This window comes from Chenopodium quinoa, unplaced genomic scaffold (assembly GCF_001683475.1).
Source record: "Chenopodium quinoa cultivar QQ74 unplaced genomic scaffold, ASM168347v1, whole genome shotgun sequence".
NCBI classification, from domain to species: Eukaryota; Viridiplantae; Streptophyta; class Magnoliopsida; order Caryophyllales; family Amaranthaceae; genus Chenopodium; species Chenopodium quinoa.
Window position 1 is genome coordinate 1,050,002 of NW_018744878.1, and position 138,951 is coordinate 1,188,952.

A 138,951-nucleotide genomic window follows, 5' to 3' on the forward strand; every position below is an offset into this window, starting at 1 on the left:
AATAAGGCATTGAACTGTTTGTTTCAACTTATTTTGTGAACTTATATTAACTGAACTTAAATAAAATTAATTTTACAACAACGTATACATTTTATATGTAGTGAATGAGTCCGACCCTATTTTGTTTGAAATTATTTGTATAAACTTAATTATACCTAAATTATTTTGTCTGAATTTATCCTCTTATAGGCTTATAAGCACAAGAATTTTCCAATCGTTGCTTGTTTAGTTAAATTAATTAGTGAATCATATCAATGGTCTATTTTGATTCTTTCTTGCTTCTATATGTTTTCCCTTTCTCTATAGATTCCTTGCAAGAAATTAAAGTTGTCATATTCTCTAAGACCACTAACTCACTAAGCTTCCATTATCTTGCATGAAATTCATTCTTTTAGTTGAATATGGAACATTACATCCTGCTTATTTATACAATCTTATGTCATTATTGTATAGATCAATCATATAGGTATTAATAACTATGTAAAGCCTTTATGTCTTTTTTGGTCGGATTACTATAGGTCAAATGTTCATTTGGACAGAATAAATGGATAAATAACTTATATATATAACCCAAGTGCCCAACCATTCTTAGTTGGATGAATAATGAACGATCAATTATATAGAAATTTGAACCTCTTTTTTTTTTTTTTTTTTTTTGAGAGAGATAATTAGTATATAGTCTACAAGATCTTTTAAGGTTGTGTAAAAAAAAAAAAATCTTTAAGGTAATTTATCGGTAATATAATCAAACAATTTAACCCCCCCCCCTTTTTAAAGAAATCATCATTCTAAGGCCTCGTTCACTTCACCTTATTTTTGCTGAACTGAATTATTTTTACTAAACTAAAATTATTTTTGCTGAACTTATATTGAAATGAAATTAGTTTTACTGAACAGAAATTATTTTTTTACTGATTCCACATTATATTTCTTCTTTGAAATTGCTGATTTTTACTGAAATTATATTATTTTTACTAAACTGAACTCATTTTTACTAAACTGAACTTATTTTTACTTAACTGAAATTATTTTTACTTAATATTATTTTTTAAGGTGAAGTGAACAGGGCCTTGGGCCCCATTCACTTCACCTTATTTTTTGCTGAACTGAAATTATATTTACTGAACTAAAACTATTTTTGCTAAACTAAAATTATTTTTACTGAACTGAAATTATTTTTACTGATTTTCTACTATTATATTTCTTCTTTAAAGTTACTAAATTTTACTTAACTAAACTTATTCTTACTGAACTCAAATTATTTTATTAAGATGAACTTATTTTTACTAAACTGAACTTATTTTTATTGAAATGAAATTAATTTTACTTATTATTAATTTTTTAAGGTGAATTGAACAGGCCTTGGTATCTTATCTTAACCTATTACTCCATATTTAATTTGAAAAACTTATTTTATTTCCTTTTTTGTTAAAGAAAATTCTTATTCCTTAATTTGTTTTATTTGAATGAGAAATTGATTGAATTTTTCTATTTTATAACCACTTAAAATAAATTTATTTTGTTTGGAATTTATTAATTTTAAAAAACTTGTTTTGACTAAACTTATTTTTGCTACTCGTTTGATCTTGTTTTGATATAAATTAAATTAAATTAAATTGGGGCTTAAGTGTATTACACGAGTTTGAAAACAATTTCATACGGAGTGATGATATCTAATATATAATTTAAGAGTCATTTTCACAACTTCTCACCACATCACTCCAAAACCCAATCCCTCAATTCTCATTCAATCCCTTTTTTTTCTTTTTTTTTTTTTGGCCCTACAAATAACTTCCACCTGTCATTTTTTAAAAAATAAATAAAAATACCCTCCTAAAAAAACTTCCACTGTTATTTTTCCTAATAACACACACTACCCCAAAACGTAGTATTTTATTATATTACCCAATTTCTTTTTAAAAACACCAATATTACAATAATTGCACATGTTTTTCCAAAATTATGTGTACTCTTTTTTTTTTTGTAATATCGCTACTATAAGTTCCACTATTTACCTCTTTAGAAATTCTTCCAATTGTTTATTTATATTTTAAAAAATCAGTTAACTACCTTATTATTAATTCAATAATCATCGAAACCAGGGGCGGATCTATTAAGGTGCACAGTGAGTCATGTGACTCACCAGCACAAAAAAAAATATAAAAAAATAAAATAAAATAAAATCCTAAGAGACCGCCTATTACAGTTAGGTGGTCTCTTTGTTGCTTCTATTTGAGATGACCACTGTCATATTTTTTAAACTAGAGTGTACCCGTGCAAAATGCACAGGATATATAAGAAAAAATATATCTAAAATGTGGAAAGTTGATTATGATGTTGTAATTTAAACTTGATCTGTAATGGTCGGTTTTATTGAACCCTAATTAGCTCTGTTGTACTGAGTATTAATAATAATCGTATTAATAATGTGTTGACGCCTGTTGTGCTATGCTGAAATATGATACTCTATGCTTTGCTTAGAAGCTCAAAAAACAGGGTCTTACTCGGTGGCCACGTAATGCTATTATGGGGTTTACTTTTTCAAAGTTATAGAGGTTGTTACCCGTTCAGTGTTATAGGGATTACTCGTGTTACTCAGTTAGTGTCATATGGGTTAGTGTCTTGCTCTAGGAGTTACATAATTTGTTCTGTTGTAAGTAGTTATTCGCTGAGGCCAGTTGCACAAAATCGTGTTGTACATTTTTTTTTGTTTTTGATGATTAAAGAAGTGGAAAATGTTTGGAGATTAGTCCCTAAAAAAATGCATATAATTGAAGGGTTGGGGATTTAGAGTACTATGGTGAAATGTTGATAAAGGAACTGTATACTCGTGCTAATGCATGACCAGCTGCCTAGCAGCTTGATCGATCAGTGCGGAACAACGGGGCAATGCATGACATATATTATATTATGTACCCAAAAAAAATACTCGTAAAACAAAGTGAAATGTTAATTAGTACGTAGTGTTTAAAAAAAAAGTGAAATGTTGGGGATTTTGAGTGATATAGTGAATTGTTGATAAAGGAACTGTATACTCGTGCTAATGCATGTCATATGTTATACTACGTACCAAAAAAAACATACACACAAACAAAGTGAAATGTTAGTAGTATTCCCATTAAAAAAAACAAAAACAAAAAAAAAAAAAAAAAAAAATAGTGAATGGGTAGTTATTGATTTTTTTTTTTTAAATGATATTATGATAAAAATAGAGTAGTGAAATGGTAGTTATTTTTTCCTTAAAAAAAAAATCAAATGCATGAGAGTTAAGCATTGGGGTTTTGGAGGGCTCTTGTTAAAATGACTCTACAATTATATTATAGGTGTCAAAGAGACCGCCTATTAAAATATCAGATAAGTGGTCTCTTTGTTGCTGCTTTTGCCACCACGTCATTAGAGACCTCTTTTCTAGATAACAGGTCTCTTTTTGTCAGCCAGAATATTTTTTTGCGCTGCTTTCATATTTCATTAAAGAGACCTGTTATATTTAATAACTGGTCTCTTAAGTAATCTCACTTTTTTTTAATTAATTCTTGTTTCTAAGTAAAAAAAATCATAAAGTTAGTTTAATGTAATAGTTTTATAGTATGTATTTTTATGTCCTATTTTTGGATTGAAATCATTTTGGTTAAATATAAATTTGTTTATATAATTTTTAGATTGAAATAAGTGATCAATTATTAATGGTGTCTCATAAGTTCGAAAATCCTAGATCCGCCACTGATCAAAACAAAAGATACATACATAATGATTTTTATGTGACAACATGGTTTTTTTTTTTTTTTTTTTTTTTTTTTTTTTTTTTTGTGCGACAAACAGACTGGAGTAACCCCTATAATATTGACGGAGTAACCCTCTTTAACACAAAACACATAACACATAACCCTTATAACATTGGCGGGATAACAACAATAACTAAACGGGTAACCCCTATAACATTGACAGAGTAACCCCTATAACACTGATAAAGTAACTTCTATAATATCTAGCTACACGGAGTATCCAGACACATAAAAGAGTCAGTTGCTATAGCACAAACAACTTCACGTATTTAAAATATATTTTTGTTATTGGATTTTTGTAATGTCTTTTTATAAAATATATATCCCGTGCATTTTGCACGGGTACACTCTAGTCTAATATATAATTGTAGAGTTAATTTTGGAACACTTCACCACAATCCTTCAAAATCCCAACTCTTAAATCTCATTAACTCTCCTTTTTTTTATTTTATTTGGCATCCAAACAACTTCTACTTCTCTAAAAAAAAAATTTCCAAATAACTTCCACTATTATTTTTCCTAATAATACACAACTACCCAAAAAACTACCAATTTTATTATATACTATATAAAAATCAACTTCACGTTTTTGAAATATAATTTTGTTATTAGATTTTTTATATATATCCCGTGCATTTTGCACGGGTACACTCTAGTTAAAACAATTATCAAGTAGAGAATAAACATTATCATATTAAACACCATATTTCTTCAAAAAAATTAGATTTTTATGGTATGATTTAAAGTACTTAGTAATAATTACAGTATATTATGTGTAATAAACTAATTGATATTTTCTTGTCAAAAAAAAAAAAAGACTTATTGATACTGTTAGAAGCGTGATACCTAATTAAAAACCTTTTAAGAGGAAAAAGGTACTTTAGATTCAATAAACAAATTTTCAACTAATTTTGATATTGTCTTGTCAAAAAAAAAAAAAAGAAAGAAAAAAAGACTTATTGATATTGTTAGAAGCGTGATACCTAATTAAAATCCTTTTAAGAGGAAGAAGGTACTTTAGATTCAATAAACAAATTTTCTTTAATTAGCAATTAGATAAAGAGCAAATCTGAAATCGACAACCAAGGTTACAGAATCCTAAGAAGGTACATAGAACAATCCCAAAATATTGAAAACAAAACATTGTTACGATACCCACTTCTTACCATTTTGCTTAATTAATCATCGGAGAATAAGTTAATGCAAGTTGACATGCAATATACTCTTACTTAATTAACCCATTTTTGGACCACCTATTATGTATGTCCTACTTATAAATTTAGTAAGAACAACGTTATTAGTTCACCAAGTACAACTAATAATTTGAAAATTATATACATTTTATTTATAATAATTAATATGAAATTATTATCAGATAATAATATGTGTTGATAATTATATTTATTTGAGTTTTGAAAAAAAAATAGTAAATAAAATATTGTTTTGTGAATCAATATTTGATGCACTTGAGTCTTAAGAACATCATTTCATTGTAAAATGATACAAAGAATACCTTCCATCTTTAAAAATAAATCATACTTCAATTGGAAAAACTTTTAGACACCGAGAGGGAGTAATATTTAGTAAAAAAAAAAATAATAAAATAAAATTCTAATGTCCATGTTGTTCCTCTATTTATGCTAGCTAGAAAGTTTATTTATAGTGAAGTAAATAATTATAGGGTACGATTATGGCTTTTTAGATTTTCAAGTAAAAATAAGTAAATCACTTTCCACTAGGTATGAGCATAAGGTGCATGCCCTAACTAACGGTATGTAAAGCAAATTTCATACCGGTATAATTGATACAATTTTAGCAATTATTACTAAGGGGTAAGGACAGCTTGAATCAATTCAGTTCAGCTCATTTCAATTCAGCTCCTAATTTTCTTCTCTCATAAAAATTCATTTCAACTCACTTCAATTCAGTTCAGTAGAGAACTAATAAATCGACATTAATTAAAGAAAATATACTCCGTAATATTTAATGAGATACACGAAATAAAAGTTAGATAGTTAGATGATATGCACATACATACGTTACCATAGTTGATTATCCATCGATCCATGGTGCTTTTGCTTTAGTAATCTATAGGGAAACTATCTAGCCTGCTGTCCCCTGTTCTTAAGTTTAATTAAACAGTAACAAGCAACACCACAATAAGGAATCAACTTGCATGGCCAAGACACTTTAAAGCTTGCGTACTTTATTATCATGAACAACTTTCACACAAGTTAACAAAAAGATTCACATGATTTAATTAATTAACATTATAATTCATCATTTGTACATCTTTAACAAACTCTACTAGCTTGATTGATGTATACTTCAATTATAGGGACAAGCACATTGATTAATAATTTAATCTTCTCTCTCTTTTTTTTTCATATATTTTCACATTACATTATTTTCAACTTCAATTTCTTTAGTATACTATATATATACTTTGTACTCCGTACCTCATATCATGAGTCATATTTGTTTTGTTGACACCGGTTAATAATTAAATCTCATTCTCAATTTCTCGTACCACTAGGGAGAGAATAATTTTGTTTCGATAGTGCAATGGAAGTAAAAAGGCATAAAGGTAAAAAATAAAGATCAATAATGCAAACAAAGATCATTGTCCTCCACTCCATCTCCTTTCTCATTGGTGAGAAAGACGAATCGCGATTAAAGTTTTTGTAAATCATCATAACTCCTTGAGTTGTAAGATAATAACATAAATTAACATTTTGAATTTCATCAATCTAGTGAGTATTGAAGCCCTATGAAAGACCTCAATCTATATTTAAAAAGAAAGTTCTTCTTCATCTACTTAATTATTAATTAAAAACTTATTAATGAACTTCAACTTGTTTTGAAATTTCTAACAAGATCTTCAATAAACAATTAGGTATTCATCACTACTACACCCTATCTAAACATCATTTCTCAAGAAAAAATAATCTTATCATAAAATTAAAGTAGCAATATAAACATCTAGATTTGATGAATACTACTTTAGTGCTTTGAAAGAATTTGGTCCCTACCATTCACTGCTTCTTAATTGCTGCTTCACTACTTTGAAAATTGGTCACTACATTGTTTTTCACTACATTTACTTATGAGCTTGTTCCTAACCTTAGCATGCATCCACTTTATGTATTCAAATGGAGCTAATTAATTTTACTAGCTTTTACTTGCTACCTGTTTTTTTAAAAAAAAAACAAAAAAAATATGTTTTCTAGCTAATTATTGTAGATTTGTTGTATGACTATTTTTTAATGATATTATTACTTCCCGTTAAAAAAAAAACAAAAAAAATTAATAAAATACGTAGTAGAATTATTCCCTCCATATGCAAGTAAATAATATGCCATATTTGATTATTTTGTGTAATTGTTACATAATTAATTAGCTTAGTACGAAAAAATTCTTATTTGCGTAAAAGTTTTTGTTTGAACAATGATTGTCTTTAAAAAAAAAAATTTCAAAAACTTAGATACGAGGAAAGTAGTTTAAAATATCTTTCTATTTAGTTTTACAATTTCATTATGTCACTAGGTAGTCCTCGTTGAAATTATCATTAAGCTTATTATGGACAAGTTGCAAGTTTATTTTTTTTTTTTTTTTTTTTTTTGGTTAAAGGTTTAATAGCCTACTTCAGGAAATCAAAACCAAAACTAAAACACCAAAAAAAATACTCCGTAAACAATATGGAGTAATAGGGCATTATATAATGAGAACCATTTTTATGTGAGAATTAACATTTGCAATTTACAATCACCTTTTTACCTTCTCTCTTACCGATTTTGAAATTAAAAATAAATAAATTCTTGTTGATGTGTCAAATATTGAAAAATAAAGGTAAAATAAAAGAAATCTATATAGGATTATAGGAACAGGCTATACTTAGCTTTCCCTTTATAATTTAAGGTAATGGAAGTTGGAAGTTTGATACACACCTTTTTAATTAATTATAATGTAACCTAATATATGTTAAAGCATCTCTTATACACACCCTAAATCATCACTTAATGAAAGAGGAGTGAAATAGCTCCTGGACCACTTTAACTTTCTTCTTAAACCAGGGAGTTAATTATGGGTGATCATAATAGAAAATTTTAAGTTAGGACATGCATACATACTTTACATACTCATTTAGGTTCCATATGATATATAATTAATTTTAAGTGGGAAGTTTATATGTCTGCAATCAGTCTATATAATCTTTACATACATACATTAAAGATTAAAGGATGCAACAAATGGCAATGATCCTAGTATTAAACAGAATTTAATCTCACGTCTCATATTCAATATCCTAGATTTCTAGACTTTAAGAATGTGTTCGTTCTATATATTCACCTGATTTTCACTTATTTGAATTTATCTTAATTATCTTATAAAAACTTATCTGAACTTACCTGAACATATTTGAACTTATTTGACCTTATGAAAACTTATTTTAGTTGTAATTTGTACTTGAGTAACCCTTATATTAGAACTAATTTTTCTAGAATTGAACTTATTATATTATACCTGAAATAAGGAGAACAAAACATGTAAGTCATCTAGCTATTCACATCCACATAATACCTTTTTTTTTATTAAAAAAAAAAAAAAAAAAAAAAAAAAACTCTTTACAATTTTACAAATAAGTGAAAATAAAGTGAACGTGACATGTAAATTATCTAGCTATTCACATTTAACTAATTTTTCTAGAATTGAACTTATTATATTATACCTGAAATAAGGAGAACAAAACATGTAAGTCATCTAGCTATTCACATCCACATAATACCTTTTTTTTATTAAAAAAAAAAAAAAAACTCTTTACAATTTTACAAATAAGTGAAAATAAAGTGAACGTGACATGTAAATTATCTAGCTATTCACATCCACATACTACCTTTGTTTCTTTAAACTCTTTAATATACAATTTTACTTTTGTCCGTGCTTACAAACTATCTTCGATCATATTTGTAATTTACATACAAAGAAAAAAAAAATCGGGTAGTAGGTTCTAGGCAATTAGATTCATTTCAATATGTATTTTCACAAAATCAACTTTTCTTAATATATTAAGGAAAATATAGAGATATTAATGGTACAAGAAACTTCTACAAGACAAATGTGAAAAGTTAAAGTGTAAAGAATTTACAGAAACTAAAACGAAAGGTAAATCACAATATAGAACAATTGAGTACATGTAGTACAAACTATTGCAATGGAGTAATTGTTTTGATGATTATAATTAAACTAACTGTTTAGAGAACAAATTCGATCTGCACTGTCTGTTATAGTATCTAGATGAGTACAATTAACTTAAGCTTACATCTCTTCTTTCTTTGACCGAATCATTCATACCTAATCAGCTTTTTATCAGTCAACTACATCTAGGGTTTTGAACTTCCCTAAAACAACCAACATTTTAATTTCTTCCGTATTTATTAGGGTTTTTTTTTAATATATTTATACTTCTTTTGGGTAAATGAGAGAGTAGGTTATTCTTAATATCTTATATTATCTTTCTTTTAATTTTAATTTTATTTTATAATTTTGTAGATGAGGAGAATACATGTATTTTCCTAAAGATAAAGGTAAAGTTTGACCATCCAAAAAAAAAAAGTAGACATTTAACAGGAACAAAAAGTCCCATCAAAAAAAGGAAAGTAAAATTTAGAAGAAAGATTAACTAACTAATTACATAAATATTAAAAATTAAATCTGAAATCATGAACATATCTTACACAGAAAATCTCAATCAACCCAAACAATAAGAATTATAAAAATAATTCGTGAATTTTGAATTTCTAATTTGGTCACATTTAGTAGCTCTTTATGCCCCTAAAAATAATTAAAATCCTTAATTTGGTCATAATAACATTAATTAGAAGCTAAAGCATGCTCCTAGTCCAACTTAAAAGACTACACACTTTCTGGGAAACAAAACCTCACGGCATACAAGTTGTTGCTAATGGTCCATGTTCTTGAGTCCATTGCAAACCCTTGACTAGCTATAACATCGCAATCGTTAATTTGCTGCTCGATTTGCTTCCCTATTTTCACGCTTGATTAATTATCACTTGATCCATCTCCATTTGCTCTTTAATCATTAGATCAAGCACAATCATATGAAATTAATTGCAATATTATGCTGAAAATACAATAACTTTTAGTAGCTAACACCAATAATTAATTTCCAAAATATAATAATTAATAGTACAACCTTAACCAATCAAAATTAAAATTAAATATTACCTGGATTGCAGCCAACTGATCAGCCTTCTCTACAGTAAAATTATTAAAAAATATTTTGTAAATTAAACTAAAAAAAAACCCTAAAATTTTATTCAATATCATGGTAATAAAACCACAAATATTTTTCATTTACAGAGCAAAAACAGGTAAAGACGAGAAAAAGGAAGATAGAAAAACGAGTAGGCGGGCGGGGGAGACAGACAGAGAGTAAGCACGCATAGCTTCAAGCATAAGAAAAGATGCAAGAAAAGAACCATGTGTGCTCACTCTCTTCTGTCACCTCCCTCTTACCATTCATTTGTTTGGTTATTTACGCCGAAAGGATGCCCTAATTAGGTAATTAGGGCATTTAATAGAAGAAAGATTGCCCTAATTTAGTGTTGAGTAGATTGGAAACAGTGAAATGGATTGTTGTGGTGAAGAGAAGGCATGCTGGTTGATGTGTTTATATAGAGGGAGTTGGAAGGAGGGGTGTTGATAGTGAGTAGTGGGTAGCATGACATTTCGAATAAATGTGCATTCTCTCTCCTTTTAGTTTTTTATTTGCTTATATTAAATCTTTCTACAAGTGGTAGTGGGAGGATAACTCATATAATTATCAATGGACAATTTTTATTACTTCATTTAACTAACCTTAGCTAGCTTTCAATACTTGAATACTTTGACTATTATGATGAGTATGTTGTTTGTCGTTTTTAAATAATTGACCGTGTGAGCTGAATGATTTGAAACATGATTTTTGATGAAATTAATCGGAAATTTTGATTAATTTTGACAATTGGTCATCCTTTTAGAATTTATTGGGCCAATTGGCATACAAGGGATCTTATCAGTGTGAAACACAATCTATGTCTATGTCGAGATTTAGGAGGGAGGCACGAAGAGTCTTCCATGAGTTTAGTCCATTGGAACATGATCCCAAGCTTACAAGATTCACCAATATAGGGTCACAAAGTTAGTTTTAGTCAAGGATGAGTTCGGAAAAACAATTTGAATTGTCGTCTAGGGCATGGTTTGTGCTTACTCCTAGCTACAAGGTGGAACAAAGGTTGTAGTGATGGACTATGCATGTTTTACTTCATTCAAGGTTTCTTTTGTGACTTCCAATCTACCATAGGGCAAGCCAATTGTCTTAAGTTGCCTAGTTTAATGTGTATTTTATAAGTATCAGGTTGTTGGTATCTTTTGTAGCATAGCCAAAGTTTGTGTCATTTAAGATATATTCTTTTTAGCTTAAATTATTTCATTGTCTTTAAATCAAGATAAGCTCAATCAGTAACTCATAAACCCACATTAATGCTTAATCCCTCTCTAGCTCTATGATAATTTATAATTAATTCATTAAAATCAAGATTGGTGCCAATTAATATAAATTCATGAAATGTGGTGGACAATAATGAAAACACAAACATAAGTTTATTTCTCAAGAAAGATTCCCTGATATAATTAAGTTGTCACGTCTTAGGGCCTGTTCACATTTACTAAACTGAGATGATCTGAACTGAATTGAAAGGAACTGATTGGAGCTGAATTGAACTGAACTGAAGTGATTAGAGCTGAACTGAACTGAGCAGAGCTGAGCTGAAATGAATATTTTATAAGAGAGGAAAATTAAGAGATGAAATGAACTGAACTAATTGGAGCTGAACTAAACTGAACTGAAATTAAGTAAAGGTGAACATGCCCTTAGATTCAAATTAATCTGAAATGGTTAGTAAATTTACTTAACCGGTGAATACAAGCTAGTAAAACTACAATAAAATTATAACAATTGTTTTTAAGTGAAAAAAAAACAATTAAAACATAGATCAAAACTTCAATTATCTTTTTAACAATATCCTTGTGAGAAATCAACTAGAATAAACAATGTAATATAAAATGATTAAGCAGAGAATAACATGTAAATCCACATCCAATGTCCAATAGCTAATAACCATACATTTTATTATAAATTAACTTCCAAGAAATTTTGAAATGGAGTTAAGTAAATTATATTATCCCTAATGTTTATTACAAAATACAAATATATAAAAATATAGAAATAGAAAGATAGCTAGTGAAAAGTGTAAGCAAAGGGTGTGTGGTGTGATCTATTTCCTGACATTTTTTATGTATCATTTATAATTTAGTTATTATTATTACAATTATTAAATAATTTAAAAAACCAATGCAATGCATCTTGTGCTTCCAAAAATTGTCAAAGCTCGAATCCCTTATCAATTGCAGGCCATGCATATCTAACGGAATCCTCTGATTCTTGCTTTTATCCTTTCCCTTGTTTTTTTCATCGATATCTCTTTTTTCCTCTTTTCTTTTTCTTTTTGACGATTTAATAATGTCTAGGAGACTCGAGAGACAATAAGGAGACATGGAATTTTTTAGGGTAACAAGTCATCAATCAGGTTATGGTTTTTTGGTTGTTACATTCTTGACACATAATACTCGAGTCATGCTCGGATTTTTAATTTGACGTCGATTATAGCCGTATTAATTTGTATAATTAGGGAGTATAAAAATTTTCTAAATGCAAACTATCTAGATATTATAGCTTTAATTACGTTTTTCATTTATTGTAATCATATAATTGCATTCGAAAATGATCATGCTTTAGTTTAGGAGAGATCTTTAACTATAAGAAAAAAAATCTACTTTGATTTTATGTATTTCTCTTGATTAATGTATTATAGACTATAGAGCTAGTATATAGAGAAGAGACATGTATACCCATTATGTTTTTTTAGAGTAGCCTTAAGAATATGTATGGAAATTTTCCTAAATACAAAATACAAATGTAAGTATACTACTATTAGTTTTGTTTTGCAAATATACATTTTTTTTAAGGTAAGAAGAAGAACTCTACCGAACCGGTACCTCTCACAAGTTTAGCCAATCCAGCTTTGCATGTTATCGCTTGAGAGTAGAGGGGGGAGGTAAGGAAACCCCCCTTACTCTCCATTATTTTATAGTTGGTGGGGCTCGAACTCGTGACCTCAAAGTCACAAGGTGAGTTCCCGACCAACTCCACCAAACTTTGTTGGGTTACTGCTATACATGCATACGAGTACTCTATATTACAAATACTTATACTAAGCTAAGGGATCATTCTCTTTATCATCTAATTTTCACTTTTCTGAACTAGTGTGATCCTCTATTTAGAGATGGATACGACTTAGGGTCTGTTCACATTTACTAAACTGAGCTGAACTAAACTGATTGGAGCTAAATTGAATTGAACTGAACTGGGCTGAAATGAATATTATATGAGAGAAGGAAATTAGGAGCTGAACTGAACTTATTGGAGCTGAACTGAACTGAATTGACTGAAATTAAATAAATGTGAACAGGCCCTTAACATGTTAATTAATCTTCCTCAAACTAATTAAAAAAAAATGCTAAAGTTTTCCAAAATGGTGACATTCAAACATCCCCTGGTGTTTTTCTTTTTAGTCTTATTTTTATTTAATTTTTTTCCTTAAAAATGCTCTAATGCTCCACAAATGTTATGTTAGTAATATAAGGTACAAATTCAAACACGTTAAGTGACCTTCGCCCTTTGAAGAAAGTGGGGGATGATAAAAGATAAAGATGGTCCAAAAAAATTTATAAATTGATTTTATGATTTAAATTGATGAATTAACACACACTTTTTTTTAATTTACAGGTCTCTCATAAACCTGCCCAGTTGCCCACTCGAAGATCTAATGCGGCGCAAAAGCAGTATAAAGTATATATGCTTTTATATTAATTATTATGAGTATTATACTAATCAAAGACACTAATTACTGTAATCAGTGATACAATGAAGTAGAATCACTGACAATTTTCTTGTTAATTGCCAATACATTCACTGGATTAACGTGGTTAGCGGCCGTAATTGTCCTTCTTTCACTCTTTTATCCAAATCACATTCAAGGGAATAAATATAGGACGTCAACTAATTTAATTAGAAAAGCATATTGCCATATTGGAAATAACGAAAGGTACTCAATACCTAAAATCAAATCTTATCTACTTTATTATTGTCTGATTACTCTCGTATATTTATGCCAAATAACAAATGTAACAAATAGGAATAGATATTTATGCTTTTACATATGCTTGGGAATAGATATTCTCTTATATCCTCTAATCCCCCCTCCCCCACTAAAGTGTTAGGCCCTGTTCTTTTGAGTTGTTGTGATCTGCTCTGCTGAGCCCTGGTCTGCTGAGTATTAATAATCTGCTCCGCTCTATTGACACTTGCTTTACTGACATTTGCTCTAATCTGCGGAAATCTGCTTTGCTCTGCTCAAAAGAACATGACATTACTTGAGTAGCTAGCCTAGCAGAACTATAAGACATAACGATTCACTAAGATCCTTAGCTTTCCCTTAAAAATAAATAAAAATTAGACTATATCGAGCCTACAGTCTAATTAACCACATAGATACATAAAATGCATGTGAATGGATCTCACATTTTCACATAATATGGGCATATAATTATTAATATGAAACCAAACAATTGAACTGTAATAATGATCAGAGAAATTAGGACATTGGTAATTAAAAGAAGTATATATGCAATAGCCATTAATTAAAGGAAAAGAAAGGCATGCCAGAATCCAAGAGATTAATTAAGTTGCTAATCTTCCATGATACAAGGCTTTACCCTAATGATGACAATTGGTGGGCTAAATGAAAGACACGTAAGCAACCTTCCTTTTCTGGAAGGATATTATTTTAAGATTAATAAACTTTCCCCTTCCAGAAGGAGCATATATACACCTATAATCTTGTTTAGTGATTCCCAACACCTTTGTCTTCACCACTAAATGGAGTACGTTTCGAGCTGTAAGAGGCTATATATTATCGAATATAACACATTCCTTTCTTTTCTTATTGGTGTTAATCGGGTGTAATTTTATATCACGCTGTTTTCCTATAATCCTATGTGTTATGTATGTATGTATCAATGTATATATGTATATAACGAGCATGGTTGAGAGAGTAAGAAAATTAATTACGACATTACCTATTACGAAGTACAAAATTTTATTAAATTCTTTTGTCTAGCTAAAATGTAAAGGTATTTGTATTGAATTGAAAGATTATTGGCATTTTTTGATGAGAGGGAATTCAAACACGTCATCAATGTACATAATAGGGCTTCACTGATAAATTTTGAGATGAAAAGGAAATATAAAGCAAAATAAAAACTTTGATAATATTTTACACATGGTATAAAAACCAATAGTACAATTGGAACCAATAATCTTCATTAGGGTTTGAGTAGGGTATGCGTGCCCTCCTTGAAGGCTCATCTAAGCCCTAAAAATAGGCAAATTGTGTGAAGTAAAAAGCTTTATATTGCTTCGTATTATTGTATCCCGTCACAATCAAGCTTAGCTTCGCCTCTAAATAAAATAAAATTTGACACCGGCCAATAAAGGACCACCACATGTACCTTCCTAAATTATGTAGTCGATATATTACTCCAAAAGGAGGTAAAAGGGTTATGGGATTGATCTGGCAAATGGTGATCCAATCTTTTCCACTTTCGGCAAACAAAATGGGCATCATATGTGTAGGCAGGGTGGATCACCACGTGGCAGGCTAGGGTTGGTCTACTTTAAAGGCTGACAACCAACCATATATGAGAGATATGTTTGCTTTATGGAGGTTTTGATTAGGTTAGAGATATGTAGATCGATGTAGCCTTACTTTGGTCTAACTACTTTGGCATTTAGTAAGGTCAATTTCTCATGCTATCTATTATTGTTACCCCACGATCGACATCTCCATCAACAAGATAGGGCATTTAGGGTGTAGGGATGGGAATGAGACCACGAGTTGTCGCCATATGAATTACATACTTTCTCCGTTACCCTAATATTGTAAATATTGAGGATTACACGTCTATATTTGTGAGTAGGGAATATCCTGACTAAACAATATCAATCCTTCCGATTTTATTCCACGATTTGTGGACCAAACACTTAGTAGTAAATGGGAGAGTAGTAAGAGAATTCTCGCCCTGGCCCCAAGCACCTTACTTGATAGGATTCAAATCTCAAATTTCTAAATTTTTGAGGTAAAAAAGAAACTTATAAAATGAGTTATGAGCCAACACTTTATTGATCAATATGAATCGCGAATAAGGGCTTGTTCACATTTACTGAAGTGAATTGAATTGAACAGAATATTTTATAAGAGAAGGAAATTGAGAGCTGAACTGAACTGAGCTGATTGGAGCTGAACTGAACTGAACTGAAATTCAGCTGATGTGAACAGGCCTTAATTCGTTCTGTAATACAGAAGAAGGTGCAAAGAAGGGGTGTAAAAAGGAGGAATGATTAGGGTAAATTGGAGGCATGTGCCATAATCACATGCCTTATAAACGTTGGGAACATGCAATGCAGCAACACAACAGTATATTGAATAAGCCTGCATTATTTGCATAATGTTGTTAATATTGCTCGGAGATCTGCATGTACACTACTGTTACGGCCACATTCCACCGCCCTCTCTTTCTGCATATTGTTGTTGGTCAACTTTAGTATTTACTTCGATCTTCCCTGTCAATTTTCATGCATAAATCTGCATTTTCTTAAAGTTTGTCACATGATGATGATGCATATAACTTCTTTATTTCAATAATAATTTAAAGAAATGTCGTTTAGCCATTAAACTATTACAAAAACATATACTTGTATATGTTACACAGTCTTACTATCATACACTTGCGCATAATGTCATACACTTCGTATATCAATTATGGTATGAATTTCACCATACATATTATACCGTATTTTGGTTTTAAAAAAAAATTGCTATATTTAAAAAAAATAATTAAAAATAAATAATAAAAATAAATAATAAAAACTAATGATACCCTAACTTTGGACATTCTTTTTTAAAAAGTTTCAACTATTGGTTAACTCATGATGGTCCCAACTTTATGGGGGCGGGGTACTTCCTAAAACAGTCCTTAGCTTAAGCTTATTACGACTAGGTAAATCAATTAAAATTGTCACATATTGAATACTAATCCATTTTACTGAATAGTATTGTATTGTTTTATGAGGGAGAAAATAAACAAGGCATGAACGAAGGGGTGGGTGTTAGAGTGGTGGATGATTTTTTTTTTTTTTTTTTTTAACTATGCTTGTCCTAAGGGCTTGTTCTGTTCAGCTTAATTTTAGTTCAGTTCAGTTCAGTTCCTAATTTCCTTCTCGCATAAACAATTCATTTCAACTCTATTCATTTCATTTCAGTTCAGTTCAATTCAACCCCCAATCAGTTCAGTTCAGTTGTATTCTATAAATTAAATATGAACAGGCCCTAAGTTAATTGATAATTACGAGTAGAATCTTGTAAAGAACACTTGCCATATTTAGGACTACTAGTGTCAGTAATAAGCCCTAATTGTTGATTTAATTTCAATGTATGTGCAAGACACCAAAAAATTAGTAAATGATAGTACCATTAGATCTCTTTTTATCTAGCCTATGAAGACACATTAGGAAGGACAACTTATTATTTGATTATTTTAATATTTTTCATGTTAAAAAGGTATACCTTGGCCTTATTTGGCAATTGGCTGCTGGCTGTCGGCTGGTTTTGTATTGGCTTTTTTGTTGGTTGTTTGACTTTTTATTAGTCTAAAAACATTTTTAGTAAAATTGGTTGTTGGATGTTATTAGTAACTTAGGTAGACAAAAGTTACTCCAAGTAGCTTTTTCATTTTGGCTAAAAAGCCAGCTTTTTAGCTGGCTGAAAAAGCCATTTACCAAATACAAATTTTGGATGTTTGATCAAATGAAAAAGCCAAAATCCAATCAAAAAGCCAATGAAAAGTCATTTACCAAACAAGCCCCTTATAATAAGATGAGATAAAATAAGATACTTGTGGCAATACAGATCGAGTTTATTTGTATTGGTTTTTTTTCCCCAAAAAGTCTCTATTTTGGCGTGATTGGATTTGATTTAGTAAATTGTCCAATATCTTCTCCTTAAAAAATAAAAATAAAGTTGAGAAGAAGAATGTCAATTAATCCCCCCTCTTTCCTACGAAAAAAAAAAGTAAATAAATAAATAAAATCCCCTACTCTTTTTTGTTTATTTTTACCCCAAACCCTCTCCCAACGTGGACTGCTTGGAAGTGAGAATTATCTTGCTCCGATCCCCCCCTCTTTTTAGGGATAATCTTGCTCGTTAACCTAAATTATATTTATTTAACTATGCGAGAGTACTCTAATTTAATATGGATAACTCCAAAATTAGTGAGTCATGTGTGCTGCCACATTTGTTTATAAGAGTTCCCTTTATTATTTGATATGAGTAGCCTCAATTATAGATAAGGATAACATTATCTCTTTGTCTATAAGGAATTTTAAGCATAACCCTAGATTATTGTACATTAAAAAAAAATTACAAAAATTAAAAAAAAAAAAAAAAAAAAAAAAAAAAAAAAAAAAAAAAAAACTTCATTTGTTCCTTCGATTAACCTTTCAATTTTGTTTTTACGGCCTATTAAAATAATAACCCCACTTTTTTTTATATAAAAGGTTACTCTGTTTCTTATTACGGCAACCCTCATTTGTCAAATAAACCCCAATTGATCATCATCGTGCCCCTCATAACTCAGTTAATTGCTTATATGTGAAGCAGTCTCACCATCAACTAGTGGCATTACTAGTCATAAACTTCCTTTTTTCTTTTTTACTTGAGCTTCTTCTTTTATTATGATAGCCATGTAAAACTTTAATGATCAATAAGACAATAACTTTAATTCTCCGTAAGTACAAATTATAAAAGTTATACGGAATATATATTATATTGATAGTACTTATTAAGACAAATTAAAAAATATCTCACATGAATATGTTTTTCCTTACATACTATTCATAAAAGACAATTAAAGGAGAGATGGTGAGTAGTATAAAAGTCAAAGCGGGTCAAGTAAAAAAAAAGGAAGAAGTATAAAAATTTGTGCTCTAATTGGTTAAAAAATATTTTAGCTTGCTAGTATAACCCTTCCCTGCCTCTTTTCCAGCAAATGAGGTTAATAACTTATACACTTAATACCAATAAAGAGCAAGTGGCCCAATGAATAGCCATTTTGTGAATAAGCAAGGCCCAAGAAAAGATAGTTGGACCTAACAATGTAATAATAATCAAAGCTAGTTCTAACAAAGTCAACCTGGGATAGTGGAATACCAAGCAACTAGGAACATCATAAAATTACTTTATCTTTCTCCATATAACTTCTTAATTACGAAGTATGTTTCATTCTTGTCCAAATGCATTAGGAACTTTGCTCGTGATTTAAATTATCTAATGTTTATTTACAGTACATTCAATTTTAAAGTTGATCGTAAAATTATTTCCTCTTTTAAAATTTATGGTCGCATATAATTAAATAATTCCGAAAGAATTTTCACTTTTTCGATATTAGGCCTTACAACCCCTATTATATTAAATTTGACATTTTGACTTATTTTAGAGTGATGATTTCAAATACTAAATCCTCCCTTCGTTCTTAAAAATTCTTTGCATTTTAGGCTATGTATTCCCTTGATCGTAATTTTCTTTAGTTAAAAACATAAATGTAAAAATTGAATATAAAAATTAACTCTTTTTTTTTTTTTTTTTTTTTTTTGCTTAACCAACTACAGTACAAAACGTCACAAAAATAAAAGGGGTGCATGTACTCCGGTACTTTATTCTAACTCTTACCTCTCGTTGGCATTTGTAATTAAAATATACAAAAACTAGAAATTAGTAAAAAAAAATAAAACTCTAAATTTTGAATCAAGTAATACTTTTAATCTCAATACAAATAGATTTGCTACCATTATTACAGTCCAAGGTAAGGGAATTTTCACAAGACTTCACACCGGTATTATCCCACTTGCAGTAAGTATGATCGCATGAGTATGACTTTGTTGGATAATAAAGCAGAAAGCTAGTAAGCATGTACAATCAGAAAAAGCCAAACTCAAGGACAACGACCGGGCCTAAAAACTATTTTGAATGATTTAAGGCGAAATTATACTTTTTGATGCACCTAGACTACACGTACATGAGTGAACAAACGATAAGAGGTTGTAAAGGGGGGAAAATGGAAAAGAAAAGAGTTGGTCAAACTAGAGTTTAAGCACATGTTCTCAATAAAAAAAGATGGGATACGAATCTCGACCAAAATTTATTCACACAACTATCATCCAATCATAAAAGCAAAAACCCAAGAATATTCTACAATTATAAATGGTTTATTCGATCAAAGAAAAACATGCCTAAAGTAAAAGAACACCAAAGTTTACACATTTTATTGAAGCCTAGCTTTAAGTCTTTAACCCCATCCATACAAATTCACCGGATTTAACGCTTGCGTCATAGAATCATCAAAAGAATAAGATCCAATTCACCACAAAACATTGCCAATGAGAATTCAATTCTTGCATTGATGTTCTTTGAGAGTTAAGACCACCCTTTACTAATGCGGAAAGGGTGCTTGGAGATGTAATCGAATATTATAGTTAAGAATCTCAAGATCATATTCCCTGTGGAGGTTTGGGAGCACTACCAAATCTATAACTGTGATATATTTATCGTAGCAAAGAGTTTTCAGTGCGGCATGCCACATGGTGCGGTAGGGGTTACTGGTAAGTTGTTATTGATTTTGTCAGGGGTTACTTGTATTTTGAGTAAGTGTTATTTGTATTCTTGGATTACTTGTACCCAAACCAAACCCCCATACCAAATCAGTAACACCCTACAAGTAACCCCTGACTAAAACCAGTGTCACCTTACAAGTAAGCCCTGACTAAACCAGCAACACCCTACAAGTAACCCCTGCCGCATACAAAAATTTGTATTATCGTAGAGGTATTTCGAGTATACTGAGAGCATTGGAAGTTTTTGTTGATCAAGGGTTAGTTACAAGGTACTTAATGAACATGTAGGTAAATTACCAAATTACTACTTCCTCTATTTTTTAGTAAGTGCAATATTTGAAATTTTACTTTTGTCTATGCAGATCTTTGCCCATTATTAATGTATCTAATTAGCGTTTAATACGAAGTATCAATTATAAAACTTTGGTATTCTCACTTTAAGAAATATTTTAAATGCTCATCTAACACTCTCAACAATTTCAGTTCAGTTCAGCTCCAATCAGTTCATAATTTCCTTTTCTCATAGAATATTCAGTTCAGTTCAGCTCCAATCAATTCAGTTCAGCTTAATAAATCAGAATAGGCCCTAATTTCAAATTGGAAGGAATGTTGTATGCCAAAGAATGATTTGAGTTGTTTTTATGCCACATCTAGATATTAGAGCGGTGCACAGGCTGAGATCCCCAGCTGATTGCTGATACTGATGGACATTAAATTGGGATTATCTGCTCCACTTTCCTTTTGTGGCCGTTTTTAAATCCTTGTTTCATTTCCTTATTTGGAAAGTTTTTATAATATTTAATTCATTTTTCTCAACTAGTGGACCCAATTTTATTACTTTTAGATTCTCTCTTCTTCAATTTACCTTCCACCAACCCCACTATCTCCATATTTTAATACTTTCTCCAATTTCTCCTTAAACTCCGCGCATGGAGAAATTGAGCAAGTATTCAAAAACGGAGGGAGTAATTATTTACAGTATTTGATCTATAAACGTAGTATAAAATTATTGGAAAAATTGATGGGAATAATCCCACCTTTGGAGCGTTGGAGATTAATAATCCCACCTTTGGGATTCTTTTTAATAATCCCACCTTTATACCCAATTTGCTAAAAATAGTCCCAACCGGTCATGTAACCTGTTATAACAAGTTACATGACACGTGGCAGCCTGTGTTTGGTAAAAAAAAATTAATTAAATTTTTTTAAAAAAATTAATTAAATTTTTTTAAAAAAATTAGATTTTTGTAAAATAATAATAATAATAATAATAATAATAATAATAATAATAATAACCAAACTCACCAATTTCAGGCTTTAGCCACCATCCCCGCCCCTGCCCTTAGTCTCCGACCACCCATCCCTCAGACACGACGACGGCGACAGCGCTGGTGACAGCGCCAGACCCTCCCCCTCCCCTGAACCACATGAATCACCAACGTAACCCCCTCGTTCACCCACGATTCCACGAAACCCAGGCTCATTTAAACCCCCCCCCCCCCCACCCTCACCGTCGCGATTTCGGCCGCCAAACCACCACCACGCCTCCCTTCTCTTCACTTCGCCCCTTCCCCCACCCTGATTCCGACCTTCTTCTTCTGGGTCTGGTTTGGTGGGTTTCAATTTTTCGAAATCCCACCAGCGCGGTGGTTTCTTGGTGACGGTGGTTTCGGGGCTAAATTGGGTGGTGGTTCCGGTCCGTTTGGGTGGTCTCCCCTTCCTCCGTCTCGATCTCGGCCTCCCTCCCTTTTCCCCGGCTTTGATTCAGTCCGATTGGTGGGTTTTCGATTATTGAAGGTGGTTTGGGTTTGGTGGGTTTTTGATTTTTTGAAGGTGGTATTGGGGTGGGGTTGGCTGGGGTAGATTGATGGACGGTGGTTTCGGGTGCGGCTAATGGTGGCGGTGGTTTTGGGTCTGGGTGGTGGGGTGGTGGTTCTGATGTCTGGGTTTGGTTAGTGGTGGGGATGGTGGTGGCTGTGGTGTAGCTTAGGTGGTGGTGTTTTTTTTTTTTAGTTTCTAGTTTTTACTTTTTTTTATTATTATTTTTTTTATTTTGGGCAAATCAAATTGTGACACGTGTAAAAAAATTAATTAAAAAAATTACCTCTTCAATCGGTTACTGGTCACACGTGATCATTTTGAGCGGATTGATATCAAAGGTGGGATTATTAAAAAGAATCTCAAAGGTGGGATTATTAATCTCCGACGCTCAAAAGGTGGGATTATTCCCATCAATTTTTCCAAAATTATTTGGAGTTCCAAGTTATTCATTTAAGTATCGAACCTATTATTTGTTCGAACTATCTAGTAATTTTTGGCTATTTAGAAGTAGTATTTTTTTTTTTCTGAACAGGTTTGAACAACCTTAGATAATGCTATGGCAACTTTCAACCTGGAGATATACAGAGTGCATGTTCAGATTTGGCTAGGCCGATTCCTTTTCTTTACAAGAAACACTGCTTCAATTTTTATTAATCTCACAAGCACAAGTACAAACATACTCTCAAATTAACATTGATGAATGCATGGATCTACCAATTACACAAAAAAATACAACAATCAATGTAAGTAATAGCTAGTTCCGTGAATCTCCTAACACTAATCCGTCGATTAGACTCTCTAACTAAACCAAGTTTATTATGTATAAGCCATTCAGAAAACTTCTGATGGGAAAGGAAAGAGAGGGATAGCCCTAGAGGATGGGGTGGGGAACAATTGCCCTCACTTGAAGGGTTTACCCCCCCCCCCCAACACAACACTCTTCCTCGTCAATAAGGAGGCAATCATGTCTAAAACAAGAAGTGGTTGATGAAACGATGTGGTGATAGTTGACAGAAAGGATAATTACCCTCATTGTGGAGGTTATCGCCCTAAGGGGTGGGTGACGGAGCTATTACCTCCATTAAAAGGGTAAAAATCACCTCACACCCCTTCCCTCGTCACTATAACACCACATCCTCTCAGCAGGCCATCTTCCTCTTTGCCTTCAATCCAAGAATGCACTGTAATGATGATGAAATGACATGAAGACAATAAATCAGGGTTAAAGGAAGCAGCAAAATAAACAAATGGTACAAGGAAAGGAGGTTAAATTGGAAGCAAATGGTTAGATTTAGCTGAATGTGAAAAAAAATGGAAGTAAATGGCGTAATAAAGGCAAATGGTACGTCAAGGTACCGTTATTGTGTTGTCAAAGAATAGATTGTCTTCCAAATACAAATAACTAAAACCATTTCAGGCTCGTAGAAAAGGTTTCAGGTTTCTTAATTTTAGCCAAAGAATATGCCTAACCAATCCATCTGCCAATAGTTTGGCTCACGGGCATGCAGAAATGCAGAATTACAAGCAAAACCAAAATCATGCCAAAACGAACAGCATATATGCCAACAGGGCAACAGAGGACACGATCCTTGAGCCAAATAGGATAAAGAGTATAATTTAAACTTGTCTCTAAGCTCCTACAAAATTTTAACCCGGGGCATCCACAACACAATTTAGTGATGTTCCCATAATAGAGAAAAAAAGGAAAAGACAACACGCAGTAATTTGCCCAAATCTTTAGTAAGCTGGACAGACAAAACATCTTACCTCAAAACACAAACAAAGTGACAACTTGTACTTATCATATAAGATCCGCAACATTGGCAGGGAGCTCCTCAATCACCACACTGTAGAATTTCTGGATATCAAAGAGCATTCTATCATCAGCACTGGTCACAAAATTGATGGCAACACCCTTTCTTCCAAAACGTCCACTTCGTCCAATCCTGTGAAGATAGTTCTCTGGTTGAGTCGGCAAATCATAATTGATCACCAAAGAGACTTGCTGCACATCAATACCACGAGCAAGAAGATCAGTGGTAATGAGGACACGGGATGACCCAGAGCGAAATTCACGCATAATGATATCCCTAGTATTCTGGTCCATGTCTCCGTGTGTGGCAGACACGGTGTGATCACGAGCTCTCATTTGGTCGGTCAACCAGTCAACCTTCCTCCTGGTGTTCACAAATATGACACTTTGGGTGATTGCCAAGGTTTCATACAAATCACAAAGAGTGTCAAGTTTCCATTCTTCTTTGTCAACATTCACATAAAACTGCTTGATACCCTCAAGGGTGAGCTCATCTCGTTTCACAAGAATCCTCACAGGCTTGTTCATGAACTTTCTGGTGATCTCAAGGGCCTCAGGAGGCATAGTAGCAGAGAAAACTCCCACCTGGATCTTAGGGGGTAATTGCTGGAAAATGTCATAGATCTGTGAAGGAAAAACGAAAAAATAAGTACCAATAGTACACATATTTAACCCACAGCAATTTAGAAAAATAAGTGTATGGCATTAACCAAGTCCCAAATACTGCATAGTCAAATTTACGAGTAACCCTACTCCCACAGACCCACATGTAGCATGCCCACGTAGAAAACTCCTCATTAACTATTCCCCCAATATTCCATATTACTCTCTCCATCCCAGGACTTTATTTCAGTTTCATATATTAACTTTGCCCATAGTTTTTTAGTGACATTAAAAATACATTTTATCATTAAATATGTTGTTAAATAGGTTTTAATAATAAGTTTCATATAATCAATTTTATCTTTTTTACTAATATTTAACTATATATCTAAAGTCAGAGTACTACATTAGCAGTGGATCATTATTTGAATTATAACTATCTAAACTAATATAGAGTAACTACTACAGCTGAATGCCTCCAAACCCCATTGATTCTTTTGTGCATTCGCACAACAAAATCATATAAACATGACTGTAGTAGAAACACCAAGCTTTTTAAACAAGAAAGATTAACCACACAAATAAATTCTACCAATCATTCTAACTTGGTTAGTAATAGGACAATAATAGACTCAACAGAACACTATCAAGGTTTGCCTCTAATGCAAAATGGCACCAATAAACAAGGCAACATACTGAAAACAACATAGCACACAACAAGAACATATATAGCAGTGCTGTAAACATGACACCAAATTTCTATGCCATCCCATATAACCAGCCAGAATTTGTTAAGCATATCCACAAAGATCCCACAGAGAAACAACTTATAAAAGGCCACATAAATTAAAAAATTTAAAATTTAAAATTTAAAAAAAAATCAAAAAAGTGCATAAAAACACCACCATGCAAACATTATAATAAAAAAACCAGTAATTAAACACTCCAACCACTTCCCCTGAATCCCTCACAGCCTCATCCTTATAGTCATCCATTTCTGATTGCCACTTATGGTAAAAAAGATACAGCGTAGATCATATAGTTAAAACATAAGACTGCATCCAAAGAGAAGAATGATATAAGCCTTCCCACCGATTTTCACAACCCCCACTCCAACCCCACAATAGGAAGCAACACCTAAAAATTAATATACAACTAAAGTAGAGAACAAACCACATCATATCCAAAAGGCCAACCCAAAAATTAAAAAATAAAATAAATACGGAAGTAGAGCCAGCTTTTAAACACACACCACCCAACAAGTAAGACTAGGAAAAGGGCACTAGGCTCTATAATTCTTAGAGACAAGGTACTTGCAATAAACAAAGGTAAGTGTCCAAGTGTTAGACTTAAGTGTTTCATGAAACTAACATCATAATTTAGCCTACAAAGAAGTGACAAGTGTCTGTACCCATGGCAGATAGGCAAGGATCTATAATGGTTGATTGAGAAGGAAAGAAGAATAGGAGTTATTAGCAAATCCACAAAGTGCTTTATGAAATAATTAAGCAGTGTAATTTGTAAATAGAAAAAACTGCAGAATAGTAACCTATATAGTTATTCAACCATTACAAGAAACATTCATATAAGTACAGATTTCCAATGATCATAATACATAGAAATAGGCAGGACAAAACATAAACAGTCTCATTAAATATTGCAATGCAGAAAACCTAATTGCAAATGAATATACAAATAAAATGTGCAGCGTACCTGGTCTTTGAAACCTCGAGAAAGCATTTCATCAGCCTCATCAAGAACAAACATCTTGATGCTATTTGCACGAAGGGACTGTCTACGCAACATGTCAAAGACACGACCAGGGGTACCAACAACCACATGTACTCCATCATTAAGGATTCTTTGATCCTCACGAACACTTGTTCCACCAACACAAGCATGTACCTTAACACCCAAATAGTCACCAAGAGCCCTCATAACCTTCTCAATTTGCTGAGCAAGCTCCCTAGTAGGAGCAAGAACAAGAGCTTGACATTCCAGTAATTCATAATCCAGTTGCTCCAAGATCCCAGAGCAGAAAGTGGCAGTCTTTCCAGTACCAGATTGGGCTTGCTGAATCACATCAAGACCCTTACAGAAGGGGACAATTCCCCTTTGTTGAATTGCTGAAGGTTTCTCAAAACCTGGCAGCAGACATCAATACAAATTAACCAAGGGACAGAGTAAGCACATAATTTTAATTTAAAGTAATTGCATCTTTAAATTACCATAAGCATAGATTCCTCTGAGAAGGTTCTCTTTCAAACCCATCTTATCAAAGCTATCATGAACCTCGTCATATGAAGTGAAGAAATCGTTTCCTTCCTCAGAAAGCCTTCATCATAGGATTAAAGGAAGTCAGAAAAAGAAAAGAGCAAAAAGTTCTTCCCACATACAAATATAGATTTAAAAGCACGGGTCCTTATTTACTAAATGCTCAAGAGCAAATGAATTGGGTGTATGACTTCAGAAAGGAAGGAGGTGGACAAACTTACATTTCAGTCATTTTGGTGTCATACTGGCGAGGATCAAACTGAGAACCTTCAGGAGCAGCTCCAGCCATGACTGCATAATGTACAACCAAAGCCCATTAACACATTGAAAAAAGCAAACTGATTACAAAACTTAAAAAAGAATAAACACAAAAAGATTTCTAACATTATCAAAGCTCATTTACATGAACTCCTATTTACCGTTTAAGTAGCTGGGAGCCTGGGATAGATACAAAATACTAGCCTCTTGATATTAATATCAAAGCCATGTGCTTTATTCTTGATTCATTAAAGAATAAATGTAGCCTCCCTTTCAAAAATAAATATCATACAAAAAAGAACGTACTAATTTGAGATGTCTCGAATAAGTTATCATCTTTAAAATAAAAATTAATTATGATTGGATTTCTCAGGATGTTCAACTTAAAAGGGATTATTACAGAGGGTTTCTCAATGAAATCACTCGAAAATTATCATAAGGCTTGACACAACCATTAACATTTATTTCCAAAGATCTAAGATATCATCCTGTCAGACTGTCCAATACAGAATAGATTAAAGAAAGAATCATACTTTAGACCAAAAAACGCCTCGGCCCTAAGTCTGATTCACTACACAGCGACGCATCATCATCAATACTAATTCCGTATCACTACGCAACGATGCAGAACAGGAGATATAAATCGATGCATAATCAAGCTAAGCTAAGCTGTGCAGGTAAGAAAATTTGAACTCCACAACACAGCAATCAACAAAATTCCATGTTATCAGCACAAAATGAATACAATTACCAACAATTCCGACATTCAATAGATATCAGAAAAATCAATCAACAAAAATAATTAGCAAATCGATCACAATTCAACTTTAATTCCTCCCTAAAAGATCGTCAATTTCATCAAGCAACAGCATTAATTCACAAAATTCATCTATAATTCAGCTAATTTATACGATACAAAACGCATCAAACATCAAATCAACAAAAAGATTAAAACATCAACAGATCTCAAACCACAGATCTCACACAATCGCCAAAAATACAGCTAAACCAACAACATCAAAATTGAAGAAAAAGAGGTGAAAATCCAACAAATTAGCGTAAAATTAAGAATCAGATGAAGAAGCATACTTGAAATTAATGATGATTGAAATTGAAACGAATCGAAAAATCGAGAGTGGTGATTGAAGTTAGGGTTAGAGCCGTGGAGGAACTCTAACCGGATCTGAGGAGGAGAGAGAAAGGGAAAGCTGAAGCTTTTTTTTACGAAAAATCGAGGACAATTGTTTACCAATGAAAGGGTACCTAAGGGTAATATCTCCCACTTATTTATATTATTATTAGTTTATTATTATTTGATTTATATTAGAACTATAAGTAATTATTTATGGAAAGATAAAAAAAAAATAGTTAATTTCATAGGCAATGATTTTAAGTTTTTTTCCAATTAGTTTGTATTCAAGTCGTTTTAGCATATATAAAAGATAAAAATAGAAATTACTACGTATAATTTAGGTTGTATATATGGAAGGAAAAAGAAAATTAAAAAAATAAATTGTTTTCTTAATATGTAGGCAATGATTTTTAGTTTCTTTTAACTAGTTTGTATTCAAGTCGTTTTATGATTCTATTCGAAAGTAAAAAAACAAGTAGTTTCTTCTTTAATTAATTTCACCTTGACGTCTAATATGTCTACAAATTATTTTTAATTATTAACTTTTATTTTTTATAAATATATATCATCAATCAATAACATAATACTAAAGGCGATTCTAATATGACATTTGTCATGTTTTGATTAAAAAAATTCCCGACACTTTTACTTTCCTTTTTTTAACAATATTTATGAACATTATTTTATAATATCATATAATATTTAACATTCAATTTGACAACTACATATAAAGTATATGCATTTAATCAATGAAAATATTTTGACATACAATATTTTATAATAGGTATTTTTCTATATCAAACAAACATATACTACATATAAGGTAATATAAGGAATATTGGAATAATGTAAAACTCCAGTTTTCCATAGTTCATATCATTCTACATCATATATTTTTTTCCTTTGAAAGATTTTTTGCTCCAACCGGGATTGTTACATTTCCTTTTATTTATTATTTATATATATTTTTAGAATTGTTGATTTATTTATAAAAATAACACTACAATTCGATAACTATAAAATAAAAATTAAAAAACCTTGATTATTAATTGTCACAAAAAAAAATATTCAATTAAATTTGTATAAAACATTATACCGTCAAAGCATTCTATAAAACATTGTGCCATTCAAAACATGCCAACAAAATAGGGATATATGGGGTACATAAGTACATTTCACGGGTTATAATTAACATAACATTTTAATCTTATATAAAACCCTATAATCATTAAATATTGCTTCTTTTTTTTAAAATAACTTTTGATATCAATATAATATAAAATTCACTGGAAAAGAAAATCAAGTATTGTTTCAATTAAAAATATTGATTTTTATTTTTAATTATTGTTAAATTAACATTATAATTTATAAATATGCTAAGTAAAAACCGTGCATTGCACGGGACTTAAACTAATTTAATACTAAAAGATATTAATTGTATGATTATACATAAGTGTAAAAGTCCAAACATGTCAATTCAAAAATAATAATAATAATAATAATAATAATAATAATAATAATAAGTGTAAAAGTAGTTTCTTCGGCATGCTGGCATTGTTGGTCTTGGACGAGCCTTTGAGGATGCGTTGAGTCTGTTTAATGGAACAGGGGAGTCTGACATTTTGAGTAATCCTAGTGAGGTCGCTGTCCCTAAACTCATGAAGAAATAGACATATATATATTTCACAAAGGTTATCGCTTCTGCAGAATCTGCTTATTCTTTAACTCCTCGACAATCAGCATTATGGAAATCACAGCAGGGTGATCACACCTCTGCTTGGCTTCGGGCGGTTCCTATTTCAAGGTTGGGTCAGACGATGAATGCCAAGACTTATCGCTGTGTGTTGTCCTATCGGTTGGGTGTTCCATTGTTCTCTATCTCGACGTTGTGCTCTGCTTGTTCGAGGGTTTTTGCTGGAGATATTTTCGGTGATCACGCGGTGTCTTGTGTTGGTATTGTGGGTATTAAACATCGGCATAATGTTGTTCGGGATACCCTTGTTGATGTTTCCTATCGTTCTGGGATTTCAGCGAGAAAAGAGGTTGACATTGGGTTGGCTGGAGGGGCCCTCAGACCCGCGGATGTGTTACTTTATTCATGGGATCGTGGTCGCGATGTCTGTGTTGATTTGACAGGTTATTCTCCTTTGACACAGTCAGGGCTATCTGACTTCATTCTTGGGCGGGTTGTGGCTGATGCTGCTCATCGGAAGCGGGTTAAGTATGAAGCTCGATGTCAGGCGATTGGATATGGTTTCATTCCCTTCTCCTTTTCTTCGCTTGGGGAATTAGAGAAAGAGGTTGTTGCGTTACTGAAGCGGATTCAGAGGTTCTCGACGACGCAAGACATTGGAGCTCGTGCTGCAGCTCATATCTTCACTAGGGTAGGATTTGCAATAGCTAGAGGAGTGGGGGCCCAGATTGTATCTCGGCTTCCCACTAATTTATTGTAGGTTGTATGACTTTTGTTTTTGAGATATAATAATAATAATAATAATAATAATAATAATAATAATAATAATAACTGTAAATTGATTGACTTTGTAGGTTTTTTGTTATATTAATAATAATAATGACATATTTGTAACACAAAAAAAAAAAAAAAAAAAAAAAAAAAACCCTAGTACATATACTAAAACTTTAATCATTTTTCAAAAGAAGTATAAAGATGCAACATTTAAGGACTACTTTCCCATCTAAAATAGGTGGTTAGCCTTAATAAAGTGTTCTTCATCTAAATTATGCACTTAGGTCCGTTCTTTTTGAATTGTTCAGCTCTGCTATGCTGAAATATGTTCTCTCTGCAGTGTTTAAGCTCTGCTGTGCATTGTCCAGAAGCTCAGAAAAACAGGGCTTTAAAGTTTCAATTGGCTATGTATTTAATACTCCGTATTTCCCTTTTGTTCAATCACTTTCATCTTTCGTCAAAAAAATTACTTCCATAAAAAAAAAAAAAAAACAAAAAAAGTAAGAAGTGGGGTTTGAATGAGGTGGTTAACAGGTTAGTGCTCAAAACCTTACAAAATTGCACCCCATCCTTTGGGGTAGGAATTTGTTATTGATATTTTATACTCCGTAGATAGGAACAGATGACCTTGGCAAAGGGTTCACCGTTTCACAAACCTCCTTTAAAACACAATTATAAGTCGGTTCACAGACCAATCTTTACATCATATAGATCTAGCTAAAGTGGCATCAATATTTTGTCAATTTTTCCTTCTAATTGCAATTACTTATTGATATTTGCTACTTCCTCTGTCTACTTGTTTTAAAACAAATTTTAGCTCTTATAGATCAATGACAATTAATGGTCAAAGTTTTAAAAGTTTGACCCAAATAATAGCAATGAGGCAAAAAATTAGAGACGAGAAAAGTAGTCAACTTTTGAGAGCAATCTACATAGCCCCTAATCATCACTTTGTATGCCAAGTTTCGGACCAACAAGATCAATGACAGGAAAATTAAAACAAACGAAGATAAAGATAAGCAAATGAGCAGAGGTGAAAAAAACTCTTCTTAACCTAAAATACAAAAGTACATTAAACTTTGTCTCCTACAAAAATTTAAGCTGGGACACCCACAGCGTGGTTAGTGATGTTCCCAAATAAAGGAAGAAAAATTGAAACGCATAGTAATAAAAATGATAGCTGTGAACTGTCATCCGATAAATAATTATCATCCAATAAACACCACGTTGTCCAAATGGAATCTTAACTAATTGGACAGACAAAACACCTTCCCTAAAGACACAAACAAAATATCAGCCCTCAGGTCATCAGATAAGATCGGCGACGTTAGCAGGGAGCTCCTCAACTGTGACATTGTAGAATTTCTGGATGTCAAAGAGCATCTTGTCATCGTCACTGGTCACAAAATTGATGGCAACACCCTTCCTTCCAAATCGTCCACTACGTCCTATCCTGTGCAGGTAGTTCTCAGGTTGAGTAGGTAAATCATAATTGATCACAAGGGAGACTTGCTGCACATCAATACCACGAGCAAGAAGATCGGTGGTAATGAGGACACGGGAGGAACCAGAACGGAACTCCCTCATGATGATGTCCCTAGTGTTCTGGTCCATGTCTCCATGAGTGGCTGAAACGGTGTGATCACGGGCTCTCATCTGGTCGGTCAACCAGTCGACCTTCCTCCTGGTGTTTACGAAGATGACACTTTGGGTGATTGCCAAGGTTTCATACAGATCACAAAGAGTATCAAGCTTCCAGTCTTCCTTGTCAACATTCACATAAAACTGCTTGATACCTTCAAGAGTGAGCTCATCACGCTTCACAAGAATCCTCACAGGTTTGTTCATGAACTTCCTGGTGATCTCAAGAGCCTCTGGGGGCATAGTTGCAGAAAATACTCCAACTTGGATCTTGGGTGGTAGTTGCTGGAAGATGTCATAAATCTGTAGCACAACAAGAAATTAGTTCTACTAATCTACAAAAATGGTTACTCGTACAAATTAATCACAGCAGGAAATAAATAGCACAATTAATCATTAAACATCACATAAATCACCAAAGCATTAATAAAAAGACTGACTTAGTCATGAAGATACAAAACAAAGCAGCTACATTCTCTTATGAGATTCCAGTGTATCAACAGAAAAAGTTACAATACCTAGCCTCAACAGATGCCAGACAGATTACTTCTGCCTAAAACTCAAGCCAAGTTATCTCACACACAAAAGCGCAGACCAGTCTAGCAACTATGCCTTAACAGCAATAAGTGGCATAAATCACCTACTACGACATTCGAGTGATACGTCACACAACTAGAATAAAGATAGTATCGTAAACTAGAAACCAAAACACAATATTTACCATAGGTTATCAGACATAGTTTAACCCAACTTGTCAAGCCAAAATGGCTAATTATCAACTAGAATTAATATTGCTACAAAGCACCATCTTTTCTCAACTAGCAATTATAAAAATAAAAAAAAAATAAAAAAATTAAAAAAACACGAAGGCAGGTACATGTAGATTTAATATGAACAGTATGTATACCTGATCCTTGAAACCCCGAGAAAGCATTTCATCAGCTTCATCCAAAACAAACATCTTAATTTGATTGGCACGAAGTGATTGTCTTCGCAACATGTCAAAGACACGACCGGGGGTACCAACAACCACATGTACCCCAGCAGCAAGGATTCTTTGATCCTCACGAACACTGGTTCCTCCAACACAGGCATGCACCTTCACGCCCAAATAGTCACCAAGGGCCCTCATAACCTTCTCAATTTGTTGAGCAAGCTCCCTAGTAGGAGCAAGCACAAGAGCTTGGCATTCCAGTAATTCGTAATCCAGCTGCTCCAGGATTCCAGAGCAGAAAGTGGCGGTCTTTCCAGTACCAGATTGGGCTTGCTGGATCACATCAAGACCCTTACAGAAGGGAACAATTCCCCTTTGTTGAATAGCAGAAGGTTTCTCAAAACCTGACAGAAGACATCAATACAAATTAACCAAAGGACAAAGTAAACACATAATTTTAACTTAAAGTAATCAAGTCCTTAAATTTACCATAAGCATAGATTCCTCTGAGAAGGTTCTCTTTCAAACCCATCTTATCAAAGCTTTCATAAACCTCATCATATGAAGTAAAGAAATCGCTTCCTTCCTCGGAAAGCCTTCATCATCATAGGAAAAGAAAAAAATCAATATAACAAGAAATTCAACAAACTAGTTCAGATTACATATAACAAACAAGCCAAACTTACAATTCACTCATTTTGTTGTCGTACTGACGAGCATCATACTGAGAACCTTCGGGTGCAACTCCTGCCATGACTGCAATAATCATGAACATACGATCAGATTCCCCAAACACAAATTAAACTCGCTCAAAGCACAAACACAGTAGCAACACAATTGAATTATAAAAATCGAATGCGGCAAAGACAAAATCTTTGATAAAAGATTTCCAATAAACAGCCGCAATTTCAAGCATTAATTCACAAAGACTACAAATCATCAATCCCTCACTTTAAATTCTACAGTCATCTTCAATTCAGAAAAATCTTTGCAATTTAACGAAAACAAGTAAATTTGACGAAAAGAGTCGAGCTTTTTAGCCAAAATAACCCTCATTCTCTTAAAAATTATAGATCAAATCCGGGTATATCAATATATCTAGCTTTCTAAGACTAAAATAATGCACCTAACAACATTAACAATCAAAATAGCAAATTACCAACACAAAAACCTAAAATCATAAATAAATCTAAACAAACTACAACAGGGAAGACAAAAACGATAGGTTAACACAATTGCAATACCAAATTAACAATATTATTGATAAATTAAAAATCATTATCACATTAATCACCTCAAAAAACGCAGATTACAGGATAAATCAAGCATTAAAATCAAAAACACATGATACAACACAAAAACCAACTAAATCTATAACAAATTTGAACAAAAAATCGCAAAAAAAATCAGCAACGATAAACAAAAGATTAATACATGAATAAAACGAAAAGGAGATAAGAAACTTACTTGAAAATTGGGGAAAAAAAGAGCGGAAAAGGAGATTGAAAAGCGGAGAAGAGCGAAAGGAAGAACTAGGGTTAGAGCCGTGAAGGAACTCTAACAGGATCTGAAGAGAGTGAAGGAGAGAGAAAAAAGGACGCTTTTATATTTGAAACAAGGAACGACAACCAATTGCCGATGTTCCAATTCTATTTATATTAGGGTTTTGCTATTCTTTCTTTTGCTTTAGATTGTCCCTTTATTGGGGCTTTTACCCGGCCTGCTTTCTTTTTGGGTCGGGTTATGGAATTTGGAAAGTTTGGGCTTCATGCTTCTTGGGTCTTTTATTATCTCTTCATAGGTTGTTTTGGGTTACTTGTGTAGTTTGATGGAGTTGGGCATGGGTTTTGTAACTTTTTGTGATGTACTTGTGTTATCGTGTTGTGTCATACGTGGTATTAAATTGTGTTTAGATGGGTCTTTAATATATAATCTTGAGCCCGGATTTACAAATTAGTGTTGGGCTTGTCAGGTTTAGGCTTTTTGCGATTTTTTGGGTTAGATATGGGTTTTGAACTAAAAAACAAATGTGTTTTAGGGTTACCCAAATATTAACCTTTTTAGGCTGGCTTGGGTCATTATTGATCACCTCTAGGCTCTAGCTTTTTATGCTTATGAAGGTTGTTGGCATGTTAAAGGAATGTGGTGGGTAAATTTTATGTGTATTGTAATGTATTTTTGTATCGAGATGAGCTAACATGGGTAAGAAGAGGCTTGTGAATGATTTTATAAAAAATAAAAAATATAATAAAGAAAAAATTGTTCGATTAAAATAGAAGGGCCAACAAACTTCATTTTCGTAGTGATTAAGTTATTGGTAATTATATCAATTACGTCATATTTGGTTCAAAATATGGTTAAAGGGGGTAGAGTTGTACTGATCTGTAACCAAATGTGGAGTATAATGTAAAGGTGTAACGTAATAATAAAACTAAAAAATGTGCAAAGCATAAAGAGCACCAAGGGACAGAACTAGTGCTTATGAAACTTTATTACTCATATCTCTTATTATGAAATACTCCGTAATTGATATCACACGTATAACGGTATAAGCACATCCTAGATCCCTTATATGATAACTTTATCAATTTTTTTTTTTTGACAGATACTATATCATATCTTCAGTTGATTAAAATGTAGAGATATGCCATGTATTATACGGAGTATGAGTATAATATTATTGTTAGTTAAGTGCAATGGATATCTGCTAAATTTATGAATGCCATTGCTTGATTTCATTAATAACTTTGCCACACATATATAATACAAAGACTAACCCTTTTTTTTTTTTTTTGACAAGAAGAAGAATATTATTATTAATAAACTAGTTAAAGTCCCGTGCAATGCACGGATTTTTAATAACTTATATAGCGAATTACGACATTAATTTAACAATTATATGTTAAAAAAAAAAAGAATTACAGTAAAATATATACATTCAAAAATATTTCGTTTGAGTGCGTATGGCAAAAATATAATCGTTAAACTGGAAAGTAAATATTACTTGTATAGGCTATAAATATTTTTCATAAGGAAAGATAAAGAGTGGAGGGAAAATTTATAACCATTGAATGACATGTGTCATCACTGGTTTCGCTTTTAGTATTAAGTTATTGATTATTGATAGCCATACGACATCTACAACAATAATAAAGATTTGTAACCACAGATCTAGAGAAAATAACATAAGTTTTACAATCAAAATCATAACTAATTTGCATATCGGGCATAACTCACACTCCACCGCTTCAAACTTGAAGCGAGTAGTGATTTTCGATGTCTTTGCATCTTTCCAAGTAGAGACCTTCGCAATCTGTGCTGATGATTTGATTGTAGAGTTCATAACGAACCCTAAACCCATATGAATCCAAATCACCTTCTCAATTATTATTAAAACCCTAAAATTATAATTTTCATCTATAGATGAGAATCAAAATCCCAAAAAAATTGAGAAAAACCCAAAAAAAATTGGGATAGACTCTCACATACGGAGAGAACAAAACAAAGCAAAACAAATCAAATAACAAAAAAGCAAATTAAATTGATAAAAAGTGTCGGAAATAGTCTAAACGGCCAAGGAAATTAAAACCCTAAAGAGAGGAGAGATAAGAGAGAAAAGAGAGAAGAGGGAGGCGGCTTTCAGACTAACCCTTAATTGCCTAGGATTAGGAAACTACCAAAAGATAAAGATATCAAAAGATAGACTAGCTCAAAATATGCAAACCAAAGATATTCTAAGATCTCCTAAATATGTTTTATGGAAAGATTTTATTGGTTTACATAAGATAAATTTAAATTTAGGGTTATAAATATTGATTATATGACATATGAGTGACAAATAAAAATTGAGTTTAAGATGCGTGATTGGGGTAATATAGCGAGTGTGATTGCAGAACATGTGGAAACAGTAGAAGACTTGGAAGCGTTTGGGTTGGTATGTTCAAGTTGGAGAAGAGGGGCGAAAGAATGCAAGTTTGAGTTCGAAGGGAAGCCATGGCTCATGCTGCCTCGGCGCAAAGAAGATGGGCCGAAGCAACGTCAGTTTTACAGCCTCTATAACCGCAAACTGCGCACAGTCAACCTTTCTCTGTGGATCCACGGCATTGACATAAGATTATTATCGTCTCATGGATGGTTACTGGCCAGTGTTACTTACACTGACCAGGAAAATAATGTGTTTATTTTCAACCCCAAGTCAGGTGCCAAAATAAACATTCCTAAGGTTACCTGCTTGATTAGTAATATATTTCAAGAATATTACTATGCCTTTAAAGGCAAGGAAATTCTCAAGTTCATCCTATCAGGGAACCCATCCTCCTCTAGTGATTTCACAATCGCCTTAGTTGCGCCCGATCCCAACTCTTATAGTCATGGGGTCATCTGTTTCTGGAGAGAAGGCTATGAAAGATGGCAGACAGTTTTTACGGACACACGAATTGATGTAACTTTTTATAAGGGTAACTTTTATGGCGTGAGTGATTATGGATATATATGGTGTTATGAGTTTGAGCAATCAACAGGTCGTCCTCACCAGCGGCGTGTTGCTAAACTGGAACCTACCGGCATTTTCTGCAGATACCTTTTCCCTAAAGATTCACGCTACTACTCGACTTGCAGGCTAATAGAATGCTACTTGGTTGAATCAGAGAATCGGTTGTTGCTGGTGATTAGGGTGAGACCAATGAATTATGCGGCCATGAAATCTTCAAAACAAGGTTTTTCAAGGTGTATGAGGTCAATGTTAACAATGGAGAGACGAAACATGTTCTTGATTTGGGTGATATAGCGATATTCGTGGGTTGGAATTCATCCTTTTCTATAAAGGCATCATCTCTTGCTCATGGAATCAAACATAACTCTATCTATTTTAGTGGTGATTATCGGATACCTGGGGATTATGACGCTGGCATCTTCACTTTGGCAGATGAAAATATTCATCGCTTTGATGGCATTATTAAACCAGAATATTGCTATGAACATGTATGTGTGGCTTCAGGATCCAACCTTATGATCTATCTCTTATACCAGCTTTTCTAATTAAGATTCTATCAATAATACAACTTTTCTTATTTTTGTATTTTAATGGTTTGCGTTAGTTTACATTTGAGGCTATCCCCATTAATATCCTACATTAACATTGTTTGTTAATATAGTGGCATTCTACTAGTAAATAACAAATTATGAGAGAGAGAGAGGGGGGGGGGGATTCGCTTCAGAATCTACCAAAAACCCTTGATAGTAACAAATTATGTTGGGTTTTTCTAAGCTATGCCCCTAAACTTCTTCGGTTTCTAAACTGTGCCCACGGTTTTAAAAATGTCTAAGCTATGCCCTCCACTTTACTATTTTTAATTAACAATAACCAATTACGTTTAAACTCCGTTAGTAGTTGTGGAACTGTTCAGTACCTCTGTTTGGAGGGAATATTTGCCGCCATTGTTAGGGTTTTACTTGTATTATAAAAGGGGGCTTGTATAACACAGTTCCCCTGTTTCTTCTTGTCTACAAAAAATTTAGCCCAAAAAATTTAGCTATTACCATGACAAGCTCCCGTTCTTCTCCAGCAATTTCTAGTTGTCAATGGGATTTTGTTAGTCCCAAGTGCAATTGCAAGCCTCCTTTAGATTGCAAGTTACATGTTTCCACTTCAACAAGGAACCCTAGAAAGGCATATTGAAGGTGTGATTTTTGCAGATTTTTCGAATGGGTAGGCCCTCATAACATGTTGTGGAGAGGAGAGTACCAACAAGCGTATTACGATGGTTTTGATGGTGGTGAAAGCGTTGACAATGGTGCGCTGATGGAGGTGAATGAAGCGTGAATTGCCCAGCCACCACGACTCCACCTCGCAACCAAAACGCAAGCACAAAGACGAGTTTCGATCCGCGAAATTCAACAACGAAAGCTGTGTTTATAAATGAAGATCGCTCATCGCATTCTTTGTTTGATTTCAATCGCAAATTCTGGGCACTACTTTTTAAGGGTTTTGATTTTCTTTTGAGTGTTTATGAAACAGAGTAGAAGAGGAGTTTGATCAGTGTGTGTAAGGGAACAGGAAGGATTTTTTTTTTTATTTTAATCATTTTTTTTTAAAGGGAATTCAATCGTTTTTTTTTTCTTTTTGTTTTCTATTTTAACTAGCAACGACAACTAACAGAGCTTAACGTCGGTTAATTACCGTTGATAATATAGGGTATTGTTAATTAAAAATAGTAAGGTGGAGGGCATAGCTTAGACGTTTTAAAAACCGTGGGTACAGCTTAGAAACCGAAGAAGTTTAGGGGCATAGCTTAGAAAAACCCAATTATGTTAATATAGGATATTCACTTGAATTTTCTCTTATTATTCTACAATACGCCAACTTTATGAGAGCTTTGCATTTGAGCAATCGAAAGACATATCATATCTGCAAGTACTCACATAATGAAGTCAGATTATCAGATTTTTTTTTTAAAAAAAAAAAGTTTATGTACGAGTAGTAGAAATCAATCTTCAGCGTCTTAATCAAAAATTTCATGTCTTCAAGTGGCCGTATAAGGTTTTACAAAGTTACAAAAAACTAACTCATTACGCCCCTTCTCTAATCTCTATGGATGCAAATTGCAGACGAGGCACTATCGCAGGTGTCCGCCATAGTAAAGAATATGGTTTACTTCTTAGGTGACATAAAAGCAACCCTAGAGTAGTTGTATAAACCGTATTGACAAATCACTGTACACTATAATATGAACAAAAAGCATATGCAGAAATTAGTACGACTGTACCCTACACTCAATGCAGCAGAAAACCTTGCTGTGACTTAGTGATGACCTTTTCTGAAAGCTTAGAAGACTCAGCCACCACCATGTTTGTCTTTCTGACCTTCAGCACTTGCAAGTAGTCGCAACCTGTTTCAAATAATGAGCAGTCAGAAACACACAGAGAAGAAAGGAAGGAGAGGCCAAAGGTATCAAAATACAAAATGGGGGCAAAAATGTAAATAAACTTTTTCAGGGTTAAAATGGTCAGGGAGAAATGTCATACTAGAACAAGCTAGCCATTTAGCCATCCCATGACTGATAAGATTCACCAACTTCAGCTCAACTCCAAGTTTGTGGCTTTAGACGCATAACCCCACTTAAATTCAATGCAACATCAACAACATAACAGAAATAAAATACTGAAAAGGCCATTACCAGTTTACCCCCCCCCTCCCCCCCAAAATATGAACAAATTAGTATAATTTGAGGGAAAACTAAGGCCCAGCCCAGCCCAGCTCAGTCAATGAGAACAGGCCCTAAAATAATAGACTTTGAGAGTGCCAGAAACAACTTGGAAAAGAGCTGGCAAGCCTGCAATTGGGAGAAAGAGATGAGAAGGATATTTTCCTGAAAATTTTTTATATTTATCTTTTCTCCGAAAACACCCATGAAGGTTAACTAATCTCCGATTTTTTTTTGATATTTGTTAGTAAATCTGCTAAATAGTTTAAGGTAGATCCATCAAGAAGTATTATTTAGAAAGGTAGGTCCCTTAAAGAATATTCCCCAAGCAAACTAAATGCACATAGATTTTTACAGTTGGGAAGGGAAAGATAGAAAGAGAGACATACACAAAAATCATGTCAACTTAGTGCGATGTATCTCATCCACATGTATAAGCCCACCACCATCTGATCCACAACAAACACAACCATCGCCATGCTTCCTAATTTGGGCAGGAAAAAAAAACACAATTGCATGATTAATTTGATTAGGGAATTTCCAAAAGCAGTAACTTTATTATAAATTACCTGTTTTTAATGAGCAGGTTAAGTTTCTCATGAAAAAATCCTAGCTTTCCTTCGTACTCCATAGAATCCACCTGAAATTAATTAGATCATACTATTAACAAGCTGGAGGTTACGGAAATGGGCATGTTAAGACAGATAGCTAGTTTTAAAAAATAAAAAAAATGGCCAGGGAGAGTGGCTGGATAATAATATGGTGGGGGCAAGGGAGGGAGATGCAGGGCAGAACATGGAGTACCGAGCTGGTTAAGAGGGGTGATTGAAGAATACCAGGGGGTTTTTCAATAGCCAGAAGTGTTGCCTCCCATTCGGGGGCATGAACACTCGATACATGGGCATGGTCTTATTTGTGAGATGCTAGTAGTGGAATAATTAAGCCCTCAACTATTCCAGACTGGGAGGCTAGTTAAGGGCTTAATTGTTCCAGAATGTGAGGAATTAAGCCTGCAACTTCAAAATACACTCAAAACCTGGTGCAAGAAATAGGGTGGTAGACGCCTTGTCAAGGAAGGGAGGTGAAGTGGTTCAGTTGGGAGCCTTCATCAATCATCACATTACAGGGGGGATGGATTGGAACGAGTTGAGAAAGGAGGTTCAAAGCGATTCTGAAGTTCTGAACTGGGAAAAATTCAGCAGAATGATGGTAGGCGAGGAAGGAAATCAGGGCTATTCGTGTGAAGGTGGCAGATTAATGTTCTGAGGGAGAGTGGTCATTCCCAGAGAATACCATGACACTCCTGTATCAGGGCACTAGGGAGAAACTAAGACCTATTTAAGAATTGCAGCTGAGCGGTATTGGATGGGTATGAGAAAAGACATTTGGAGCTATGTGAAACAATGCACGGTCTGTCAACGGTGCTAGTATTCACATAGCTGAGTGTGGTTCAGCCTGTCAACGGTCTGTTCAGTCTGTCAACAGTGTAGATAAGAAGAGAAGAGATGAAGGGAGAAGGGGTATACTTCAGATCAACAATCTTAAGAGATGAAGAGATAACTTACATTCTCGAGCATAGAATTATCAGCTGGAATTCCTATTGCACCATCTAACAACAATCTTGATGGAAATTCAGGAAATTTGGGACATGGAATTGTCTCCTCGGCTCCAGCAAGCCTCTGTCAAAACCAAAGTTAGTTAACCGAATAAAAAAAAAAAAAAAAAAATTGAAAAGTTTCAGGATTTCGTCTTACCTTCAGCACCATCCGTCCACCGACACATGGTTCAAGGAGGTAAAAATGAGGCATAGAAAAAAAATTCATAGTATCAAGATTAAATGGACCTCGACATATCAACCCCAGTTGTTTTATTGCAAGTGTGTAGCAAAGTTTTTCGAAAGCTATTACATGCGACGACTCTTCTGGAATGACCCAGTAAGGTCTTCCAATCACCAAACCTATCAAAAAACAAGTAACACAAATAATGAAACGTGTATTCAGTGACATATGTTTAGATCATAAGCAGCTAATTACTTTCTTAATATACACTTGTTTAGGCATGGTCATGCCTTATAGGACATTCTAAAGCAGCACATATTCCTTGCCAACAGATATCTGATGTTGAGCACCCAATTATGATAACTAGTCAACAACAGACAGAAGATACTTCTTACAATGTCATTTCAAGTGAGAAATTATTAAACATCAACATCAAGACCCATAGATAAGGTTACTTCCATACATCAGTAATGTTAGCAAAAATACATGCAACAATCGAAAATCAAAAAACAATAAAGTTTACGATTCATAGTTTATTATTATTTCAATCCTTCTTTTAATCTCTCTTTCCTATTTCAATTCTAGCTCCTAATTTGATTAAAGGTGAAACACAAAGCATTTAAACCAAAAAAAAAATGATTATAGCACTGTATAATCAAGTATATGGAGATAATGCAGCCAATAATGCAAACATGAGAGCACATGTCTCTCAAATACAAATTATAGCACTGTATAATCAAGTATATGGAGATAACACATGTAACATTCCATGACTTAGTGTGTGAGTGGTTGTTTAGAGCAAAATTAAGGCATAAAAAAGAAATCCTTAATATAAAATGAGGTTCTACTTTCACTTGGCATTTATAATTCCTCATTGTGATTGTGCTGGAAGAAAACCAAGATATACTATAAAACTCCATGTTTTTTAACCAAGCATTACAAGGAATTCAACTCGAGTCTGAAATTAATTATAAACTGGAATTTACGATTCCCACTCTCCCATAAAATCAAGGAACATTTGAAGAGCATACTTCTGGTCCTGCCTAGATGCAAAGTACCAGAAAGTGGCAAGCCTAATTAATGCACTGCTATTTAAACTAAAAAAAGAAATAAAAATGAAAAAAGAAATTCAGTACATGGGAATTAAATGGAAAAAAAATTAATATAGCAACTCTTTCAATCCTAAATGATAAACAATTGAAGCCACTAACCTTTATCCAAAGAAGTCAATCCAGTGCTCCCAATTACATCAAATCTAACAGCACCGGGAGCTTCTTTGAGTTTTTCGCAACTCCTAGACTCTTCTTCTAGTAAGGTATCTTCATCAATGGTTGTGGAGTTAAGCATTTGATGATACCCATGTGCCTACATATTGAAATCAAATTTTATTACCATCATCTATAATTTTGGAAAAAAACATATACATGAAGCAAAATAAGAGAAACTACTTCAACAAACTTTAGTACCTGACAAAGGGAGAATTCATTTAGTATCTGATTTGAGGAACTAAACAATCTGCAGTATATTGAACGATTATTGCTCCTTTGAAAGTAAAAAAGAAGCCTCCAATCCTCTATCGTCTTTCAATTCTTCAATCCATTTTTTTGCTTTTTTATTCATTCCCAGTTCATCTGCAGTTTATATCCATTGCTTGGATGCTTTAAATCAGCTCAAAAAATGTATATTGTTGCAACATATGTATTAATACTATTTCTTAGCATTAAGAAAAGAATTGCAGTGTAATGTAACTGTCCATAAGAAAATTTGCCCTCAAATCTCAATTAATGAGTCATTAAATTGGCAATCCTGGTATCATAGTCCAAGGTGGATCCAGCCTAAGACGACTTGCTTTCAATAGTCTACTACAGTACGAAAACAGACTGCCTAAACATCAAGGGCATAAACATGACATGTAGGTGCCATAAAGTACTATATCAGGTGGATAACTTTCCGAAACACTTAAAGATGCTTTGGAAATTAGCTATTTTAAGTAAGACATCTAACAAGAAAAAACATACTTCCCTCAAAAATACTTTACATGGAACGCAAAAAAGCACCTTGAAGAAATGCATCACACAAGTTATTCATATCACAGTTCTTAAGGATCACAGATTCCACATAATTGTCTCTGCCTTCAGCATCCTGTATAGAGCAGACAGCAGTGACTTTGAAATTAAAAGGATCACTATTCTTAAGAGAAGTTTGGAACGCTTTCATAATAAATGTAACAAGCAAATATACCGGTAAAATCACCGTAGAGTCTACTTTGCTCTGTATACATGCACCGATCAAAATTATTTTGCCCTTAGTTTCTTTTCTTCTAGCAGATACTAACATTCGATCATTAAGGATCAATGCAAGGTTCCCATCTGCACAATTTTCCACCACAAAAAAAAATAAAAAATAAAATAATTATTAATGCATGTAATTAGTGCAAATGGAGCACAAAGGGAAATAAAGAGAGACCTTTTGGAAGGGTTGTTCTCTCAAGCAAATGTGGAGCATAACAACAGGACAGCGCGTTGACAGCATCATGCCAATCAAGTAGGTTGAAGCTTTCGGGAGAGTATGCAACCTTAAGCTGTTGATGCAAACACAAATACGTTCAGAACTTAAGCTTCACAGATGAGAAATAGACAGTAGTCTTGTATGAAGAAAGATGTACTTTGTGGGAATATGTCATGGGAATAGAGATTAGAGAGTATGCCAACTGAGAATAAACGCCATACTTAACCTAAGAGATATTATCCTCAAGGACTGAGACCAGTTAATTCTCCAAGAAAATACCACAACCAACACACATAGATACTCAAGAATAAAATCTGCAAATATGAACTGATTTTCCTTGAGTTATCTATCCACACACGATGCGACACTCTCCGACCTCAACCAACACACATAGATACTCTAGAATAAAATCTGCAAATATCATAATCTTGAATTCAATTGAAGAAATAAGCAAAAACCTAACCTCAGATTCGGATTGTAAGTAGCAAAGAGCAATTCGATCGTTGAGAGAAGACAACACAAACAGATTTGCGAATTGAAGTAGGCTATCCTTGATTAACTTCAAGAATTGAGGTGAAAGAGTGCGAAGATCAAGAATGAATGCTAAAAACGCCATGAGATAATTGCTTTGCTTCGATTGAAAAAAATGGAAGAGAAGAAATTGATTTTGAAAGGAAAATGAGGAATGTAATATCTTTCATTTGGATGACTAATATATAAACAAGGGAATTGGGTGGAAAAGAAATAGTGGACATCGATTATGAACAACTTAGAGCCTGCAGGGGGAAACATTGTGAAGGGAGATTTTTTTTTTTTTTTTTTTTTTTTTTTTTTTGATAGAAATGAATATTAGAACTTAGAACAAACAAAATTGCAGTGATGGAGTAAGAGTTCAGCATGGAAGAAGGATGAGTAATAAAAAAAAAAAAAAAAAAAAAGCCACGTAGCCCGGGCCCACACCTCAAAATTGTGTATAAATTTTTAATTCTATTTTTTTTTTTTTTTTTCTTTCAGGAAAGGCAATTAATTACATAAACTGATAAACTCCAAATATGTTCTCTTCAATATATTTTAGATTTTTTGTTCAGATCAGATTAGAACTATTTAGACCAGATCAACCAGGGCACATACTTTATTATTATTTTTTTTTGAAAATATTATTATTATTATTATTATTATTATTAAAGAGTTAGTAATAATTATAATAAAAATTATATAATAGTATAAAATAAAGTTGTTAAACAATGATAATAAAATTCAGATCAAATCAAACATATATAAGTCAAATCAAAAGTATTCAGACCAGATCAGACGAAGAGAACAAGTCAAAAATGTCGTCATTACACATTTACATGTTATAAAATTAACATTTGTACTTTGAAATATTATTTATTTAGTGAACTTATTTATAATCGTAATTATAAAGTATTCAATTTGAATTTTTTAGGTTTTCTCTAAAATAATTATAGTACTCCCTCCGTTTCAAGTTACTCGCAACAAAGGAGGGAGTTGCAGACTCCTAGGCAAAAGATCATAAGCTTGATTATTGAAAAATTAGGGATACACTTAAGTACTAATCCAACCCAAAACCAACACCTAGCACCACCACCACCTACAACTAGCACCACCACCTACAGCTAGCACCACCACCAACACCTACCACCACCAGTCCACCACGAAACCACCACAAAACCACCCACGAATCCACCCCCGATTCCACCACAAAACCACCCACGAATCCACCCACGAAACCACCCCCAAACACACCCACGAATCCACCCCCGAATCCATAACCTAACACCACCCACGCACGAACCCAAATTCCGAACCCAAAAACTCAAGAATTCAAATTTCAAACACCAAAACCCACAACCCACCACCATCCTGCACGTACCCAGATTTCGAACCCAAAACCCACAACCCAGATTTCGAACCCAAACCCACAAGCGAGGGGACGGCCGACAACGTCATGACTTCCGGCGAGGTGTTGTGGTCGAATTGAGGGTAGATCGGTGAAGAAAGAGATAGAAATTCTGGGTATGGTGGTGGTGGTGGTAGTAGTAGTGGTAATGGTGGTGACGGTAGTGGTGGTGGTTGGCAATTTAATTAAATTGGGAGGGGAATGATTTTGGGGAAATTGATTAAGTTAATTAATGTAGAGTTTAAGTTAATGAGATAAAATCAAAAGTTTAATTAAGGTGTTTAAAACCAAAAGTAAGGGCATATTTGTAAAATCACACTAAAAAACTTACTATAAAAGGAAAAAAAAAACTTGTTGCAAGTAATGTGAAACGACCATTTTTGGTAATTATTGCGAGTAACTTGAAACGGAGGGAGTATATCAAAATTTTTGCACTCGATATACTTCCTCCGTTCTTTTATTATTGCACCACTTGACTTTTAAGGAAATTTCACAAATATTGCACCATTTTAATTTAAAGAAACAAAATATGTGTGTTCACATTGTAAATATCCAATATACCCTTACTTTTAACACTTGATTCTTTACTTTATTTTTACATCACATGGCCTTATTTGTACTTTTACCCTTCTCTCTCCACATTTTTCCCACTACCAAAAAATGTGAGCCCAACATGTATGGTGCAATAATTAAAAAACGGAGGAAGTATATATTATTATAGTACACAAACAAACGTAGAAATATTTTCTTTGGAAAGAGGGAGATGAAGCAATCAAATATAATTCACCATTTTTTTATTTTTTTTTTGAAAGAGTATAACTTCACATCACAGAATGAGAATAATGTCAATTTTTTTTCCCTTTTTAAAAACCTAACATACCCGTAAAAAAAAAAAAAAAAAAAAAAAATAAAAGATTTATATGATTATGAACATGTATGTGCTTGATTCAACATATGTTCTTCATTTACACTTGAATCTACACCGCGATTGAGGCTAGTAACGGAACGTTGTTCTAGTATAGAATATTGTTCATCATCATCACCATCATCATCAATTGAAATTACTTCATCATCAACTTCATTAGGAAGCCTACATCTTTCACCAAGTATAATCCTCTTAGTCCATAATGACTCGGAATCATGCTTTGTCTTCATATGACTTAATTCGGATGCCTTGTCCTTAAAATCGGACGCCTTATCCTTAATCTTCATAGACATTCTCATGCTAAGACTTGAGGATAACTTCCTTCTTCTTGATCCTTTTGACATGTAATTTTGTAAAGATGATGGTGACTTATCAATATTGGAGGGTTGATTTGTCTTTTTGTTCCCTATAGTTTCACCAAATTCTAGCTTTGTGGCTGCCGGTGGTGGTGGTAATGGCTTCGATAAACCACCATCATCGTTCGTCGTGGTGGTTGTAGTATGATCAATGTTATTTGTATCTTGTGATTGTGAGGGAGGTGAATCCGTTGATTCTGTTGTCATGGTTGTTGTAATTCGTGCATTCTTTTTCTCTTCTTCGTGTTGAGATTTAAAACTTTTCTTGGAACACATTCCACATAAACTTGATACGGTAGCGATCATAGCTACAACCCACGTAACAAATAATGCTAACGATAATATTGGGTGAATTGATGTTATTACCATGTTTGAAGGAAATTTTCTTCCCATGCTAAATATTTCACCCTTAAAAGGGTGTTTTTCTTCCAAAAATCCCTTTCAATCCCTCCTTTTTGTTCTTTTGCTAGCTTTACAATTAATTTTATTTAATACGATCAATTGACGAAGCCTGAAAAGGTAAAGGGATGGACGTGTTTCTCTTACTCCATAATGTTTCAAATGAAGATGAATACATCAATTTGATAATAGTTATTACAAGGGTGGTTTAGGATTTGAAATTGCGCCCCTTCTCAATTTAAAGGGGCATATGATTAATTGTATGATTTGAAGAAATTTGCTATAATAGTCTTTGCTTTAAGTTTCATCTGTATTTTGGATATGCTTTTCATATTTGTTAGTGTAAGGATTAACATGCTTTTCATATTTGTTAGTGTAAGGATTAACAAAAATGAAAAGAAAAAAAAAAATATTTTTTTTATTTTCTTTCGTAATCTACTTTGTTTCCTTAACATTGCTATAAACATATAGATCCTTCAATATAGGACGGACATGAGGAAAAGGATAATGAGGGAGATCGCATCATTTTGACTTGACATATTTGTATGATACCATAAATAGTAAATTCTATTATGTCAAACCGTTAACACAGGTTATATATATTTGACCAAAGAAAATGTTAAACATATAACTCTTAGTTTGACAGAAAATAAAGATATAGCGTTCTTGTTGTTCCTTGCTTGACAACCAACTTTATAGCAATAAAAAACAAAAATAAAATAAAATAAAAAATGGTATAAAGAAATGTTTGAATCATATAGTAGCCACTTCAAAAAGGTTTATATTAAAATGAAGGCCTTGTATATTTAGGTGTTTGAAATTGAATTTGATTTTGATCGTTTTAAAAACTTTGATTATTATCTTTATCTTGATCGAGTTCGACTCTTTTACCATGTATACGCTCAAAATAAAATAAAATACTCTGTATGTAATTGTATTTTATCCGTAGTTTAAATTAAAGGAAGAAAAATCACAATTAAGACTTTGATATATAAATTTGCCTCAATGTTAATACGGAGTACAAAGTAGTATTGAATGGTCCGATTTCTATTTGTAATTTTCACACACAGACACACATATAAGGATTGTTCTGTTTAGCTTAATTTCAATTCAGTTCAGCTCCAATCAGTTCAGTACAGTTCCAATCAACAATTCATTTCTATTCAGTCAGCCCCAATCAATTCAGTTGAGTTCAGTTAATTTGTTTTCAATAAATCGAAACAGGCCCATAGTTGATGACATTAATGTTCAAAGGTACAAATTGAAAATCGTGTTTGAATTGACTTTACATTGTGATTATTGTTTGTACTCAGTATATCATAATTCATAAACAAGTTTTGTATGATTAGTTGATTACATATTTACATAATTTGGTCTTCAAAAACCACAATATGTCATTAATGTTCTTTCTAATTAAGAAATTAATGAGATGCATTCTTAAGTTTTTTTTTGTTTTTTTTAGATTTTAACACCTGCTAAAAAAACGAAAATGGTTTTTAACACCTCCAAAAAAAAAAAGGGTATTAACACCATACAAATTTCCAAAAAATTGGTATTACCACCACTTAACGGTTTCCGTTAAAAAATTCCGTTAAATGTGGTCCACAGTGACACGTGTTACTATTTTATTTGTTTAAAAAAAATTTAAAAAATTAAAAAAAAAAATTAAAAACCTAAAACTACCCCAGCCACCCCAGCCCCACCCACCGCGCCACCACCGCTGTCCCCAAACCCACCCCCTTCCGGCGTCCCAGAGAATCGCCCGGCGCCGACGACCCCACCTCCACCACCCTTTCCTTCACCTACGTACCCCACCCCTTCCCTTTCCCCATTTTCGTTTCCCGACCCACAACCCCGAAACCACCCTAAACGAGTTTTAGGGTTTCGTTTGGGGTGGTAGGGAATCGATTAAGGGAGGGCGAAAGGAGAGGGAGGGCGTTTCCGAGGGAGGAGGAAGAGGAGGAGGGGCATTTTCCGGGGGAGGGGGCGTTTAGGGTGGTTTCGGGGTGGTGGGTCGGGAAACGAAAATGGGGAGAGGGAAGGGGTGGGGTGCGTAGGTGGAGGAAAGGGTGGTGGGGGTGGGGTCGCCGGCGCCAGGCGATTCTCTGGGACGTCGGACGCCGGCAGGGGGTGGGTTTGGGGACGGCGGTGGGTGGGGCTAGGGTGGTTGGGGTTGTTTTAGGTTTATTTATTTTTTTAAATTTTTTTTTTTAAATTTTTTATTTTTTGTTTTTAAATTTTTTTTTATTTTTTGGCTAATAACAAAGCGACACGTGTCTATATGGCCCTACTTAACGGATTTGTAAACGGAATCAGTTACGTGGTGGTAATACCCAATTTTTTGAAATTTGGGTGGTGTTAAAATCATTTTTTTTTTGAAGTGTTAAAAACCATTTTCGGGTTTTTAGCTGGTGTTAAAATCTAAAATAACCTTTTTTTATTTTTTTTTATTTTTACGGGAAGATGCATTCTTAAGTTGATTACCTATTATCTTTCAAAAAAAAAGTTGATTACCTATTAAAATCTTTTTTACAAAACTAAAATCGGACGCCTTTCCGTCTAAGATAGCAACCCAACTAGGCTGGTATAAACCAAACCAATCATATTATATGTTGATCAATTCCTCTCCATTTTTTTTATTAAACTAAAAACATTTAAAAATGAAAGTACAAACAAAGGCTCTAGCTTAGGTCAAATCCTCGAAGACAATGACACAACTCAATGCATATACGGAGTAATATTTAAACCTAGCTCCAACGTCAACACATCATCTTTCATTATGGCTTATTGGCTTAGTACTAATGATAAAAGTTAATTAGACTTAAAATCCAAATGTGGAAAAGTAATTCTTATTTTACTTTCCAAATCATTGCTCTTATGTCGTCATGCATGAGATGAACATATCAAGTTGGTGTTGGACCTACTAAGGTCTTACCGACAAGGAAAAAGGAAAAGGCTAAAATTTTAAGTTCCATTAATTTATATTTTTATTCGTCTCTAAAAGATTGTCTTATACAAATATTTATCTTTAGTTACTCAGTAGTATCGTTCCCTTAATTATTTTTATTCTATACAATCAATACAACTCATAATAAAATGAATATTAGAGACAAGTCGACAAATTTTATAAATGGGGGAATTTGCTATTTATCATGAATTTTTTTTTAAAAAAAAAATTTACTTTGAAAATCTCTCATTTTTCTAGTGGCATAATTTTCAATGTAGTTCCTCACTTTTTTTTTTCCCATTATCTTCAAAGAAAACATATTTCAAAATTTTAAAAATATTGAAATCATTAGTCTAATAACAAGATTCTACATGACTACATTCTTACGGAATATGGAAATTTTATTTGCAATTAGAATCTTTACTACAGTATGATAAACAAAGATTTGATGCTACAAGCCTTGACTAAATAAACAATAAATGTGGTATTTAATAAATTGACCTCATAAAAAATCGTAGGGCCTTGACCAACACACATTACAAATATTTTGATGATGAAATCAAGTTGATACTTAAAGAATCGAAGGTTGGAATATCAACTATCAACAAACTGTGCACGCATGATATAATTGGGTCAGCAGTTAACCAAGAATTAAAAATGTAGGGTAGAATTAACATTAATGATAAATAGAATAGAGTAGAAATTTATGAAAGAGAAGTGGAACCATCAAATAATGATTAAAACTATAGTGTATGATATTGACCCAATTATCTTACTAGTATTATATTTATAATATGCCCTTTTGCTTCCTCAAAAGCCTACCATTTTAGGTATGAATTTGGTCCTTTATTTGCAGGGTACTCAATATTATTGGTCAGAAATTACCTTCCAACATTTTCTTTTAAGGCTACAAAAGCAAAATGGCATATCATAAGTGCCCTCTTTACTTTTCTTTCATTTTTTTTAATGCATCTTCACCATTAATTGAGTTTGAGACCCACAAGTCCGCAACTAAGTACTTATACTTTGATGTAGGTTTGTGTTTACTTCGTTTGTATTTGTATTTGGTTGCTTAGATGAAATGGATATAAGTTGTTAGATGTTATATATAAGTTTTGAATTTCTCGACTTTTAAAATTTAGATTAGATAATATGTAAGCTTTTGGACATTTAAAATTTTCACCTACTATGTATGAAGTACGAAGTATTAGATTATAATTACACGTAAGTTCGCATCAGTTTAAAATTTAAATAAGTTCATACTATATAAGTTTAGATAGATTCCGCGCAAGCTCTCTTTCCTTTTCATTCATGACAATTAACTATATAATTGCAACTTTAGAATTCCATCTCTAAATTCCACCTTTCCTCTAGTAATGGAAACATAGAGGGCTCACATCCTCACCCCCTAGTTTCCCATCAAATAATTTCAGTCCTACAAAACAAACATGGAATTTGTCATTTTGACACTAAATTTTATCACTATCCCCATATTCCCATCTACTATATGGCCACTTTTAGTCCATAATAATAATTCAAAAGTAAAAGGATAATATCAAAAATAAACTATGACCTAATGTTAGAAATTTGGAAGGACAATAATTATGGCAAAGTCCTAAAAGATACATGATGATACAAGGGAAGACCAAAGTGTGTTGTGGAATGAATGAAAAGATGGAAGATTCTCAATTTCTCACCTAAATTTATAGCATTATTGATCTAGTAATTATAAGCTTCTATTTCACATCAATGAAAAAATATACAAAAAGAAAACTAAGGAGCCATGCAATACATTTACATTAAACTTACCACAAAAAAACCCATATATAACACTCACATTTTTCCAACAGCTTTCAAATCTAACACCAGTAAATTTGTCAAAATCAAATTCATGTAACTTTCAATGTATCAACTCCAATAATAGTTGTGTCATATCTCACGACATTTACACAAGAATATGAGTATGTCGAAGATTTGTCATTCTTTTTATACACGTGGTAGTACAAATCATCTTTTAAGGGTTGTTCAAGTCTTAGGTTATGTTCACTTTAGTTACCAACCAAACATATACAAATCCCACCAAACCAATCCTAATCTTGCATTTGCTTATCACCAACTGAATTTTGGAATTACTACGTATGTATTAGTAAAGCTTATGTAATAAAAATATTTGAAAGATACGGAGCACACATTAAGATGGACCTAACAAAACCCCACGTGATGATGTCATTTTTTTTATACTCGGTATATATTAGCCTACATATACAGTAAAAGTTCAGTGAAACCAAAAAAAAGGATCAGATTTAAAAAAAAAAAAAAAAAAAAAAAAAAAACTGAACCAAATCAAACCTATGGGGTAACAAGTTTCAAATCATCGTTCAATTTAAGATATAGGGAAGGTTTATATATTTATAAACCAGCATCATTTACTACACAAGCTTACATATGCAAAAGGCTTTTTCCTGAATTGAAACTCGTCTTTGAAATATAACAAGATTATTACTGTAGTGGTGTTACAAAAACGATTCAATTAATCGAGCTCGCATTTCAGCTCATAGTCAAATATAACTAGATTATTATTGAGAGTGAAGTTGCTTGCATTAAGATAAGCTCAACCTGTTCACTTATGCAAAATTACAACTGAAAACCTTAGAAACGAATTCTAGCTTAAATTAACATCAAGTGCTATGACTTTCACTACAAAAATAAGTAGTAGATGCTGACATGGTATAAGACTTATAACAAACTGAGCCTATCTGGGACCCAGTAAATCATAATCAACCATATTAGATATATATAAAGATGGTCCATCAAAAAAGAGCTAGGACATGAGGATATTCAACTAATCATGATTATATACCCACAAAGATACTTAATTGCAATTAACATCAGTATGGAACATTAGATAAAATAAGTTATGCATTGACGAACATAATATCGAGGTCCAATGAGTTACAAGCAAGCAGCAAAAAGCATTTCACCAGAATCAGAAAAATCTAATGAGTAGGAAAACCAAACAAGCAAACAGGGCCTTTGTTTGAAGGCACCTTTTTTTCTTTTTCTTTTTTCTCCTAAACAAACTTTAATGATGGTTCCATCTTATCTGAATCAATCTATATATTATGTGTACCTACAATAGTTGGAGAAGAATCACTGAACATTTTGTTGGCTTGGATATTCACCCAATTGCTGCATTTGCCAGCTTTCATGAGGTGCAATATGTTGATGTGACGGAGAGAATTGCTGCAAAATTGATTTAGAAAAAAAGTTAGAACTACTTGCGTTTTCTCCAACTATTAAAATAAGTTACAGGAAAAATTAGATCACGCAATGGCCAATTTATTCAGAAAAGGGAAGATAAGGGCTACCCAAGTTAAAATCAAAACCACTAAAAGTATTAATAAGTTCTAAACTTCTAATAATACCTAAGCTGTGAATTTTGTAAGGTTTGATTTGGCAATAAGCAAACACAAATCAGAAGATTTGGTCTAGTATAATTTGGTTTTATTCTTATAAGTTCCTAAAAAAACGGTGAAGATAAATAGCCTAAGCCTCAATCAACGACTTGATCATATTAAGAACCATTTTTGGCATTTATATTCACGCTCTACAACAGGTTACAACAGGAAATTATTGCAGCCTTCTGCATAAACACATAATCCTCATCTTTGACAAAAGTACATTAAGATGTTCATCATTGAATATAGTGTCTTCTTACAAAGAGCATTAGGATAAAGCATAAAGCCGCTAACACACAGGATAATTAGATCATGTAGCTTTAATTTCTTTAAGTACCATCTGATTCATCTTGTAGAGGTCATTTGACTAATCAACCATGAATGTCCTTTTCCACTGTTTACACAGGAAAAAACATATAAAATCACACACTTTAACTTTGCAAAGCAATCTAACCTTACTAGGGAAAATTTTGAGGGGTAATATAATCTGATTATGCACACACATGCGACTTAATAAAATTCAGACAAGGAATACTGAAAAGAAACCAATCTTTCTGACAAAATTTCTTGATGAGGCAAGAGGTATCAAAAAAGCATGTAAGATACGAAAGCAATAACCTCCATTTTCGTCAAAAGCTCTTCCGCGTTGGGGGCAGATACTACTATATCACGCGCATCTTGTTTGATAAATCCTTCTTTTACACCGTTGTCAAAAAGTTGAAGCAAACAATCATAATAGCCATCGACATTGAGAAGGCCCACCTGAAACACCAGATAACATAACAACAATGACAATATGCACTTTAACTTATCCTTAATTTTTAACAAATTAAACATGAAGTTTACCGGTTTCTTGTGAATTCCGAGCTGAGCCCAGGTTATCATCTCCAACATCTCTTCCATTGTACCATACCCACCTATGAAACGATTGAAACTGTTTACACACATTGAAGTACACACATCTGTGAAGGCTTGGAACTCAAAAAATGCAGTATCCATACCAGGAAGAGCAATAAAAGCTTCAGCCTCTCGAGCCATTTCAGCTTTTCTTTCATGCATGTCTGCAACAATTCTTACTTCTCCAACAGATTCTCCAGATATCTGATCATCTCATTCACATTAAAAGCATAAGAACAAAGAAGCCCAAGTTTTCTTTTGATTTATATTTACCCTTCTAATTCATTTTGACAATCCTTAACTAGTTAAGCATAAATGCATAATAATACTGGAAAAGAATCATAAAATATGTGAGCAATAGAACTATAAGTAGGAGTACCTAACTAACAACATAGTAACAGATATACATGCCTCCAATAGTCCAATCTATCTTCATCCCCAATTATTATAAGGAAAGACAGGGTTGACCTAAAAAACTTCCACACATACTAAACAATTTTCTTTTTTTTTTGGTCAAAACCATGCATCAAACAGGTACTAATGACTAAATGATTACTAAATCAAATTATCAATAAACCACATCAACTATTGCAAGAATTAAAAGCACAAATACCTCAATAGGCATGAGAGCATGAGGTATGACACTGCATTCAAGAGGAAAAAAAATCAAATAAGGTAAAGAACAGAAATTCAACTTCATATTTCATATTAAATTGAAGAAATGTTCATAAAATTACCCCAAAACATGGCAGCCTCCACTAAACACTCTCCTGGAAATTAACCCCATTAATCCAACACTTCCACCACCATAAACCAAATCCATCTTCCTTTTCACCTACAAAACCATATATTATTATGGTAAATATTCAAATTAATTCACAGTGGCATTTTATCAAACACCATATACTCACAGCAAGCAAAAATCATCAAATGGGTCAAAATATATGCATAACAATAAATAATTTACCAAATTAAAAAACCCATTTCTTAAATTTATCAAACCATCAATATACAAAATTCAATCTTCAAATAAGATGAAAACATTCATTAGCCCATCATTCAAAATCCAATTTTGGAACCATTAATGCAGATTATTAATCATTATATTGACTAATATGATTAAACATACATTTAATAAATAATAAAAAAATAAATAAAAATACAGAAAATTGAGGAGAACAAACCAGTTCATTGCCCAAATCAATGGCACCATCACTGAAAACTTGTCTATAACCAGGATTACTCCCACAAAATACACAAACCCGTTTGAATTTACTTCCTGTATTAATATTATTATCTTCCATTTTCAAGGAATAATTGTACAACAAAATAATAATACGAGTAATAATAATACAAATACAATTGATAGAATTTTGCAAAGTTTTCAAAGCATTGAGTGAGAAAGAATTGTAGATAACGCAAGCTTATAAAAAAATTTATCGCAAAAGACAAGTGCTACTTAGATTTCTAGATCAACCAAAAATTAAAAAGTTGGGAAATCCCAGAAAGATAACAAAATAAGAGAGTTTGGGTTGGTCTCCAAATTTTGTGACACAAAGTTAGCTTATTTATTGTAATCAAATACAGAAAAAGTGCTATTCAAAAAATCATAAAAATATAAATTGAGGGGAAAAAAAAAATTAAGGGTGAAAGGAAAAAAAAAATTAATGGTGAAAGGAAAAAAAAAATAATAGGAGTAATAAAAAAAAGTGGGATTTTGAAGTAATGATGAGAAATTGGAAAGTAAAAGCAAAGTTTTTCTTTGCTACCAAAAAAATTTGGAGAAGAAGAAAGTGAGGGGTCCTCTAATACTCAATAGGGGGTTTCACAAATTAACAAATCAAAGGCTTTGGTTTGTTGATTCTAGATTTGTAAAATAGTGGAATTGTACGTTAGCCAATGTCTAGGAACCAATTCTCCAATGAGAATTTTTTATTTTTACAGATATTAGTCTTTATCTAATGCTTTTGGACGTTGTGAAAATGACATGTAGTCAATAATTTAAATTAAAGTATTGGGTAAGTTTGAATAGTACCTAAAAATCTTGGCAAAAAAAAATGTACCTTAAATTATAGGTGATCAAAATTGACCCGTGCTAATTTGACTCTAAATTGAAGCGTAGTTTGTGACCTATGTTGATTATTGGGCCTCAATCATGAATTTACTATTTAGGTTTTATAGTATTTACTATCGAGGGTGCTTGACTATTCCTCACTCAATCCAATTGTATTGATACATGCAAAATATTTTGCTAGGAAAAAAAGTTTTTCTTTACATCTCAACCCATGATCACCTACATGTGGGAAGAAATAGCTTTGCTTTTGCCCATTACTAAAATTGATTGATTTTACATGAAATTTGAATTATCAATAGGCTCAAATTTAATTCTACCCAATTTAAGTATAAATAAATTAAATGGCTTGTCACTCTATAAGTTGACTTATCAAGTATAACAACAATATTCAATTTGACATGACCCTACCAAGCTTAGGCTTGATTAAGTGTTCAAGCCAATCATATTGCAACATGACATAAAAGTAAACTAGGTTTCATATCATTTTAAGAATGTCACTAGGATAAGACTAGGTAAATCTTGTATTCATATCCTTATAGTCATACACTCATACCCATCCCCAACTTCATCTTTTCGTTATCATCCTCATGGTAGGTCTAAAATATATCACCATCTCCTCTCGACTTCCATGGTAGATGCAAATTTGAAAACACACTTGCCCGGTTTCCCCCATCATATCCACAACCTTTCCATACCACTACTCACTAAATTTAGACCTAGTCATACCCCCATTGGGATGGGATGGGACGAATTTCTTATTCAACTCGCTCCACTAACATCCTTTTTGAGAACACTATAAAATACTACGTAATATTAGTATTGTTTAATTTTTAGCTCCTCCTTGTTTGAGATTTTGATACTTGTGTGTGTTGACCTTGTTGCAAAGATGTGCTTTCACAAGGAAGTACAACAAAAGTCAATGTGACATTGTCACAAGACTCAAATAGTATGGAATGTATTATGTAGTTTAACGTAACTAATTGTGGTCCCAAAAACAGGAAACTAGTACAATACTCGACATGTGGAACATTCAATATCAACAGAATCAACTTAGCTTTATAATACAAATTTACAATGAATGTAGCATTTTATCGTTTTACTTTTTAGGGTTGATTTCATTCAACTGTCGGATAAAAAGTGGATTGAGATCAAATAAGGTTTTTAGATGTTGTAAAAATGATAATGACAACTAGTTTTACTTTTAGGCCCATTTGTTAAAGCTTTCTATTTAAGTCAACTGTTGAAATTGGCTTTAGGACTCTCAATTAGGCGGCTCGACATTTCCTCCATGTAATACTTACTAACTTGTCGCGACTAAGTTTAAGGTGAAACCGTCTCACACTACTTAATTTACACCGTAGTTGTCTGAAATCGTCTCACACTAGTTACGCTGTACCCTAGTTGTCAATATCCCAATTTTATGAGTTGAGACAACAAGATGATAATAACATATCCTTGTTTTGAGATGGCAGGAGCAAGTGATTGATGCTGCTAAGATGAATCGTACATATAAAAATTATAACACCCAAAAACGAGAAATCAAACTCCTATGTTTGTTCCATAGGACCATAACTACAGTTGTGCATACGCGGCATATCTAGACCTGAGCTAAAAAATAAAAATAAAAATTTAAAAAGATTATACAGTTTTTCAGCAAAAATGAATACGGAATACATGTTGGGGGCGCATTGTAAAACTGGTCAAGACTAACACTAACATGCTGCAAAAAAAGCCATCAACAGATCAAGAATATACAACAGTTCCTCTGTTATTCATGGCTTCTCCTTTGTTGGGGAAGTTAACAAATGATGCAAAGTGTTTGTATGAATTACAGCACTAGGGTTTGGATCCCTCGTTCGGACTGAATCAGGTTGCTTGACACTAAAGCTCTTGTCCAACCCACGTCGCACAGGACGCTTCCCTGACCATGGAAGGAAACGCACCAACCTTGTTGAACTCACCAGCATAATCACGCCTATAATTATAAGTAACCTGCGGATGGACAAAACAATATTAATGGTCTAGTTTATAGAATTTGAACCAAAGCACCAACAACAAAGACAATAAAATCTTCATAAACAAACTCCCTCAGTTCACAAAAAAGCACTTCATATAATTTTTTCTGTCCGTCCAACTTTCACCAATACATTATGAAAAGTTATAACCAAAAAAAAAAAATCAAAAAAATCATATTGTATCAAAATATAGGTTCCTCGAATCTTCGTGATACTTTTGCTGGAATAAACCAATAGACAAAGTTTGACCTTGAAAAGTGAAAGGGACACTTAATCTCATTAAACAAAATCCACAGATACCAAAAGCAGTAGAAAGATCAGATAAGAGATAAAGTTTTCGTCTTGAAGATCTTTATAGGACCACCAGTAAAGTGATTCTGGATGCTAAATGAATATGCATTCGCTGTTTATCAAGCTAATCTTGAAACCAACAAGGCCAGGAAAGATTAGGTGTTCCTAAACAACGCAATGGACATATTGACTTGAGAAAATACAAAACAAACACAAGCCGCTTGGTAGACGGTCATACAAATGATACAATATGTTAATATTGCAAAAGGAAATCTCATCCATAATCCATGGTAATGGTAATACAATTTCATCTTAATCATACCATATCATGAGACATTGAACGAGACTATTCTTACAAACTTACACAGATCCATCACCAATACTGCTATTTGATAAGCCTTAATAAGAGGTCTGCATACATAATTGTCTTACAACTTAGCTAGTCGATAGCTTCATGCTAAAATACAATCTTGTTTAAACTTTTAATTTTAAAGTGAAGGTGGGCTGTCAAATGCAGCAGAAATTAAAATTCTGGAAGACACTGAAATAGATGGGACAAGGATATACAGCCAGATTTCAGCTTAACTGTTGCAGCAATTGCAAATAATAATTATATGGCTATGGATCAATACTTCGTATAAACACCCAATGACCCAATAAAGCCATACTTGCTACTAACATATTCAAAATACTAATAAATCATCAGAAAGGATAATAGAATTACCATCCAAGCAACAACAAGAGACGGGCTCCTGGAGCAGCAGGCAAGTGCTCACCCAAAGCAAACATGCCAGCAAGTACACCAGTCACAATTGATGCTACAGCAGCACACGTGGAAACAACTATAGCCCTACCATGCTTCAAACCCCTTGTCTGTTCAAAGAAATCAAACAGTGATTTCAGGAAGAAAGCATCAAACAAAAACAACTTAAGGAAGTCTTCCCAAATTCCCCACAAAGAATCCTTAACTTACTAGGGAATTGCGATAGCTATCTCTGATACTACAAATTCAATGTAATTGATTCATGTCAAATCATATGCTATACAAGCACCATGACTACTTATTGAGATTATGAGGGACTACAGAAAACTGAATAAAGCAGGTTCTCAAAAGTTAAAATAAATGTGTTTCAAAAAAAAAAAAAAAAAGTGAAAATAAATGAGAAACGTAATCAGGCATTGATACATAATGGTAATGGCTTTAAATGAATATCAGCAGTAATTATAGCATATAACCAAAAAAAAAAATCTTGTTTAGAAAACTTTGCAGACCAAATCTCAGATGCAACCTTCATTCAGTTTCAAAAAGAACAAGAACATTGACAATCAAAGGGAAACTAGACCGAAAGACACCCAAATAAACATTGACAAGCAATTGCTATTCTTATTGATAGTTCAATTTGAGAAATACCTGGTAAACAAATCCTGTGCCACTGCAGCATACACTTATTGCTATACTAAGTGGAAGAAGCAGCTTGGAAAAACCTTGCTCCAAAAATATAAATCCAAGCTTGGACACAACAGCCGCCGTCCTGCAGTAATCTCAGGATCAGCATTTATTAGGCAACTCTTACACCGAGAAAAGTATGTATAAGCAGATTTTCACTTTTTATTATGATTGAGGCCATAGCAAAATAATACGTTATAGATTTTAAAACCTTAAGGCAAACTAGGTTTAAAACTGAACCATATCAGTGGAAAAAGGTGCAACAGAAAAATCAAGCTCGGAAAACAACTATGAATATCAGAGAGAGATCTTAGGTATACCCAAACAGAATGCCAGACTCCAGACCGTATATTATTTCTTCAACAACTTCAGATTGCATCTACAGAAGAAAGTTGCAGAAATGACAATCAAGAGAAATGCTCCTTTCAACAAAATAAACTCTAAGGTCAAATAGGAGGGCAATGAGATTAAAATAAAGATACCAATTCTTGTTCTCTTCGTTGCCGTCTGTAAATACGAAGCCACCCATTCAGGATTACCTGCAAGCAAAATAGTTTCAACATTTATTGAGAAATTTCACGAACACATACATAAAATGTACATGTATAAATTGACAAATAAATACTTCGCGTATAATTATAGAGAAATCGACAGTAGCTTTGGCCAGTAGCTAAGATATAGAAACATGTATACGTGAGTGGTTTGCGGCCTAAGCTGTGTGAATTTTGGGACTGTGAACGTTGAATACATCTTAAAGCAACTAGTGTCCAAGAAGAGACAAGTGAATCCTCCAGAATGTTTACAACTTTAATCTAATAATATCATCATATTCTGTCAATTATATGGGCAGGCCACAAGTGGAGTTTTGAGGGAGTTTCTTAATACTGTTCATCAACAAACCATTTAGTTATAAAATATATCTAGACAAAACAGAAACACTTTCTGTTTAAAATACAGCCAAGCATTACCATTAAAAGCTGAAAAATACAGCAAATTTTCATCTCAAAAGTATGACATAGTACAGACTAGTTAAAATGTCTCGCAGAACCTTCAGCTAAGATTCCTTATGAAGTTTTAGGCCAGTCAATTAGATTCAAGACCAAGTTCTAACAGAAAAACCTCTCTGCTATCACAGCAGTGACATTGAATAGAAGTGATCACCCAAATCCTGCTTGGACAGGTGCCTCCTTAGAATGATATCAACCAATGATGTAGACAGTAAGGTATGTGTAATATGGTTGAAAGGCTTCATAATGAATCAAATACATATAGACAGACTTGGTTATACTTATACCCTCAACATATTAAGAAAATATAGGTCTTTATGGGGTGCATTTGAACCTTTATAAATTTCATGCACCATAGCATATTTTGAAAGTAGCCACATTAGATCACCTACAAAGTAGACCTGATTATTTATTTCTGTTATAAAGCTGTAAGTATGCCCAGGCAATATATATACATCAATAGGCATGCCAGTCAACACCAGCTAGTGCACAGAGCAAGGTACCTACAAACAAGATCACAACAACAAATGCTAGCCAAGGAAGGTGGAAAATAGAGATAGGAGTAGCCTTCTGCTCCTCACCTCCAGCACCAATTCCTGCAATTGGAAAAAAATATTAATTAGTTTAGACTAGGAAGTTTATGCCAAAAAAATAACTCCATGCACAAACACCAATGATATCATTAAGCACGTACTCACAAGGTTCCAACCGTGGTCTGTGGAATAACAATACGGCATAAGTGCTGTGTATTGAATACTTTGGAACAAACTTACACACAAACTAGATTCATGAAAACGGATGCTAAGCCCATGATATTTATTTCTGTCTTACTCCAACATTGTGAATAATATTCTTGATAATCATATCTTTCTCTCAAATTTTCATCTAGAAAATTGAGCTACATCAATATACTTCCTCCATTTATTATTAATCATTTCACGCTTGCCAATGCATAACTTTGGAGACTCTAATGTCTTCAATTATTTTTTTTAAGTATAAATTTACAAAACTTGACATTTTCAAAGTATGTAACAAGATAAATCTAATTAGATCCCAAATAACATTATATTTCTTTACAGATCACAAAAGAGTGCCAAAGGAGAGTGTGAATAGTGTAAAGATCTGGATAGAATTTTATTTTTTTTTTAAAAGGAAGAATTAACAAGAACTCCTAGGTTCATTTGTCTTGTGAAGGCCTAATATATGGTTAAAGCACAAATTTTCTAGCATATGACCCCAGCATTGTGAATGACATGTTCACCATATAATTCATAGGCACCTGAAAGTTGAAACCTAAATGCATTGTTCCTGAACTAAATCAAAGTATCAAACAAAACAGAAACATGATTTTTTTGCAATGATGGAAACAAGAATGAGACTTATGGCATGAGATGAGTAATATCTTTTCTTTTTTTGTCCCCGAGATTTTAGAATCTTATTGAACAATTACCAATCAATTAAACATGACCGTGTCCTAATAATCATTTTACATATTATAAGGAAATTCAGCTGGCAGCATAAACATTTTAATTAGCATTGACTAACAAAATTTTATAAATCATCACCTAAATTGAACAGCTAAAACAATCAGCTAGAGGAAAGTTAGCTTCCCAATAGGCAACCATCTACAAACAATTTAAATGGTAAGGAAATTCAACAAATTTCATAGTGCAACAACAATATCAATATATTATATTTTTAACCCCAATGATGATCTCTCCTCTGCTCGTTAATCATGATCTCTCCCAACATTCCATTATATTTGCAAACCTAACTCTTCATATCATTCTTAACTCCTCCCATCGAAGTCATCTTTGATCCGCTCCAGGCCTCCAGCTTCCTATGAGATGCCCAAGATCCCAACCCTCTACTTTCCTTGCCAACTTTTCTTACCAGCGCACTCCGGGTCTCACATGCCCAAACTAGCACAACCAGTTCTTCCTTACTTTAAACTCAATATTCACAACTCAAATTTCCTTCCTAATATGTTTCTTTTTTTTCCCTAATGTGCTTTAAGGTGTTCCCACACATTAATTCTGCCACTCCCATCTTCCTTATATGATATTTCCCGAATGCCCATCGGACTTGACTTTGTGGTGACATCTTGGTCAATTTCTCCATTCTTCTACAAACTTGACCATGTGTTCTTAGAATACTCACTCTTTGGCAGCTCCTTACCATCCAATATTACCATTCAACTTTCTCATAATTCTAAAACAACATTCCATGTGCTCTAAGCCCCCAAGATTCTATTGTTGTTTCCATTGCTCCAATTCAGCACTACCTTCAACTTTATACAATATCATCATTTGTAATCTACACAAAGGTGCTAAATCTGAGTCAAGATCAATTAGTAGTAAGCTCAACTTGAGATCAATAAGGTTTTGCTCAAAGCTTGGCTCAATGTTAAGTTGGCTCAACGCTCAGAGGCTCAGAGCTCAAAACTTAGTTTTCAAATTTGAACAAAATTTGGAATCAAACAACTATAAGACCAAAAATATTGCCCAAAAGTAAGCATTAAAATACTACCATTTGGCTTACTAATGTTATAGGCCTTAGGTAAGCTTAAGCAGTATAACTATTTTTGTATGAATGTGATATATTTTGAATACTTACTCTGCTTGGCTTACCCTCTTTCCTAGCACTAAAGGCTTAGTAAAATGTTAAGGTATCATAATTCTTCTGGGAAATCTACTTAATTAGCAATCTAGATATTTGAATTCTTATAATCTTATGTCAACCATTCATTGCAGTCTGCTAGTACAATCTTAGTGGGAAGCTCATAGCAAACTGAAATGTGTAGGGAAAAGGTATATCTCTCCTCCACCCAGCCACACCTTACAACTAAACATAAAGAAAGGTTCTCAATAGTATGTATGCTAAGAGTACAGCAGTATAATAAAGGTCAATATGCATTTCTTACTGCTTTAAACTTTCATATAAGATCACTAATTCTGCTATAGAGACATAGTCCCAAGACTCCAAACAGTCAAACACTACATAACCTGATTGCTAGGTTCCAAATTCCACGTAAAAAAAAATTAAGATTAATCTACTAACAAAAATGTTCAGCAAAGACAACTTCTACAGACTTACATTACCTATTGTGCCAATTCCGGCCAATGCAATTCCCATCCAATCTACAACATTCATTAGTTCCTTCAAATAAAAGTGGGAAAAAATGGAGAGTATAGCAAGCCCACATCCAGACACGGGTTGGATGACTGACACCTGAAATGGTTTAAAGTGATCAGAAAATTACAGACCAAGAAGTTAAAGAGAATAGCTGCTGCAAGCAGTATAGTGCTGCTTGGCCTGCTTCTGCTATAGTATACAATTATAAACTCAGCAAGCAACAATAGATAATAGAAACATGTTACTATTGAAAGATACAGACCCCTGCTTAAAGCAGCTTACAGATAGGTGCTAGATATCAAGGTGACAATCACAATTCATAGAAAGTTGTTTAATATGAAAGACTGAAGAGTAAATCTCAATTATATCATGAATTGTAGCCAACATTTTTCTAATTGCCCTGGACAGTTAGCCCTAGTATTTTCCAACTAAAAGAGCACAGTAGCACACACCAACGGCAGAATAAATATAGAAAATTCTATTTCTTTCACTTAGCATATATGTATATAAAAGCATACTATCTTTAGGCCATAAACAAAAAAAAAATGGAGTATTTTCAAATACATAGCAGCTACTATAGTTGACAACTTACTGGAGCAAGAGATAATGCCCTCAGCATCAAAAGTGCACCACCAATATCCATCAAAAAGCCCGATATCCAAGCTCTATTGAATGCATATGTCCTTATCACCTACAAACATAGATGAGAACAAATTCTTGCTCCATCAGTTAACAATGACTACAAGAACAAATTCTTCAAATCGATCAGCTAACATCAGGCATGGTAAGTTTTACGAGCAACTAAGGGCTTGTTTGGCATCATTTTTGGTTTTTAGTTTCCTGTTTTTTTGAAAACTAAAAACCAAAAACAGGAAACAAGAAAAAGGTGTTTTCACTTTTTTGTTGTCAGTTTTCAAAATTATTATGATTTTAATAAGTTTAAATAATTTTTTATTCATTATGTGACATATATCATATATTTTTATACAACCAAAAACCAAAAAAACAGAAAACCACGGCAATGCCAAACGAACCCTAAGGTGCTGGTTCCAAAAATAAAAGTTTATGTTCTTTGAGGTGCAAATAAGGGGAAAAGGGAGGTTAATTAAAGCCCCTTCCAATATCACAGGAAATAAGGAGAAATTGCAAGCCAAATGAAACAACAATGAATATGTAATTTAAAGACCAGCTACTAAAGTAACTGTATACATCACATTATACATAGGAAAGGAGCTTAGAATAAAAGTAAGGAATTAAGCATAACAGCAGTTAAAACAATAAGAAAAATGCATACAGGTGGTGGTACATGAAAGAGGAGGATAGGGCAGAGGGATTGTCCTTATTCCTTAGTAACAGAATCCTACCAACAGTTCCGCCGTGCCTCCCTTCTCCTTCAACTTCTCCCATATACCATTAATTATTTACCTTCCATTATCCTTTGAACAATTCCCTTCATTCCAAAAGGGATTGTCCTTACTCCTAAGTAACAGAATCTTACCAACATAGCTTACACACAAACATGAGAGCAATAGTTCCGCCATCCCTCCCTTCTCCTTCAATTTCTCCCATATACCATCAATTATTGACCCTCCACTAACCATAGATCGATTCCCTTCATTCTAAGCATGCCCTTAAAAGGATCAGATCAGCAGAGTTACCCAAACTTCAGAAGACCAAATTTTGGATCAAATGTGATCCCTCTCAAGTCCCAACACAAATTAGTTCAATCCTTAATCACTCAAACAATCCCCAGAAACTCTTCATTAATCACAGTTCATAGAGCTATCTAATACAACACACAAACAAAAAAACACCCAATTTTTTTAACAATTAATAAGTTTACAAGCAATTAAATCCTCAACAAAATCCAAAATATCATAATAATACAAGATTCAAAACCCATGAAAACCCCAAATCAATGTGAATCTAGAAGAGCAATAAAACTTAACCCATTACAGCAAAACAATCAATCATCCAAACCCACAACATAATTTCCACAATAACAATCATACAATTGATAATACAATTGAAAATCTAAAAGGGTACTTAGATCATGGTACAAGAAACTAAACAACTTCAACAAGAAATCGAAAAGAGAAGGATTATGAACCTTGAGCTTGAAAGAGAGAGGGGGTAAAATGAGAGTGCCTTTCTTTTGGAGGACTTTGCCGATGTTATTGCCGGCCGTTGCCGCTAACGTAAGAAGCACGGCTTCCCACATCTGATTTTGGAGGGTGTTTTCTCTCTCCTCTGAAGAATGCGAGTGTTGTTATGTATGTCGTGTGAAGCTCGACACTGGTTTGACAATGGACGTGTCTTACAAATTCAATGTCATTTTGTATTTTCTGATTTCAGTGATTTGTGATGTTGTAATGGCGTTTTCTTGTTAATGGTAAGGTACCAACTTCAGCCTTCTTCCTTTTCCTTTTCCTTTACTTTTGGGGTGTTGTTATTTGTCGCTCCCATTTTACCGGGTAACACTCTCTTTTTTTTCTTGAAATTCCAATTTTACCCCTAATATATAAATACGGTTTTTTCCTTCCCGACCAACATTTCTCACTTCTTTACTTCTCTCTCTAACTCTCTTACTCTCAAACTCTCTTACTCTCGAACTCTCTAAAACATTTTTTTTAAAAAAAACAATTCAAAAATTGTTCTTCATTTTTTAAAAAAACAACAATCATCATAAACACAAAAGAAAATGGGTGATTCGAGGCGGATTAGGCTGACATTCGGAGGGAGGACCTTCGGCGGCGCTGGTGGCAGCGGCGGAGGCGGCGGCGGCGATGGTGGAGACGAGGTATTTTTTTTTTTTTAATTTCGGATCCCAGGAACTTCCGCCCAAAATTTCCGGAAGTTCCATGGAGGATCTGCCTGGAATTTCCGGAAATTTTGTGTTTAAGATATGTTATTGTTTGATTTGCAGTGGATGGGTCGGTCCATGGAGACTCACCAAAGAGCACTAGCTGAGTATCCTGAAATGTCGAGTGAGACTCGAACAATGACTGAGCAGCATGTATTTGATTGGAAGTCAAAAATGGGACTTTAGATTATTTTGATTAGATGTTCTGTTAGTGGTTTTACTTATGTTATGAACTTATTTTTAATTTTTATTTTTTAAATGTACTGTATAAACTGGACACTTACAAATGTTCAAAGTTAGTAAATGTACATTACAAACTACCTAACTAATGCATCCCACATGTCCCTTCTCAACTGATATGCTTGATCCCATCCATTGACACTATCCTCGTGGTTTTGCGTCCACCAATCGGCGGTCGGCGGGAGTGGTGAATCAGGTACAAGGTCAAGACGGATAAAATGTGATCCACCAACTGTAGCAATCACAAACTCTCGAGTCGGTGACCGAACCCCGTTGCGTGCCCTAAGCGGTAAGACTGTGATGCATGGGTAGTAGCAAGTTGGTACTAGGCCTACTCCGAGACAAATCACCCTTGCGTTGAACCACGTAGCAATAGGAAATAAATCTTGAATTGTAACCATCCAATGTCGCTCCCCGACAGCCCCACCATCCCATCGAATACGCTCCACGTTCATCCAAAGTCGCCCAAGCCCGTAAATCCGTTCGTACAAATCAGGATGACCAGCGACCTCGTTCGCTATTGTTTCCTGAGCGTCAAACCACTTATTTTGATCGCCAAAGAAGAAGTCGGCGACACAACGAAAGCCACAGTTCCCATCACCAATGACATCCTTCCAAGACGAAATGTACGGCAACATTGGGGCTGGAAGCAAGTTCAAATACCTGCATTGACTAATGTCACTTGGATCTACAACACAAAATTAAAAGATAAATTATTAGTAAAGCTACAAGTATTAAGTTTACATATTTTTATATTAAATATAGAATTTTAGTATTACCTGGTTCTGGGTCACCACCACGTTGAGTGTGTTGACGGTTCACATGCTCGAAATAGCTACGATCACGCCTGGTGTTATTTCTTTTCGGTCGACCACGAGTGTTAAGGTTGATATGTGGTTCTTCAAGGTGTGAATGATCTGGATGTAGCTCCTCTTCAATGATTCGCGTTACATTTCGACGTACGGCCGGGTCACTTTCCATGACTTCGTCGATTAGGGACCGAAAATGTGCAGCCTCCTCGGTCGAATCATTTACCACTTCAGGAATGTTAACACCATCACCAATAACCAGTATCTTCCAGAAAGAATGAATTTGTCTGCTATACAATCCTGTCTGTGCAACTATCGAATCATGTATCTGGCAAGCACATGGAAGACCATGGGTCAGACGCATAGCACATCCACACCGTTCATGGACCTGGTAACTCAAATCCCACATCCTTTTCGTCTTGTTATCCAGAACTTTCAAGTAATGTTGAGACACTTTGCCATTTATACGTGACAGTGGCAACTGTCTGTACATCTGACCAATTTTAGACCTTGATGCCTCCAAGTCATTACGAATTTGTATGATGCGATTACCGATATGACAATGGACTTGGGCCCATACGGTATCCAAAGCACCTGCCAATGATTCTAATTAGTAAATTCAAATACAATTACAATTAATATAATTACAATTACGTAACAACGAGAACAACTAATAAAATAATACAACTAACCTGTGGATGATTCTAACCAAGTTTTCACTGCTGAATGTTGGCTCTCAACTCTACAGTTGGTGGTGTTACCAAAATGAAGAACCTGGTTCGTCCAAAATTTCACAAATTTCTCCTTATGACAAAGCCAAGTTCTCTGAACATACTGAATCACTTCCGCATATTTTCCCCACCTCACTTGCATGGCAGTTAGAGCACGATCATACTCCGCCTGTGTTGTTGCATTCACGATTTTGAACCATCTCCCAGCTCTAAAACTGACACCAACCGTCTTGTTTCCAAACATCTTCGTCACCTTAGCCTCCACATCTCTGTTGATGTGCCATAGACAGAGTAAATGTGACGTCCCTGGAAAGACTTCTCTCAAAGCCGCACATAGCCCAAGATCACGGTCTGAAATAAATACAGATGGCTCTTTATCAAACCCAATCAACTCCCTTAATCTCTGCAACACCCACCGATAGCTAGCCGTGCACTCGTCGCGCATGAAAACATATCCAACTAGAAAATTCTGGTTTGTCGGTGTCACGCCTACTATCTCAAAGAAAGGCATGTTATATCGATTGGTCTTGTAAGTAGAATCCATACCTATGACATGTGGGTATGTGCGGAGTATGTTGACCATGATCGGGTGCACCATAAATGCATGTTGCAAAACGTTGTGATCATCGTTCGTGAACCAGTAAATGTATTTACTCTCTCTCGCCAGATGAAGAAATTGCTGAACAACTCCTCTTCCTTCGGACATCTCCATCCTGAAGTCATTTCGGCAATTGTAAATGTGTCGGATGTTTGGATGATCATCAGGAAATTGCTCGGCAATAGTGGACATGATGTTACGGGGAGCAACCTTGGACTTTGTCATGTCCCGCACAACCTGTTTTGCACCGGGACTCAATCCGCTCACTTTACGGTGACCCTCTGGGTACACAATCATTCGGTGGTTATGTGTCCCGGTGTGATCATTTTTCGCAATGATCTTCCAACTTTCGGTGCTGACATCATAATATATCTTGATGTAGAATGGACAACCATTAGCTTTGGTTTTGGTGTCCTTCCGTATCGCGTTCTCCAAATCTCTCGGCTTGCTCCTTCGTGACCGATCACATCGCAAATACCGATACGGCCGACCATCTCTGGTTTTGTTATAAGACGATTTCACCAATATAAATCCCAATTTTATGGAAACACCATCAGCCCATGTAACAACATCGTCAAATGTAGGAAAAAACGTATCGGTGACAAAACTCCCACTATAATTCACACCGTCACCGCCTTCCTCAGATTCCATATCCTATACAAATTAAACAAAACATGCTTTATGTCAAAATAATAATAATAAAAACAATAATAATAATAATAATTATAATTAAAATAATAAAAATAATAAAAACAATACTAATACTAATAATAATAATAATAATAATAACAACAATACTAATAACAATACTAATAATAATAACTACAAATACAAAACAATAATAATATTAATGATAATAAAAAATTATAACAACAACTACAAAACAATTTATAAGACCATAACATTAATTAATAAATAATAATAATAATAATAATAATAATAATAATAACAATAACAATAATAATAATAATAATAATAATATTAATATTAATATTAAAATTATATTTCTACTAATTAATAATAACAATATCAACAACAACAACAACAATAAAAATAACAACAACAACAACAATAATATCAACATATTACTAATAATAACAATAATAATAATAATATAAATAATAATAATAATAATATAAATAATAATAATAATGAAACAAAAAATAAACATATTACTAATAATCATATTAATACAACAAAATTACATTAATTATCAAATAATAAATCACAACAATAATCACAAGACCACAAAAAAAAAATACATAAAAAAAAAACTTAATAAACATAAAAAAAATTAAATAAACGTACTTAACATTTTTTAAAAAAAAATTAATAGGGAAATCCGCCTAAAATTTCCGGATGTCCCTAGGTACATCCGCCTGAAATTTCCGGATGTACCATGGAACATCCGGATTTTTTAGGCAGATCCCATCTTCCGCTTGAAATTTCCGGATGTTCCATGGTACATCCGGAAATTTTAGGCGGATGTACCTAGGACATCCAGAAATTTTAGGCGGATGTCCTAATTACCGGAAAAAAAAAAACACTTACAGAATGATCCGACGCATTCTCCGGCGTACGTATGTTCCACTCGCCGTCCATGACCCAAGACCCGTCGGAAAATTTAACGATTTTTGAAAATAGAAAATTTAGGTGGTCGTGGGACCGATTTGGTTGCAAGGTCGTGGGGACCGATTTTGGGAAGCTCGGGACAGCAATGTTGTGAAGTGAGGGGACCGTTTCATGTATTGTGTCCAAATGGGGAATAAGGTCCTTTTTATAACCCAAATTGCATAAAGGGCATAGTGGTCCATTCAAGTCAAAAAGGGAGCGTTACCTGGTAATTTGGGAGCGACAAATAGCAGTTGAGTTCTTTTTCTACTCTCAGTCTCTAATAAGGGCTAATCGGATTTCAAACCGGTCTAATTACTCAAGTTGAGCATATTTGCATCCTAGATACGCTCATTTAGGGGGTAAATCGGAGATTTTTAAGTTGGCCGAATAACTTCTTCATCCAATCCAAACTCTCAAGCGAGTCAGTTGCACAGATGCACTCACTTGGGTGGCTAGTTGTACGGGATGATACCGGCACCGATATGGATCAGGTAAATAGGGTCAGGTCTTGACATTTGGGTCACTTCTAATACTAGCACATTACCCATATCGACCTATATCACCAGTCATGTGGAAACATGCTTACAACTATATGGACACTCATCGCCCATTGACAAGTCAACCTCGTGGACTGACATGTGGCACTAGCTTGGGGATTTTTATAAATACTCAAGCATATTTCACTTCTAAGGTACGATTTTCTTAACCTAAACACACTTGAGTCATCCTTTATACTCATATCATTCAACTTGCTAACTAATTAATCCCGAGGTCAACTACTTAATCTGCATTGATCCGTTCAAAAAAAATAAAATCTGGATTGATTGTCCAGTTAGGCGATAAACCATTACCGGCACATATTTAGGTAAACGGAGTAGATCTGAAACATATATCATGTTATACAGTTTTGTTAGTATACAAAGCTACATTTGTAGATCAATCTAATGCTTGCTCATTGCATAGAAGCTAAGCACCGACAACTGATGTAATTAATTAGAGAGTTAGATTTTTGTGGAAAAGGAATCCATAATTTTTTGATACAGAATTGTATTCTCTTATTAAGAAAATTTTGTCATAACTTCAAGGATAGGCAAAATTGTCCAAGCTCAGCTCAATGTAGCTTGCCAATATATAGCTTCATCATGATGAATAAATTATTAGTTACATTACATGTTTGTGATTTTTTTTAAGGAATAATTGGTTAGCTATATCAATATTCAACTAGCCTTCTGTCCCGTGCAATGCACGGTTTGTTTATAAATATACAATATAAATAATTATTTTTTAATATATGTATATTGGAAAATGAATAATTTATAGAGGAGAAGAAAAGATGGAAATTAAATGTAATTATAGAAGAAATTAAATTGGGGGAAAGTGAACAAAACAACATTCATACATGTATTGAATTTATTTTTTATTTTATTATTTTTTATTTTTAATATGAGAAAGGGGATTAAAAAAAAGAAAGATTAAATGAGGACATGTGGCATTGGGAAAAAAAATAAAATTTACATGTGACAATATAGGGATAATGGTTTGTGTTTTTAAATAGTAAGTATAGATATAGATATAGATATAGAAGTATAGATATTCAACAAATATAATGCTAATATTCAAAATCAAGACTTCGTTTCACCAAACTGTAAGATACTTCATATTTTGAGGAATGAAAAGTTTCATACAAAACTACCATAAGCAATATAGCATATTCCTCTTTAAAAAAACACCATAAGCTTAAATATTAATTAAATAAATAAATGAGCTCCTCTATAAGCCAAAATATTCAAACAATTTTGAAAGGAAAACAAATCATCTAAAACTTGGGTATGTATAAACCATGTCGGAGATGTACTCTCGCAAAGAGCATCGTCACCTTTGTAAAAAAATTTAAACCTCAAAGATGTCATATCATACACACAACACACCCAAATCATGTCCACGGAATTTCCCAAAATTCAGTTTCATCATCGGTAAAATACTAAAATAGATAGCATTCCGGTGACAGTTAGCAGGAGCCTTTGATATATTAGCAAACATTGTCGTGTTATTGCCAACAAATAACGAAACAACTCCCAAACCTTTAACTTTCTCTCAACGTTAAGCTTGTGGACTAGAAAACTATAAGTAGAATAGCCTAGGCGATTATCTTCATCATAATTGTCCAGCTACATTCGAGAGACTACATGCAAATGATCATCAAGCACCACCATATACATCTCTCCCATTTCCGCAAGTACATATCTAAAACATCATAATATGGATCATTAAAGAATTCGTCTTTTGGATACCAACTTTTGCAAAGTGTTTTGTCACGTAAGACAAAAGTCATTTAACTAACCATAAACACGCAACATATGTTAGGAAATTAGCCATACAAGTAATTGTAGGTAATCAAAGTAGAGATATACATAAATCTTAAGAAACCTAAATGGAATTATCAAACAACAAGGACTAATTAAAGTGATAATTAAGTCAAAGTTTGAGGCACTAAATTGGAATTACAAAATCACAAGGCCAACAAAATGATTTTTTTTTAAAAAAAAATTAAAAATAAAAACTTTAGGTCACTAAAGTGGAATTATGTAAATAACCAGACATCAAAGAGGAATTATATCAAACATTAAATAGTTTCCATAATTGAATAACAAATCAAACTACTTATTTCATTATCTGTAAGTGTATGATAAAGACAACAAAATCAATTTTTTTTTTCTTTTTTCTTTTTATTTTTTTGAGAAATTTTTACCATCTATCTATCTATTTACGGAGTATAAACCTATACTAAAGGTGAAACCTGGAATGACACTTGTCATTTCCTGTTTAAAAATTTTCCCGCCTTTTTTTCTTTCCTTTTTTTTTTGCGATATTTTAATGACATTCATTTTATAACTTACAATAATAGTTATTTCCATTTTAACAACATATTTAATCTCATTATACTCAATTTTTTGTACATATATTTTATATTCTAGGAAACTTTTACTTACATAAATACTAAGATAGATTAAAAATAAGGTATTATAATATATCATTTTCCAAGATTATTATAATATTATCAATATCAATTTTTTTTCTCAAGCTTTCATCATTTGACAATAAAATTTATTTTAATTAAAAAATATCATGTGATAGCATACTTTATATAAATCTTAAAATTATATAACGTTTATAAGAACAAAATCTATAAACCTATACTAAAGACGAAACCTGGATTGACTCTTGTCATTTCCTGTTTAAAAATTTTTCCGCCTTTTTTTCTTTCCTTTTTTTTTTTTTTTTTTTTGCGATATTTTAATGACATTCATTTTATAACTTACAATAATAGTTATTTCCATTTTAACAACATATTTAATCTCATTATACTCAATTTTTTGTACATATAATTTATATTCTAGGAAACTTTTACTTACATAAATACTAAGATAGATTAAAAATAAGGTATTATGATATATTATTTTCCAAGATGATTATAATATTATCAATATTAATTTTTTTTCTCAAGCTTTCATCATTTGACAATAAAATTTATTTTAATTAAAAAATATCATTTGGTAGCATACTTTATATAAATCTTAAAATTATATAACGTTTATAAGAACAAAATCATTCTATTATAGTATACATAACATATATTGGAAAATTTAATATAATTACTCTAATATTTATATGATTATTAAAAAAAATAAAAACTCCTACTACTCACTAAAAATATATTAAAAAAATTAATTACGAAATATTGATTATTCTAAAGCAAAATGAAATCAAATAAATTTTCATATTTATGTGAAAATGTGTTAATAATTTAAGGATAGATGTATATTAATTCGCAAATGGGTACAAATGTAAGCTAATATTTTAATTTTATTATATAAAACCTTATAGCTTCTAAATTTATATTATTATATTATTTTTTTTCCAATTCAATAACCTTTACATATTTCAGTATTTGGTATTGGTATAAACTAAAATTCAAGTTATTTTGTTGCAAATAATTTTTTTAGATAAATTAATGTTGAATTTACACCATTATTTGTAATTTATTTATTGTAAAATTTAATTATGACCGTGTATGGCACGGGACTTAACCTAGTTTACTTAATATTGCAAGTGATTATATTATGTGTACTTGTGTAGGGAAGAACCTTCAATGTAATCAATTTCTTAGACGTCTAATTGCTTTATTGCATACTAAGTAGTCCGTACGTACATTAAATGACTTGCTCACTTGCTGTGCATACACTTGTACGAGGTAAACTTATACATCCAACTCTCTTCAAGCAAACCATCTTTGTCATTCTAGCTTTATCAAGCCATCGTCGAGTTCTCCACAGTCCGCGTACAAGCACATTTGAACCTAAACAAATAGAGGAACACATGTTTATATATGCTACACACATCATAGTTGAAAGGCCGGGGTGGATCCAAACTAGTCGCGACCAATGATATACGAAGTATATACTTTTTATGTTCTTTTTTACTTGACCTGTTTTTTTTATCGCGCTTGCCAATGCAAAAATTTAACGATCAATAACTTAAATTCTTCGTAAGTAAAAATTATAAAAGTTATATATTATGATAGTACTTATTGAGACGAATCCAAAAAGAACATACATAAATATATTTTTCCTTACATATTATTTACAAAAGATGGTCAAAGGAGGGGTGGTGAATAATGTAAAAGTCAAAGCGGGACAAGTAATAAAAAATGGAGGAAGTACTTAGTACTAACATCACAAGTATCACAGACTTTTACAATAAGCGTACAACTTATTTTTGTTTATGAGCCTACCATGAACACTAAATGAGAAGAAGAATATTATTATGTTGAGACACCAACAACATTCCAAACCCTATTGGACCCGATGTGTCTAATAAATAGGTCAACTCTGTTTAATTGTATAGCATGTTGCCTGTATGTTACATGACAATCAACATAGGCATAATTTTAAGCCGTACCAACTTGTAGGGGTTGCCCGGTTGTGGAGTATAGTCCGCCATCACCTCCAAATTATACATGATGATCCGATCTACTTAACTAGTAAATTATAAGTCAGTTATTGAACAAGTATACTTCATAAATATCTCTAACTTTTAAGGCATGTTTTGGAACGGAAACACTTTAGATCGAGTAGATCCCTCGTCTCTACCACCCCAAGTTTACGTAGTGAGTCACCTGCATTCCGTGCAGATCAACCGATGAGACTTAGAGGCATAGGTTTCTCCCTCACAAATGTAAAATCTTTAATCACTTCTTTGTAATACAAGTTTGTAACACAATCATTATTAGGGCCACATAACATTTGTCTGAAATAAAAGGGCACTACCAAATACCTAAAAAGCTAGGAAGCCGTACTAAGAAATTTCATGTCCTACATTATGACACATTTTCTTGCAACACCCTCTACTGCAATTAAAGATACCACATTTAATCTGCATATCTTAATGAAAATGAAATTAGTGATATAGTTATAATTTTAAGATGTAGCATGTCCATTTTAGGGTGGATTATTTAGTTAGAGATGACACCATTTCTTGAAGAAGTAAATTCTACGATATTTCTTGTTCTATACTTCAATCATACAAAAAAATTTATCAAACTCCCAGTATTGTAAGCGCATGTCAACTAACTTAATTGGTTGAAAATCAAGAGATAAAATCAAATCTCGTCTACACTATTTCCTATAAGATAGTATCTAAACCACAAATACAATAAACTCGAATTCCAAAACTAATGAACATTGTTAGAAAAATCATGAATTCAACTACTAAAATTGGCTAATCATATGTATATATAATGAATGTTTTAATTTTACAACATGTTTTTTTTTTTTGAAAGAGGAAAAATACACAAATACACAATTTTTTGTATTATATAGGCAAACAACAAAATACAAAATTTAAGATTAAAATGGCAAATTAATAAAATTAAAAACTTACAATAAAATCAACCCAAATCATAATTAGTCACCAAAATCCATATAACAATTTCTCCTTTAACCAATTGAAACTCCTCTTGAATGACCCTTTGACTTTTCCTTCAACAGTATAAGCTCTATAACTTGCAACCCTTTTCTTCCTCTTAAACTCTGGATCACTAAAGCACCAAACTTTCGAATTCGAAAACGTTTTCGATTTCTTCAGCTTATTATCAAATTGATTCTCATAAACATTATGATTGTTGTTATAAATATCATCATTGTTATGGTGATCTAAAGTGTAACTTCTTCGATCATTCCAAGTATTCTTACCGCCACCGTGATAAAGATCAAGCTGTAAATTGTTCGTTGTTCGCTCATACGATGTTCGAGTTTGGAATTCAGCAGCCATGGAAATTTGTGGGTTTTGTTGTGTGGTTGGGAAGAAGAAGAAAACAGAGTATGAGGAGAGAGAAAAGTCTTTGTGTGTGTTTTTATTTGATGATCATGTTTTATGAAAGTTGGTTAGTGGGAAAAATAAGACTAAGTAGTATAAAAAAGCAAGCTAATTCCAGCACTTACGTGTTTTTTTTTATGGGTTGGAAAAGATTTTATGTGTTAGTTTTTATGCAATTATTGTTATCACAATTTTTTTGTTTTTCTTAGGTGACTTGGTCAAAAGGTGGTGAGGAATTTGTGAGGGTATTGTTGCGACTTTGGACTTTGGGTGTAACATTAGACTAGAACAAGGAAAATGTTAGCCTTGCATTTATGATGATTTGGAAAGATTTGTGGAATATGATCTGAATTAGAACAATTGATCTTTGTATTTTTGGCGACGGATCGTAGTTTTTGATTGCCCGCTATATATTTGGTTGTTTATAATGAGTGATTTCCTTCATAAATAAATTTGACAAAACTGATGATTCGACTTGAATTGACTTGAGTCGAATGATTCGATTTATTTTTAAATTTTAATTAACTTTGAAGTTGACGTGAGCTGAAGTTGACTCAACCTATGATAATACCAAAAGCTAACCCAAAACGATTTAGAAAACAAATGTAGCTCAAAATGATACTCTGTATGTCTTCATAACAAATTTGATGCATATCTTTTTAATAAAAAATAATGCAATTTGGAAGCAGATACATAAAGAAGTTGTGCAAATTATATATATGCCTTCGAAAAAAAAAGTTATGCAAATTATATCTTTTGATTGATATAGGGATTGTTAGATTTTTTTTTTTTATTAGAGTTAGCGATAATATTTAGTTGTTATTTATCTTATATTTTGTTAGATACAGTTTAGTGAAAAATAATTATATATATATATATATTTTTCAAAAAAAAAAAATTATTATGTTTTTTTTTTTTTTTGAATAGCATTATCTTTTGTTTTTAGAATATAATATAATTTATATTTTCTATAGAAAGGATCATATTGCTCTAGAGAAATTGATGAGTTAATAAATTGGTGATGAGGCATATGCATAGTCAAGATTCAAGAAGACACACTACTCCACAAAGGATTAATAATCTCCATATTGTGTGTATTAGTTTTTTAATTTACCAAAGAAACCCAAACAACCACTTGAACAAAGAAATTTAAGCATAGACAGTGAAATCCACAAAAAAATTCATTTAAAGTCTTCTTTACACTGCACATATCAAATGGTCTATTACTTGAGAATAAAGAAAACACATTAAAATTAATTCACAATAATGCTACAAATAGATCGAACCTGATTTGAATTTATTTGAATTGACCAATAGTTGAATGAAAAGCCTCCTCATTATACAAACATGAATTAATGTGGAGGTACACAACTTATACTAAGCTGAAAGTATTCTCACCCAAACATGATCTAACCCAACTTGAATTGACAAATCAAACTTATGTAAATATCAATTACCCAATTGTTACCTCTAATTACAAATAAGGAAAATTTGTAAATTACCACCCAAAAAAGGGTCATGTTTTGAAATTACCACCCGTTAAAACTTTTATTTTAAATAACCACCCATTAATTAAATTAAAAAAGTTTTCATATTACCACCTTTTTGTAATTCCGGTGGTAAATCCGTTTGAGGGCCCCACATAACGGCTAAAAACGGTAAATTTGACTCTTTTGAATGTTTCCCTCCTCGATTTTTTTCTTTATAAATTATCCAACATCAATTCACAACTTTTGCCCCAAATTTCATCCAAATTTCCTCATTGCAACTAGTACATGTCTGAAATTTTGGAATTAGGGTTCCTGGGGCAATAAAATTGGGGGTTTTCTGCAATTTTGGAATTAGGGTTCCTTGGGCTTTAAAATTGGGGTTTTTTGCAATTAGGCTACATGTCTGAAATTGTAAAGGGTCCCAGTTGCTTACCTCAGGCGTCGCCATTGACATCACCATATGACAGGAGCTTCACCTACGCGCTTTTAGTCCCTAGAAAACACACCAAGGTGACGACTTCAACAGCAAATGCAAGTACAAATAGGGTCCCAATTTGCAGGAAAAAAAAAGTTAGGGTTTTGATTCAACCCTTAATGAGTAGTTGCAAAGTTGACAGAGAATTAAAGGAAGAAAAGGGGAAAGATTGATGCTTTTGGATGAATTAATTGAAGAAATTGATGAGAGAAGATGTTTTTTTGAGTTTAATGTTTCAATCAGAAGGTTAGGTCGAGGGAAATGAAAAAAAAAAAGGGAAGTTAATAAGGTGGGGCCCTCAACCAGATTTTCCATCGGAATTCCAAAAAAGGTGGTAATCTGAAATGTTTTTTTAATTTAATGGGTGGTTATTTAAAATAAAATTTTAATGGGTGGTAATTTCAAAATAGGACCCCTTTATGGGTGGTAATTTACAAATTTTCCTACAAATAAAATGAATTTGTTGTCTCTTAAGTTATTCTTAATGTTCTTTTTCCTACTCCAAGAGTAATCTAACTTTGAAGTTTTTATTTGGCTTTGGTCCTTTCCACTCCTCATCGACTAAGATCTTATTTAGTCTTCAAAATAATTAGTTCAAGATGCTAATAGGGTATGCCCCAATTCCCGTCGTTTTCCTTACATATGCTAGTAACATTAGGACTCATTAGCATGTACTTGTGTATTAGTTCTTTTTTGAATTTCTAAGAGCATTGACAGTTTAGAGTTTTAACATATGAGGAGGTTTGCTAACTTTAATTTCAGACTAAGGCAGTTGAATTGGCTATCTCTTGATCTCTTCTACAATAGGCCTTTTCCTTAGTTGAAATACTTATAAAAAAAGGAAAACTTGACATTTGCTACCACCGAAAGCACCCTGAATCACATTTGTTGCCCGTTTATAAAAAAAAAAAAAAAAAAAAAAAAAAAAGCAACTTTATTTTGCTACCACCTAAAATCACATAATTAAAATTTCACTACCGCTTAACGAAATCCGTTAAGATTCCGTTGAGTTTATTAAAAATTAAAATAAAACAAAGTAACCCAACCACCCTCTCCCCCACCCTCCTGCCAGCGGCCAGCGCCAGAGCTTTGGCCGGGGTCGGCGCGAACCCACCCCCCTCCTTTCCCCCACCCTACGCAGAAAACCTCCCCTCCCTTTTTCCCTTCTTGTTGCCTCGACCCCCACCCCAAACCGAAAACCACCTTTTTTCCCCACCCCCACCAGATCGGCCCCCTTCCCCATTCTCTCCACCGAAATCGACCCCCTCCCCTTCCTTACCCTTTTCGGCCATCCCTAACCCTAAATTACCACCCCAAAACCATCTCAAGCGAAACCCTAAAATTCGTTTAGGGTGGTTTTGCAGCTGGTGGTTTAAGATTAGGGATGGCCGAAAAGGTAAGGGAAGGGGAGGGGGTCGATTTCAGTGGGGGGGGGGCAGGAATAGGAAGGGGGAGATTTCTGGTGGGGGGAAGGGAAAGGGGGTGATCTACGGTTCGGGGTGGGGACCGGGCAGTAAGAACGGGAAAAGGGAGGGGGGTTGGTTGTGTAGGTGGGGGAAAGGGAGGGGGTGGCAGTTGAGGGGACGGGTGGCAGCGAAGTGGAGGGGTGGTTGAACGGTGGCTAAACCCAACTTAACGGAAACAGTAATGGCCTTAGTCTTTGGTAGTGAAATATACATTTTAAGGAATTGTGTGGTAGCAAAATATTATTTATTTTTTTTAATTTTTTAAATTTTTTTTTTTTTTTAATGTTGTAACGGGTAGCAAATGTGACATAGGGTGATTTTGGTGGTAGCAAATGACAATTTTTCCAAAAAAAAAATTGAGGATGTTCTCTCCATTATAGGGATGATATCAAGATGCACATAATAATTGAGAGGATAGCAAAACGTCATTTTATCTATTGAGTTTATTGATATGGCTTTAGGTGAGGCTGGTGAGCAGGTGAGCCTTGAACGATTGACCCTTATATCTAAGATGATTTTACAGCGGTCACTTGGAAAATTATACACTTGGTTGTATTAAATAAAGTCCAATATAATTATGTTTTTGATTGCGAGCATCCGCTTACAATAACTTCTCTTTTCTTTATACTTTATTTATAACTAATTTATAACTACTTAGATACTTAAAGTAAAATATGTGAATAGTGTATAAAAATCATTGAGGAACAACTTTTAAAAAAAAAAAAAAAGGGGGGGAAGTACTCCGTACTCAATTAGGCAAAACACAAAATTTTTAAAAAATCGGGTGTACAATAATTATTGTACATCCATTATAAAGATAGCATAAAATGATTAAAAGTTACCCCTGAAATGAATAAAAGTTACCCCAATATGCGTAAAAGTAACCCAATTCAAATAAAAATTATCTACGCTTTATTAGTAAAGAATCACATTTTAATTGACTAAAAATCAATTATTAGTGATTGAATGTAATTAAATTACCTCTATAAAACTTTTCTTGTTATCTATTTATTTAAAAATTATATGATGTTTAAAGTTACCCAAAGAAAGGCAAAAAGTAACCCTAAAATTAGCTAAAAGTTACCCTTATACATTAGTGTAAACCGGATGTATACAAAAGTTACACTAGGCAAAATATGTATTTTTTTTTAAATAAAATATACGAAGTATTGTGTTTATATTTTCAAAATAAATATTGTGACAACTTTTGTACATTTTCCCCTACATTTATAAAAGGATATTTTGCTCTGTTAATTTTATTTTTTTTTGCAAAATAACACCTTAAGAAAAAAAAAATGCATGGATTAACACCACAAAAAAAAAAAAAAAAAAGATTTCACCGCCACTTAACAGATGTTAGCAATTTGACTAGGCAATCCTGACCCGACCTGATTGACCCGACTCGTAACCCGAAAGTTGACCCAAAAATGACCCGAACTCGAACTAACCCGACCTGACCCGAACCCGACCCAAATTAGAATTGACCCGATGACGGGGTAAAGTCGTATCCCCTAATCAAAAATAATTACCTAAGTCCTCTAGCTAAAGTAGATAGGGAAGTAGGGTCGAACTCCACAGGGAAACAGGTATTTTTACTTCTAATTAATTATTATAATCTAAATTATCTAAGTAACCAATATTTTTGGGAATAAATTCTATACTACGAAGAATAAGTTTAGGGAGAAAAGAAACAATAATAAGGAAGCCTAGGGTCACAGGTTCACCAACAATTAATATTCCGGGATAGAACGAAGTAATTAATAATCAACAATGCACAAATAACATGATTAACAGGCTCTCGCAATTTACTAGATCTAATTTCCTATTAAAAATAACCTTTAATATTAAATTAACATCTGCTCGATTCATCAATTCAATATTGCTAAACATTCACAATCAAATTACATCTGCTCGATTCATAATCTAATTGCAAAGAATTAAAACAATTCAATAAGAAATTATCATGCAATATCAATAATCAATATTAACAAACTATCCCTTCATATTAATTATGGATCCCCATAAACCCTAGAATGAAACTACTCACAAATCATCATAACTAAGCCAATCAAGTAAATAAGTAAAAGCATAATCAAGAAAGCAATTAAAATAGTTTAAATTAAAAGGGAAGAAATTGTACCAAAAATAAATCTGGAATTAAAGGAAGTATTAAGAACAAAAGTTTAGAGAGAATTTAAGAGAGAGAAAAATACTAAGTAGAGAGAGAAAGTCTAAGAAAGAAGGTAATCTAATAATTCCGTACAAAATCGTATTTAAACGTTTCCTAAAACAAGAATTAAAACTAAACTTAATCAGGTCTTCCAGAAACGCGCACCCGATCGGGCAAAGGGCCGCCCGATCGGACGCGCCTTTTTCTTCACGTTCCTATCCAGCAGCATCGCCCGATCGTGCTAGATGTAGCCCGATCGGGCGCGCCTCAGCACGCTCAGCCTACTAGTCTTGCCGTGCCCGATCGTGCTAAAGGTAGCCCGATCGGGCGGTTGCTTCTCCTTAAGGCTTGGACTTCGATTGGGCTAGATTTCTCGGCCCAATCCGGATTTCCTCTCGGATCTCGAATACTTGGTCCAAATGCCTCGGGATCCCAATTACCGAGCCCTTAATCACCGGCTCTCACCGATCCTGGGCTCCAAAAGTGGTCGTGTCCTTCTAGCTTACGTAGTTGATCCATAAAGCCCGGGAAAATGCTCTTAGAGTGCAATTTCTTGTAAAATACAACTAAAACTACGAAAACACTAGAACACACAAATTAGTAATAAAAGTGGCCCGAAAGAGCCAAAAACACTACTAATAACGACCAAGGGACGGGGGTAAAACACTATATAAAATGGACATATCACCCGACATAAATGACCTGACCCGAAATTGACCCGAAACCCGAACTTGACCCGACCCAAAATGACCCGAAACCTGAAGTGACCCGACCCGATTATAACCCCAAATTGATTGACTCGAATCGACCCAACCCGTAGTGACCTGATCTGAATTGACCCGAATCCTAAGTGAATAGGGTGAAATAGTGAATTACTTAGTTTAGGGATTCTTTATTTCCTACGTAATAAGTACTCATGTTTTTTTTAAAATTTTTTTAACGATTTTACTTTATTTTTTCAACAATTTTTTTTAAGTGAATTTATTTTGGTGACCCAACACAAACTTGACCCAAATAGACGCGACTTGAATTGACTCGATCTAAATTTGACCCGACCTGAAATTGACCCGGAAATTGATCTTAAAAATTGACCCGACCCAAACAGATCTGACCCAAACTTAACCTGACCCGAAACCCGAATCAACCCGACCCGAACATTTGCTGACCCGAACTTGACTCGACCCAAACCCGACCTTAATGACCTGTTTGACAGGTCTATTAGCCACCACTCCTATAGCCAGCCACCCTAACCCCTACCGCCGGGAGCCCCACTGCCGCCAAGCCCATCTGCCGAAATCACCGCCTTCCCCGAAGCACCCTAACCCACTGCCTAAACACCCTAGCCCATCCCCGAAACATCCCAACCCAAAGTTTGTCACCTCACAACCAAAAGATTGTGGAATCAAAATATCAAACCCCATTAGAGACAATTTGGGATGACAATTCCTTACCCTTCCTCTCACTCCCAATTTGTCTCACAGTACATTAACTAGATTAAACCCCGTGCAATGCACGGTTGTTAAATAATTCTAATGACAATAAATTTTACCAAAAATAATGGATATAAATATTATAAATAGACTTAGTAGTAAAAAGTATGAAATATTGTGAAAGAAATTAATTAAACATGTAATAGTTATAATGGGCAATTTGATATTTAAGGACATTTATTTTAGATTTTATACAAACTAAAAGTCATAATTTAATTACAATAAATTTTTTTTAGTAAGTGGTTTTGGAGGGAAAACTTTTTATAATATTTTGCCAAGTGTTCTCTAAGTTTCGCCTTTAGTATAATGTAATTGACTTGTGTCGAGTTAACCTATGATAGATTCCGACCTGGTAAAGCCTTCTCCCTTCCTATCGTTTTTTTTTAAAAAAATTAACATCAAAAACAAGATAGGACGTGAGTGGACATAGTTAATTACTTAATTCAAATGAATCTTTCATTCTATGGTTAAAAATATTTGTGTACTAAAAAAAACCAGATTCCCAAAAAACTGACGTACTAATAAAAAACTTATTTTTAAAGTTGCCTTAAAAAACTGGGATATCTAAAAAAAAAAAGTAAAAGTCCTAAAAAAAAATATGGGAATGTTTGGTCTTACAATCATAGGACAGTCAAGTATAGGGTTATTACCTTCTTCAACCCACAAAGACTCCTCCAACCCAAATCATCACCCTCTTCAAATTCAACCTTTTCAATTAAAATCAAAAAGTGGGTCGAATTTTTTTCAATTAAAAACCAAGAAAAACCCATATTTTTGCATAGTTAAGGCATCAACAGAGGGCACAAGCATGTCAACTACAATCGAGAAATTGGGTGTTAAAATTGAAAGGAACCCTCCTGAGTCTAGGCTCTCTGAGCTCGGTGTTCGTGATTGGCCTAAGTATATTTCTCTATCTCTCTTGTTATTTAATCTATTAATGGTTATATCTATGATAATGTTTTAAATTTTATTATAACTTATTTTCCTTTGTTATGTTATTTGGATTCTTCATAATTAATTATAGTCGTGTTAGAATTGGCACTGTTATGTGGGGTATGAACACTATGATCCCGAAAACATTTCATTGAATAGCCGAGTTTGACATTTGGACAGGTATTGGAGTCTTGTGAGACTTTGAGTAGCTATGTCATTTTGAGTTGCTTATGAAGCTTTATGTGTTCAATGTTGAAACACTTTTTGAGGGTTTGGGTGGAATGGGTTTGCATTATTTTTTGGAAATTTCATTCTAGTGAAATTAAGTTTAGTACTATATGAATGAAATAAATGAAGCTACTGTGTTTAATAGTTTAAGCTCTATATTAGTAATTTGTAAACATGTCAAAATTGGATAGAATATGTAATTTTGAAGTGATACATGTATTTTGGGTTTGAACAAGAGATATTTTTATATTGTATAATTTGTGCATAACATAATTACCCATGATTGATTAACGATTATAGACATGGGAATATGGGATTTTGAGTAATTGAGCTTGTTGATATATGTTGGTGATCTTGATATATGTTGTTGGATCTTGATATATGTTAGGAATCTTAGTATATAGGTTGGTGATCTTGGTAATGTTCACTAAGATGAAATTGCTCTAGAATATGAGTGTCATTGGTTGTCTTTTTATAAATGGCGCTCCAATATTTGGGTTAATGATCAGCATTTCGAGGTAGTAACATTTCTATGAGATTTCTTAAAGTGTCGTTTGACAATAACATCTTTTTTGATTCATTTTGTAGTATTTTATTGCAGATTTTCAGAGATCGAGCATCTCTGGAAACTAGTATTATGTATACAGGCTTCAGTTTTGTGTTAACATTATGATCTCAGCATTTACTGATCCTTTTATGTCATCAAATGCTAATGACTTGTTAACAATGGTACTCTCATGTGAAGCCTTTACGGCTTATAGAGTCTAGTGTAGACGTTATTGATTAGACTTTGGATTTACTTTCATTCCCTCAGTGATTAGGGTACTTGTAGCTTACTAGTTTTGTCTCAGTGCATATTTTTTTCTTCTTAAACCATACTCCCTCAAGTGATCAAGCCTCATTTTCTCAACGCACCTATATTTAGGAGAGTTTAATAAAATAAATAGATAGTAGGTTTTGCTTGATTAAAGGTGAATATAACAAGATGATAATGGGGTTTGGTTGTGGTGAGTAAAAGAAGATATTGAGATTTCGTTGATTAAAGATGGATAGAATAAGAAGATAGTGGAGTTGATTAAAGATTGATTTGAAAAAAAAAAAGAAAGAAAAAGAGATAGTAGGGTTTTTTGGATGTAAATGTGAATTTTGTAAAACAAATAAGCTAGTAGAAAAATATGAGTTTTACCTTTTAAACAAAAGACTAGATTTTACAGTGAAATGAGACTTTTATTTAGGGACAAACTTGATTTAAAAAGCGCGCCTAGGCGCGCCTCACTCCTAGGCTCTGGGAAATGGGCTTTAGCTAGGTAAGGCTCGGTCACCTACGGAAGGCGTGTGCCTCGTGTGCCTCAAAGTGCCTTTGGTAAGGCGCGCCTTTGCGCCTCAAGGAAAATAACTAAGATTTAAGTTATAAATTGAAGAATGATAGACATTTTTTCAAATTCAGACTACCTTAGCTTTAAATATATCATTACTTAATTTATTATGAATCTTTTCAATTGGTATTAAGTACTATCAAAGTAAAAAATCATTTGAAATACATATATAAATACATGCGCCTTGCATACAAAAGGCGTGCGCCTTCGCCTTGCGCCTAGGTTGCGAGGACCATTTGCGCCTTGGTGCGCCTTGCGCTTTTTAAAACTAAGGGGACAAAGGAATTATGCAAGAAAGGTGAAGCAGATCAGAGAAGAAGAATAACGACATGTAGATTGTGTTTTATTAACAATGTGCTAGTAGGCTAAGCCAAGGGGGTGATAATCTTATTAGGATTTGAGTAAGTAATTGTAAAACATGTATATTGATTAGGTTTTGAGGAGTTAAGTGTACAATGCACTTATCGACTATGAGAATACACATACAGACTAGGCCCAAAATAGGAATATAATATAAAGCCAAATCAAGTTGAAATTGTATTATTAATTTTTTTGTTGACAGAGGGGATTACTTAATTATTTACTTGAGTATGAGTGTCTATTTTAAGCACTTTAATCTAAATTACTCTACCTTTTTCCCAACATAATAAGGAATGTTTGAGTATCAGGAGCTTCTTAATTTATAGATTTATGTACAGTTATTTATTTTTGGTTATCATGTAATGTGTTTTCTTTATCATCATATAGGTGGGGTTGTGCTCCTAGTAAGTTTCCTTGGACTTATGAAGCAAAGGAGACTTGCTTTCTGTTGAAAGGAAAGGTGAAGGTTTATCCTGATGGTTCCAGCGAAGCTGTTGAGTTTGGAGCTGGTGATTTGGTGGTGTTCCCAAAAGGTATGAAGTGTACATGGGATGTCTCAGAAACTGTTGATAAGCATTACAACTTTGAGTGAGCTTACAGATACAAGCCTGTGAGACTGTATGCAAATCCTTTCTAAGCCTCTACATAGAAGGTATCTTGTATACCCTGATTATACTATCGTCATGTTGCTCAATAATCATGTTAAGACTGCTCTAGTTGCTTTGGAAGTAATTGAGATCAGTTAAACTATTTGTATTATTCTGTTATTATGATGATGTCCCAAATCTTTTCATCCTTTTCTAAACGAATAAAATGATGAAACTTCTCCCTCTTCTCTAGATAAGTCATCTTTAGTGGAACGCTTAGGATTCAAGAACAGCTAAGGGGAGAGGATGCATAGGAAATATTGTCTTAATCTGGTCAGAAACATTGACCTTTTCTGAACTGAGTTTTGCTAGGCCTCGTTCTGTTAAACTTAGATAAGTTCAAATGAGTTAAGTTCAGACAGATTAAGTTTTATTAAAATCAACTTAAGTTATGACACCCAAAAGAAAGTTCTGCTACAACGAATTCTGTTATAGTGTAAATAAGTTTGGTTAAGCTCAAATAAAATAAGTCAAATAGAGCAAAGCTTCTGTTTCTGTTTCTTTTTATTTTGTTTTGTTTTTTGTTTTTTTTAGCTGAGCATGTATATTGCTTTTCTTTCTTACATGCTTGGGGTTATTGAGTTGGTCTGCACTCTGCTCTCCCAACAACAAATCAATGGCCTTACATAGTACGAACTAATTTTAGTTGTACTTTTTGAGTTTCCCTCATTGTCGGTGTTAGAAGAGGGTCATCATTCCTATCAAACTGGTGAGAGTTATGAGTTTGACGTAGATTTTTTTTTTTTTCTTCACTTGTTCATTAGGCTTCCTAGCCACCTAGGTGGTTGAGACTTGAGATGAGTACTGATGAAAGGTAAATTATATAATTCCTTCATAAATTCTTGTTTTGGATGGACTGGAATAAATCCTAATGCAAGCTGAGCTCCAAAGTCAATTGATTGACGTTAAGAAACAAATCATACATTATTATAATTTTTTTTATGAGAGACACAAATCATAAAATAGGCCTTTGACTATCTGCTTTTAGAGCTAAACCTATGATTTTATCTGTTTAGAATCGTGTTCTGATTATCAGTTATTTGCTCAACAAGAACAAAAGTTCTGAGTTAAGAAGGGGGATTACTCTGATATTCTCTGCTGCTTATTTCAAGTCTCTCACGATTGTAGCTGGTAGCATATGCATATCCACAATGTAGTTGAGTAAGCTTTAGTCACTCTCTTGGTTCTCTGAATGAGCAAATCTGTATATATAATTTTCAGAATTTTGTGTTGCTGACCTTTTTCAGCTTTAGTGATTATTGCATGTTTGTGTTAGTTGTATACCTTTTAGCATGTTTCTGGTGCCATAAATTTCCTCACATGCGTTAATTTCGATAACACTGCTTGAACAAGAAAACTACTTGTAAATGTGATTAAGCAAAACAAATTTAGTAATTCCAATGCTATATAAAGACATATTTGATACATAGTATGCAAATTTCAGTACAAAAGTTAAAGAGGGAGGGAGTCACTACACATCTGCACTGACTTGTTTTACATAAACTCTCGAGTTCTTTACTAAGCATATACTTGGAGTACATTCCAACTTAGTAAGCTGGCTATATAATAATGTATGCTGCTAATTGATAGAATCTTTATGCTGTATACCCTGCTATTCCCCTTAGGTTATCTTCATATATTAAGGCCAGGCATATTAGTTTCCGTTTTTGGCTGGAGGTTTAATCTGGGTTTTTTTAGCTGGTGTTTGCTTCTTTTCCCTGCTTAGGGATGAGGAACGAGTTTCTGGGGGGAACGGAAATTCTGGAGGGAAGGGAGAGTAAGGTGGGGAAGGAAATTCTGGAGGGAAAGGAGAGTAAGGTGGGGAAGGAAATTCTGGAGGGAAAGGAAAGTAAGGCGGGGAAGGAAATTCTGGGGGAAAAGGAGAGTAAGGCGGGGAAGGAAATTCTGGAGGGAAAGGAGAGTTAGGTGGGGAAGGCAATTCTGGGGGGAAAGGAGAGTAAGGCGGGGAAGGAAATTCTGGAGGGAAAGGAGAGTTAGGTGGGGAAGGAAATTCTGGGGGGAAAGGAGAGTAAGGCGGGGAAGGAAATTCTGGAGAGAAAGGAGAGTTAGGTGGGGAAGGAAATTCTGGGGGGAAAGGAGAGTAAGGCGGGGAAGGAAATTCTGGAGGAAAAGGAGAGTTAGGTGGGAAAGGAAATTCTGGGGGGAAAGGAGAGTTAGGTGGGGAAGGAAATTCCGGAGGGAAAGGAGAGTCTGGCGGGGATGGATTCAAAGGAGGGGAAGGAAATTCCGGAGGGAAAGGAGAGTCAGGTGGGAAGGGATATTGAGGTGGGGTAGGAAATTCCGGAGGGAATGGAGAATAAGGGGATTCTGGGGTAAAAGGGAAGTCTGGTGGTGGAGAAGGATTGACAGAGGATGGTGTTATTGGTGTAAAAGGGGTATTAGACGGGGGCTCACAGGAAGATGTAGGTGTAGGAGCCAATGAGGGTTGGACTTTAGGCTGTTTTGGTAATGCCTTGCGTGATGATAGCTTCGTTTCAGCTGCAACTTGGGCAGGAGAACCTAAAAGGATCAAGATTGCAACCAGAAGCAGTGGCACAGCCAAAGAAGAGAAACTGAAGGCACGTGAAGCCATTGTGTTTGGGTATTGTGTTTACCAGTTTGCTGTGTGTTATGTTGTAGGTTACAAGTGTTAGAAGTACCTGTATTTATAAGGGCAGGAAGGTAGACTGATTCAGAGTACGGGTTTGTCTTCTACAAGAGACTTGGAAATATAGATGCATTGGAGTAAATTATGGGTTTGTCTCCTGCAAGAGACTTGGATATATAGATGCATTGGAGTAAATTATGGTGTTTAATGGCCTCAATTTTCTATCTAGTTTGAAAATCAAGCTAGAGTTATTTAGTAATTATTCTCATTCTCAAGTCTTAAGCAGGTCTATTACGTTGGTCTTTCCTCTAATGTCTTTTGTTAAGAATTATTGACCTTAGCTAGCATGGTGAAAATAAGGATTCAGATTCAATTAGTTGATTGATTCCAAATCATGGAAATTTTTAGTAGGGAACATGTGGATGTGTGAAGTTTTGAGCTTGAAATTTCATCCCTAATACTTTTGAAAATATACACCTCCTTTCTCACAAAGGCACATTGTTTCACGTCTCCCCATTACTCAATTTAATGTAGTTTATATGTCTATAATCTCAAAATGGACTGAGTATATGAATAATTAAAAAAAGTTGTTCTAAAAATGCTTTTAAAATTTTACTATTTCACCCCCACATGGAATTAATAGTTATACTCTATGGTGCAGAAAATGCCTCGAGTAGCTACTTTGAATTCAATTAGATAAACAAGAAAATCCGTTCAAAAAAAAAAAAAGATAAACAAGAAAATACTCCTAGAGTTCAGAGTATTTTATTATAATCGAAAGTTGAGATTATTAAAGGTAAGTTAACTAAATTTTAGATTATTTTCTTACTACATGTTTTTTTAATTTTAGATTATTTTCTTACTACATGTTTTTTTTAAAGGAAAATGTCTCGAGTAGCTATTTTGAGTTTAATTAAATACTCTAGGTTGTTCCACAATATATTTACCAATTACTCTAGGTCTAATTTGAGAAGTTGAGAGGGACAATTTTTCTTTAGTAATGTTTTAAGCAGGTCTGATACATAGGTCGTTCATCTCATTTCTTCGTTGAGGATTTCTCTAAGGGGTACATTTGGCAATATAGCATGTTGAGGGCAAGAATTTAACTTAAATAATTACCGAACTAGTTGCGTTGTTTGCAATTTTATATGAAATTGTCATTGTAGGACAACTTGACAAGGATTCTTTAACTAAATATTTTGGGGTGAAGCAAGGAGAGTTTAAATGGAGAGATAACTAACCCTATGTGTTACATGTGTTAATATATACACCTAGGTGTACCGTATACCCGTGTTCATTTGCTCATTTAATTAAATAAATGAGTAAATTATATTTTCACTTATTTGTTGGTTGAATGAGCAAATGACACAGGACACCCGCATGTATATAATAACACCCGCATGTATATAATAAGGCTCTCTTAATGGGTGGATGGACTCTTCCAATGCTTTGTGTTTTAAGTTTTTAACAAAGTAAAATACATTGTGTTTTAGCAAATAATGAATTGCAGAAAACAGAATACACCAAAGAGGTAATGATAAATTTGTTATAATATTTTTTTTACTAAAAATATATTATTTAAATATATCAATAACAATATACTAAAAGACACACCAGCAATGACACATGTCATTTTCTGGTGTGTCCTTAGTATATTTTTTTTTTAAAAAATAAAAGTATTTAATAATTGACAAAAAATATACGCAAAATATTTACTTTCAAAAATCGTATAATAATATATTTATTAACTTAAATATCTAACCATATCTTTGCATAAATAAATTCCTATATTAGTGATTACTTTTTTTTTTTTATAAAAGTTGAAAAACTGTGCATGGCATAGGATCTAACCTAGTTAATGACTAAAGTAGTGCATTGTAAAATCCATTGATCAACATTTTTCATTTAATTTGAAACAAAATGACTACAATATTGAGCAATATGCTGGACTTATTTAACATGGGCCCAGCCTTTAAAAGTATGGGTTTATGTTAGATTTTTCAGCTTGAATTTGGGAAAATTTTCTTAGGTATTGGTCATCATTTCAACTCCAAAAATGTATTTCAAGACTTCTTTAGGCTTTAGGCTTTTTGGCCCCAAAATTTCTTTTTTTTTTTTTTTTTTTTTTGTTTGTTTGTTTAGAGTTATATGTCCCTTTATTGGTTCTCTTTTTTGTTCCTTCACTTGACTAAAATTATTCACCAAACGGATCCCAAAAGTAAACTACAAGTATAAAGTCTTTGTTAAAATCAAAAGTTTTAAGTGAATAAAATTTTGGGGCAATGGCATCCAATGCATGTAAACCACTTTCATGAAGTTTTCGTTTAATTTTCATCTTCGGTTAATTCTTTTTTTTTTTTACTTGTTTATTATGCTCACTCTACATTTTTTTTCACACTTCTTTTTATGTATGAAATGTATCTATAGTACTACGCAATAGAGTAAAATATAGATAGAAGCTAAGGGTGTCAAAAGCACACCCGACTTGATTTGATACAAAATTGACTTAAAACTTAGATTATAATTTATATGGACACAATAATTTAACATGACTCGAGTTTAAAAACAGACCCTACCTAATTGACTCCCAATTGTTCGTGTACATAGATCTGTAGACTTTTGTTCAAAATATGTACGTGCATTTTAAAAATTGAAAGCAAAGCAGAAATGTCACCTGAGAAGATGAAATAAACTTTTGAAGTATCCAAAGTTTAAAATTTGACTACATACTCGTAATAATTTAAAATCACATGCAAATAATAAGAAGAGTCAATTTATGAAAGTAAATGAAAGAGTTTAAAAGCTTCTCTCCAAAAGAGAAAACATGCGAGTCAGCACATGGCTTATGCTTTGCATATACATCACGTTCACATTTATTTACATACCACCCAATACCTTTTTTTAAATACCCTTTTTATAAATACTTTAAATCTTTAATACAGTAGTATGAATAATAAATAAATAAATATTACCTCCGATTTTTATGTTTGCAAATTTCAAATATTTTACATTTTATAAATAATATCCAAAGTTGCAAAAACCAGTAATATAAATCGGAGGTAGTACATGAATAAATTAAATATTTTTTTTTTTTGGAAAAATATAAAAAAAATTTACTACAAAGTAAATTGAATAAATAAATTTAAAAAGACTTGATTTGATTTTTAAATATTTAAAAGAGATCAGCGGCTGAGATATGATGAAATCAAAATTCCAAGAAATAAATTTACCTTGATTTCGATGATGTCAATTAGAGACAGAGACACTGCATTGCATGCGGTCCCAATTTTACTGTTACATTAAGCAAAGTAATTAATTTTTAATTACAAAAAAATAATAAGAGTCCAAAAAATATAGATTTATTGTCGATTTTTGTGTCTTTTAGTGATCTTTTTGAAGATTTTCATATTTTTACAAGTAACTGACAAAAGTGGTCGTTTCCTTTTCATTATTTCAACGAGAAGAAGTGGGAGGATCTGTCTTGCCTTAGGTACTCTTTGTACGTATTTTGAATTTCTATTCTATCGTATCCGTATCAAGATGGATTATACTAAGTACTCCGTACGTAGATAATCTATTGTACTCGTATATTTAGGGCGTGTAAGGCGCTAGCTTTTGAGTAGCTTTTAGGTAGCTTTTAGTGGTTTGACCAAGTCAAACCACCACTCAACAAAAAATGTGAGTGTTTGGCAAAGTAATGGTTCAAGTAGCTTTTAGTGGTGGAGGTAGCTTTTATTAAAAGCTAGGCTTATTAGCTTTTGAATTAGAGGTAGCTTTTGAAGTAGCTTTTGAAAATTTAATGTATAGTTTTAAAAATAAAATATTGATTCTTAAATGTAACAGCTAGTCAACCACTACTTTACCGAACAATCATACCTAAATTATGTTTTTTCACAGCTAACAGCTTGTTGACAGCTAACAGTTATCTCCACAGCTCACAGCTATCTCCACAGTTAACAGCTATCTCCATAGCTAACAGCTATCTTCATAGCTACATTTTGCCGAACATGCCCTTAACTTCGTTGAAAAACTATTTTAATTAAAATAAATTTTAATAATCTCTAATAAATACGGAGTAAAAATTAGGTGAATATAATACTCTTAAATTACCTTGGTATAGTATAGTGGTATATTTAGACACCAACCTATCTTCAATACCATGTCCCGTAAAAAAAATAAAAATAAAAAAAACTTCGATACAATGTAGGCATGTAGTAAGAATTTTGTGCTTTTTTTTTCAATACGGAGTACTTCTTTAATAAGGATGTGCCTTACTGAATATTTTTGTATTTGATGTACTCCATGATGTATGATGATATAATGTTTAAATACAATTACTAGATTTTTAATTTTTAATTTAGGAATTTAAAAATAAATTAATTCATACTCCGTATTAAGGCCTGTTCTCATACGTTGAAATTCAGTTCAGTTCTGCTCAGTTCAGTTCAACTCCTAATTTTTTTCTCTTATAAAATATTCATTTCAGTTCAGTTCAACTCCTAATTTTCTTCTCTTATAAAATATTCATTTCAGTTCAGTTCAATTCAGTTCAGCTCAATTCAGTTCAGTTCAGCCGAGTTCAGTCAATGAGAACATGCCCTTATTTTTAAGGGTAATGTTATATGTAGCCCTAAGGGCTATATAAACATTAAATATACTTTTGGAAATTGTATAAAATTAGGAATTCATGACAAAAACACGCGTAAATCAGTGTTATTAGTGTTTATATTTTGATGATTTCTTAACTTTTTACGATTTTTAAGTATAAATTTAATGCTTATATGTAGCCCTAAGGGCTATGTATAACATTTTCCTATTTTTCATAATCATATCGAAGTGACTCTAATCAAAGTACACATTCTTTACACTTCAATGAAAGAAAAATATTCTCCAATATGTTTCAATAAATTCTTTTGTTGATTCATTTATATAACAATCAAACTTAAATCATTGCTACAATAAGTCAATAAGGCAACCATGCTTAGTACATTTATTAATCTTAAATTTTTCTTGTAAAAGAACAAACATAAATGGAGTACGGAGTAGTAAATACTCATAATAAAATATGCATCACCCCTTAAACATATAATTGAGGAGACCAATTATAAACTAAGGTTCATTGCATTAACAAGTGTTCAAATCATCTACTACGTATTTTAAATGTTATTACTTCAGATAACTTACTCAAAAAAATTTAATTTCATCTTAAAACCATATGAGCAGCAATTACTCGTAGTACCACGGATTATGTATTTGACTCGGCTCAAATTCGAATTAGTCGAAATTCAAGTGGAGTACATTGTAAAGAATCAAATGAGTTACTCCAATAGGATAAAAGTTAAAACCATAGTATAGTCCACTGCAAAAACAACCTGATACTACAAAAAAATAAGCGGGGTGTTACAGCCTCGTATCCGTTACACCTATTTTTCAAAATTCAAACAATTTTCTCTCTCTAAAACTTGTTTCTCTCTCTTCTAATCCCATTTCCTGCACATTACTCCACAACTCCCCACTAAACTAAACCCAAATACCCCACTTTCTTCCTTCTTCATTGTTTTATCCAAGATTTCAAACTTCCCTTTTTCTCTCTCCTCTCAACACTCTCTCAGTAATTGGCACTACATTACAATTTGATTTAATTCTCATTGGCTCAGTTTCTGCCTCCTCTGTTTTCTTCCTTTAACAACCTCTAATTCTCTCTTCAATTACAACATTTCCTATTTTTCTCTCTCTTCAAAACCTTCACTTCTTCCTCTTCAAATTTACAAAAAAGGGTTCTTTTTAAACTAAAAATTCACCCATCAAATCTTTACTTCTCTGTTCACAAAAAAATCCCCTGTTTTTTTTACTCTGTTTTCTCTAAATGGGTGCTTCTGGAAAATGGGTTAAAACCCTTATTGGGTTCAAAAAACCAGACAAAGATGATCATTCCCATGTAAATTTTACAAATTTCCCAGAATTTTATTGATTATTTTCATTTGTTTGATGAAAAAAGTTCTGATTTTTGATGTTTTTTTTTGTTTTTTTTTAATAGGAAAAATCAGGGAAAGGGAAGAAATGGAAGTTATGGAGAACTCCTTCAGGAGATTTGAATACATGGAAAGGTTTCAAAGGTCGTCATAAGACAACAGCTTCAGAGGGTTCGGATTCTCCGTGTCGAAACGATGCGTTTAATGCTGCTGTTGCTACTGTTGTTAGAGCTCCTCCTAAAGATTTTCGTGTTGTTAGGAAAGAATGGGCTGCTATTCGTATTCAAACTGCTTTCCGTGCTTTTTTGGTAATTTTATTTCTCACTCATCATTGTAATTTATTATATCATGTGGGTTATGATTTAGTTGTCGCGTTACTACTTCAAATTACACGGTCAAGGTGTCAATGGAACTGACATGAGAATAGTTTAGTCATGAAATAAATTCAAAATTATTGTATTTTTATTCCATGGTACAAAGTGATTTTTACTCTAAGTAGAAATGTTGAGTGGCATTTTTCGGATGTTGAGGTTAAAACATACTCCCTCCGTTCCTAAATTACATTCTTACTTCTCTTTATTATACGAGGAATAAATGCTAGGAGGAGGAATGTAATTTAGGGACGGAGTGAATAGTGTTAAATGCACATTTATTCATGTTGTGCTAAGCATATTGCAGTAATGTAAACTCATATTCAGGTTGGATGTGTTTGAATTTAAACTTGTACAGTGTTTTAAGAGAAAAGGATTTATTAATTACTAATTGTGAAATTAATTCTTGATTATTACTCCATTATTATACAGTATGCTGAATATAAGAAGCAAGGTTAGCTAGATTTTAGGAAATGCAGCTTTTTAACTGGTTTGGTTGTGATAAAATTTGACCAAAAAATTTTCATTAGGCAAGAAGGGCTTTAAAGGCATTGAAGGGAATTGTGAGGCTGCAAGCTCTAGTTCGAGGGCGGCAGGTTCGTAAACAAGCTGCTGTGACACTGAGGTGTATGCAGGCATTGGTTCGGGTTCAGGCACGAGTTAGAGCTCGTCGTGTAAGGATGTCAATCGAAGGACAGGCTGTACAACAGTTGATTGATGAACGACGTACCAAGACTGAACTCTTGAAACAAGCTGAGGTTAAATCCTATTAGTTTTGATCTAAATTATAGAAACAAATTGTTGGGTTTTTTGAAATTTTCTGATTTGCGTAATTTGAAAATTTTGTAGGAAGGATGGTGTGATAGTAAAGGAACATTGGATGAAGTGAAAACAAAGTTGCAAATGAGGCAAGAAGGAGCATTTAAAAGAGAAAGAGCACTTGCTTATGCTCTTGCTCAAAAGGTATTGATCTACTAGTCTTTTCGACTTGCATTACTAATGCTAATGTATCGCGATTTATTGTGTATACTGATAGAATGTATCTGAATTTGTTCAGCAATTGAGGTCATCACCCTTTTCAGGGTTTAAAACAACCTTTTCAACCCCTTCCCTTAAGGGCTATGAAATCGACAAGAGTAGCTGGAGTTGGTTAGAGCGTTGGATGGCAGCAAAACCATGGGAAAACAGACTGATAATGGAAGAAGTTAATAGTACAGTATCTGAGGTGAAAACCCCACCTCCGAAAGCCTTTGTGAATCCCTTTAAAGAAACTTGCCTGAAATCTTCTGATCTTCAGTGCCAAGTTAAGGTCAGAAAGAACAATATGACAACTAGAATCTCAGCTAAACCACCCATGATGGCTCAAGGAACGTGGTCATCTTCTAGCCCAAGTTCAGAATTTCCTTATGATGAGAGCTCGGCTTCCTCCTCTATGTGCACCTCAACAACTCCAATATCAGGGAATGAAGAGAGTGGTGGGAATAATACTAATTGTAGCAGGCCAAGTTACATGAACCTCACTGAATCGACGAAGGCTAAGAGGAGAACTCAAAGGGCACAAATGCAGTCTATGGATGAGTTTCAGTTTGCAAAGAAACTTGCAGGGTTCTCAAATGGAGATTCTAAGAGTAGCGCGGGCTCTGATCCTCCATCTGTCAACTTCTCTAGGCCGCTTAACTTGCCTACTAGTCGATTGGAGAAGAACTTGATGAGGCCAAGGGAAAGAGAGAACTACTTGTACAACTGAAGTAAAGAGTTATCTGTTATTGCTTTCTCCTGTTTGTTAAGGCAACAGCTTGTTGTTTTTGTAAGTCTAAAAACTTGAAGAAGCAATTTAAGCTTTTGGTGTTATTTTGTTTCTGTGATCGAGTTTATCTCCTTAGTGCAGATTGTAATTGGAGTATTCTTTTTGTTCTTACTTGCAATGTTTGTAGAAAGTCATGAATGTTGTAATGTAAAATTAAGTAATTTTGCACTTTATTGCAGTAAATGTATCTGTAATGTTTTTCAGTATCAGTTTAGCCACTAGATGCATTTCTGAATTACAAATGATCAACCTTCGAATATGGTTCTAGTAGCTTACACATTTCGTTTGATGACTCGAAGCTTGACTCCATGCTTGTAGTTTAGAATGATGCCATAGTCCAGCTCTATAGGTGTCTCCATCTTGGGGGAGTGTTGAAATACATAATGGCGGTATAGGTGGATGATCGAGAGCTTTATTTCTTGCATAGCGAATTTCTGCCCAATGCAAGCCCTTGGACCGATTCCAAAGGGTATGTGAGCATATGGATGCCTATTCTTCTCCTCTTTGCCATCCTGATCGAATCTTTCTGGCTTAAACTTCTCTGGTTCTGGAAAGTTCTTCGGATCCTTGGCTAGCACACCGGGTGCCAACCACACCCATGTCCCCTGCTCCCGCAAATAATTGCAACAATTTATTTACTCGCTCAAATAATATGTACCAAAATGATCAATGACCGTTCCAAAATTCTTACCTTAGGGAGCATATAACCTCCTATCTCAACTGGTGCTGCAGTTTCTCTTGCAATCAAAGGCGAAACTGTGTAAAATCTCATGGATTCCTTGATTACCTGCCAACAAAATGCTATTGTTATAAACATTCTTACAAAAATAAAATTGTGTTCAAAATGTATTCCTTTGAACAGAACACCACCTAGGACTTACCTGATCTAGATAAGGAAACTTATACTGAAGATCATGAGCCGAGGGGACCTGATCACGCGGTCCAAACCCATCAATCTCTTGAACCAACTTCTTCTCCACTTCAGGGTGTCCAGAAACAAGATACACAATAGAAGACAATGTAAAGGCGGTTGTAGCTGAGCCGGCTAAGAGGTGCTCATAAGCAAGTGCACTGATGTAATCTGAGTTGAACAAATTTCCTGACACTTTCTTAGAGTCCCTAGCACTTAATATGAGGGACAAGAAGTCCTTCAAATCTCTCTTCTCCTCAATGTCTCGCTTCATAACAATTTCATTAAGCCGGCTACTCAAATTTTTATTAGTCCTTTCGACTTTCCAGTCCATAGTTCCCGGTATCCTTTTAAGAACCTGCCTAAATGGCTCCTGTAAGATTGGGATTAACAGGCCTAATATGATCGAAAGTGATCCAGAGAGGTCCATTTTGAGTGTGGTTGTGGAATATATATGTTGATTGATGAAATCTGAGACTTCAAAATTTTTAGGTTGATCATTTGTTGAGTTTGGTTTAGAGAGGCCAAAGTTGATGCCAAATGCTGCTTGTCCAATAATGTCAGTGGCTAGCCTGAGGGAAATATTTGAAAATAGTACGTCGTCGTTGTCGTTGTCATTGTCATTGCCTTGTTTGTGAGGATGTAAATTGAGGTTTTGGGTTGCTGATTCTATGAAGGATTGCATGGTTGGTAGTAAACTGGCTAGATGAGAAGGTTGGTACATTGAAATTATCGTGTTCCTCATTGTTGACCACCTTTTATCCCTGTAAATTATGGAATTCTTGTAATTTGGCTTTATAAAATTAAAAGTTGCAAAGTAGATATAAATCATATAATAGGTGACACTTTAAAGGGACATTCCTACAAAGAGCAAGTATTTTTAGTCTCTTGGAGAGTAAAAAGATAAATGTACCATATTGCCATTTTTGTAACATTACCCAAAAAAGTAATTGGAATTATACTCTATTTCAATGCATGAAGTTGTTATTGTGGAGTAAAAGATTTCGAAAATGACACTATCATTTGTAGAAGAATGTAAAAGTCTAAAGATGCATCATTGATATGGTATCTAGTTTTTTGTATACAAAAACCAAAACCTAGATCATTTTAGAAGTACACGTGTTAGCTTTCTCAAATATATTTTTTTGCCAATATATTTTTGTTATGCTAAGAGTTTTAACATTAATGTTGAATAAAAGAATTCATAAAGAATTTTTTTTTTTTTATTTATTATTTTTTATAAAATTTGAAATCATACATTAATTTGCAATGGAGTATGAAGTACCATTTCAAAATGTAACAACTTTTTTGTTTAGGAAAAATGTAACAACTTCGTATGGGCATAGGTTGGGCCAAAAACCCATGCACCATGTTGGGCTAATTATGCCTTGAGAAGACACATCCCTATGTCCCTTAAATGAACCTTAATACCTTAGGGACTTGTATTTGGTCACTAACTAATTGAATTTAAATGACAACAAATTTGGCCAAAGTTTAATAAAATTAAATGCCAAAGAGTAAGGGATAGCTCAAGTGATTAGAGCTTTTCTCCCGATTTCAGTCAATCCTGGGAGTGATTATTCTCACCCCGCCCTTGTGGCTCTCTAAAAAGAAATGCCAAGCTCAAGACTTGAGAGTATAAACATTACCTGGTGAAGAATAGGCCTTTTTGGTGAAGGGGTGAAGCAGAAATAGGTGAAGGAATGCTTCTGTTAGGAATATATTTGAACTTTCTTATTCCAACTTCTCTGCATAACTCTGCATCTGCTATTATTACTAGTGGTTGTCTTCCCAAATGAAATCTACATTTTCACCACTATTCAAATTTAGGTACTCTAATAAATCAAAAACAATTACACACATATTGTTAACAAGCCATCATATAACCAAAACAGAAACTAAAGAAGAGAAAGAACCAAACCAAACCTGTAAATAGGGCCATAAAGCTTAGCTAAGGCGGCGAAAACGTCTGGACCATACTTAGCCATCAAATGAAGATGACCTACCAAAGGGTAAGGTGGAGGACCAGGCACCCTTCTAACCTTCCAATATGGTGCATACAAATAGTAAACCACTAACACACTGACTACTAATATTGCCACTAAACTTGAGGGCATTAACATGGGTGCCCTTAAAATGGAGGACACCCCTAAATCAACAACTAATAACAGCTTACTTAGAGCTTGATACATAGTGATTAGTAATGTTAATGAAGGTTTAATGAAGAGAAGAAATGGTGGTAGTAAAGAAGCTAAACACACAAATAAAGTGGTAAGACTTTCTATTTAAAGACATATTGATTAAATGTGTAACATATAATTTATATGTTTGTCGGTATTGGTTATAATAATCATTGTAGTTTTGACACTACTTAGTGGTGTATAGGTAGTGTCATGTTTTCGTTTGATGCTGTTTATTTAGAGGAAATTAAAGGTGAGAATTGATGGATTTCTAAGAGGAGTCCAATAAGGTATGTTTATGTAATTGATTGAAAATATTCAAGGTGACATAACCTGTTGATAAGTATATTAGGTGACTCGTACTTCGTAGCTTTGTCCGCCCGATCGGGCGGACATTGCCCGGTCTGACCGGGCGGAAGAAGAAGAGGTGCCTGACAAATTCGTTGAAGAAGCTGCTCTCGCGCCCGACCGGGCGAGCCTTCGCCCGACCGGGCGAGCCTTCGCCCGATCGGGCAGACCTTGCCCGGTCTGACCGGGCGGTGGGGGTTGGATACGTTGAAGCATTCGTATGGAGTTTTCTTCTCGCGCCCGATCGGGCAGACCTTGCCCGGTCTGACCGGGCGGAGAAGGAAAAATACGGAACGCGGATTTTGCGGTTTTAGGTTATCTTATTTTATTATCTTTTTGCCCAAGTATCTTTTAATTAGGGATTAATATAAAACCTCCCTAATATCAGTATTAGGGTTAAGAGAGACAGAGTGAGAGCCGTTCTTGAGAAATACAAGAATCATCTTTGTAATCTTTGCAGTTTATAGTGAAATCATTCAATCTCGGTGCCCGTGGACGTAGCTATCACATCGATAGTGAACCACGTAAATTCTTGGTGTTGTTCTTATTGTTTGCATTGAATTTCTTTATTGTTTTCTTGTTTGTTTACGACCTTTGCTTCCGCTGTCGCACAACAATTGGTATCAGAGCTCAGGTTCAATCCTTGGAGAGTTTCTTGAAGATAACAATGGCAGGAGATTCAACAATAAGAATTGAGAAGTTTACCGGGAAAAATAGTTTCGGGCTATGGCAAATTAAGATGAAGGCTCTGTTAAAACAACAGCAGATATGGCGTCCGTTGGCTCCAAAGAGTACTACTTCGGAGTCAGGAGACGGACCGACTGACTCGCAGTTAGAAGTTATGGAAGAGAAGGCACACTCTACCATATTACTTAGTCTTGATGATCAAATCATCACGGAGGTTGCTGATCAGGAAACGGCGGCTGGATTGTGGCTGAAGCTGGAGTCATTGTATATGACTAAGTCGTTGACCAACAAATTATTACTGAAACAGCGGTTGTTTAGCCTCCGGATGCAGTCAGGTACTTCCTTACGGGAACATCTAGAAAAACTTAACTCTATTTTGCTTGATTTACGTAATTTAGATGTTAAAATTGATGATGAGGATGCTGCGTTGATTTTACTTGTATCTCTACCGTCTAGCTTTGAGAATTTTGTAGAGTCTTTTGTTGTTGGTAAGGATTCTATAACCTTAGAAGAAGTGAAGGCAGCACTTCATACTAGGGAACTCAGAATGAAAGCTACGAGTGATAATGGGGATAATGGTAGTGGGTTATTTGTTAAGTCCGGAAAGTCTAAAAAGAATAAGGGGTTTAACAAGGGGAACAATGCTGGGTCGGGTGCTGGAAACGGCAAGGATGGATCTAGTAAAACTACTACTAAAACATGTTATTACTGTAAAGAACCGGGTCACTTTAGGAATAATTGTCCGGTGAGGAAAAACAAGTCCCAGGCTGCTGTAGTTGAAGAGAAACCGAATGAGAGCTATAATTCAGAGGAAGATTTAGCATTAGTCAGTTCTGCTAGGTCTGATGATTTATCTGATAACTGGGTTCTAGATTCGGGGTGTTCGTTCCATATGTGTCCACGTCGAGATTGGTTTGATACATATGAACCTCGCAATGGGGGTATGGTTATAGTCGGTAACAATGCTCCATGTAAGGTCACAGGTATTGGTTCCATGAGGTTGAGGACTGTTGATGGGCGGAGGTTAACTTTGACTAATGTACGGCATGTTCCTGCTTTAGGAAAGAATCTGATTTCATTGGGTACCCTGGATGAATTGGGGTACAATGGTGTGTTTTCAGATGGGGAGTTGTGTATTTTCAGAGGTTCTGAGTTGGTACTTAAGGGTATCAAAAGGAACACCCTCTATGTTTTTGAGGGTGTTACACTGCCTAGTTCTGCGGTTTGCGCATCTGTATCTCACCAGGAGATGACTAAGATTTGGCACATGAGGCTTGGTCATATGGGGGAGAAGGGGATGCAGCTATTGTCCAAGAGGGGTCTTCTATCCGGGGTCAAGGTTGCCAACCTTGAATTTTGTGAGCATTGTGTGTTTGGTAAGAAACACAGGTCAAAGTTCAGCAAGGGTGCTCACATTACTGATGCAGTGCTCGATTACATCCATTCAGATTGCTGGGGTCCATCTAGAGTTGAAGGTATGGGAGGTTACCACTATTTTGTGTCATTTGTTGATGACAAGTCCCGATACACATGGCTTAGGTTGCTTAAGTCAAAGGATGAGGCCTTCAAAGTTTTCAAGCAATGGAAAGCTTTGGTGGAAAATCGACAAGGAAGGAAGATCAAGAAGCTACGAACGGACAATGGGCTAGAGTTTTGCAAAGACGAGTTTAATCAGTTCTGTGCAGATGAGGGTATAGGTCGGCATCATACTGTCAGGAAGACACCACAGCAGAACGGTGTAGCAGAACGGGTTAATCAGACACTGCTAGAGAGAGTTCGATGCATGCTCTCTAATGCAGGACTTGGGAGGAGGTACTGGAGTGAAGCTGTGTTAACAGCTTGTTATGTCATTAATAGGGGTCCTCATTCTGGAATTGATTCCAAGATTCCGTTTGAGATCTGGAGTGGTAAGTTGCCTAATTTTTCGAATTTGAAGATTTTTGGTTGTGTTGCTTATTATCATGTTATTGAGGGTAAGCTGGATCCACGAGCCAAGAAGGGGTGTTTTGTTGGGTACGGGGATGGTGTGAAGGGGTTTAGAATTTTTTCACCTTCGGAGGGTCGGGTCATTCTTAGTAGGGATGTTACTTTCGATGAAAACACCATGTATTCAATTAAAAATGCAGAGATTTCAGATTTGAGAAGGGAAGGAGACAATTTATTACAGACAGATGGGGTACTTGAGGTACATCAGTCTACCATTGCTGATTTACCTCGGGTACAATATATTGATGATGATGCTGATGTTCCAGTGCCGGGTACTCCTGAACCTGAGATTACTCCTACTCATTCTAACTCTGGGGATGAGGTGGAGCAATCTAATCAGGGGTCATCTAGTCAACCTGACACCATTCTTGAGATGCCTAAACGAGTTATCAAGAAGCCTGTTAGATTGATTGAAGAGATGGAGGGAAGAAATTGCTGTGTTGATGCGATGACAGGTTATGCATTGAGTGTAGCTGATGATGTAGAGTCATTTGAACCTGCCACATATAAACAAGCAATTAGTTGTAGTGAGTCTGCGCAATGGCTTGCCGCAATGGGTGAAGAGATGCAGTCTCTTTACAAGAACAGAGTGTGGGAACTGGTAAAGGTACCGGAAGGGAGGAAGCTTGTGGGTTGTAAATGGATTTACAAGAAGAAAGAAGGGTTGTCGGAAACTGAGCAAATACGTTTTAAGGCTAGGCTAGTTGCTAAGGGGTTCAGTCAGGTAGAAGGGGTTGACTTTGTTGAGATATTCTCACCTGTGGTTCGACATACTTCTATCCGTGTGTTATTGTCAATTGTAGCACATTTTGATCTTGAGCTGGAGCAGTTGGATGTTAAAACGGCTTTCCTTCATGGCGATTTGGAGGAGGAGATTCTGATGAAGCAGCCCGAAGGATTCGAAGTTCCTGGAAAGGAACACTATGCCTGCAGATTGCTAAAGTCATTGTATGGACTTAAGCAATCCCCCCGACAGTGGTACAAAAGGTTTGATTCTTTTATGGTTTCACAAGGTTTTGACAGGAATTCATATGATTGCTGTGTGTATCATAGTAAGCTGGATAATGGTTCCATGATTTATCTTTTGTTATATGTTGATGACATGTTGGTTGCCACAAAGAATAAATCTGATATTGCTAGATTAAAGGAGATGCTTAACTCGGAGTTTGACATGAAAGACTTGGGTGCAGCTAGGAAGATTTTGGGTATGGAGATCTACAGGGATCGGGCTAGAGGTAAGCTTTTCTTGACTCAGAAAAGCTACATTGAAAAGATTCTGTCTCGTTTTGGGATGGAAAAATCGAAGCCTATAAGTACGCCAACTACTGTTAGTTGTAAGTTGTCTTTGTCTATGTCACCTCAATCAGAGGAGGAGTTGTCTTATATGTCTAGAGTTCCATATGCAAACGCGGTTGGTTGTTTGATGTATGCTATGGTCTGTACTAGGCCGGATATTGCGCATGCTGTTAGTGTTGTAAGCAGGTTTATGGCTCGACCTGGGAGGGAACACTGGCAAGGGGTGAAAAGGATTTTTCGCTACCTGAGAGGGACAGCTGATATTGGTCTTGTGTACGGGAATGGTAAGGAATGCTTGGTCACTGGGTACAGTGATTCTGATTATGCAGCTGATGTGGATACCAGGAGATCTGTGACTGGTTATGTGTTCACTTTGGGTGGTTCTGTGGTTAGTTGGAAGTCTACATTGCAGTCATCAGTTACGTTGTCAACTACTGAAGCTGAGTATATGGCTTTAACTTCTGCAGCTAAGGAGTCTATTTGGCTCAAAGGCCTAGTAGGTGAACTGGGTATTGCACAGGATTTTGCTACAGTATATTGTGATAGTCTAAGTGCGATTTGCTTAGCTAAAGATCAAGTACACCATGATCGGACGAAGCACATTGATGTCAGGTATCATTTCTTGCGTACTGACAAGAGGATTAAGGTGAAGAAGATTGGGACTGCTGACAACCCGGCTGATTTCTTCACTAAGCCTGTTCCGTTTAGCAAGTTTAAACATTGCTTAGACTTGCTAAATATTGATTACTACGTGATGTAGTAGGCCCTGAGGGGCGAAGTTGGGGAGCTCCTGGTGTAGGTGTGTTGGCCTTAAGGTGGAGCTTGCCCGGGGCTTGTGATGCAGGTGGAGCATTATGAGTTGTTATACTTGGAGACGAGTATGTGATGGGTCTTGGTTGAAGACTTATCGGGATGTATGGCTTATGCATGAGTCCTGCATCGGGTTTGGCTTGAGATGTTTTTCACTATGTCTTGATGGGGTCGTTTGCTGACTACGAGTTCTCGTCAAGGTGGAGATTGTTGATAAGTATATTAGGTGACTCGTACTTCGTAGCTTTGTCCGCCCGATCGGGCGGACATTGCCCGGTCTGACCGGGCGGAAGAAGAAGAGGTGCCTGGCAAATTCGTTGAAGAAGCTGCTCTCGCGCCCGACCGGGCGAGCCTTCGCCCGACCGGGCGAGCCTTCGCCCGATCGGGCAGACCTTGCCCGGTCTGACCGGGCGGTGGGGGTTGGATACGTTGAAGCATTCGTATGGAGTTTTCTTCTCGCGCCCGATCGGGCAGACCTTGCCCGGTCTGACCGGGCGGAGAAGGAAAAATACGGAACGCGGATTTTGCGGTTTTAGGTTATCTTATTTTATTATCTTTTTGCCCAAGTATCTTTTAATTAGGGATTAATATAAAACCTCCCTAATATCAGTATTAGGGTTAAGAGAGACAGAGTGAGAGCCGTTCTTGAGAAATACAAGAATCATCTTTGTAATCTTTGCAGTTTATAGTGAAATCATTCGATCTCGGTGCCCGTGGACGTAGCTATCACATCGATAGTGAACCACGTAAATTCTTGGTGTTGTTCTTATTGTTTGCATTGAATTTCTTTATTGTTTTCTTGTTTGTTTACGACCTTTGCTTCCGCTGTCGCACAACATAACCTAGTATTTGTTACATTTGAAAAGAAATCACTTCACAACGAAGGAGCTAGTTTAAAAAAAAAAAAAAAAAAAAAAAAAAAAAAAAACCGCTATAAAGTTTTATTTATAATTGGATGTGGAGGTTACTTAGATGATGACATGACATACTGATAGTAAAGTGGTACATATTATCAAATCCAAGTGTAAAGTATATATATATATATATATATATATATATATTATGTGAAGGTCATGGACTTTATCTATAAAACCGCTTGTTGACAAAACTTATTATTTAAGGTCGGGTGTGGAGACTACTTCCATAGCATATTGGCTGTAAATGACAATTATTAAAGGTCCATGTTTATTGTATACATATACATATATTATATGAGCTCTACATGTTTTTTCAGACGCTTATATATATCCGAGTGTACAATAAAAAATAGAAACTTATAGGTCGTGGGCACATCTAAAGAAAATCGAGAGAGAGGATGTTACCTTCATTAGTTAGTGGTGAGAGGCCAATAACATGACCAATATGTTGGCAAAAGAAGGGGCAGGCCAGTGTCACTAGACGCACTAGGATTGGATGGATTTAAAAGCATATCTTTAGTCAAAGTATTTAATTTTAGAGGAATATAATTAGAATATCAATGGCATATGCACACATTAACCGTATGTGATTTCTGTTACACATATAATTATTTCTTTCATGATAAAAACACTCATACAAGCTTCAATTAGCTTTGCAACTCTATAGTAAAATTTTAATTGTTTGGTTGTATAGGAAAAGTTGAGGGAAAAGAAGGGAGGGTGAAGAGGGGAGGAGAAATGAAAAGATAAAAAGTATGGTGATTTATTTCCGTCTTAAAAAAAATGAACATATCCACCAAGAAATTACTTGAACTATCGGTATAGGTTTGTGTTAAGAATACTTTAAGATGGGAATCACTCCTAAAGTCTTACCCTTTATCATTAATTCTAAAGAGAGCTTGTTTATTATGGCACATTAATTTAAGGTTTCAATCCGATAGGACAATTCTCCTTACCTTTTTTTTTTTAATTTAAACATTGTCCAAATATTTAAGTTCTCCTAATCTAGATGCTAACAAAAGGATGTTTATTTTAGGACTTGTAATTTCCTAAGCAAGAAAATTGCATGATTTGTATATCATTAAAATCAAATTTTTCTTATGACCAAGAAATTTTGAAAGATGTTGAAGACAAGGTGATGTTAGCTTGTGTAGAAAATTTCCAGATGCTTGACTCAAAATATGCCCAAATTAAAAGGAGCAATTACTATTTACTAAGTTGCTCTTATCCCATACTCTTAAGAAAGACAAGTTATGACTAAAGTGGGTTGATGCTTATGACATTAAAGGCAAAATTTTGAGTTCTTAGAAAGTTTCAGACTTTCAGATACTGTTTCTTGGTTGTATGGTTGTTAATTGAGTTACAGACATGATAACCTTACGAGGAAAAGAGTGATTCGTAATGATCAGGCAAAGCCAAAGAACTTGTGTGATTCAGAACAGAATCCCGGCTAATGATTGAATGATGCGATGGAATGTTCTGATGAAATTCTTTGCTGCTTTTATTTTCAGCATGACAATATTCAGCTGAGACCTAGCAGAAAGCGCTGAATTATTGGCTTACACCAGGCTTAGAGTTAAAGTAAGTATGCAACTGGTTGGGATTTTTGGACAAAGAGATACAGAGCTATCTGAACTGCTTGGAGCTCTGACAAAAGCAAAATCTATCTGATGTTCTTCGAAGATAATGTCATCACTGTATCTAGTTGCAGAGGAAGGAAAGATGTTTATTTCAAGTAAGAAATGCAAAACTAGTGAAACATTGTACAAGGAAGCTGTCTTTAGTGTGGCGAGTATAAGATGATTGACTTGATCCTGTGAGATAAATGTTGTTCTTAACTCTTGTTACTCCATGCTACAGCTATCGTTTCTGGATTTTATAGTTAGTCGCAGCTTATCTGCTATTATCGTTATACTAAGACTGCAGAAATTGGCTTTGTTAATTCAGTAAAAACCTTGCTGCGGTGGATACAGTTGTGATTGAGGTGATTCAAAACTGAGCTTGGTTGCCTTCAGTTACAAGAATCCACAGATGCAGCTAGAAATACCTAGGAAAATTCTATGTTACGAACATCTCTTTTATTTTCAGTGAATCTGCTCCCAGATGGTCATGTATATTATGTGGACTACGAGTATCAGAAATTTACGCTCCCAAATGAAAGGCTTATATATACAGTATATGATTTCAGTCCCTAAATCCATTGTGACTGCTACTCTTGAGTTCCTAGAAACCCAAAACTAGAAAGGAAAAAGTAAAGAAAACCAGGCAATCCTTACATTAAGTTAGATTAAGTTAAATGACAGCTGCAATACAGTATTGGTTTACAACTGAATCCAAAAATTAATTACAGAGTAGATGTCTAAAACAAAGGCAACTTTTACATCTGTTATAGTGTTATTACATAGTAACAAAAATGACAGTACTTGCACCGTATACGTAAACCCAATGCAGATATTTATCAGCAAAAGATATACGGAGTATTAATCTCCTAGTTGACTAGTTCCAACAGATAATCATTATAAACTCAGTTTCTTGGATCGAAATCAATTCTTCTCCAATCACGCTACCCTCTATCATAAGATTGCCCTGCAAAAAAAAAAAAAACAATGAATAACATTACTGCAAAATAAATCACAAATGTCTTACTTGATTGGTAAGCCAATCTTAAAGAACACAAGAAACAAACTCTCAACCATCAATTACAGCCCCTTGCATCCTCCTGCCACCTTTCTGCATTACAAATCAAACATATCATAAGAAATGAATATCTAGTAAACTAATACATTTAACAAACCAACCTACAGAAACAAGCTTATCCTGCTATAACATACCAATCACAAGGGGCAGAAGTAAAGCAATCGAGGCAAGGAGCCATTACAATACAATCAAAGAAAATCACTCGGGTTTTGATCTTAAAAAACCCATTTGATCAATTAAGTCTTGTAGATCCTCACCCCAATTTGAAGGATCTGGCACCAGGTCCTCTACTGGTACATCCACCTCTTGTTCGTCGCCAACATAACCTTCCCCCTCGCCTAACAAGTCCTCACTCAGTAGCTCTTCCCAGCTAATCTCATTAACATTTCCCAAATTTGCACCAACTGATGAGGGAATTGGAGCAGGTTCCAATATTGGCTCCTTAACATCACTGCTTGACTCATCATCCAATGCAGCTGAGAACAAAGTCTGGATTTCTGATTCAACAGATGCCAACCCTTCAGTAGCTTCGACTGCAGCTGATAGCACTTCTTCTTGCAAGCTCTCTGCACTTGGACTAGCTGTTAACCTCCTTTTCCTTCCAATCTCGATGCCTTCAAACACTCTACCCTGCTCATTATGTTGCATCAAGTTCTGTACAAAGGCTGGGTTTGTAAGGGCTTTGGCTAGAAATGTCATCATCTGTTGCTGCTTTCTCTCAGTAGACTGAAGTCGAGACTCCATAGTGCGGATTTGCTCCCTAGAGACTTGCTGCTGCTGTCGTAGCTTCACAAGTTCAGCCATCAACACATTACGATCTCTCCTTAGTCGTTCCATCTCACCATCCAACCCATAGTGACCTATCTCAACACAAGCTCCTCCTTGGTGTTGAATATTTTGTCCAACATTTCTCCTCCTCTTGATTTTCTTTAACAAATGCTTTTGCCCTCCTAGAAAACCTTCATTTGCAAATTCCCAGCGATCAGGATCAACCTTTCTGAAACCCTGAAACATTTGAAATTAACAACTGGTAAGCTACTGGACTTTAAAGATAAACATTATTTAAGGTAGCTATCTCGATTGAGAAAGTGTATGATGATATCCGCAATTCATCAGTCTCACAGACATGATCACTAAAACCACTAGCCATCCATGTGTGTGAGATTGATCAATCTCGAATATTAACATAGACTTCCTTGGTTCAACCATATCACACCAGCAATGACATCAGAGAAGTCTCAACTTTTAATCATCTTGAACATATCACACCAACAATTGACACCAGAGAAGTTTCAAGCAATCTTCAGTGCAATGATTCCATCAAATCTTCATATCCTAGAAGAATGATCACAACCAATAGTAACAACTTGAAACGATCCGACAGATAAATGGAGCTAAATTTGCAGTCACATGAAAGAAAAATTACAGATAAATCAAGGGTATATATCAAAGTTGAAAGGTCCTTTAAGCAGCAAAAACCAACTCAGGCACAGAACCTCAGAAAATATCTTCCTTGTAATGATCAACTCTGAAGCATATTACTAACAAACAGGTAGCAGGCAACACTTCAACCCTACAAGTATCAGCAAAATAAACATTAATCATGTTGAGAACTTTACATTTCTCACAATACGCTCATAATAAATGAGCAATTTTTAATCTCTAATTGTACCCATATCAATTACTTAAACCCTAATGATATGTTAAAAAAAAAAAAAAAAAAAAAAAAAAAAAAAAAAAAAAAAACTTTCAACCAACAATCCAGCTAAAAAATTACAGGTTCAGATAAAAATTTCAACAAACACATGATACCCAAAACCCTGAATCAAATAAGAAAAGTATCACCCAGAAAATATTAATCGAATAACACAGAATTTCATACAAGCATTTTACCAAACAAATGATACCCAAATCAATTACCCAAACCCTAAATCAAACAACAAAAGTTTCACCCAAATATGAGCAAAACCCAGATCAAGTAACACATAATGCCACACAAGCATTTCAACAAATTCATGATACCCAAATCAATTGCACAAACCCTAAATCAAAAAATTCAAACAACAAAACTTTCCTACAACAAAAATCCAGGTCAAATACAAAATTTCACACAAACATTTCAACAAACACTTGGTAGGCATTAAATTAAAACCCCAAAAAAGAGAAAAATCTTACTTACATAAGTATTCAGCTGACGAATAAAGCTGGAAAAATTGTTATGCTTGAAAAACTTGGGCAAAAGCAAAGTAGAAAACTTGATAGAATCCCAAACAATGAAGCTATTACGAGCTTTACTCCAAGAAACAATAGTATCCGTCGAAGGGTCTTCCACCATATCAAAAATCTTGATCAAAAATGGAGGTGGGCCCATTTCATGGAGCCCTTCCATGGGTCTAGCAGAGAAGCTTGATACTGATGAAGACGATGAAATTGATGATCCTGTACCCGCGTTACATGGGATAGTTACCTCTTCTTCCTTAACAATCACATTTTCCATTTTTAGCTGAAAAACAGAGCAATCCCTAATTCTGTAAATTGGGAAAAATTAAGGGGTTTTAATTTTAATTGAAGATGGATTAATTCTGGGTTTTGGGGTTTAATTGTAGTTTGATAGTTGGAAGATAATTTAATGGCGGGAGAAAGATGGGATGTGGGGTTGAAGAAGGTTCTAGATTGAGGAGAGAGAAAAAAAAAACAGGGGAATTATGAAGGATCTAAGGATTTCTCTACTTCTCTTGGAAGTTTCTTACTCACTGTTTTTTTGAAATTATTGTGCTTTTTTTGGGAAATTTTGACAAAATAAAAAGATAATTATGGAGATGTAGCCAAGTGTAAAGTAGTGGGGTTAGATTTTGATTTTTTGATTATATCTTTGTGAAGTTCTGGAAAGTTCTGAAATTTATGAGAAGTTGACAACTGGGTTCAAGCATTATTTTAGACCGTTGGATCATTGTCTGGTTTACCCCCTTTTTTTTATGATGATTGAAATTGACATTAAAACGACCCGTTTGGTAGGTGATATTCGACTATTTGTAATATTCCGTATTACGGAGTATAAATTTATAACCGAATACAATTTTTATTCCCTTCGTTCTTAATTAATTGATGTAATTAAAGTTATTCAAAAAAAAAAAATTGATGTAATTAAAGTTAATACACATGTCAATGTATCAATTTGACTTTTAATTTATACGGAGTATGATTTAATATTAATTATTAAAAATACAAAATTGTTAATATTAGAGGTGATCAACGGACGGGTTCGGGTTGAGTCAAGGCAAGAAAAATCATCCCGCCTGCAGGCCATCTCGGGATTTTCGAGCCATGTCGAGCTGAATTTGATTAGCTCTAATTAAACTTCAACAGAGTTCCGCAAAAAAAAAAAAAAAATAAAGTTAATCCATAAGCAGTTTAAAAACAATGTCATTAATTAATTTAGTTTAGAGGTTTGTGGTACTTTTATTTAAATCTAGTAAGGTTTGATTGCAAGTGTTATAGATCTTATTTTACGAAATAAAATAAAATACTTATATTGGAGGAAAAATGAGCTTATTACTAAGCTACTAACTGTCCCTTGTAATGGAAACATTGATGAATTTTTATGTGTCTCAATGTAAGGCACAATTATTCAAATTTTATCTGTTTATGAAGTGATGATGAGTACTACTGCCGTGTCAAACCTGCAATTGCAATTCATGTGTCAATGTAATGTCCTAAAAATTCCCGACGTTTAAGAGCGGATTACCACATTTCTTTCTTTGCACGTGTTGGGCCGTGGAGGCCCATAAATTGGAGGCCCATAAATTTCTGAATTCAAGCCTTTTAAGATCACTGCTAGTACAGTACAGTACTAGGACAACTTTATGGATCAGCTCCTAGACTGAACCCATCTACTAAGATCATTCCCCCCTAACATTAATTGGGGCAAGGATCAGTTAGTTCATTCGCCCCAAAACAAGTTGGCTCCTAACTCTGTTCATTTTCTGAAGTATGAACCACTATTATTGGCCATATACCTGTTCTCTTTAGTTCAATTCAATTTAATTCAGTTCAAATCTGTTCAGTTCAATTCAGTTCTAATTTCCTTCTCTCAAAAACAATTCATTTTATCTCTATTTAGTTTAGTTCAGTTCAGTTCAGTTTAATTCAGCTCGATTAAGTAAATCAAAACAGGACCTAAGTTTGTTCTCTATGCATAAATTTAACCAAGAATTTTGGTGAAAGTTGTATATTTTTAAAGTAGTTTTGAAACAAACACATAACTTAAAATTGATGGTATGTGGGAAGTATTATAAAAAAAATTTAAAATTAAACTATAAGACCCTGTTCTCTTCACCTTAAAAAAAATAATATTAAGTAAAAATAATTTTAGTTCAGTAAAAATAAGTTCAGTTCAGTAAAAATAATTTCAGTTCAATAAAAATAAGTTCAATCCAGTAAAATTCAGTTTTCTTAAATAAGAATTATAATAGAAAATCAGTAAAAATAATTTCAGTTCAGTAAAATTAAGTTCAGTTCAGTAAAAATAAGTTCAGTTCAGTGAAAATAATTTCAGTTCAGCAAAATTAAGGTGAATCAAACAGGGCCTAACTTCTTTATAATCAATACATAAAATTTAATTTAAACAATGATAATTTATAAATATACATTATTGTATTTGTGATTAATCCAGGAAATACTTAACATATTACTGCCTCCGTTATAATTTATTTACAATGAATATTTTTTCTTTCCTTTTTTTCAATTGTCATTTCTTTTTATTTCTTTTCTCATCACATGCAACTTTAGTTATTCTTCTCTTTCTTTTTACACAAAGTTTTATATGCAGCTGGCCGCACCGTACGGCCAGCTGCAATATAATTTTTTTTCTCTCTTCTCTATCTCCTATTCTCTTTCCTGTTTTCTTCTTCCCACCTAAACACACCCCTTCTCTTGAACTCTCTTCTATCTCTCCTTTCTCCTCTTTCTCTCTGCTATTTTCATCTTCTCTAGTTAGCCCACTTAAATTAAACAAGTTAAATGGAGCAACGGTGGTAGGGGGTAAGGAAACTCCTCGTACTCCGTCGCCGAAAAACAAGATAGAGGTTTTAAGGCCAAATTTAGCCATGAAAACTCTAGATCTAGAGTATTTATAGCTGAATTTGGCCTTTTTAGCCATATTTCAAGTGTAATTTGAAGCCAGTATTAATTTTGAGGTATTTGTTCGATTTAATTTTTTTTTTACCAATTTTAATTTATTTTATGGTTGTGGGTTCGGTTTGGTTGGATCTAGGTGTAGTTGTTAGTGGTACGGGAGTTAGTGGTGGTGTGGTGGAGTTTAATGTTTTGAGGACGGCGGTTGAGAAAGGTTGGTGTTGTTGGTGGTTACGGTGAGTTTGGGTGTGGGTAAATGGTTACTAGGTCGGGGGCTATTAGGGGTTACTAGGTTGGTCAGGGGTTACTAAGGCTTACTAGGTCGGTTAGGGGTTACTTGGGGTTACTAAGGGTTACTAGGTCGGTTAGCGGTTATTTGGGGCTACTAGGTCGGTTAGGGGTTACTTGGGGTTACTAGGTCGGTTAGGGGTTACTTGGGGTTACTAGGTTTGTTAGGGGTTACTTGGGGTTACTAGGTCGGTCATGGGTTACTAGGTCTGTTAGGGGTTACTTGAGGTTACTAGGTTAGGGGTTACTAGCTGGTCGGTCAGGGATTACTAGGTCGGGGGTTACTTAATCAAGGGTTATTAAGTCAGTCAGGGGTTACTTTGTCTTGGGGGTTACTAGAGAGGTCACTTAAGTGGGGTTACTTGAGGGGTTACTGATATGACACCTTGCCGCACCGTGCGACCAGCCACACCAGAAACGCGTTGTTCTTTAATTTTTATACTCACAAACAAATTTTATCTAGATTTTGATAAATACTCCGTATAAAATATCACATCATTTGTAAATAAATTAAAACAAATTTTTTGTTATTCATAAATACTACGGAGTAGTATGTATTGATAAAATACAAAAGTCAAAATAAAGATACATTAACCTACCACCTTACGTCATAACGTCCATATTGGAGTGAAAGGTCGTCCAAAAAAAAACTGCACCTTAGACACGTATTACGTATTATTGGGTTGGCACTTTTGTTGAGAACAAATTAAGGAAAGACATGCTTAGTTGAAAAAGGTGGAAAGTGCCTTAGATATTTAGGTTTATGTCTTCTTGATGGGGTTGTAGTACAAGTAACATTATTTAGTTGGCAATTGATAAAGTATATATGCCAGTAATGCCACTTCCAAACAGGTCAAAAAAAACATTATTAATTTGTCAAACATCCATTTTTGATACAAGTTAGATCGACACCTGAGTTATTTCTCTATCTCCTAAACTCGAATTTCACTTCTCCGTCTTATATCTATTTCATCGCTTAATTGCTTACTTTCTATGATTTCACATTAGGGTTTGTTCTCATTGACTAAACTCAGCTGAATTGAACTGAACTGAACTGAACTGAATTGAAATGAATATTTTATAAGAGAAGGAAATTAGGAGTTGGAATGAACTGAACTAAACTGAACTGAAAGTAAACGTAAGAGAACAAACCCTTAATTTATTTATTTATGATCATAAATCAATCTCGTTGATGGCTATTATATGATCATTATAGTATAGTATTACATAGTAGCAGTTGTTTGTACATTGAATTGGTCATTACAATTTCTCCCATTCGTAACTTTATAAAGCTGCATATGTTTAGGAGATTAAGATTTAAAGTTGACCAACATTGGTCATTACAATATGTTTGGCAACTAGCTTATTTGACCAACATTAGCTTATTGACTATTAAATAAGTTAACTCAAGGTGTTTGGTGTGAAGCTTAGTTAAAGAACTGATTCCACTAAATAAGCTCATTTTTAACAGAGTTTTTTCAATTAGCTTGTTTAATATCTTACGATAAAATGACACTTATACCCTCATTTAAATTAAAATCCAACCACAACTACCTACCCTCACAATTAGCTCATTATTCATTTCACATACTCAAATAACTTTAAGCATTCAGCTATTTACCAAAGACTTTTATACAGCTAGCTAATCAAATAAGATAATCAAATTCATTAATACAATCAGCTAGTCAAAACAACCAACACAATCAGCTTAAGCTTTTAGCTTTAAAACCAAACACAACCAATAACTAAATTGAATCATGGATCATGAGTTAATAACTGATGCTTAATACAAAACGCACTACTATACCCTCAGCAATATATACATACATACATAATTCAATGTATTGTGTATTATTAGAATTGTGTTATATACAATTAATTGTACCTAAACTAGAAAATAAACGACAAAGGAAAAAAGAATTAATTAGGCGCATATGATGACGAAATTGAAAAGAACTAAAATCATACAACGTTAAACACATGCAAGAGCATCAACATAATAAAGAACAATAAAAAGGAAATAAATAGCTAGAAAAGATTATGATTGCCCTTTCTCCTTAATTAACTAAACACAATGCAATAAACTCACGAAAGATGTCAAGTTGAAGTTGCATACATCATCATTTCATATATGACCTCATCAATATTCAATTCATACTCAAAACAACCACTCAATCACTAATTTGTCAACTTAATTATCTAATAAAAAAAACTAACCTAGCTAGCTACAAATTCATAATTCATTATATATTATCTTAAATTTGGTTATGGATGATGTAGTTGGACTAATCAATTGCCTATGATCAATTTGGAAGTTGGGTAGTTATTATGACTTGTTTAATTGTTTGCTACATGCATCCCTTTTAATAATATAAAAATAAATAATATTTCTTCCGTCCCTAAAATAATGACCTTTTTGGAGAGTTTTCACGGGTATTAATTAAGAAACTTAAGTTGGAAGTACAAAAGTGTATGAAAAAGCTTAAAAGTAATTTGAAAAGGGAAATTTACATGGTATTTGCAAAAAAAGTAGAGAGATGGTAATAAAAGTACATAGAAAAAGCTAATTTTTCACAAATATTATTGTTAATTGGAGGGTATTTAAATGCAAATGGAATAAACATTTTAATACTAAAATTTGACCAAAAGGGTCGTTCTTTAGGGACGGAGGGAGTATACTTCTTAAATGTTTGATACATCACTTTGAAGAAGTTTGTGATAGTATAAGTTTTTTGGGAAATGATTTCCATATATGTACTCAGACTCTTTTCTCATAAAAAGAACAGTACTGAATTGGTATGGTGGTAAATGGTAATTTGGTGAAAGGGTGTTAATTATTAACAACTGAAAATTATTTTTTGTATTTATATGAAACTCCGATATGGTCTGATTGATTATATGTTTTGACCAATTTTGGTTTAATTGAATTAAATTTGATAGTCTTACAAGCCATCATCAAATGACATTGTCTTTCACTCATGCAACAAGAGTTGGATTTCTAAGCCAAACAACCTTTTATTGTTGGCTAATTGAAAATGATTTCAATAGCACCAACCTTGGGTTATGCATTCAACAAATTTGAATTAAATAAAAGTCATAACTTTGAAATATAGCTAATTGAATCAAAGTCAAAGTAAAACATCACTTTTAACTAATAGTCAGAATATCATGCATAAATATCATAGGTGCGATGCATGCTATAATGATGATAATAATGATTCTCCCCATATCATACAGTGTTATAATTCAACAAAAGGAATCTACTAAAAGTTCAATCCTCTCTCATAACCAAATCCAATAAAAGATTTTTTTTTCCCTACCTTAATTATATCAACTAACATCAATTTGACAAAAATTTCTATTCATTAATTTAAAAAAAATACATTATCACTTAGGAAGTATGATTCAATAATACCATGAAGGCATGAAGGAACAAAGTCAACTACATTACATAGCATGGATGAGCAAATAACAATTCAATAACCTTTGCTTTCATAACAAGAACATTGTTTTAAGAACCATTGCTTTCCAAAACCATTTGCCAACCTAAAAAAAAAAGGGTTTAGAAAAATTGAAATATAAAAAGTCTAACACACAACACAAACATGATCAAAGCAAGTCATCCAATGATCCAATGTACAAATACCATGTGGCAGACACATTACCATTTTTTTTACATCACTCCCACCACCAACGGTTCACATTAATTTATAAATTGCCATAAACTTGGAGTATAAAATATTTTTTTATATTTTATTTATTTTATTTATATTTTAGTTCATGGAAAAAGTTTTATTGTGACAAATTACGTCATTTCAATATTCTCTCTCTTGAATTATTTACACTTGCTATTATTATTGAGGCCCTCCTGTCGCAAAAATAGTAGTAATAAATAATAATATTAATAATAAAATGACAAAATGGAGTTGAATGATTTTTAAAAAGCTGAAAAATCCACTTCAAAACCCAAATATTTGGAATTTCTCATTTTGCCTCGGTCCCTCAATAATTAAAGTTTCTTTGATTGTTTTTATTTTAACTTCAATATTAGTCCCTTTCTTCCTTTTTCTTCTTCAAAGAAATCGAATATTGCTCAACATTATTGGACTAGGAAAAGGGAAAGTATAAGTTCTTGGAATATAAAATAAGAGTTTATCATGTTTTTATTGTTAAAGATTAGGGAAATTTTCATTGGTAATCACGAAATTTTATTTTTTTCTCAATGGTAAACCCTAAAACTTTTGATTATCAATGGTAATCATGAATTAATATTACTAAACTAATGGTAACATTAATGATATTTTAATATTATTAAAAGATTAACTAGGGTTAATCTTGGTTTAAGTAACAATAAATTTACATTAATACCCTTCAAATTATTTAAAAAAAAAATCTGAACCCCTCCCCAGTTACCAGGCAATCAGCAACCCCCCTCCCCGCCGCTCAGCTCGCCCGGCTAACGGTGACTCAACCCCATCCCCCGCCGGAGACCCCACCACCGACACCCTAATCCTAGAACGAGAACCTTCTCCCCTGTTCCTGACCCACACGCTCTCTCCTCTCATCACCACCAAAACTGCTTCTCGAGGACGCTGAAACCAACCATCCTCCCTAGCCAAAATCAGCCACCCTCCCCTCTTCCTCGATTCCCTCTGATCTTCTTCCCCGATTCCCTCTCATTCCCCTTACTTTGGTTAAAATTTCTAGGACTTTTGGCGATTTTGGGGTCAAATTTGTTGATCTTGGGGGTCGAATTTGACGATTTTGTTGATTTTTGAGGTCGAATTTGTTAATTTTGGGGTCGATTTTATTGATTTTTGGGGTTGAATTTGTCGATTTTGGGGTTGAATCTGTTGAATTTTGGGGTCGAATTTGTTGATTTTGAGGTTGAATTTGCCGAATATGTTGATTTGGGGTTGAATTAGTGGTCGAATTCGTTGATTTTGGGGTCAAATTTGTTAGTTTTAGGTCGAATTTTTCGGGGTTTGCCGTTGAATTCTCTGGGTTTTGCGGTTCGAATGGCAGCGTCCTGAGGTTTGTTGTTGAATTGTTTCACGTGTTTCACTCGGTTGCTATGATCAAGTCATAGGTTATACAACACTAAAGCTACGTCACTCCGAGTTCGCTCCGATTCTGACCTTAACAAGTAGTTTAAAAATGACGATGGTGGCTAGGGGTGTACACCGCTCCAAAACCGGACCGGACCTGGACCGGACCTGTTTGGACCGGGGACCTGAATTGGGTAATTATGAGGACCGGGGACCGGACCTGAATTAACAGGTCCGGTTCCGGGCCAGACCTGAAAAATCAGGTCCGGTCCGGGTTTGGACCTGAATGGACCTGTTTTGTGTCTTTTTCGTTTTTTTTTAATACAAAACCTGTTGGACCTGCATATGGACCTGCATATGGACCTGTTTTGTGATTTTTAGACCTGTTGCATAATTTAATAATTACATACAAACCAAAATTATCAATTACAAAACTACATAAAGTCTATAAAGTCCCGATTCTCAAACACCAAAAATACAAATAAGTCCACGAAAACTCAGTTTCAATTTTTCAGAGTTTGGTTTTCTTTTTTTTTTTTTTTTTAATTACGATTTTCCCGGGTTTCAGGTCCGGACCTGAAAACCCCGGGTTTGGACCGGGTCCGGACCGGGACCGGGAACCTGGATTTTTAAGAACCGGGACCGGACCTGAATCAACAGGTCCGGGTCAGGTCCGGTCCGGTTCAGGTCGGTCCAGGTCCGGTTTCAGGTCCGGGCCAATTTTTGTACACCCCTAATGGTGGCTGGGAAGGGAGTTGCAGCGGGGAGGAGGAAAGAGAAAGGAAGAAGAAAGAAGTGGTTATGCATAAGGGTATTAATGTCTTTTTGTAGGTCGATTGCTAAACCATGGTAAAGGAATTTACAAATTGTTTAACTTAAGTTACCATTAGTTTAGTAATATTAATTCATGATTACCATTGATAATCAAAAGTTTTAGGGTTTACCATTGAGAAAAAATAAAAGTTCGTGATTACCAGTGAGAATTTCCCTAAAGATTATGATTATTATTATAAGCTAAGGTTGTATTCATTCACTTTAATTTTACTTATTTCTCAATATTAAATTTAGGTAAGTTTACATAAAGGTTATTCAAATTCAAAGTACAATTAAATTAAAATTAGGCAAATTAATCATATTCTTAATAAAACATTTTAGGGTGCAATATATAAGTCACCAATAACAAACCTAGCTTTTAGTTTTCATGCAGTCATAAAAATTGCAAAAAATTTAAGAGTACACAAAAATGAAAATGTTGATTATCTTTCCTTCTCATTAAGTCAACTCATGCTTAACCGCGGTAATATTATTGAGCTTGCCCAGTTAATTTCTCATATAAACTAAAATTTGTTTATCTGGAGATATAATCGTCTTTCAAGTACCAGTAGAGGGGTACATGCGTCTTTTCATATACTAGTTGAAGGGTACATATGTAATTTCCTCACCAAACAGTAAATGCAAATTGTAAACAGTAATTGGACAGCTCACCAAAAGTACTGAATAAATTACCATACTTTTTCAATATATTTACAGAAATGTTACTCCAGATTAACATAATATTAAGTAAAAATAATTATATTCAGTAAAAATAATTTTAGTATTCCGATATAGTGTTATTTGTATTATTTTGTAAATTGAAACTATGTTAAATATTTTCCAAAAATAGGGAGGACAAATCAAGAAGACTTTTATACACTGTTTAAGTCTATCTAATTGGTAAGAATTTATTCTATTGAGTACAATAATTTCAGAAAAAGAAGATTCACAGTCAACATCATGAAAATGACGTGGAGAAACATGATTGGCTCCATAGTTTAGGAAAATGAAAAATTACTACAAATAATAAAAAAAAAAAATTTGGTTGATACCGATTTCCACTCCATGGGTGAAGGAGAATTAAGATTCCACCCACGTGGCAGGTGGGGAGACGTCACTATGACGAGGATGTTGAAACCTTCTACTATGTCGTCACCTTCTTAGGTGGGCCCATCCTACTATTTGCCACGTCATCTTATGCTCTCTTCTTAATCTACTTTGTGTTAATCATCTCGATCTTCTCCCTAAGGTAGCTACTAGCTAGTCTCTTGAATGTGTAATTGTATCTAAATAGTATCCATTGATTATAACAAGTTTATGGACATGAATAAATTGAATTAAATTAGAAGTTGGATGTTATTATTAAGTGGTGGTTTGTGTGGGGTGGTGGGAGGGATAATTGTGATTTTTATCGTATTATTTTTCTTATGGTGAAAATAAATGACTTTAACAGAAAATGTATTTGATGTATTTGTACAGATATCTATTGTCGATACACATTTAAATGACTTATACTTCAAATTGAAATTTCTTGTGTGAAGTAGAAAATAAATGAATTTTTAGCATCGTACTAGCTAACTATTGTAGGCTTTATAGCCTTGTAGTGTTGATGGAGAGTAAATATAGATAATCTTCTTATCTTTTAAGTTTAGAGGAAGTAATATGGGCACAAGCTGAGATGACACGAAAGCCGATCAGGCATGGCATAAGCCGAACACAATATTAAAGGCACAATTGGTAGGCTTTAGGCTAACAAGGATGTTATTTTTAAAATTTGGTACAAATACGATGACCCGACTCTTTTATTTTAATCAAAATTACAACAACAAAAAAAAAAAAAAAAACACACTTAAAAACTCACATACTACATAATCAAACATTTTATTGACACAAAATACCCAGCCAAGTATAAAAATGGATATGAATGTAACACGACACAACATATTACTTTCAACAATCACATATTACTTTCAATAAACAAATTATGTGAGAGGCTTGAGCACAACAAAACTTGATCACTGACACAACACGTGAGCTTGCACGCCCTATCCCGGCCCGGCTCCCAACTCATGTGTATAGGATGACGTCAAAGATTACAAGTACACAAAAAAGAGAGGAGGTTAACGTCAAAAGTCAAGAGTGACGCCACTAACACCAAGATAGAGCACATTTAATATCCATCACTCCATGTGCTCTCTCTCTCTCTTTTCTTGCCTTTCACTTTCTTTCTCCCTTACGCTACTTCTATTCTACTCTCTCTCTCTCTAAGCATATATCCTGTATTTCTCTATTTAGAAATCTATTTTACTTTTGCAATTTACCACATTTTTATGCTCGTAATATTATTACGTCATATTCGGGGTAATTTTTTTTTTATTTAGCAAGAATAATTATGTTACGTAGTTTCTTACGTAATTATATATACTGCGTGCTTTTTACTCGCCAATTATTGGAACTTGTTTCCAGTTGTCTAAACAACACATGTTATATTTTTTTGTGAGTATTTATTTTTTCCAAAAATTAAATTTTGCTCATAATCTTGTGCCCTACCATGTGGAAAATTTGTTTTGTGTTGCATCATAACTTCATCACCATGTTATTCACGCCTCTTGCTTATTCTTCGATTATGACTTTGATCAATATGGCAAATCACGTATCAAAATTTGAGGTAATTCTCTAAACATATTATGTTAGTACGGATCCGCTTTTCATAGTTTTATAAACCAATATATACTCCGTATCATTTTAGAAAATATAATACTTGTAATAAGAACACCCACATTTAAATTTTTTTCTAATTTGAATGAAAAGCGTGACAAGTTTCAATGATCACTTACGCCCTTGTCTAAACTTACCTTATTTATACGGTAAATTATAACGTATCATAATTTAATTTGTTTATACGTAGCAGGAACAAATTGAACCAAACCCAAGTATTAAAGTATTTACTCTAATATTGTGTAATTAATTAATAAAATTATTCTAGTTACAATTTGATACAAGTATTAAAAAATAAACCGAATTTTGCAATGACAATGGACAAGCTAGCTCTAGCATATAATTAGAATAGTTACCATGATTGTAACAAGTTAAAAAATATCCCATCTTTGTAGTGATCGACGGACGGTACATAATACTCAAAGGCTCAAAGTTAAAATCTGGAATCTAGTACAGTGACTAAAAGATTGGACATTAGCTTTTGAAAGGATACATAAAAAAGACTTTTAAAAATTATGAGTATGACCATAAATATAATTAAAATGAATGTATTAAACTATGCTGCCATTTCACAAATCATATTTAACATAGGCCAACTGAAATTAAATATAATTAAGAGTCTATTTAGAGCCTGTTCCGATTGACTGAACTTAGCCGAACTGAACTGAACTGAACTGAACTAAAGTTATTAATTAGTGATTTTTAACTACGGATTAGTGATCTTTGATTATTTATTGATTATTTATTACTATACATATGTGTATATACAAATGTACATATTATTATTATTATCAATTATTGATTATTATTATTATTTATTGATTATTATTATTATTATTATTATTATTGTTGTTGTTGTTATTATTATTATTATTTATTGATGATTATTATTATTATTTATTGATTATTATTATTAGTATTATTATTTCAATTATTATTGTTATTATTATTATTATTTATTGATTATTATTATTATTATTATTTATTACTTATTGATTATTATTATTATTATTATTATTATTATTATTATTATTATTATTATTATTATTATTATTATTATTATTATTATTATTATTATTATTATTATTTTTGTTGTTGTTGTTGTTGTTGTTGTTGTTGTCGTCGTCGTCGTTGTCGTTGTAATAAGAGCTTAAAAGAATGAAATTTGGCTTTATATCATTAGCAATATCATTAGACGTAAATGCTGAACTGAACTGAACTGAACTGAACTGAATTTCAACGGAAGAGAACAAGCCCTTAATCTGATTATTAATTTGTTTGTTGAATTCTTCCATAAAAGTTAGGTATTTGGAATTTGGAAGTTCACAATTAAATAGCTAATCTCTTGCTCACACCCTAAATTGGACCAACTTTTTTTATATTCTTACAATTAGAGGAGCCCGCAGATCTATGGTAAACCGTAAACACTTAAATACGAGTAGGAAAATGGTACGGATTTTATTTTCAATAACACGTACTAATAACACGTCAAAAGGAAAATAATAATAATAATAATAATAATAATAATAATAACACCTACTAATAATATGTAAAATTGATTTACTTAAACTCTTATAGATTCGAGTAATATATATCATGTTGATACTTGAGGCCTGATCTGATTGATTAAAATGAGCTGAGCTGAACAGAACTGAATATAACTAATTATAGCTAAACTGAACTTATTAGAGCTGAATTGAACTTAATGTTTTATAAGAGAAAGAAATTAGAAGCTGAATTGAAGTGAACTGAACTTAACTTATTAGAGTTGAACTGAACTAAATTGAAGTGAAAATAATCGTATCAGAACAGACCCTTAGTGTGAGTTGTGTATTAGTAGTTTAGTACTTGTATCATTAATATGAACTACTTCCTATCATACTACTAATAAAGTTTAATTCATACTCCTTCATTTGGCCCCATTTAAAGCGCGATCTTGGGTTTGTATGTACAATTACAAAGAGTTGGGATGAAATTATGAAATTCCATGCAATCAAATTAACTTACTTCATTTTTTAAAAAAGTTAATAATAAGAAACTTTGTCTGTATCATTTTTATGCAAGCATATTTGGTAATTCAAAGTTTATTAGACTCCGGCTAAATCGAATTTGAGTCAAGCTAGGCTCCAATTAGAAGGAATGTTCTCATAACATGCAAATGTTAATGCGTTTTCAAGTCTTGAATCAACCTTAATTATTAGTACTAGTTAAATTAGAATAACTCCTTTAGCAACTAATCAAAGGACTTGTTAAATAACTTTTTTGTATCATAAATGAGGGATTGTTCTCTTCACCTTAATTTCAGTTCAGTTTCTATTTTCTTCTCTCATAAACAATTCATTTCAATTCAGTTCAGCTCCAATCAGTTCAGTTCAACTCAGTCCAATAAATCAGAACATGCCCTAAGTGCACGAAGCAACAAAATCTCCATTAGATCTAGTAGCGAGTCAAACAATTTTAAAACCTACTATTACAAGTCAAGAACTCAAGACTAATGTATAAACTCAATTACTCCGTACACTAAATTTAAACCAAGTCGAACTCAAGTAACTCGCGAGATGTCTCGAATATCCAATCTCAAGTAAATAAAGAAGTAAAGATACTACCCCATATTACAAAAACAATAAAAAGCAAACCCCTTAATTGCTTAAGGATGTAAGCAAACAAAACACACCTTCTCATCAACCTCCCTTAAAATCAAAAAAAATATTTATATATAAAACCCTCTTCTCATTCCAATTTACATCCTCTTCCCTCTCTCCCCCATTTCTTCATTCACTCAACTCGTTGACATCAACACTTTCTCTCTCTAACTTAACTTTCTCTCTCCTCCCAAAAAATTTAAAAAAAAATGCAGGGAGTTCAACACCAAGTAAGGCTAGAACTAACAACAGCAGGTAACACGTCACCACTAGCAATCGACGTCTCAGAATCAGCGGAAGTAAGGATCCAACGGCTAATAACAGAGAATCCAGTAGTCATTTTCAGCCGTCCATCTTGCTGCATGTGCCACGTCATGAAGAATCTCCTCCACACGATTGGGGTTCATCCAACGGTGACTGAGTTAGATGAGGTTGAGATCGCCGCCATACCACCCAGCTCCGGCGAAGATTCCGGCGAAGCTCCGGCGTTGTTTATCGGTGGGACACGTGTCGGTGGATTAGAAAGCCTCGTGGCACTCCACCTCAGCAATAAGCTTGTTCCTTTGCTTGTTGATGCTGGTGCTCTTAGTCTTTCTGTCCCTCTTTGGGTATGATCATAAATTTCACAAAAAATAAAAAAATTAAAAAATATTTATTTTGGTACTATTTTTAGTAAGTCCAATAATAATAATGATAATAAATGATGAAAATTATTATTGTTATTATTATTATTATTTAAGGATTTTCTTAATTAATCCCCAACCCCCACCCTTCTTCTAAAATGCAAAAATTTATGAGTTATATAGAGTAATTACTTGATTAATGATGATAATAATACTTTAATATTAAGTTGTAATAATATTTGTAATTTTAAGGAGGAAAAGAGGGGGAAAATAGGGGAAAAAAGGAAAAAAAAAGAGTGTATTATACAAGTATGAAAATTATGATGTTGTTTATTTAACTGTGTTTGGGTCCAATTTAGTCAAAATTGGGCCTGAGCACTAAATGATCCAATTAAAAGCCCAAGGTCAAGGTTCAACTCTCCAATTGCTCAAAAGTCAAAAGTCAGCCCACAAAGTAAGCCAATTGGGCTAAAGCCCAACCTCTCCAAGTATGATGAGGTATAAAAGCCCTCATATTAACACATTCAAGGGGACATCAGATACATTAGGAGATCAGATACATTATCTCATACACTGATTATTCCAATTCATATGCTCATTCTTGCATTGAGAAATACTCCACAAAAGCCTCAAGCTACAAACTCTCTTGCATAGTGTCTTCCTTTTTACACATTGTACTGACTTTAGCATCGGAGGGGTCTTCCTCGGAAACACCCCCGAGGCTAGTCTACGTGTGTTCACTGTGCAGGAAACCTTCGGCCCAACACATCTTGGATCGAATCCAGTCTTCTCCATTTCAGTGGACCTTCGGCAAGGTCCCATTGTTTTCAACCGAAACAATTTGGCGCCGTCTGTGGGGAAGACTTTCAAAAATCTTTAAGCCAAATTCCTAACCAAGATCATCTTGCAATTATCTTAGCAGCCATGGCTAAGAACCGCAAGAGCAAAAGCCTCCGTCAAGGAGCGGGCGAAAAGCCTAAAACCCCTACACCATCGCCCACGCCGGACCGGAACTCTCCCAAGGGTGCCGGCTCGGGGGGAGGATCACACAAGGAGGATTCCCTATCTCCTATAATGCATGACTCTCAATATAGGCCGGACCACTCTCGGTCTAGCAGGGGTCAGTCTGATCATAGGACATATTCAGTGTCCCGAAGCCAACCATCGGCTGCACGGCCTCATGCCCACACTCGGCCGGGGACCCCTTTGACGGGGCCCAGTTCGGAAGAGGTGGCAAGAGCGCTGGCAGTACTCATGGAGGCAATGAGGGCACAGAATATGCCACCGCCTCGTGATCGAACTCCTCCGCATACCCGGCATCAGCGGAGGAAGTTAGACCATGACGGTGGGAAGCTTCCTTCCTTCCGGGAACTGGAAGAGTGGGAGGAGGATTCTTGGAAAAATGAAAAACAGAGGAAGAAGAACTCTCAATTATTTAAAGGATCCTCATCCTCAAGACCAGCAGCGCATAAGAGCAGCAGCTCAGCTTCTCGGCCAGAATCTACTCGCCGGGAACCTGAGACTGCTCGCAGAAGCGTCCTTGACCGACTCGGCGGCCAGGAACCGAGCGTGCGTAGTCGCCTCTCGTTCCCTGCAGCCGAGGCCCAGACTTCCCAGCCAGGGACGAAAACCACTCCTACCTCTCTAAGAGGGCGGAGCGCGGTCCCTTCGGCCAGGAACAAGGGCAAGGCCATTATGCTTCCCGCTAGTTCACCATTCGAGCAATGGATACTAGAAGAGCGCGTACCCACGGTTAAAATACCGTCGCATATCACATATGACGGGACCACGGATCCGAAGGACCACGTGGCCTCGTATGAGACTCATATGCATCTTTGCCCCAGATCCGAGGCGACTTGGTGCAAATATTTCCCAACCACTCTCAAGGGGGTCGCGCAAGCGTGGATCTCCAAGGGAGTAAGGCAAGGCTCCATAACAGGTTGGGATGATCTGTCCTCCAAGTTCAGGAGCAAGTTTTCCACGGCAAACCGCCGAGAGAAGACTACCGCAGAGCTCATGGGTCTGCAACAGGGGGAAACTGAAAGCCTCCGAGACTACCTGACCCGTTTCAGTAACGAGTCATCAAGCGTCTCTCAGCTGGACCAGGGGCTAGCTGTTTTTGCAATGCAGAATGGCCTTCAGCCAGGAAAATTCCTAGACTTCATGGTCATGCATACCCCGCAGACCTTGGAGGAAGCTCTTAGTGCTTCGGATAAGTTCATCCGAGCCGAAGAATGGAATAAAGCAAAAACCCAACCTCAATCCGGGGGAGGGAAACAGAGGCAAATACCCTTGTCTGAAGGCCAAGGCCATAAGGCAAAGGGAAAATCAAAGGCCTCGGAGCCATCTTCGGCCAGCGACCTAAAGAAGGACAGGTTTGCCTCATACACAGGCAGATATGAGTCCTACACTCCGCTCTCTCTTCCACGCGCCAAAATTTACAGTGTGACGAAGGAGGAGCAGAGTTACCGAAAGCCGAGACCACTCCCAGAGTGGTATCAGCGAAAAAATAAAAATCAGTGGTGTGAGTTCCACGATTCTTATGGCCACAACACTGAAGAGTGTATCCAGCTGAAGGACCAGATAGAGGACATGGTCCGGAAGGGATACTTGAAAAAATACATCGCGGATCACCGCGAGAAAAAAGAATCCGAGAGGCTAGCAAAGGACCCTCGGCAGGACCTTGATTTCCCCCGGAAAAACAGTAAAAAACCGGAGGGGAAATTCCCTCCGATCAATGTTATCTCGGGAGGAATATACTCTCGGAGGGAGCACAAGGGTCACCTTAGAGCTTTGACTCACCAGGTGAACAACGCTGACATTCAATCTCCCCAGTCGCCGGTGCCGAACATGACGTTCACAGCCGCCGACTGCCGGGGGATTACGTTCCCTCACGAGGATCCGTTGGTGATCATCGCCACGGTGGCCAACCACGACGTCAGTAAGGTCCTTGTTGACGGTGGCAGCGGAGCAAACATTCTGTTCCGAAAGGCCTACAACCAAATTAAGCTGAAGCCCAAGCACCTTACGCCGGTACCCTATCCGGTATCCGGGTTCAATGGGGCTTCAACTTATCCAGATGGGAAGGTGACACTTCCTGTCACCATCGGTTGCGATGAGGCAGCCCGGAACGTCATGATTGAGTTTTTGGTCATCGACGCTCCTTCAGTGTACAACGTGATTTTGGGGAGACCCATAATTCACGAGATCCAAGGGGTCGTCTCAACTTATCATCAGCTGATGATTTACGTCTCAGACGCCGGCTTCCCCGAAAGGATACAGGGCAACCAGAAGGACGCCCGAAGGTGCAACTACCTCAAGCCATCCAGTAGTCGCCCAGATAACGACAAGGATGAGGAGGAGAAAGAAAAAGAAAGAGAGCCAAGCACAAAAAAGCCGAAAGGCCTAAGTGCTTCGGCCCAAGGATCAGTGCCCAGAGAAAAAGGTCCCAAAAGGGAAAAGGTTGACTCTTCATCTGAGCCGAAAGACTCAGAGAGCCAGCCGAAGAACACAAAGACTGGGACACCTGCTGACATTGGCAGCAGACCAGATTCTGAAGAGTCCAGTCCATCGGCAATGGACATGGACCAACAGACTGAAACAGCAGAGTTGGCCGAAGGAGATGCTGAGAAATGTGTAACAATCGGGATGGACCTTGATCCTAACACCCGTTGTGAACTTATTCAGCTCCTGCGGGATAACAGAGATGTGTTTGCTTTCTCGGCAGCTGATATGCCCGGGATAAGTTCAGACCTCATCTCCCATAACCGAAGGGTCCATGCAAGGCCTCTCAAAATTGGGGATCTTGTCCTTCGGAATGCTGCTGTAGTTCAGAAAGGCCGAATCCATGGGAAGCTCTCAGCTACATGGGAGGGACCTTATGAAATTTATGATGAGCTTCAGCCAGGGACATACCGACTTCGGCAGTTGGATGGAACTGAGTTGAAGAATCACTGGAATGCTGATGTACTGAAAAAATACCATGTGTAAACCCTTCGGGGCAGAACAATCTTTGTAAGTACATTTTGAACTAATGACAGGCCTTGGAGCCGCCATTTATATAAAATTTACAACTTTTTATCCTTTCAAAATTTTCTTTGTTCTATCTACTCTTTGAGGGTTTTTTATTCAGCCTCGTCTGAAGCCTTCGCCTTCGGGTAACTGGGTTTCAGATTGCTGACAAAACCTGTCTTTTTAAAGAACACCGGTCTTTCAGCTGAAGTCAAACTTCAGTAAGACTTGTTCTCCAAAGACATGAGTCCATGGACAATTCTGGGATATTGCCTTAACTGAGCCTTGTATCCCAGAGAGCCATTATCCGAAACATTGCCTTAAGTTGGCCCTGTGTTTCGGGTATCCATTTTTCAAAGATAGACAGAAAATCAAGGATAACAGCAACAGTTGAAAATTTTTAAATCAGCCTCGTCTGAAACCTTCGCCTTCGGGTAACTGGGTTTCAGATGGCTTACAAAACTCAGTCTTTTTAAAGAACACTGGTCTTTCAGCTGAAGTCAAACTTCAGTAAGACTTGTTCTCCAAAGACATGAGTCCATGGACAATTCTGGGATATTGCCTTAACTGAGCCTTGTATCCCAGAGAGCCATTATCCGAAACATTGCCTTAAGTTGGCCCTGTGTTTCGGGTATCCATTTTTCAAAGATAGACAGAAAATCAAGGATAACAGCCTTTTTAAATCAGCCTCGTCTGAAACCTTCGCCTTCGGGTAACTGGGTTTCAGATGGCTTACAAAACTCAGTCTTTTTAAAGAACACTGGTCTTTCAGCTGAAATCAAACATCAGTAAGACCTGTTCTCCAAAGACATGAGTCCATGGACAATTCTGGGATATTGCCTTAACTGAGCCTTGTATCCCAGAGAGCCATTATCCGAAACATTGCCTTAAGTTGGCCCTGTGTTTCGGATATGCGTCTTCTTTAAGAACGCTGGTCTTTCAGCTGAAGTCAAATTTCAGTAAGACTTGTTCTAAAGAGGTTAGTCCCAGAAAGCTAATATCCCAAGCATTGCCTTCAGTTGGCCCTGTGTTTCGGATATCCAACTTTCAGACAGTCAATCTTCAGTAAGACTTGTATCCCAGAAGCATTGCCTTCAGTTGGCCCTGTGTTTCGGATATCCATTTTGAAGAAGTTCAGAAATTGCTTATTCAACTAAAGTCATACTTCAATTTCTGTGGGGGCAAGAAGCACGCAGTGCAGCTATGTTCGGCAGAGTTGAAGAAAAGAAACAGTAAAGCATTCAAAAATAAAGCAACTGAAGAAAAAAAATTGAGCTACAAGTTCAATAATTCAGTATCGGCAGCCGCCCACAAGCGGAAAATAACAGCTGCCGAAATACGTACATAAGCAAAAAAAAATAAAACTGCTGTACGACAAGGCAAGCTGAAGCAAAAAACAAGGCAAAAAACTCAGAAAGCGGCAAGTCTAAAGTTAAGCACATGATGAACCGCAAGATTCTGAAGACGACTGCCCGAGTTCCTATGCTTCAGCCGGCGGATCAGACTGATCAGCGTTGAGTCCCATGGTGGCCTCAGCCCCAGCAGCAGAAAAGGCGGGCTTTGCACTTTGCCGAGCCTCCCTTTCCCTCTGCTCAGCTTCCAACTCCAGTCTTTCAGCTTCCTCTTCGGCTTCCTCAGCCTTAAGAATTTCAGCTTCAGCTGGAGTTGCATACTTCATGTGAGGGTCTTCGGGATTCTGGACCCACTCAGCACATTTAGACCAGTCCAGTTTCGGCTCAGCATGAAGGCAGACTCTTCGGCATACTCGGAATCCGTTTCTGAAACCCATCTCATATTCCTCTTGGGTATAAACATGGACCTTGAGTAAAGCCTCAGCATCAGCCAGCTTCTTCTGGGTCTCCTCCAAGTCTTCCTTGGATTTCTTCAGCTCATCAGCGACTTGGGAGGAGGAGCCTTTCAGCTCATTCAGCCCTTGCTGAATTTGGGAAGCCTTTGTCTGAGCCTGGGCCACTTCAACTTTCTGGATCAGCAGTTGATCCTCAGCCTTTTGGAACTTAGCTCTTTGAGCTTCAGCAGCAGCAGCAACCTCTGAGAGTTGGACGTCTTTGGCCAGGAGCAACTCTTCAGCAGCCATTCGGCTGGCTTCAAGAGCCTCTAGACGCTGCTGCACTTCAGCTTGTGCAGCAGTTCCTTCTTGAATTCGGCTCTCAACGGCAGCCTTGAATTTGGAGACGTCCACTCCCATATGCTCCTGGAGGAATTTTTCCCCTTCCATCAGTGGGGGAAAAACCTCCATCTCCATAGCATCGCAGAAGGTTTTCAGAGCTTCGGCAGCTTTTTTACCGTACTCCTCAACCTCCTGCTGCTTCTCTTCAGCTTCTGCTTGCTTCAGCTTAGCAAGCTTAACTTCCTCTTCAGCCACCTTCCTTTCGTGCACAGCAGCGTCTACCCTATCTTGTAGGGTATCAATCAGCTCTACAGTGAGAGTCTGATTGTGCACGAACTGAAAACAGGAAGACAAAAAAAAAATAAGTAATAAGAAAAAAATAGAGCTGAATTTCGGAGGAAATGAAGGAAAATTACCTGCATCATCAGCAGTTGGTTAGACCTGGCTGGGTCAGGAACTGATCTACTGGATTCGCCCATCCCAGCAGTGGCCTTCAGCGACCAGATCCTTGCCCTGTCTACTTCGGACATGCCAGCAAAACTGCCGAAGTAGGCTTCAGCTCCTTCTCGGTTTTGACCCCATATGAGGTCCCAGATGTGATCTGGGATTGGAATTCGGGGGGCCGAGAAACCCATTTCTCCAGAATGCAGAGTCTGGAAAGAAGGGAAGGACGACGATGGAGCTTGATTAGCCTTGGTTGTCTCAGCATCGTCCTTCTCAGAGGAGTCAAGTACTATGACCTCCTCTTCTTCAGGGGTGAGGACGAAAGCCTCAACCTCTCTTGCGATATCTGCCGTGAAGCCTTCAGCACTTGACATCACGGCATCTTTATTTTCGTGCTCAGCAGCACTCTCCTTGATTTCTTCTTGGACCCCTCCCTTAGGTTCGGGAGTTCTCTGATCCACCTCCATCTCAGGAGGTGGCGGAGGGGTCTTTTGAGGAGATTGGGGTGTTGGCTGGGGAACCCTCGGCGATCCATTGCCTTCCTCAGGTTCCCTTATTGCGACGCCGATGGTCATCGGCCTCTGCTGAAAGTCATGAGGGCCGATGATGGCCATCCTTCGGCGCCTTTTCAGAAGGGGCTGCTCGTCCATATCTGAGTCTGAAGACTCTTGTATTTGATCTTCGGGACGAACAGGAGCTTTGCCTTCTCTGTGTCTGTTACTCTCTTCAGACTGTAACAGACAGGGGGGAAGAAGAGTGTGAGTAAAAAAAAAAAAAAAAAAAAAAAAAAAAAAAAAAAGTTGTCTGAAAACTCACCGAGGTTTTCAGCAAAGCCTCGTCTTCTTCAGCTGCTCTAGCTGCAGCTTCGGCTTCAGCAGCTCTGGAGGACCCTTCTCCTCCTTCACAAGCCTCAAGTACCCGTGCAACCTCTTCGGCTGTGCGGGCAGCTTCAGCTTCTTCGTTCAGCAGCTGAAACCAAGGGTCTCTCTTCTTCCACCAAGGCTTCTGCCTCTGATACAGAGCAACAGCCTCAATTTGGAAGTGGGAAGAGTCCAGATGAACTTCCCTATGCCTCGGCTCAGTGATAGACGGGGCCCGTTCAGTTACAACTCGCTCTCGGTTGACACCAAGACGAGCGTAGTTAATACCAACGTTGGTCTCGTCCCGCTCTGAAAAAAGGAAAGGGAAAAAGTTTAGCTCAGATATGTTGGCACAGCATAAAAAAGCAAAGCGAGAGAAGAAAAAGAGGTAGTTAAAAAGCCTCGGCCCCAGCCGAAGAAGCTTACCATCCTTAAACTTTCGGCTGAGGCCAACAGCTGCTAGCATGTTCTCTTGGAAAACGTAATGCGTATCGGGGAGCCAAGTCTCCGGGATATGCTGCATTCGACCACTTCCCCCCGGGTTCGGCAGCTTGCCGAAGATATGTTGCTGATCCAGGTTCGGATCCGCCCCGTTATCTGCGGGGGACCTAGACTTCCCATTTCGGGATCAGGCTCAGCTAAGTACCGGGGAGCGCTGAAGACGCAAGGGTGGCCCGGATCTATGGGTGCCCTAACCCAAATCCATTGACCTCTCCAGTCCTTGTCTGAAGAGTCATTTGGCCACATGGTCAAGTATTGGGGCCGGGACTCAATCCGATACCACCCAGAACCATGGCTTCCGTGCCCACTCTGAATATTTGGCACTAGCCGATGGAGCTTTCTGAAGCAGTGCAGGTTCGGCACGTATTTGAAGAACTTGCAGACCCATAAGTATGTCATCACCCTTCGGATGCTGGTGGGGGTTAGCTGACATAGGGAAATGTTGTAATGGATCAGCAAGTCTCGGACAAAAACGTCCAAAGGGAACCTCAGCCCATACTGAAGCTGTCTCGTGTACACCCCCACATACCCCGGGGGTGGACGATGGATTCTATCGGATGCTGAGGGCATTCGGCACCAATATCCATCAGCTTCAAAAATGCCGTAGTGCAACTCAATTTGCTCAGCAAATCGATATTGATCGGCGTTCTCTACCCACCATGAGTAGGGGCGGTTCTTTATCATGGCCGAAGCGACTTCGGCATTCTCCCACTCTGAAAACCCAGGGAGGATATCCCAAAAGACAGCGGGAATTTCATCGTCCCGTCCAGAAGCACTCGGCTCATCCGTTCTTTGAGGAGGAGCCGAGGAAAGGGGAGTCGCCCTAATCCCTTCAGCAGGGTCAGACTCCGGCCTTTGACCATTCCAGGTCCCAATCCTATTCCTAGGATCGGGAATCGGCCTTGCTCTTCTTGGAGCACGGGCTCTACCTCTAACTCCTCTTGCCATGGATTATTTCGAAGAGAAAAGTCGAAAGAAAAGGGGAAGGAGTTCGAATTCGAAGAAAAATAAACTGAAATCAAAGGAATTTACCTTAATCTGAAGCGAAAGTTGCCGATTTACGAGTTCGTAGTGGCAAGTCTCAGTTTCTAAGCTCAATGCTCGGGGGAATTTGCGAAGTTTTGATGCGGGTTCTTGGTTTCTCTCTCGAAGAATTCTGGGTTTGTGTTGGTGAATAAGTGAGGAGAATGACGCGCCTCTGTTTATATCTCCAGGTACGGGATACGAAGAGTCTGTGCTTTAATTTCTCTTAAGTACCCACTAAGTAACCATTAAACACATGTCTTGTGATTAAACC

General features: G+C 34.8%; 13 protein-coding genes across 22 annotated transcripts; 3 read left to right on the forward strand and 10 right to left on the reverse strand.

Annotated features, from left to right (window-relative positions):
* Positions 1-24,027: 24,027 nt before the first annotated feature.
* On the reverse strand, positions 24,028-28,725 carry LOC110705412 (eukaryotic initiation factor 4A-9-like). Of its 2 annotated transcripts, none has more exons than XM_021883270.1 (5): positions 28,547-28,725; positions 27,421-27,490; positions 27,154-27,260; positions 26,639-27,069; positions 24,028-24,946 (listed from the first exon to the last, which is right to left on the reverse strand). In XM_021883270.1, exons 2-5 carry the CDS (start codon positions 27,486-27,488, stop codon positions 24,311-24,313), a joined length of 1,242 nt encoding a protein of 413 aa, XP_021738962.1. In that variant the 5' UTR covers positions 27,489-27,490; positions 28,547-28,725; the 3' UTR covers positions 24,028-24,310. The 2 variants fall into 2 exon arrangements, with proteins under 2 accessions (XP_021738962.1, XP_021738963.1); XM_021883271.1 differs by lacking the exon at positions 28,547-28,725 and adding an exon at positions 27,619-28,454.
* Positions 28,726-32,080: 3,355 nt separating this feature from the next.
* Positions 32,081-35,259, reverse strand: LOC110705413 (eukaryotic initiation factor 4A-9-like). The gene is made up of 5 exons (XM_021883273.1): positions 35,099-35,259; positions 34,318-34,387; positions 34,121-34,227; positions 33,605-34,035; positions 32,081-33,000 (listed from the first exon to the last, which is right to left on the reverse strand). The coding sequence occupies exons 2-5, from the start codon at positions 34,383-34,385 to the stop codon at positions 32,365-32,367; spliced, it is 1,242 nt and encodes a 413-aa protein (XP_021738965.1). The 5' UTR covers positions 34,386-34,387; positions 35,099-35,259; the 3' UTR covers positions 32,081-32,364.
* A 4,863-nt stretch (positions 35,260-40,122) lies between these two features.
* On the reverse strand, positions 40,123-46,306 carry LOC110705414. Of its 4 annotated transcripts, none has more exons than XM_021883276.1 (10): positions 45,583-46,299; positions 45,078-45,192; positions 44,853-44,980; positions 44,078-44,242; positions 43,823-43,976; positions 42,588-42,790; positions 42,399-42,512; positions 41,403-41,473; positions 41,223-41,317; positions 40,123-40,518 (listed from the first exon to the last, which is right to left on the reverse strand). In XM_021883276.1, the coding sequence occupies exons 5-9, from the start codon at positions 43,956-43,958 to the stop codon at positions 41,230-41,232; spliced, it is 612 nt and encodes a 203-aa protein (XP_021738968.1). In that variant the 5' UTR covers positions 43,959-43,976; positions 44,078-44,242; positions 44,853-44,980; positions 45,078-45,192; positions 45,583-46,299; the 3' UTR covers positions 40,123-40,518; positions 41,223-41,229. The 4 variants fall into 4 exon arrangements, with proteins under 4 accessions (XP_021738968.1, XP_021738967.1, XP_021738969.1 ...); XM_021883275.1 differs by having other exon boundaries at positions 44,078-44,753; XM_021883277.1 differs by lacking the exons at positions 40,123-40,518; positions 41,223-41,317; positions 41,403-41,473; ... (1 more) ...; positions 42,588-42,790; positions 43,823-43,976 and adding an exon at positions 44,669-44,753 and having other exon boundaries at positions 44,080-44,242; positions 45,583-46,303.
* Positions 46,307-54,543: 8,237 nt separating this feature from the next.
* Positions 54,544-57,849, reverse strand: LOC110705415 (cytokinin riboside 5'-monophosphate phosphoribohydrolase LOG8-like). Of its 3 annotated transcripts, XM_021883280.1 has the most exons (8): positions 57,207-57,844; positions 56,760-56,857; positions 56,636-56,666; positions 56,127-56,226; positions 55,972-56,042; positions 55,744-55,887; positions 55,463-55,519; positions 54,794-54,910 (listed from the first exon to the last, which is right to left on the reverse strand). In XM_021883280.1, the coding sequence occupies exons 1-7, from the start codon at positions 57,324-57,326 to the stop codon at positions 55,493-55,495; spliced, it is 591 nt and encodes a 196-aa protein (XP_021738972.1). In that variant the 5' UTR covers positions 57,327-57,844; the 3' UTR covers positions 54,794-54,910; positions 55,463-55,492. The 3 variants fall into 3 exon arrangements, with proteins under 3 accessions (XP_021738971.1, XP_021738970.1, XP_021738972.1); XM_021883279.1 differs by lacking the exon at positions 55,463-55,519 and having other exon boundaries at positions 54,544-54,910; positions 57,207-57,841; XM_021883278.1 differs by lacking the exon at positions 55,463-55,519 and having other exon boundaries at positions 54,544-54,910; positions 55,972-56,226; positions 57,207-57,849.
* A 1,744-nt stretch (positions 57,850-59,593) lies between these two features.
* On the reverse strand, positions 59,594-68,590 carry LOC110705416 (probable magnesium transporter NIPA9). Its single transcript, XM_021883281.1, has 9 exons — positions 68,102-68,590; positions 66,584-66,682; positions 65,958-66,087; positions 63,364-63,452; positions 62,332-62,388; positions 62,170-62,228; positions 61,814-61,934; positions 61,127-61,275; positions 59,594-60,088 (listed from the first exon to the last, which is right to left on the reverse strand). The coding sequence occupies exons 1-9, from the start codon at positions 68,210-68,212 to the stop codon at positions 59,869-59,871; spliced, it is 1,035 nt and encodes a 344-aa protein (XP_021738973.1). The 5' UTR covers positions 68,213-68,590; the 3' UTR covers positions 59,594-59,868.
* A 581-nt stretch (positions 68,591-69,171) lies between these two features.
* LOC110705815 (PKS-NRPS hybrid synthetase CHGG_01239-like) lies at positions 69,172-71,883 on the reverse strand. Its single transcript, XM_021883748.1, has 3 exons — positions 70,596-71,883; positions 69,874-70,497; positions 69,172-69,782 (listed from the first exon to the last, which is right to left on the reverse strand). The coding sequence occupies exons 1-3, from the start codon at positions 71,881-71,883 to the stop codon at positions 69,172-69,174; spliced, it is 2,523 nt and encodes an 840-aa protein (XP_021739440.1).
* Positions 71,884-78,602: 6,719 nt separating this feature from the next.
* LOC110705418 lies at positions 78,603-79,658 on the reverse strand. The gene has a single exon (XM_021883282.1). It carries the CDS (start codon positions 79,174-79,176, stop codon positions 78,814-78,816), a length of 363 nt encoding a protein of 120 aa, XP_021738974.1. The 5' UTR covers positions 79,177-79,658; the 3' UTR covers positions 78,603-78,813.
* A 7,185-nt stretch (positions 79,659-86,843) lies between these two features.
* Positions 86,844-90,053, forward strand: LOC110705420. Its single transcript, XM_021883284.1, has 2 exons — positions 86,844-87,212; positions 89,597-90,053. The coding sequence occupies exons 1-2, from the start codon at positions 86,911-86,913 to the stop codon at positions 89,799-89,801; spliced, it is 507 nt and encodes a 168-aa protein (XP_021738976.1). The 5' UTR covers positions 86,844-86,910; the 3' UTR covers positions 89,802-90,053.
* Positions 90,054-91,229: 1,176 nt separating this feature from the next.
* LOC110705419 (vegetative cell wall protein gp1-like) lies at positions 91,230-93,214 on the reverse strand. The gene has a single exon (XM_021883283.1). It carries the CDS (start codon positions 92,447-92,449, stop codon positions 91,511-91,513), a length of 939 nt encoding a protein of 312 aa, XP_021738975.1. The 5' UTR covers positions 92,450-93,214; the 3' UTR covers positions 91,230-91,510.
* Positions 93,215-97,800: 4,586 nt separating this feature from the next.
* On the forward strand, positions 97,801-100,820 carry LOC110705423 (protein IQ-DOMAIN 1-like). Its single transcript, XM_021883286.1, has 5 exons — positions 97,801-98,402; positions 98,502-98,744; positions 99,338-99,565; positions 99,657-99,770; positions 99,865-100,820. Exons 1-5 carry the CDS (start codon positions 98,331-98,333, stop codon positions 100,552-100,554), a joined length of 1,347 nt encoding a protein of 448 aa, XP_021738978.1. The 5' UTR covers positions 97,801-98,330; the 3' UTR covers positions 100,555-100,820.
* LOC110705422 (cytochrome P450 711A1-like) lies at positions 100,763-103,812 on the reverse strand. The gene is made up of 5 exons (XM_021883285.1): positions 103,451-103,812; positions 103,174-103,326; positions 101,496-102,288; positions 101,306-101,401; positions 100,763-101,219 (listed from the first exon to the last, which is right to left on the reverse strand). The coding sequence occupies exons 1-5, from the start codon at positions 103,714-103,716 to the stop codon at positions 100,887-100,889; spliced, it is 1,641 nt and encodes a 546-aa protein (XP_021738977.1). The 5' UTR covers positions 103,717-103,812; the 3' UTR covers positions 100,763-100,886.
* Positions 103,813-112,000: 8,188 nt separating this feature from the next.
* Positions 112,001-115,238, reverse strand: LOC110705424 (heat shock factor protein HSF30-like). 4 transcript variants are annotated; one of them, XM_021883288.1, is made up of 4 exons: positions 114,625-115,238; positions 112,580-113,450; positions 112,442-112,478; positions 112,001-112,334 (listed from the first exon to the last, which is right to left on the reverse strand). In XM_021883288.1, exons 1-2 carry the CDS (start codon positions 114,940-114,942, stop codon positions 112,644-112,646), a joined length of 1,125 nt encoding a protein of 374 aa, XP_021738980.1. In that variant the 5' UTR covers positions 114,943-115,238; the 3' UTR covers positions 112,001-112,334; positions 112,442-112,478; positions 112,580-112,643. The 4 variants fall into 4 exon arrangements, with proteins under 4 accessions (XP_021738980.1, XP_021738981.1, XP_021738979.1 ...); XM_021883289.1 differs by having other exon boundaries at positions 112,703-113,450; positions 114,625-115,237; XM_021883287.1 differs by having other exon boundaries at positions 112,001-112,478.
* Positions 115,239-129,091: 13,853 nt separating this feature from the next.
* Positions 129,092-129,986, forward strand: LOC110705426 (glutaredoxin-C6-like). Its single transcript, XM_021883291.1, has one exon. It carries the CDS (start codon positions 129,297-129,299, stop codon positions 129,699-129,701), a length of 405 nt encoding a protein of 134 aa, XP_021738983.1. The 5' UTR covers positions 129,092-129,296; the 3' UTR covers positions 129,702-129,986.
* The last annotated feature ends 8,965 nt before the right edge of the window (positions 129,987-138,951 follow it).

Coding starts and splice junctions, on each gene's coding strand:
- LOC110705412 (XM_021883270.1), bottom strand. CDS start 27,488: ATGGCTGGAGCTGCTCCTGAAGGTTCTCAGTTTGATCCTCGCCAGTAT. Junction 27,261..27,420: donor GACACCAAAATGACTGAAAT/GTAAGTTTGTCC, acceptor CCTATGATGAAG/GCTTTCTGAGGAAGGAAACG. Junction 27,070..27,153: donor CAGAGGAATCTATGCTTATG/GTAATTTAAAGA, acceptor GTCTGCTGCCAG/GTTTTGAGAAACCTTCAGCA.
- LOC110705413 (XM_021883273.1), bottom strand. CDS start 34,385: ATGGCAGGAGTTGCACCCGAAGGTTCTCAGTATGATGCTCGTCAGTAC. Junction 34,228..34,317: donor GACAACAAAATGAGTGAATT/GTAAGTTTGGCT, acceptor ATGATGATGAAG/GCTTTCCGAGGAAGGAAGCG. Junction 33,001..33,604: donor CTCGGGGTTTCAAGGATCAG/GTATACATACTG, acceptor GTTGTGCTACAG/ATTTATGACATCTTCCAGCA.
- LOC110705414 (XM_021883274.1), bottom strand. CDS start 45,735: ATGGCGTTTTTAGCATTCATTCTTGATCTTCGCACTCTTTCACCTCAA. Junction 45,193..45,582: donor ACTTACAATCCGAATCTGAG/GTTAGGTTTTTG, acceptor TTGCATCAACAG/CTTAAGGTTGCATACTCTCC. Junction 44,981..45,077: donor GAGAACAACCCTTCCAAAAG/GTCTCTCTTTAT, acceptor AAAATTGTGCAG/ATGGGAACCTTGCATTGATC.
- LOC110705415 (XM_021883278.1), bottom strand. CDS start 57,326: ATGGAAGATAATAATATTAATACAGGAAGTAAATTCAAACGGGTTTGT. Junction 56,227..56,635: donor ATGCTCTCATGCCTATTGAG/GTATTTGTGCTT, acceptor TGAGATGATCAG/ATATCTGGAGAATCTGTTGG. Junction 54,911..55,743: donor AGCTTTTGACGAAAATGGAG/GTTATTGCTTTC, acceptor TCAATTTTGCAG/CAATTCTCTCCGTCACATCA.
- LOC110705416 (XM_021883281.1), bottom strand. CDS start 68,212: ATGTGGGAAGCCGTGCTTCTTACGTTAGCGGCAACGGCCGGCAATAAC. Junction 66,683..68,101: donor CTCTCTCTTTCAAGCTCAAG/GTTCATAATCCT, acceptor CTATGTTTGTAG/GTGATAAGGACATATGCATT. Junction 63,453..65,957: donor GGCCGGAATTGGCACAATAG/GTAATGTAAGTC, acceptor TTCCAATTGCAG/GAATTGGTGCTGGAGGTGAG.
- LOC110705815 (XM_021883748.1), bottom strand. CDS start 71,883: ATGGAATCTGAGGAAGGCGGTGACGGTGTGAATTATAGTGGGAGTTTT. Junction 70,498..70,595: donor TTGGTTAGAATCATCCACAG/GTTAGTTGTATT, acceptor AATCATTGGCAG/GTGCTTTGGATACCGTATGG. Junction 69,783..69,873: donor TGGTGGTGACCCAGAACCAG/GTAATACTAAAA, acceptor TTTGTGTTGTAG/ATCCAAGTGACATTAGTCAA.
- LOC110705418 (XM_021883282.1), bottom strand. CDS start 79,176: ATGGCTGCTGAATTCCAAACTCGAACATCGTATGAGCGAACAACGAAC.
- LOC110705420 (XM_021883284.1), top strand. CDS start 86,911: ATGGGAATGTTTGGTCTTACAATCATAGGACAGTCAAGTATAGGGTTA. Junction 87,213..89,596: donor GGTGTTCGTGATTGGCCTAA/GTATATTTCTCT, acceptor ATCATCATATAG/GTGGGGTTGTGCTCCTAGTA.
- LOC110705419 (XM_021883283.1), bottom strand. CDS start 92,449: ATGGCTTCACGTGCCTTCAGTTTCTCTTCTTTGGCTGTGCCACTGCTT.
- LOC110705423 (XM_021883286.1), top strand. CDS start 98,331: ATGGGTGCTTCTGGAAAATGGGTTAAAACCCTTATTGGGTTCAAAAAA. Junction 99,566..99,656: donor AACTCTTGAAACAAGCTGAG/GTTAAATCCTAT, acceptor AAAATTTTGTAG/GAAGGATGGTGTGATAGTAA. Junction 99,771..99,864: donor CTTATGCTCTTGCTCAAAAG/GTATTGATCTAC, acceptor GAATTTGTTCAG/CAATTGAGGTCATCACCCTT.
- LOC110705422 (XM_021883285.1), bottom strand. CDS start 103,716: ATGTATCAAGCTCTAAGTAAGCTGTTATTAGTTGTTGATTTAGGGGTG. Junction 103,327..103,450: donor CTTTATGGCCCTATTTACAG/GTTTGGTTTGGT, acceptor GTGAAAATGTAG/ATTTCATTTGGGAAGACAAC. Junction 101,220..101,305: donor GAGGTTATATGCTCCCTAAG/GTAAGAATTTTG, acceptor TTGCGGGAGCAG/GGGACATGGGTGTGGTTGGC.
- LOC110705424 (XM_021883288.1), bottom strand. CDS start 114,942: ATGGAAAATGTGATTGTTAAGGAAGAAGAGGTAACTATCCCATGTAAC. Junction 113,451..114,624: donor TTCGTCAGCTGAATACTTAT/GTAAGTAAGATT, acceptor CAAATGTTTCAG/GGTTTCAGAAAGGTTGATCC.
- LOC110705426 (XM_021883291.1), top strand. CDS start 129,297: ATGCAGGGAGTTCAACACCAAGTAAGGCTAGAACTAACAACAGCAGGT.